This window comes from Nicotiana sylvestris, chromosome 2 (assembly GCF_000393655.2).
Source record: "Nicotiana sylvestris chromosome 2, ASM39365v2, whole genome shotgun sequence".
Taxonomy (NCBI): domain Eukaryota; kingdom Viridiplantae; phylum Streptophyta; class Magnoliopsida; order Solanales; family Solanaceae; genus Nicotiana; species Nicotiana sylvestris.
In genome coordinates, this window is record NC_091058.1 from 66,670,454 (window position 1) to 66,814,632 (window position 144,179).

Below are 144,179 nucleotides of genomic sequence, written 5' to 3' on the forward strand. Positions count from 1 at the left end.
TTTGGGTGAAACTTTGGAAAACTCATTTTCATGCATTGGAGTTGATTCATTTAGCGTTTACTGATGTAATTATGTAACTTGTGGCTAAATACGAGCAAGTTGGTGGTGGAATCAAGGGGTAAAGCGATAGTTTAGACGTGAATCGTGTTCATGGCATCGAGGTAAGTGTTTGGTCTAACCTTAGCTTGAGGGATTAGGAGTCGAGTCCTATTTGCTATGTGGTATTTGTCGAGTACGACGTATAGGCATGGTGACGAGTATATATACGTTGGTGTCAAGCATGCCCGTGAATCTTATATTGTGATTATTATGGCTTCGTTGTATTATTCATGCTTTGATGATGATTTCTATTGTTGGGAAAAGTTTGTGGAAGTAATTGTGTTACATTTGGACATTAATGAGTGTTGGCTCAAGTTGTACAATGAAATGTGAAAGCATAAGTGGAAATTGAACCTTTCAGAGCATTGGCTCAAAGTTGTGAAGTGAGTTGTGAAGTAAAAGTGAAAAAGAGAAGAGAATCATTATATTATCTCCCTTGCCGGGAATTTATAGTTTTGATGTTATCTTCCTAGTCGGGATATTGATGCTTCTTTTGATGTTATTCCCTTGCCGGGACTTGATTGTTGAACTATTGTTCCCTTGCCGGGGTTTTTATTGTAATTTCATTTATTCCTTTGCCCTATTATTTGTGATTATTGTTTGGGGGAGGAAGAGTGTTAAAGCACGAAGGGTGATGCCGTGTATTGTTTTGGTGAGAGACTGTTAAAGCACGAAGGGTGATGCCGTGTATGATTTGTGAGGAAAGAGTATAAAGCACGAAGGGTGATGTCGTGTCGCACGATGTACCATTCCGTGCCGATATGGTGAGGACAAGAGTAAAAGCACGAAGGGTGATGTCGTGCACATGTTCATTATTTGATTGCTTTGGTGAGGACGAGAGTAAAAGCACGAAGGATGATGTCGTGCACTTATTGATTTCTAATTATTTGTTGATATCTGAGATATGTTATTTCTTTCAAATTCCTGCTGTCTTTCTATTTAAATTGATAGTTTCCCCCGCAGCATGTTGCCCCTCCCATACTTGATCGTATATTTATGTTCTTTTTTTTCGTTGTATATAGTTAAATTGTACAGGTTGATTTGGTAGTCTGGTCATAGACTCGTCACTACTTCGCCGAGGTTAGGCTAGGCACTTACCAGCACATGGGGTCGGTTGTGCTGATACTACACTCTGCACTATGTGCAGATCCCAGAGCAACAGTATTTGGACCGTAGATTGGGTAGTTGCCTTCAGTCTACGTGAAGATCCAAGGTAGACCTGCAGGCGTCCGCATGCCCTGGCGTCTCCCTTTATCCCTTTATTCCTGTTTCATTTCCTTAATTCATAAACAGTGTATTGTTTGTTTTCAAACTTTGTATGTAGCCTTCTTAGATCGTCTGTGGTACTGTGACACCAGTTCTGAGTGGTCGAGGTTCAAACAATTGTATTAGACATATATATTCAGATAATTTATTGCTTTACTTCCGCTTATTGAAATTTTCCACTACCCACACGTTTTGTCCTTATAATTGTTAAAGAGTATAAAATGGATAAAGAAGCAATTTGTTCAAATAATTGGCTTGCCTAGCTCACATTAGTAGGTTCCATCACGACTCTCGAGGATGGAAAATCTGGGTCGTGACAAGTTGGTATTAGAGCTCTAGGTTACATGGGTCTCACAATTCACAGACAAGCTTAGTAGAGTCTGAGGAATCGGTACAGAGACGTTTGTATTTATCCCCTAGAGGCTACAGAGTTAGGAAAAACTTCACATTTATTCTTTCCTGTTGTGCGATTTGGTTTCTCAATGCTAATTGAATTTCTACTATGTTCTTTCACAGATGGCAGGAACACGCGCTTCCTCATCCACTGACCAGCAGCCTAAGCCCCCAGCAGCAGCTCCTACGAGGGGCAGAGGGCGAGGTCGTGCTAGAGGCCGAGGTAAGGGCAGAGCTCAGCCCAGAGCAGCAGCACCAGCAGCGGTAGACTTTGATGATGAGGTTCCGGCCCAAATAGTTTTGGTGGGCCCAGCCCAGGTCCCAGAAGGGTTTATTGCTACCCCCGTACTCTAGGATGCTCTAGTCCTCCTAGTTGGCCTTATGGAGAGTATCACCCGGGCAGGCTTACTTCCCGTAGCACCAACCGTCTCTGGCTGGAGGAGAAGCCCAGACTCTTGCTACTCGTACTCTAGAGCAGGTAGCTCCCCAGTTCCAGACTCCAGCAGTTCAGCCAGTCGGAGCAATTCAGCCGGGTGTGGTAGCTTAGACCGGTGATAGAGCAGCTATGTCTACCAATGCTTTGTGGAGGTTGGACAGGTTTACCAAGATCTTCACTACTACTTTCAGCGGTGCATCTTCTGAGGATCCCCAAGATTATCTAGATAGTTGTCATGAGGTTCTCAGGAACATGGGGATAGTAGAGACCAATGGGTCGACTTTGCTACTTTTTGCTTGTCCGGATCTGTCAAGACTTAGTGGAGAGATTATTGCTTGGCTAGACCATTCGGATTACCAACTTTGACTTGGGAGTAGTTTACTCAGCTATTTCTGGAGACGTTTCTCCCTATTACTCAAAGAGAGATCTATCGGAGGTAGTTTGAGCGTCTCCAGTAGGGTTCCATGACAGCTACTCAGTATGAGACCAGATTCATCAACTTGGCCCATCATGCTCTTATCATACTTCCCACCGAGAGAGAGAGAGGGTGAGGAGGTTTATTGAGGGACTTATTCAGCCGATTCGACTTCAGATGGCCAGGGAGACTGGGAGTGAGATTTCTTTCCAGGAGGCGGCCAATGTGGCCAGGAGAGTTGAGATGGTTCTATCGCATGGAGGTGGTCAGGGGTCTGACAAGAGGCCTCATCATTCAGGCCGATTCAGTGGTACCTCATCTGGAGGCATAGATTCGTATGGTAGAGGCCATCCTCCTAGGCCTTTTCAGTCAGCACTTCAGATTTCTCACGGTGCTTCAGGTGGTCGTGGTTCCCATATGCAGTATTCTGATTAGCAGTCCTACAGTGCACCACCAGTTCCTATCAGTGCATCGCCGATTTAGAGTTTTCGGGGTGGTCATTCAGGTCATCTAGGTCAGAAGTCTCAGCAGCCGAGGGCTTGTTACACTTGTGGTGATATTGGTCACATTGCTAGGTTTTGCCCTCGAGCATCGAGCAGCTCTCAGCATTAGGGTTCCCATGCCATGGTTCAGACACCGAGTGTTCCACAGCCCGCCCAGCCAGCTAGGGGTAGGGGTAGAGGTGCTAGAGGTGGAGGTAGAGGTATTAGATATGGAGCTCAGGCCGCTAGAGGTGGAGGCCAGCTAGCAGCAGGTCGTCCTAGAGATGTAGTTCAGGGTGGTGGGGCTCAGCCCCGATACTATGCACTTCCAGCCAGGCTCGAGGCTGAGGCTTCTGATGCAGTTATCATAGGTGTTGTTCTGGTTTGTAGCAGAGATGCTTCAGTTTTATTTGATCCGGGATCTATGTACTCCTATGTGTCATCTTATTTTGCATCGTATCTGGTCATGCCTAGTGATTCTTTGAGTGCTCATGTTTATGTGTCTACACCGGTGGGTGATTCTATTATGGTAGATCGAGTCCATCGTTCTTGTATAGTTGTGATTGGGGATCTTGAGACTCGTGTAGATTTGCTTCTTCTGGATATGGTTGATTTCGATGTCATATTAGGGATGGACTGGTTATCACCTTATCACGCTATCTTGGACTGCCATGCCAAGACTATGACCTTAGCCTTACTAGGTTTACCTCATTTAGAGTGGAGAGGGACTCCTGGTCATTCTACCCACAGTGTTATCTCTTATATGAAGGCTCGTCGTATGGTCGAGAAGGGGTGTTTGGCCTATTTGGCCTATGTTTGTGATTCTAGGGCTGAGGTTCCTTCTATTGATTCTGTGCCCATTGTTTGCGAGTTTCCTAGGGTATTTCCTTTGGACCTTCCGGGTATGACGCCCGACAAGGATATTGACTTTTGCATTGATTTGGCTTCGGGCACTCAGTCCATTTCTATCCCGCCGTATTGTATGGCCCCGCCTGAGTTGAAAGAGTTGAAGGAGCAGTTGCAAGACTTGCTTGATAAAGGTTTCATTAGACCTAGTGTTTTACCTTGGGGTGCATCGGTGTTGTTTGTTAAGAAGAAAGACGGATCGATGAGAATATGTATTGATTACTGGCAGTTGAACAAGGTTACAGTCAAGAATAAGTATCCATTGCTGAGGATTGATGATTTTTTTTTATCAGCTTCAGGGTGCCAAGGTATTCTCGAAGATTGACTTGAGATCTAGCTACCATCAGTTGAGGATTAGGGCATCCAATGTCCCTAAGATAGTTTTTCGTACTCGGTATGGGCATTATGAGTTCTTGGTGATGTCATTCGGGTTGACAAATTCCCCAGAAACTTTTATGGAGTTGATGAACCGAGTGTTCAGGCCTTACTTTGATTTGTTCATGATAGTCTTCATTGACGATATTTTGATCTATTCGCGTAGCCGGGAGGAGTACGAGCAGCATCTTAGAGTGGTTCTTCAGACTTTGAGGGATAGTTAGTTGTATGCTAAATTTTCGAAGTGTGAGTTCTCGCTAAGTTCAGTTGCATTCCTGGGTCATGTTGTATCAGCAGAGGGTATTCAGGTTGATCCGAAGAAGATTGAGGCAGTCAAGAACTGGCCTACACCAGTATCAACTATAGAGATCTAGAGTTCTTGGGATTGGCAGGCTACTATCGTCGGTTCATCGAGGGGTTCTCGTCTATTGCAGCCCCGATGGCCAGGTTGACCCAGAAGGGTGCCCAGTTTACATGGTCTGACAAGTGTGAGGCGAGCTTTCAGAAGCTCAATACAGCTCTGACTACGGCACCGGTATTGGTTTTGCCCACAAGTTTAGGGCCTTATACAGTTTATTGTGATGCATCTCGTATTGGACTTGGTGCGGTGCTGATGCAGGATGGCAAGGTCATAGCCTATGCTTCACGGTAGTTGAAGATTCATGAGAAGAACTATCCGGTTCATGATTTGGAGTTATCAGACATCGTTCATGCGTTGAAGATTTGGAGGCATTATCTGTATGGCGTGGCATGTGAGGTGTTCACGGATCACAAGAGTCTGCAGTATTTGTTCAAGCAGAAAGAGCTAAATTTGAGGTAGAGATGGTGGTTGGAGCTATTAAAGGACTATGATATCACCATCTTATATCATTTGGGAAAGGCCAATGTAGTGACCGACGCTTTGAGTAGAAAGTCAGTCAGTATGGGCAGTCTTGCTTATATTCCGGTCGGTGAGAGACTGCTTGCTTTGGATGTTCAGGCTTTGGACAAACAGTTCATGAGGTTGGATTTTTCTGAGCCCAACTGTGTGTTAGCTTGCATAGTCGCTCGTTATTCTTTATTGGAGCATATCCGAGATAGGCAATATGATGATCCCCATTTGTGTGTCCTTAGAGACACGGTGCAACACGGAGGTGCCAAGCAGGTTACTTTAGGTGATGATGGAGTTTTGAGATTGTAGGGTCGAATTTGTGTGCCTAACGTGGATGGGCTTCGAAAGTTGATTTTAGAGGAGGCCTATAGTTCCCGGTACTCTATTCATCCAGGCACCGCAAAGATGTATCAGGATTTGCGACCGTATTATTGGTGGAGAAGAATGAAGAAGGATATCATTGCATATGTGGCTCGGTGTTTGAACTGTCAGCAGGTTAAGTACGAGCATCAGAGGCCTAGGGGTTTATTTCAGAGGATTGAGCTTCCCGAGTGGAAGTGGGAGCGGATCACTATGGACTTCGTTATTAGACTCCCACGGACTCAGAGGAAGTTTGACGCAATGTGGGTTATTGTTGATAGGCTGACCAAGTCAGCACATTTCATTCTTTTGGTAGTCTCCTACTCTTCTAAGAGGTTAGCTTAGATCTATATTCGGGAGAAAGTTCGCCTTCATAGTGTGCCCGAGTCTATCATTTCGGACCGAGGTACGCAGTTTACCTTCCATTTCTAGAGAGCAATTCAGCGAGAGTTGGGCACACGGGTTGAGTTGAGCACAACGTTTCATCCTCAGATGGACGGGCAGTCCGAGAGGACTATTCAGATTTTGAAGGATATGCTCCGAGCTTGTGTCACTGACTTTGGAGGCTCGTGGGATCAGTTTTTGACTTTAGCAAAGTTTGCCTACAACAACAGCTACCAGTCGAGTATCTAGATGACCTTATGAAGCTTTGTATGGTAGGCGATTTCGATCGCCAGTTGGATAGTTTGAGCTGGGAGAGGCTCGGTTGTTGGGTACGGATCTGGTTCAGGATGCCTTAGACAAGGTCAGGATTATTCAGGATAGGCTTCGTACAGCTCAGTCTAGGCAAAAGAGTTATGCCGACTGCAAGGTTCGAGATTTTTCTTTCATGGTCGGTGAGCGGGTATTGCTTCGAGTGTCGCCTATGAAGGGCGTGATGAGATTTGGAAGAAGGGCAAGCTTAGCCCTAGGTTCATTGGCCCGTTTAAGATTCTTGATCGAGTGGGAGAGGTGGCTTACAGACTTGCATTGTTGCCGAGCTTATCAGTTGTGCATCCAGTGTTTCAAGTGTCCATGTTTCGAAAATATCACGGTGATCCATCCCAAGTATTAGATTTCAGCGCTGTCCAGTTGGATAAGGACTTGTCTTATGAGGAGGAGCCGGTAGCTATTCTAGACCGGCAGGTTCGTCAGTTGAGATCAAAGAATTTTCCTTCTGTTCATGTTTAGTGGAGGGGTCAGCCTGCTGAGGCATCGACCTGGGAGTCAAAGTCCGATATGCGGAGCTGTTATCTCCATCTTTTCCCCGACTCAAGTACTTCCTTCTTCTATCCATTCGAGGACGAACGGTTGTTTTAGAGGTGGAGGATGTGATGACCCAAATGTTTTAAAAGTGAATTTTGCATTCTGAGGCCTTAAAAACCTCTTTTGGCATCACCTCGATTTGCATGCGCAGTTCGCGCACATAGCCGGAAAGCTATTTTGTGAAAATCTGCTAAAAATGATGAATTTTGCATTTAAAATGAGTTTAAGTTGACTTTGGTCAACATTTTTGGTAAACGGACCCGTACCCGTGATTGGACGGTCCTAGAGGGTCCATAGGAAAACATGGGACTTGGCTGTATACCAAGAATCGAATTCCGAGGTCCCAAGCCCGAGAAATAAATTTTTAAAGAAAATTATTTTTTGAAATTGTTTATAAGTTTTCGAAATAAATTGTAATTAAAACTTGATGCTATCGGGCTCGTATTTTGGTTCCAGCGCCGCGTACATGTGTTATATGTGATTTAAGGTAAGTCTGTGAAATTTGGTAAGAAACGGACTTGAAACGACGTGAATCGGATCATTTTTGAGAAAATTTAAAAGTTGAAGTTCTTAAGAAATTTTCATGATTTTGATGCTAAATTCATAGTTGTTGATGTTATTTTAGTGATTTGAATACACGAGCGAGTCTGTATGATGTTTTTAGATTGGTGTGCATGTTTGGTTTGGAGCCCCGAGGACTCGGCTGAGTTTTGGATAGGCCATGGGGTGGATTTTGGACTTGGTGAATTGCAGATTTTTAGCTGGTGTGATCAAGCCTGCAGGCTTCGCATTTGAAAAGGTTGAGTCGCAAATGCGAAACAGCCCAGGCCAACTCTTGCGAGATTTCCTTCGCAAATGCAATACGCCCCTTTGGGCCTGTTATCGCAAATGTGATCCTTTGTTCGCATTTTCCAACTCGCAAATGCGAGAACCCCTTCGTAAACGCGAACATAGCAGAGGTCGAGGTTCGCAATTGCGAACCGTGGTCGCAATTCTCATATCTGCAACCTACAATTTTATAACTTAGCCGAAAATCTTTTATTTTTCACACTTTTTCAAAACCAAAACACTCTTGGGCGATTTTTTAAAGACAACTCTTCTTCCAAATTGATTGTAAGTCAATTTTAACTCGTTCCCTTCAATTTTTAACATCTTTTCACATGATTTCAACTCAAAATCAATGATTTTCATGGGGAAAATTGGGTGTTTTGGGTAGAACCTAGGTTTTTCAAAAATTGGGGATTTAGACCCCGATTTAAGGTCTGATTTCAAAACAAATTATGTATTTGGGTTCGTGGGGGAATGGGTAATCGGGTTTTGGTTCGAACCTCGGGTTTTGACTGTGTGGCCCCGGGGCAATTTTTGACTTCTTGGTTAAAACTTTGGAAAACTCATTTTCATGCATTGGAGTTGATTCATTTAGTGTTTATTGATGTAATTAAGTAACTTGTGGCTAGATACGAGCGAGTTGGTGGTGGAATCAAGGGGTAAAGCAATAGTTGAGGTGTGAATTGTGTTTGTGGCATCGAGGTAAGTGTTTGGTCTAACCTTAGCTTGAGGGATTAGGAGTCGAGTCCTATTTGCTATGTGGTATTTGTCAAGTACGACGTATAGGCATAGTGACGAGTATCTATACATTGGTGTCAAGCATGCCTGTGAGTCTTATATTGTGATTATTATGGCTTAGTTGTATTATTCATGCTATGATGATGATTTCTATTGTTAGGCAAAGTTTGTGGAAGTAATTGTGACATTTGAACATTGAGGAACGTTGGCTCAAGTTGTACAATGAAATATGAAAGCATAAGTGGAAATTGAACCTTTCAGAGCATTGGCTCAAAGTTGTGAAGTGAGTTGTGAAGTAAAAGTGAAAGAGAGAAGAGAATCATTATATTATCTCTCTTGCCGGGAATTTGTTGTTTTGATGTTATCTCCCTAGCCAGGATGTTGATGCTTCTTTTGATGTTATTCCCTTGCCGGGACTTGATTGTTGAACTATTGTTCCCTTGTCGGGGTTCTTATTGTAATTTCATTTATTCCCTTGCCTTATTATTTGTGATTGTTGTTTGGGTGAGGAAGAGTGTTAAAGCACGAAGGGTGATGTCGTGTATTGTTTTGGTGAGAGAGTGTTAAAGCATGAAGGGTGATGTCGTGTATGATTTGTGAGGAAAGAGTGTAAAGCACGAAGGGTGATGTCGTGCCGCACGATGTACCATTCCGTATCGATTATATTGATTATATGGTGAGGACGAGAGTAAAAGCATGAAGGGTGATGCCGTGCACATGTTCATTACTTGATTGCTTTGGTGAGGACGAGAGTAAAAGCACGAAGGGTGATGTCGTGCACTTATTGATTTCTGATTCTTTGTTGATATCTGAGATATGTTGTTTCTTTCAAATTCCTGTTGTCTTTCTATTCTAAATTGATATTTTCCCCCGTAGCATGTTACCTCTTCCATACTTGATCATATATTTTTGTTCTTCTTTTCCGGTGTATATAGTTAAATTGCACAGGTTGATTTGGTAGTCTGGTCCTAGCCTTGTCACTACTTCGACGAGGTTAGGCTAGACACTTACCAGCACATGGGGTCGGTTGTGCTGATACTACACTCTGCACTATGTGCAGATCCCGGAGCAGCAGCATTGGACCGTAGATTGGGTGGCTGCCTTCAGTCTACGCGGAGATCCAAGGTAGACCTGTAGGCGTCTGCAGGCCCTGGCATCTTCCTCTATCCCTTTATTCCTATTTCATTTCCTTAATTCATAAACAGTGTATTGTTTGTTTTTAGACTTTGTATGTAGCCCTCTTAGATCATCTATGGTACTGTGACAACAGCTTTGGGTGGTCGAGGTTCAAACAGTTGTATTAGACATATATATTCAGATAATTTACTGCTTTACTTCCGCTTATTGAAATTTTTCGTTGTCCATACGCTTTGGCTTTATAATTGTTTAAGAGTATAAAATGGATAAAGAAGTAATTTGTTCAAATAATTGTTTTGCCTAGCTCACATTAGTAGGTGCCATCATGACATTATTTCTTTCTACCCCTGTCCAAAAGTCACATTACAGTACAAGAAAAGACCTCCCAGATAATCTTTGAGAGTGCTGAGTTTAGACATGCCAAGAGTATATGATGTTTTTGCCATGATTAATGCCTTGTCATCTGCAGAATCAGAGGAAATAAGAAGAAAAGAACAAAATGAGAGAGTTTTATTGGTAAAAACCTTCACAGGCACCATAAGGCAGTGCTGAGTTGAGAGAAAGAACAAAATGAGAGAGGCTTGATGGTGAAAACCCTTCGGGCACTACAAGTCGAATAAAGATCGTGAATCATATTGGATAATCGGAGCATTGAAGCCCAGTTTCACAGTTTAGGGGTATAACAAGAGTTGAACATTAGACTTTCTTGACAGATTAGGCCACTTAATCCAGAGGTGCATGTCATGGCTATTAGAGTTGGTATCCACATCTGATAAGTTTCTACATTGTAGTTTTCTTGTTAGGAATCATATCTTTCCATTGTCCTTTACTCTGTTCCTTTTGTCTTGTTTACTTTCGCTTCCTGAGTCTATTTGGTCAGAACAAGTGAGAAATGACTACAAAATTTGCCATCATCTTTCCAATTGTACAAAACGGGATCTGGCTAGCATATCAAAATGGCATTAGTCAGGAAAGAGCAGTATATGCACTAAATGGATAACAATCGGCGTGCTTTGGGATTCATGTGAAATACAAAGGTTCGGGGTATGTCAATTCATGAACAATGCAACAGATAGAGGATGTTGGGTGAACGGATCAAAGGTATTTTCTGTGATAAGGTTGACAGAGAAAGTGGTTAACCAATGACAAGCAAAGTCTACCAAGCGGAAATCAAAGTTATCATGGCAAGTGAAGGAGCAATAGACCTCAAGGCCAAGGCCAGGAAAAAATAGCAAGCGCATTGAGTTGGTAAAAGTCAACATGTTTTGGGATCCATGTGAAATACAAAGGTTCGGTAAATGTCCAATCATGAGCAAAATGCAACAGATAGAGGATGCTGGGTTTGAACGGATCAGAGGTATTTTTCGTGATAAGGGTGACAAAGAAAGTAGTTAGTCAATAAATAGGCAAGGTATTTCGAGTTGAAATCGCAATTATCATGGGAAGTGAAGGAGCAATCACCCTCAAAGTCAAGGCCGCAAACCAACCACCATGTTTAAACTCACAAGTTTTCTTTGATTAAAATAGGGGCAGGAAATTTTATTTGTTCCGGAGAAACCCTCCGTGAGGAAAGCAGGTGTCAGACAAGCTTGGCAGTAAGTTTCTAGTACCCTCCTGGATAACGGGATTTAGTAGGTTTTGAGACTCTCGCAAGTGACAAGGTCTGACGAGAGTTTTACTTTTGGGAAGTATAATTTAGCATTCAAGTTTTTCACTTTTGAAATGAGATTTGGTTTGAAATTTTTCAGGATATGGGAATTTAGCTTAGAACTTATTTTGATAACAAGAATTAGTTAACACTCACAACTGTTCCCAATATCAAACTGGGGCAAAAAAATTTCTTTTGTTTTGTCTGTTTTTTTGCAATCAGGCGCCCACCTAGAGAACAAGGGAAGACGGCACAAGTTCAAAGGAAAGTGGTTCAAATTCAGCAATCAGGAGCCCGCCTGGAGAACAAGGGAGAACAACTCAAGTTTCAAAGGAGAACGGTGCGAGTTCAGCAATCAGACGCCCACCTGGAGAGCAAGAGAAAATGGTGCAAGTTTCTAAGGAAAACAGTTCCAAGTAGCAAGATAAGATGGGTCAAGTTCAGCAATCAGGAGCCCGCCTGGAGAACAAGGTAACACAAGTCAAGTTTCGAGGCACCCACCTAGAAAGCAAGGGAAAATGGTGCAAGTTTCAAGGGAAAACAGTTTAAGGTAACAAAGGGAATACAATTTAGGTTTTGGCAATTAGGCGCCAACCTGGAGAGCAAGGGAATATGGTTTAAGTTTTGGCAATCAGGCGCCCACCTGGAGAGCAAGGGAATACAGTTCAAGTTTTGGCAATCAGGCACCCACCTGGAGAGAAAGGGAATATAGTTCAAGTTTTGGCAATCAGGCGCCCACCTGGAGAGCAAGGGAATATAGTTAAAGTTTGGCAATCAGGCACCCACCTGGAGAATAAGGAAAGCAGTTCAAGTTTCAAAGTAAGACAGCACATGTTTCAAGGGAAAACAGTTTAAGGTAACAAAGGGAATACAATTTAAGTTTTGGTAATCAGGCGCACACCTGGAGAGCAAGGGAATACTGTTCAAATGTTGGCAATCAGGCGCCACCTGGAGAATAAGGGAATTCACCTCAGAATGCAATTCAAGTTAGCAATAAAAGAAGTTCGTGGCAAGAATACGAGTCAATAGTCCGAGATGATCAACGGAAGTTAGTCACAATCCAGAATAAAAAAAAGGCAAGAAGTAAATCCAAATGCAGAAGCTGATGAAAGATATGAGAAACTCAAGACATGACTGAAGTCACAAGCATGGTGTGTCCAGTTCTGATCTGAAAAGCTAAAGAAGAACGAGCTAGCACCTACAGCTAACAAGCGCCAAGGTTCAAATGTAAAGTCTGCATGAAGAACCATTCAAGACTCAAGATCAAGCTTCAAAAGACTTATAGATAGGAATCATGTAACTCGTAGTTGACAGGCTTAGCTAGTCTTTTTTATTTTTTGATTTTTGATGTAATAACAGGACCGCGGACCGGAACCTCAGCGGAACGGCACCTCGACCGGCTCTCAGCCTCAGTATACTCCATTACTATTTCTACTTCTGAACTACACGTGGCTTGATTCCTTTATAGCCAAGGATATGTAGGCAGATCAGATACCAGGGCTCGACCACATTCTCTTTTCTTTTAGCTTTTGGTCTCCTTAAATAAGGGTCGGTTCAAAAAACCTGTCTAGTTGTTCTTTGTCTGAAAAATCTTCGTACTTCCAGTCAAAGAGGGGCAGCTGTAGACATGTGATTTTTTACCCTCCCCAAGATTTTTATATTTTAGCATGTAAATATTTAATTTATGCCTAATATCACTATTTCAACTAATTTTGACTCTTTTACTTTATTTTATTACAAAAAAATAGTTTCATTAATATTTTATAGTCATTTTTAATCTTGAAAAATACCAAAAATAATTTTGTCTTAGTAGTTAGTCTTATTTTAATAGTTATTTTACTTATGTAGGATTAATTAATAAATGAGATCGTATTTTTAGTCTCGTTCGAGGGGAAAGAATAAATTTTGGGCTCAAACGACCCATTTTTAAGCCTAATTTTTAATCTAGCTCATAATTCCTAGGCTCATACCCCTTAACCTAAATATAACCCTAAACCTATAAAAGGAAGCTAACCAAAACGCCTAAAATCTGAAAAAAGGAGTTAAAAATACAGAAAAAACAAAGCCTAGACTTAGGGGCAAATCTGATCCGCCGCAATAGATACGAGCCCCCCCCCCCCCAACGTGGGATCTTCTTCTTCAATGTTTGAATAGAGAGACCAAAAAGAATGGCCTGCACTTCATCTTCATCTTCATGTCGTTCAACACAAGACCCCTACCCCTGAACTTCATCGTTTTCACTTCACTCCAACCCTGTCTCCACCTGGAACAACTTTCACCAGACCAAAAATCTTAGAAAAAACCAGCTCCAGCAGCGACCATCCCTGAACCCTCGCCAGAAACGTCCAACAACTCTCTCAAACACCAAACAGTCGCAATACACCACGAAACTTACAGAGAACTTCATCCAAATGCACAGACGCCTACCCTACTGATTCCGAACAACCAGCAGCAGCCAGTTCTCACCATCCTTGTTGCCCTCATCATCCCATCTTTGAAATGCTCACCTGAGCACTGTCTGACCTCACCTGAAGGAGACGAAAAGGGGAAAACATTAGGGGAAAAGGGATCGATTTTGGGGGTGAAATACGGATAAAATGACGGGGTAAAATGGCACCTTAGTTTGGTTTCTGATTCTTTTCTTTGACTTTTCATTTAGATATTTGATATAGAAATAAGAAAATCAGTCCAATTTGATTTCAATTTGACTTCAAACTAGAAAATACACAAAAACATTTCAGTTTTCATTTGTGGTCCTCAATTAGAGTTTAGTTGAAATTCGAGATTGGTTGTTGGTGGTGGTCTCAATGTTGGAGTTCGATTGTTGCCCAGTCGAGGTTTCCGTTCGTTAGTTTCGATTTGAATGTTGTGCAAGAATCCGGTTTAAGATCATCCATCCTATTGGTTTTTGTGTTTAACAATATCAATTAAGGTCCAATTCTTTCTTCATCTACTCATTTTATTCTACCTTAATGTTAATTGTTTGTTTGGTGGTATGATCCCGTTGTTTGTGTAGTTATTTTCATAATTTTGAATTTGTTCGCTTAGTTATATGCTCGTGTTTACTCGAATTGGTTATAGCTGAACATGATTTTGTCACAGTATAGAAATTGGGTTGCTATTCATTAACTGAACTACGTTAAATTAGATAAAAGGGGCTCGGGTGTGCATTTCATGTGACCCTACCATAATTTTGAATAATAATAATAATAATAAACATATTGCAAACCCGGGTGTGCATTTCATGTGACCCGACTTTTAATTTCCAACAAGGTTAAATAGAACATGTCGTGAATCACGGGTGCATTACATGTAGCGTGGTTTGCGATGTGTTTTAAATAACCTTGAAATAATTCCTTAAATAAATAAAAGAGGTTTTAAAGTTAAAAAGGCACATAGGTTTTAAAGTGTTTTTAAATCAGATAATTAGGCCAATAATAATAGTTGAGCGACCGTGCTCGAACCACAGAACCCGGGAATGCCTAACACCTTCTCCCAGGTTAACAGAATTCCTTACCCGGATTTCTGTGTTCGCGAACTGTAAAACAGAGTCAAATTTTCTCGATTCGGGATTTTAAACCGGTGACTTGGGACACCATAAATTATCCCAAGTGGCGACTCTAAATTTTAAATAAAATAATCCCGTTTTGATTGTCACTTAAATTGGAAAAAACTCCCTTATACCCCTTTCGGGGTGGTAAAAAGGAGGTGTGATAGTCGGGTCTGCGATGAAGTATTGGAGAAATGGAAAAAACAATTTTAGATTCGCGGATGGTCTTGCAGAATAGGTACACCAGTTGAGATGATCTTGTGCGCTTGAGGAGGGTGTGAGATGGTTCATGGATATTGAGACGATGTGGTCTCCTGATTCAGGTCACTTGGGATGAGTGTGGATTCAGTTTGTTATGTTTTTAATGGAGCTATTATCATACCTAAGGCAAGTTAAGAGTAAATTGGAAGATGTTGGTTCGGTTAGTATCAGTTCCTTCGGCGTGTAAAGTTATGCATGTGGTATGTGGTTGTACGTGCGGTCTTGACAGCCACTACAACTTAATGAATTTGGGAGGTGTTGATTCAAATGGCTTTGTTGTGTAAATGGATTTCGGAAGAGTTATGGTTGCAGTTGGAATTTCAATTGCGTGTTTCATGATTCTTCTGAAATGAGTTAAGTGAAAGGTTTCTAGTCGATGAAGTATTTATTCTACAAGTAGTTCAGGGGTTATGATGAGTTCTTGTACTATTATGTAGCAGCACGATAGGTGCAGTGAGCGGCATGGGAATCGGGAGTTGAAGATCAAGGTTGTGGTTTGGTGTTGGCAAGAATGTCACGAGCACGGACGAGCATGGGAGAATTCACATGCTCAGAGTAAGCTTGCATTTCTTTAGTGTCACTTGAGAATGGGGTTTTGTAGAAGGGGCATTGTGTATCGATTTGTGGATTTTTCATTTTCATTACAGAACTTGTGTGGTTGGAGGTGTGGAAGTGCAGATTTTGCTACCTGGTGCGGAAGGTCGTGGGAGTATAACCCACAGGAAGATGGTATAAGTGGGATATGTTAGTCACTTGATTGTTAAGGATTGGAACCAAGTATGGAGATCCTGGTACTATCGCTAATGTGAGAGTTTATGACTGAGAGGTGTTCTATTCCTTGGGTTATGAACTATGTGAGTGTTCCAAATTTGGTGGTTGTTCTTATGTATCATGGAAGAGGTTATTGTAGATCCTTGGAAGGTTGATGGCTTGGTATGGTATGATCAAAATCGGCTTGAGGTCCATTGTTAGGTTTAATGTGAATGTGTGCTCTATATCAGGCCGGATGTGCTTATTCAGCATAGCATTGCTTATGGAGTAGTCTTCGAGCGTTGAATGTTATTCCCATTGTCAGCTATTCCGTGTATTACTTCATTATGCCATACGGGTTGCACGATGGCTTGATTATTCGCACTTGTGTTGTAGCTTGTGGTGTTGTATGAGTAGGATGGCTCTCGAGATGCAGGTCATTTATTATACCTTAGTTGTGCTTGAGTTTTGCAGAGTATGGCTCTGTTTGTCTCCCTAGGATTTGTATTATGCACTTGGCGTGCTTGTGGTCATTATTCGGGCATTTCGTAAGTATAAGCATTACGACTTGACGTGTGTTTTCTTCTTGATTGTTATGTGCGGATCGGGTGGCAAGCCACCATGGGTATATTGCTTGGATCGGGTGGCACGCCACCACAGGCATATTGTGTGGATCAGGTTGCACATCGCAACAGTTTTATATTGGATTGGGTTGCAAGCAGCAACAGTGAGATGTGTAGCATAGTTCCTTACACTTCTTTTGTGTGCCTCTATTTTCATCCCTAAGTAGGTTCATAACATCTATTCGGCCATTTTATTCATTACGTAGGCTGGTTAATTCCCTGTCAGAGTTCGTTCTCCCTTGTGAGTTATATTCGAGTGGTGACTTATTGGCGCTTTGATGGTGCCGCATAAGATCTTGGTTAGTGTTTGAGGTGACTCATTGTCTGAGCGGTTTGTACTGGGTGAGACGAGATTTTTGGACCTGAAATTAGTGTAGTCAGATTTATATAAGGTACATTAAAGAGAAAAAATCATTATTCAGTTCAAAATGAGGTAATGGTCCTTGACAAGAGGAGAGACTCCATGATTTGTTGATTTGACATGTGGTTATGAGTTTCTACACTTCTCTTCCTTCTTGGCAGTATTGCAAGAGTTGGAATATGGCTTATATGTGTTATGAGGTATATTGCAAGCACCGGGTTCGTGAAATTTCAGCCAATGTAGTCGGAGGATGTTATTGTGGTCAAGAGACTTATGTGGTGCATGGTGTGATTTCAGCGGAGGAGCATGGTCATGTTGGGTATAGTGTCTAGTGGTTTATGCAGTGTTCGTATGCTGGAATCGGGTCTCGTGGAGAATTTCGGATGTTGGAATTTGGTTCTAAGGCTTGTTAGCCAAGTTTATAAGGAGGATCTTCAGTCTGGCTCGAGCCAATGTGCTCAACTAGGTTGTGCTAGCACAGATAGGTGCACGAGGTGTTAAACAGTAATTTTAGACAACTCTAGAACAGTTCTTGGCACGTTCGAGCACGAACGTATGTTTAAGTAGGGGAAAATGTAACAACCGGATCGCTCATTTTGAGCTCTAGCACGTCGTTCGGCGGTTTGAGGCCTTGGGTAACTTCATTTAAGGTATTATAACTTGTACGTATGGTCGGAATTGAATTTCGGAAGTTCAGAGTTGATTTAGATGAAAATTCTAATTTCAGAAGCTTTAAGTTGGAAGAATTGACTAAGGTTTGACTTTTGAGTAAACAACCTCGGAATCGGGATTTGAAGGTTCCAATAGGTTCGTATGATAATTTCGGACTTGGGCGTATATTTGGATTGAGTATCAGGTGGTACGGGAGCATTTCGGCGCTTGTTGTAAAAAGTTGGCATTTTGGAAGTTCTAGAATTTCATAAGTTTGGTTTGAAGTGGATTTTGATGTTATCGATGTCCGTTTGGAGTTCTGAGCCTTGGAATAGGTTCGTATCGTGACTTGTGCGCAAAGTTTGGCGTCATTCCGGAATGTTTTAATAGGCTTCAAATGCATTCGTCGGAGTTTGAAAGTTTGAAAGTTTAAAGAAGGATTTTGATCATTGATTCATAGTTTTGATGTTGTTCATACGATTTAAGGCCTCGAGCAGGATCGTGTTATGTTATAGAACTTGTCGGTGTGATTGGACGGGGTCCCGGGGGCCTCGGGTGTGTTTCAAGATGATTTCGGACCAAGTTTGGATGAAATGTTGTTGTTGGTTTTGCTAGTGTTGGTTTTGTCCTTCGCGAACGCGGAGGGAGAGACGCGTTTGTGAAGAAGGTGTTGGAATGGAGGCCTTTTGTTCAATGCGTTCGCGATAAGGAAATCGCGTTTGCGAAGGTCTGGGCAGTTGTGCTATGCATTTGCGAAGGCCTTGTCGAGTTCGCGTAAGAGGAGCTGGCCTGGCAAGGGAGGTTAGATTTCACGTTCGTGAAGGGGCTTCCGCGTCCGCGAAGGGAAGGTTGGTGAAGCTTCAGGTTCGCAAGCCCTATATCATGTTCGCATAGAGGAACTGGAGGGCATAAGCTGGTTGTGCTTCGCGGATGCGAGGGATTTGCTGTGTTCGCGAAGAAGGTCAGACTAGGCAATGTGGTTTTATAAACAGGGGTTTTGGCCATTTTCATTTCATTTCATTTCCACCATGGGAGTCGACCTTGGAGCGATTTTGGAGCACCATTTTCATCGCCAATCGCAAGGTAAGTGATTCCCACCTATTGCAAGTTAAATACGTTGTTTATATATGGATTTAAACATGGAATTAGTAGAAATTTGGGATTTTGGTAGAAAACCTAGAATTTGGTATTTTTGGATTTTGACCAAAAAATTTGGGCATGGAATTTGGAATAAGTTATATATTTAAGTTCATGGTATTATGGGTAAAGTTTATCTTCGAAAATTTTCGAAATCCGGGCACGTGGGCCCGAGGGTTGTCTTTGTTGGCTTTCTGAGCGGAGTTGGGAATCATTATAAATTGTTAAATTATACGTATTGGGGTCTATTTTGATTGGTTTGCACGTTATTTGACTAGTCTTGGAATGATGACTATCGACTCGAGGTATTAGAGAGACGTCGGAGCTGGTTTTGGAACTTTGGAGCGATCTAAGTCTCCTATCTAACCTTGTGAGGGGGAAACTACCCATAGGTGATATTTATTGTTGTGTGCAACTAGTTGTGGGTGGTACGTATGCACGAGACGACGAGAGTCCATACTTAGTTAAAACATGATTTGTCCTGGTAGACTTAGGACTTTATCATAAACTATTTAAATTGTTTGAATTTATCTTGCTAGTTTAATTAATTAAAATTTTAACTGAAAATGAATTTGGAAACAAACAAATATATTAGGCCAAGCTTTATCATCTTGAGTTGTTGCCAAGATATTTGATAAATGTAAAAGGGTGTACTTATTATTGTGCTTATGTACTATACTGTAAACACGTGTCTTGTAATTTGGTAACTTCCTTCCTTTCTTGTGGAGCGGGCCGAATGTCTCAGTAGTGTATACATTATTCTGGATCGGGTGAAATGACCTCGGCAGAATCGTGCGTGATATCGCTAGTAGTCTGAATATTCACGAGATAAACCTTCCACGGATGCCCGATATTTTATGGTACTTCTTATTTATTTGGTAATGGCACTTGGCATTTTCTGAGAAATTATGGTAAAATACAAGATCAAGAAATTTACGCTTTAAAAAAATAATTAAAAAATTATAAAATTACAGATTTACTCCACTATTGTCATGCACTTCATATCTGTAATATTTTATTGTATTATTTTATTGGACCTCTAGTAAGTGTCGATGTCGATCCCTCGTCACTACTTCTCCGGGGTTAGGCTAGATACTTACTGGGTACGCGTTGATTTACATACTCATGCTGCACTTCTGCACTAAATATGCAAGATCTGATAGGTTCATTTGGTGTTCACCTTGGCGCGTAGGCGCATCTATACAGGAGACTTTATGTGAGCTGCAAATCGCAGTCCGCCGAGTCTCCACTGTACTATTTATTTTATCCTATCTTATTTACATTCTGGACAGATGTTTTATTATTAATGTACTCCTTAGAAAATGCTCGTACACTTGTGACATCGGGTTTTGGGATTTCCTGCTATCAAGACCCAAAACCAACTATTGTGATGGCGCCTATCATGGAACTAGGCAAGCCACTACTCAACCATCTCAACACAGTAAAAGCTTTGAGAATATAGACATAAGCAATTAACATTTAAGAAAAAACTTTTTGAAACAGAAATAAATCCGCAACACAATACAATCTATCCCAAAATCGAGTGTCACCGAGTACATGGGCATCTATACCAGAATATAAGAACTGAAATATAGATAAAGATAATGAAGAAGAGTCAAGTCCTGCAAACGTCATGCAACTACCTCAATAATCTCCGAGATCTTTACTCCTCAATCACCAGTTGTTGTGTAGCGTGAGTACAACCAACTCAATAAGTAACAAATCCAATCTTTGGACTGAAAGATAGTGACGAACTCAACTGGTACAATTCAATACAAAAATAACAGTGCATGAACGTAGTCATGCTTTCAAGTTCAATAGACAACTCGAAACAGTAAAATAGATCAAATTTGAATGATATGAAGAATACAACTCCTCTACTTCTACATGCCAATGCACATGATGTATGCGATGCACCATACTGAGAGCCTCATGTGCTCACACTCTCAAATGCTCAATCACTCGGTATTGTAAATGGCCACACGGCCAAGGAAAGATCCATCCCGGAATATATACATCACTAGCCATAAGTCACTCAGTACCGAGTAGGGCCAATACAGCCTGTGAAGAAGATCCATCTCCATGTATATAGTGCTTCGAACAAGATCCATGTCCAGGAAAGATTCATCCCTCAATAATATCAACCGCGCTCACTAGGGGTGTGTGTAGACTCCGAAGAGGCTCCTTCAGCCCAAGCGCTATCATAAATCAGTATAATTGTTGCGACGTGCAGCCCGATCCCATAAATATCACTCATAATCATGTTTTTTGGCATCACTTAGTCATCAATTTCTCTAGTCTCACTCACGGGATCACAAATGTCATAAAACTAGCTCGAACATGATGATATGATATATCAATAATAACAATAGAGAGTGAGATATGATGTGAAATGAATATGACTCAGTACAAAACATCAATGAGATGAGTAAGTCAATAGTAAGAAACGATCACTATGGGCTCCAACGGTACCAGCACATAGCCTAAACATGATCTCTAGCATGATTGACAGCTCATTTATTTTATCACATGGTGAAAACACGGATATCAACAAGATATGACCACTTTATAGTGCCATGGAATCGACCAGGTCTCAATTCTCACGGTACACGCCCGCCCGTTCGTCACTTGGCATGTGCGTCACCTCAATACCAACCACATAACACATAAGTCAGGGTTTCGAACCTTCAAAACCAAGTTTGAAAATGTTACTTACCTCAATCCGAGCAAAACTCTACTCCAACATGCCTTTGCCTCTCAAATCGGTCTCCGAACGTCCCAAATCTAGCCACAAGCAGTACAATACAATCAATATAGGCTAAAGAAATCAATTCCACAAGAAAAATATGAATTTATAAGCCAAAATTCGAAATTGGCCAAAAGTCAAAAGTACAAAACCCGGAAGCCCATTCACTCACAATCACAAGTATAACCATACCAAATTTAACAAAATCTGACACCAAATGGTCATTCAAGTCCCCAAAATTAACTCTCCAAATCCCTAGACTCAAACCCTCAAATTTCACCTAAAAAATACACCAATTAGGTGGAAAAATCAGTGGGGAAACATAAAATTATTGGGGGGAAATGAACACAAGGAGCTTACCTCAAGAATCTCTTCAAAAATCCTCTCAAAAACCGCCAAAATCCGAGCTCAAAATGTTAGAAATGGCAAAAATTCTCGGAACCTCGCTTATATAGGTTCTGCCCAGATATTTTTGCACCTGCAGAGCCTAGGCTCGCACCTGCACGTCCGCTTGTGCGGAAAATGAACGCTTCTGCGAAAACCAATAACCCCAGCTGCCTCCGCTCCTATGACTCCTAGCCCGTATCTGCACAATTAGAGGTGTGGGAAAATCATCGCACCTGCGGCCTCTGCTGACCTCCATCACTTCCGCACATGCGCTCCACCTGCCGCACCTGCAGCCAAAACCCTCGCGGGTGAGATCACACCAGCTGAGTCCAAACTTCAACAGTTCCTCAAATCAAACTCCAAGTTCGTTAGCCACCCGATCAATTCGAGGTCTCTGGGACCTCAACCAAACATACTAACAAGTCCTAAAACATGATACGAACTTAGTCGGACCCTCAAATCACCTGAAACGACATCAAAAACATGAATAGCACACAGATTCAAATCTAATGAACTTTGAAATTTCCAAATTCTACAAATGACGTCAAAACCTATCAAATCACGTCCGATTAACCTCAAATTTTGCACATAAGTCACAAATGACCACACGAACCTAATCCAACTTTCGAAAATTCAATACGAATCCGATATCAAAAAGTCCACTCCCGGTCAAACTTTTCAAAATTCCAACTTTCGTCATTTCAAGCCTAATTCTACTAAGGACCTCCAAATCACAATCCGGATACACTCCTAAGTCCAAAATCACTTAACGGAGCTAACAGAACCATCAAATTTTAAATTCGAGGTCATTTACATACAAGTCAATATCCGGTCAACTTTTCCAACTTAAGCTTTTAATTATGAGACTAAGTGTCTCAATTCACTCTGAAATTTCTCCGGACCCGAACCAACTAACCCGGTAAGTCATATAACAGTTGTAGAGTACAAAAGGATTAGTAAATAGGGGAACGGGGTTACAAATCTCAAAATAATTGGCAGGGTCGTTACACCTACTGGTTGTTCGTCATTGTAACTGCGTGTTTATTTTCATCTTACCCTGAAAAATCTATTTTTTTAAACCATTAAATTAATGGAGATTATGATTTCGAAAGTAATAAAATGAGTAAATAAATTGATAAATCAACGTTGGCTTGCCTGACGGCGGTGTTAGGCGTCATCACGGCCTATAGTGAATTTTGGATCGTGACAAATATTATTGATTAGAGTCAAATCTTGAATTTAAAAGTAACGAATGCACCATTTAATATATAGTACATTTTTTATTTTTTAAATTGTTCTAAATATATGCGCACATACATTCTTTCCAATTGTGAAGGTAATTTAAAATATTATTTTAAACCAGATCTTCTTACCAATTTAGAAGTACGAAATTTGGATGCAGAGCTGTTAAATTAATATCATTCCATCTGTATTCATATGATAAAATCTAGAAAAATCTAGTGAGAAAATAGAATTAATTTTGAGCATTATATATAAGATGCATGTATCCGCTCAATAATATACTCAATTGTAAGCTTTTCTAAATCATCGTCTATGAAGTTATGGTGTTCTACTTTTCTCTCTTGATTCATTGATTTAGCAATGTAAGAGAATTTCTCTCTTTCCTTTTATTTTCTTTGATTATAGGGCTTCGACCCTGTTTAATTTCATATAAAAGAGGTTTCAATCTGATTCATTCAACTATTAACCCATTAAATGTATTTATTTTTCTTTTTTATAACCGTTCAATTGATCAGTTCAAATCTTGTATAAACTCTTTAAAACATCACAGGAGAGATGATGTTAAATATTCATATAAAGGTGTCCTTTTATAAAAACTCTATTTACTATTCCAAACTAAATTATTATCGGCAACCACCATCACCAACATCAACAAACATCTACGCCACTAGCATTCCTCGCAACTACTTCCATAGCTAGTCACCACCGACCACTATTGCACAATCACCATAGCTAGTTGTCCATGACCACTACCAATCAACTTCTCACAACTTTACCATTGACTATCACCACTCTAACTATCATCGCTGCTAGCTTTTAAATTGTACTTCACTAATAGCAAAATAATAGTTTTATAACAAACCATCTTAACTAAATTTAAATTTTTTATACATATAATATATAAGCGTTATTTTATTTTAGTTTTGTATTTATTGATGTATTAATAAATTGTTTATATATATTGACAAATAAACAATCTGAATTATTTTGAGGTAATACTTTAGTAATCATATACATATGTATTAAACTTCAAATATTTTAATTTCAAAAAATGGACTTTGCACTAAAGCTTATCTAAATTTTTCTAATATGTTTTTACATGCCTGAGTTAGGTTTCGAAGTTGTGATAATTTTGGAAGTCACTATGAAAAGACTTCACAAGTTCCTAGATATTCTGCCCATCAGATCTATAACGTTATATTTCAGGAAACCTCCATTATGTGCAGGTAATAGTTATATTTTTTTAAAATACAGATTTTTTTAATACAATCAAACATGTCTTTTGATAAAAAAATTATTTATAGAAAATTGTGTATTTAATAGACGAAGGTTTCAAATCTTTGGTTTAGCAAATAAATAAACCATTATATCATATGGGTTTTCACCGAATTCAAAAGTTTAAGTTATTAAATAAATGCGAGGTTTATTTGTAATTTTTTTCCCAACAAATATCTCTATTAGAAATAAGAGTCGCCTTTTATTTGCACATACATGAAAAAATTGTGAAAATAGACCTTTGTGACACCAGAAGTTTGGATCCTTGAGTTGTTAACGTAAATATGTACTTTCTTTTATATGGAATAACCAATTTCTTATTTAAATAATGCAGGCTAACTATGCATACCGGAAAATGGCAAGACAGTTGCTTCAATCATTTTCTTGTTCAAGTATATCTCATCCTTAATTTATTTTCAGTGATTTAACCTTTTTTTTGTTTTGAACTTTTAGTTTTTAGTATATTTGTATGTGTAATGATTCATAACGTGTAAGCAATATGTTTCTAATTTAACTCTAAAAAAACATGTTTCTAATTTTTCATTTTTATGGAATGATTGCAGATAGAAGTTGTTGAGCAAGAATATTATAGACAACGGAGGAGAGATTATCCAAAAATTTCATATATCAGGTGGCATTCCTCATTTTGAATTAGAAAAGCTTTTGAAAAAAAATATTTCCAAAGATTAAAAGTAACTTTTTTTATTTTATATTTCTTGACTTTGATTTTATTTTATTTTTATTTATTAGATGATCTTGATTGATACCTTTGTTCTAATATATATTTTTTTTATAAGTCCATATTGGAATTATTGCTATGTGAACTTGCTCTACTTAAGGTTGCTAAGTATTTCTCTATTGCATATAGAAGCACTTCCGACATATTTTCTCACTTATTCTTTTGTTAGATATATCTATTATATGAAAAATATTCTTTTTTAAATCACTTAATTTTATAATTCTAAATTTGTATAAAATATTTGGGAAGGGAAAAAAGGAATAGTCTCCAAAACGTTCCACATGATATGCTACAGATTTTCTATAAATTTTAATAATACTTTTCTTTATGGAACATCTCTATCGTTTAAATTGAAATGACTTAATTTAGTGATTACTTTATATTCCTAATTAATTACGGCAATCCAAACATAGATTCTATAAAATTTATATATGGTATCTTTATTTTCATATTTCTACATTAGCATATTACAAAAAAAAAATTATGTTGATTCGATTAGATATGCTTTATAGGCTTTTTCAGGTGACATAGTAAATTGCATGACGTTCTTAATTCTTTTTTATTTTGTGACCCTACGCACATTATACAGGAACTTTTTGGAACTAAAATACCAAATGAAGAAGCATTTTCACCAGAAAGCACCAACAACAATAATCAATACATACTTGATTCAACTTTTGCTGATTTTGGTTCCTTTCTGGTGCCCATACATCAAAGTGCTTTGGTAATTTCAGCATCTTTTTACCATTAATGACGATTAATTACTTTTTAAAAATAGTAAAAGTGAGTTATGTCCTCATTAATAATATATATATATATAAACAAGCTAATGTACATTCTTTTAACTAGGTTGAAACGGACCAAAACGTTACAATAGAGGATCCTCAAATTGGAGAACAAAACAACATGCACGTCCTAAACCTCAAAAAGAACTTGCTCCCAAAATACTACAAGAGGAGCATGTTGACCGCAGGGGAAGGATCGTCAGTAGCGGGACGATTCGTGGGTACGGCCAACCAACCCCATAACGTGAGGCCGAATGCGCCTCCACTGGTGGTTGCGCCCCTATCTGCTAATCCTCCTCCTCCGCCCGAGAACATACGATGTGTCACGGTATCTAGAAGAGAATTTAATTTGATTAAAGCGTTGTTCGGGCACATGAATTTTCATCCTGATCGCAGGTGGAAAGGCGCATATGATCCTCCTCCAGTACAGGAAGAAGTTGCTGGAAATGCTGGTAAACCGGTGGAAGAAAAAGTATCTCCTAGAAGGCGCAATGTACTCCCCAATCTCGGTTTGCACTGAGTCAACATGATATGAATTGGGCCACAAGGTATTGTAATATTTTTTTTCCATTTGATATTTGAAATACACAGCTGAAAATAATAATCAGTATTCTGTAATTTAAAATTTATGTTTATATGCACCCTTTTCAATTGCAGGTAAATCGAAGGGCCTTAATTAATGAAAAAACCAAGGATCTGCATCGCAAGAAGGGGTCCTTTCTTCGTCTTCTATTGCGTTTTTTTTTTTCTCTTTTTTTTTACCCCTTTCAATTATGTAAGCAGAAAACTATCGAACATCTTCGGTAATAAGTTTAGCTAATGTGGCCTTGTTGCCTATTTTGCATTGAACTTAACTTTTATACAACGATAGTCGAAGAAACTTTTACACTATCAGGTTAACTTTATTTATAATTCTTTACAGTTAATAAAGATGATATGATTGTGTAAAAATTCTTTAAATTATCGGTATATATAAGTTAAATTCTTTCAAATTATGTATAGATCACATTTCTTCCTTTTAACTCTCCAAGTTCAATGCAAAATCGTGTTTCTTGGTAAAAAATACTGTGGTTATGCAAACATTGGCATAAGAAGGCTGTCACGACCCCAAAACCGACCCGGTCGTGATGACGCCTATCGTAAAATTAGGCCAGCCAACTCAATTCCAAAACAACCATATTTTCCTTTAAAACTTAATTAAAACCTTTTTTCAACAGAAATCCAATAAAGATATAAAGATCAAATTTAACAAAGCGAAAAAATACAAGCCCAACCTGGGGTGTCACAAAGTCATGAGCAAAATACTACAACTGTTTGAAATATATATGAAGACCAACACAGTCTGAGAATATCCAACAAATATACTGAAGGAAGATAAGGAAGGAGAAGGCGGAACTGCGGTCGCCAAGCAGCTACCTTGCTATCTCTAAGCAAAATTCCACAATGATATGATCAGTAGCCGTTACCGTGACCCGAAATACCTGGATCTGCACACAAGGTGCAGGGGGTAACGTGAGCACACCAACTCAGTAAGTAACAAGTCCAAACTTTGGACTGACAAGTAGTGACGAACCAAACCTCAACAGGTAATATCATTAAATTGTATAGAAAGGTAGACATGCTTGCAGTTCAGGCAAAAAATCAGCAATAAATAAATACAGTCTGAACAGCATGGAGTATAAAGCTCAGGAAATATCTATGTACCAATGCACAGATAGCATGATCAATGTTCCGTGTACCTCCACTCACAAGTGCTCAACCACTCGGTACTGTATATGGCCATTTGGTCCAGGGAAGATCCATCCAGGAATATATATATACTGATCGCAGTCATCCAGTACCGAAGAAGGTCATTCCAACCCTATGGAGAAGATCCATCTCCAGGTATAAATACTTCAGATAAGATCCATGTCCAGGGAAGACACATCCCTCAATATAATCAACTGCGCTCACTGGGGGTGTGTTACAGACTCCGGAGGGGCTCCTACAGCCCAAGCTCTATCACAAGCCAACGAAGGCATATATCAATAATCCGCTGCGGCGTACAACCCGATCCACCACCTCCATTCATACGAAGGACAATAACACTAAATTAGCTACCCCCTCACTATCGTTCATCCATACTATCAAGAATGGACAACCAAGTACCAAATCCAAATCTCCCAATCTATGTCACCAATACACTACCCCAGGATCACCAACCAACGACATGGTTGGAACAAGGTCTTCGGGGACAAGCTATCTTCTTCACAGTGAACATTCAGAACCAGGAGGTTCTCTTTGTTCTACAAAACCCTCAGATACTAGCCCAGCTAATTTCGGAGGGCATGAGGCTAGCCATGTCCAACTACATCAATCACCTTTGGGTGATGAATGTCCTCGACCCAATTTCCCCAGCATTGGCACCTGCCTTACTCCACAACATGCAAGCTCATTTGAATCTTCCACACCACTACAACCCATTGCAGAATATGCAACTTCTTTACTAGCTTCCTTTCTTTCTCTACAAGATCAAAACAACCCTTCTTTGATCCATGCACGACAACCTCTGCCTCAACATTTCCCACCACCGGTGGATATTCATCAACCCCAGCCTCCCCGTCACAATGTACCCATATAAGAAGAGGAAGGAGTAGTAGAACAAGAGTAGATCATCCCACCGCTGAACATCACATCGTTCACAGAAATTTCAAACCTTCACGCAGTCAAGATCATGCTATTTTAGGCACTGGAGGGACAAGAAGTTTGTGTGCAAGTGCCCGCAGGAACTATACAAATGTTCACTCGACATCAAACCTCCACTAAACGAAGCAGTAGGAAATTTCGCAGTAATATTAAGCCCATCAGTGAAGGGCAGTGTTCTACAACATCACCACTTTGACCCCTCAATGAATAGACTCCCAAACTTTGTAATTTGGAATATCAGAGGTGGAAATAATGATGAGTTTAAGCACCACTTTAGGGACCTACTAAATACACACAACCCTTCCCTAGTTGTTCTTCTAGAAACTTGTATGACCAACCACATTGGCATTCGAGATGATTTCCATTTTTCTAACATGGTATAGATCCCTGCTCAAGGCCAATCAGGTGGTATTGCTATTCTTTAGCATGATTCCCATGTTTAGCTTAGCCGTATTCGTCTTGATGGCCAGGAAGTCTATGCAATGATCCAGGTACTTCCTAATCATCATCCTTGGTTGTTTAGTACAGTTTATGCTAGCACCCATGTTCATATTAGGTCACAACTTTGGTTAAATCTGGAAACTATTGCTAATAATTATAAGGGCATGTGGTTCCTAGGTGGGGACTTTAATGAGATTATGAGTCAGCAAGATAAATGGGGAGGGAGACCTATAAATCGTAATAAAGCCTCTAGATTTCAATCGTTTATTAATCACTGTCAGTTTATGGATCTTGGTTTTAAGGGGGCTAAGTATACCTGATCCAATCATAGATATAATTGTCCGGATTTAATTTTGGAACGACTGGATAGATATTTTATTAATGAACAATGGCTTGAATATTACCCGAATGCTTTTGTTATACATTTGCCAAAGACTTATCTGACCATACCCCCCTCCTCATTTCCCTGTCACAATATACTAGGCTACACACTAATCGTATTTTTAGACTTGAAACTTATTGGTGTCATCACCCTGAATTTACTAAAATAGTTAGAGAGAATTGGAATGGTCAGAGTCTAACCAATGCAACCAACCTTTTCACTAACAAAGTTAAGGATTGGGCAGCCCATAATTTTGGTGATGTTATTAGAAAAAAAACTATTCTTGCACGACTTAGTGGGATCCAAAAATCCACGAATTATCCTACAAGTATGTTCCTAAAGAATCTTGAACAAACTCTCACTAATGAGTATAGCACTCTTTTAAAAGTAGAAGAGGATCATTGGAAGCTTCGCTCCCGTATAAATTGGCTTAGTGAAGGGGATGCTAGTACCAAATTTTTCCATATAAGTGTCCTTAATAGGAGAAGGAAAAATCGTATCTCTTTTTTCAAGGATGCTCTTAATAATTGGATAAATGATCCTGACCAAATCCTCCGACACACTTTAAATTATTTTCAAACAATCTACCAAACAGGCCATGAATCCTCAAGTTGGATAACCACTCAAAATTCACTGGTTTCATCTAGTAATGTTGATTTATTAGCACTAGACAAGCCATTACATAATCATGAGATTACTAGAGCTATTTTCGCGTTCAAACCTTTTAAAGCTTCAGGACCGGATGGATTACATCCTTTTTTTACCATAAATATTGGCACATTGTCAAAAAAAACTATCTATGACCACTGCCACTCTATTTTTGATAACCATAGTATCCCCGAACATATTAACACTACCTTTCTTTGTTTAACACCAAAATTCCCTAATGCCAATGAACTGAGAAATTTCAGGCCTATTGGTCTTTGTAATACTTCTTACAAAATCATTACTAAAATTATTGTCAATCGTCTAAAACCCTTTTTAGATAACCTCATAGGCCCCTTTCAATCAAGCTTTCTCAAAGGAAGACGTGCGGCTGATAATGCTATTATCATTTAGGAAATTATCCATCACTACACTAAAATAAAAGGTAAGAAGGGCAAAATGCTTCTGAAAATTGATTTGGAGAAAGCCTTTGACCGCCTGGAAAGGTCCTTTATTCATAGAGCCCTCCACTATTTTCATTTCCCTCCAAAAATTACCAAACTCATCATGTCTTGTATTACTACCTCTAGTGTGGCTGTTCTAGTTAATGGATCTCAAACGGAGTCCTTCAAGACATCTAAAGGCATTAGATAGGGTGACCCTATGTCACCCTATATATTTATCCTTTGTATTGAACTGTTATCCACTCTTATCAATCACCAAGTTGATCTAACCTTATGGGATCTATTAAAATAAATCCTCAGGGACCTACCCTTTCCCATTTATTCTTTGCGGATGATTTAATCCTAATGGCTGCAGCCAATGAGAAGTCTGCCTCCACTATTAAACGATGTCTTGTCTATTTTAGTAAGTTATCAGGGCAACAAATAAACCTTTCAAAATCAAAGATTCTCTTCTCTAACAACTGCCCTATTTCCCAACAAAATTCAATATCCACCATCCTGAACCTTAAGGTTAGTAACACCTTTGGAAAATACCTTGGCTTTCCAATACTAAGTACCAATCCTAAACCAAGGGACTATAACTTTATCCTAGATAACTTTAATAAAAGACTCAATAGTTGGAAAACCCAATTCCTTTCCTTAGCTGGGAGAGCCACCCTCATTCAAAACACACTCAACTCTCTCCCAAATCACATCATGCAGTATGCTATGCTAGCAAAAAAAACATCGGCAAATTGATAAAATCCAATGAGATTTTCTTTGGGGTAGTAATCTTACTTCAAAAAAAATTCATTATATAAAATGGGATACTGTTTCATTGCCTAAAAAGGACGGGGTCTGGGGATACATAAATCCTTAGACAAAAACAAAGTAGCTCTTACAAGCCTTACCTGGCATTTTCTTAATCACCCCAACACTATCTGGGCAACCTTACTTCAATCCAAATACAATGGTCGATATGCAAATGCGTCTCATTCTTTCATATGGAAAAACATCCTTATAGGATGGAACGTTTGTAAAAATTCCACTGCATGGTATATCGGGGATGGTTCCTACGTTGATTTTTGGCATGCAAATTGGTTACCATGCAATAAAAATCTAAGGAGCATGCTTCATGGTCCGTTGGCTCATCAAGAGTCAACCACCAAGGTTTCCCACATCCTCCATAATGGGACATGGGACCTATCACAAATTTCCTTCGAGTTTCCTCCCCAAATCCTAGCTCAAATTCATTCTATCCACCCTAATAGTAATATGAATCACACAGATACACCAATCTGGGCACCCACAATGGATGGTATTTTCACCACAAGGTCAGTGTACCCATTTGTTACTGCTAATGCAGTACACACCCATGACAAAAAAATTCAATGGCTCTGGAAACTAAAAACTTGGAATAAGCTCAAATATTTCCTTTGGCAATGCTATCATGATAGACTTCCAACAAAAGCTTTCCTGAATCACATTGGAATAGCCACTTCCTTATACTGCCCAGTATGCCCTACTGTAGAGGAGACTTCTCTTCACATTTTCCTGATGTGACCCATAGCAAAATAGTTATGGGAAGCCCTAGGGGTGAACATTTACTCAATTAACACTCTATCTACTCATTGGCTTGATAGTTTATATAAACAGAAACCCCTTACAATTTACCCTTCCTTAACGTGGGACTGTCTATTCTCCTTTACTCTTTGGCTTCTATGGCTTAATCGAAATAAAAACACCTTTCACAACCTTCGTAATTTAATGGATAGTAATAAGGTTATAACAAGAGCCAAGGAATATCTGCATTGCAGTAATATCATGCAAAAAACTAGATAGACTACTACCAGTTGCTACCAAATGGGAACCCCCCGCTTTACATCAACTAAAGCTCAACATTGATGGGGCCTTTAAAGGTAGATTTGAACTAGGTGAATAAGTGGGGTAATCAGAGACTCAAATGGGGACTGGATTATAGGCTTCAGCAAAACTACTACTGGCCCCTGTCCTCTTTACATTGAGCTTGAAGCATTATGCCAAAGACTTGAGCTTGCAGCAAGTCACAAGTTTAGAAATTTACAAATAGAAACTGACTCTGCTGTTATACCTTCACTAATTGAATCAAACTCATCACCATTTTATAATACCCTTTGTCACACCTCCTTTTTCCTACACCCGCAAAAGGGGTACAAGGGAGTTTTTTTCAATTTAAGTGACAATCAAAACGGGATTATTTTATTTAAAAATTAGAGTCGCCACTTGGGATAATTTATGGTGTCCCAAGTCACCAGTTCAAATCCCGAATCGAGGAAATATTGACTCTGTTTTACAGTCCGCGAACACAGAAATTCGGGTAAGAAATTCTGTTAACTCGGGAGAAGGTGTTAGGCATTCTCGAGTTCCGTGGTTCTAGCACGGTCGCTCAACTGTTATAATTGGCCTATTATCTGATTTTAATACATGTTTTAGCCTATGGTTCAATTTTCACTTTATAACCGCTTTTATTTAAATATTTTTTAGGAAGATTCAACGTCACATAAAGCGCGTCTTGAACCACGTCACATAAATGCACCCGCAGTCTACGACATATTTTATTTAACGTTGTTGAGATTTGGATTTGGGTCACATAAATGCACACCCGAATTTAGAAAAGTAACTTAAATTACGCGCCTAAAACAACTACACATTTTTAAATTTGCGAGGGCCATAAAAATTTAACTAAATGGCACGCCTCGAATTCTAAGGATTTAAGATCAATTAAATGAGGGCCATGCATTTTGAGATTTTATTTGGCACGACGCACCTCAATTCCAATTTTTAAAGGGAATTCAAAACTAAGCTTTTGAAGGCCATAAACTATATCTTGCCTAATATGGCATGCCCCAAATCTATTTGCCTAAATTTATTCGAAATATTGAGGGCCATAAACTAGCCGCGCTATCTACTATGGCTCACCTCAACTATTAACAAAGAGCCTAATTAATTAATTAAGGAAAAACACTTTAAAGAGATTATAACTACTTTAATCTAAAGTCTAAGCTTAATCCGCTTAATCAAAAAAAACGAACACACGGAATCTGTTCCATTTTTATTCCAAAGCTTGGCCTGGCCTGAAGCCCAATTGCCAATGGCCCATAACTTGACAAACATGAGCGCCATTGGGCTCATAATGGCGTCCATATCGAGAACCAAAGTGCAGGAAAGGGGAGAGGGAGCTTGGCGCAAAGGGACTGATGTTGACAGCCCAAATTGACACTTTAACCTTAACAAATGATGGGGACACTGCAGTTTTTCATAAAATCTTTGAACCTGAACCAATTCTATGTTGAAATATAGTCGCAAGCCTTATGCAAATTAGGCATCATGTAACAACAAGGTTCAGAGGCCTAAATTCATGCAAAATTCCAGCTTCAAACCATCATTCTTAACAAAACTAACATGGCCCTAAACTTTATAAAGAAAAGCCAAATGCAAATAGTTAAACCAAATTCAAAGGTTCTCTAATCTGATTTCAAACTTAAATTCCATTTAAAATCCTTTTAAAATTCAAAGAGTCTATGCATGAACAGAGGCAACACTAAGTTATAAGCTTTCTGAAATCAATAGACCAAGTTTCAAGCTATGCATAAGTGAATCTGAACACATGATGGATGGAAAAATAGACCTAGCTCAGATTCAATAGACCCAAACACAAATGGTTCGAACTAACAAGCATATAACTCATAGCCACACTCAAAACCAAACAACCTCACAATCAAGCTAAAGAACCAGGGTCTTCAGTTAATATACATACATAATATCTTCAGTTAATACACACACCTAGCATCTAATATATTTCTGAATTGAATATATTCGAGACAGAACTCATATTTAATCTTAAGATGTACGTGTAGTATTGGTTACATGATTAGCTACACATAAGAAAACTTGGCTAGGAAAAAAGCATAAAACACAATGCAACAAACTTAAAGAAAAGAAACTGGTAGAGCCACAAAGAGGTAACAAAAGTCCCTTTCTTCAATTGGAATTACATATCTTCACACAATAGCCCAAAAAAGACACTATTTCCATTCATGGCTCGAGAGAAATACCTAGGAACAAGAGGAAACAAGGAGGAGTGAGGATTCAATAAACAACAACAACATATCAGTACCCAGATTCAATGAAGCAGTAACCCAGAAAACCAAACAGCTTCAAACCAAGCCTTTAAATTCCCAGAATCAAACCATTTTTCAGCCAGGTGCAGGGATTTGAAATGCTTCAAAACTTTAGCTAATAGGGAGGATCAGGAAACCTAGACTAAGCAGGATATGAGCTATTTTCCACAGAGTGTGATGAATCTAAGTGTCAATTCAGAGTTTTCTCAAAACAATTCCAGCAATTTCAGTTTTGCAGGATTTTTCCTTTTCATTTTTTTTACTAGTGAAGTAAGGATGCCTTTATAGGCAAGGTATTAGTGCAACAATGCTGAAAATAATTTTGCACTTTAAACCTTTTGAAATTTTGGTTTTAGCTTAGATACCCCTAGTGTAAAGATCAGAAATTCAGTTAAGTCCTAATGACAGCTTCTGGGAAGCTTTCTATTTCAGTTATAGAGAGATTCTCTACTTACAATTCCTAGATCACCCTTAAAACCCCTGGTTATTTACCCTTAAATTATTAACTTGGGTTAACCTAGACCACAGTCCAAATAAACCAGTCTCTTAACTAGGTCAGTGGTGACCATAGTTACCACAGTCCAAATAAACCAGTCTCTTAACTAGGTCAGTGGTGACCATAGTTACTATGAGAGATTTGAGTACTCAGAAATGATTAAACGAAAAACCATAGAAAAAGAACAAATCCAAAACTGGAGGGAAAACTCACACAATTCTGATTTTAGTCTTAAACTAACTTTAGCTAATCAAACTAAAATCGAACTTGACTAACTAAAGATAATCAGTCACAAACAATGAAAAACAAAAGAAACAAATAAAACTGAACCAAATGAAAACAGAAAGGAACTACGGTGTATAAAATTAGTAGGAGAAAGGAGGGAAAAATACCAAACATGGTGGAATGCCTTGACGACATGAGGCGTATCAATGAGAGTGAACAATTGGCTCGGAACTTGATGAACTCGTCAAACTCTGACATCCCCGGAATAAATTAAAATTAATGACGATTGATTGTTCTCGTTAAGAATAATCAACCCGCATAGACTATAATTCAAAATGAAGCCAGGCCTTGAACGGAATCAGAAGAAGAGAGAGATTAGGGTTGAATTTTCTTAGATTTGGAAGTGGGGAGGTCCTGTTGGGGTTTTCAGGAAATAGGCGTGTAGATAAGCTTTGGGACGGTCTGGGCTTTAACTGGTATGGGTTTGGGTTGGGTTAAGGTTTGAAGGTCCAAACTTCGATCGAAGATTCGACGAGTTCCACGATGATTCGAAGGCAATAAATGACGGATTCGTTATGAGGGGAGGAAGAGGGTACTACGATGTAAATCTGGTATGGATTGGAGGTCAACCGCCGCCGCTGGTGATTTCCGATGAGCGGCGGACAGTGGTGAGAGGAGGGTGTGATAAAGAAGACAATACTATGTTAATGTTCTAAGGTTTTCGGACAGCCTTATGTGATTAGGGTGAGGCTTTGCTAGCCGTTCGATGAAGAGGAATGAAAAGCTTAGATTGATTTGTCTTTAAGAAACTCAAAAAGACGTAGTATTGGCCTGATACTACGTGTTTGAATTGTTTAGGAGACTGAAAAGTTAGACCAGGTTGGGGCATGGTTTGGGCTGGTTTGGATGGGTTGAAGGGTGCAATTGTTTAGGCTTGAGAGAATTAAAATAAAATGGCCCAAAAATCTAATTCTTTTCTTTCCCCTTTCAAAATTCTTTTTAATCCCTTTTTCTTTTTTAAAATAAATAAATAAATAAAGTAAAACCTAATTTACTTCCTAACCCAAATTATCCTACCAAATTAAATTAATTACTCAAAATAATACTCACACAACTAACTAATTACCAAATTAAAGGAAAACTACAAAATTCAAAGCTAAATGCAAAATGAGTTATTTTTTGTGATTTTTCTATTTTTGTCAAACAAATTAATTCACTAATTAATCTAAAATGTAAAATTAAGTCCTAAATGCAACTGCAATATATTTTTTGTATTTTCATGAATTAATCAAAATTAAACATGTGCGGACAAGTGCAAGCAATTAGCAAAAAGCTACAAAAATCTACGAATTTGCAAATAATGGGAAAAATTTATTTTTCTTGAATTTATGGGAGTAATTCACATAGGGCAAACATCACGTGCTCACATCCTTCTTTGTAAATGCAGGTACTGGTTGAAGATGTTGGGGAATCCACCCACCCTACACAATTTCAGGGAAGGCAACAACATAGCACATGCTCTGGCGCAACATGGAGTTCACCAAGCCAACATTAACCGGATATATCTAGAAGTACCGGACTATCTTAAAGAAGCTGTGCGTACTGATAAAGAAGGACTCACAGTTATTAGAACTACTACTACTAATACTGCTATACTAAATAATTTGGCCATGCTGGGCAATCCTGTAATGACTTCTTTTGGTTGTACTTCTACTTCTACTAGTATGCCTTCGTCTGCTCCCAATGGGAGAACCAGGCTATGTAATCTCGTTACTTAATATTAAATAAAATGTTTCTTTGCCAAAAAAAAGAAGAAGAGACTAAGTGTCTCATAATACTCCAAAACTACTCCAAACCCGAACAAACCAACATGATACAATGAAATGTAGCTGAACAACACATAAGAAAGCATAAATGGGGAAAACGGAGCGGTAATTCATGAAACGATCGGCCGGGTCGTTACAAAGGTGAAATCACTTATCTAATATAATGAGTACTATGTTGTTTTTAAGTATATATCTAAAGTTTTCTTTGGAGTAAGAGTTTAGGAATGTTTGTTATATTTTCAATGAATAAATTAAAGTTAATAAAGTTAATTTCATTGTTAATTAATGCTAAAAGGTAAATTCCTTAATATCCGTGAAAACAGTCAAAAAATCAATTAAAGTTATCCTCAACTTTAATACGTCAACAATAGTAAATACATACTTGAAATATATTTCTTTAATCACCTACTAAATATAATGTACCTTTATTCGAAAACAAAAAAAGCTTTTTGTCAATGTTGGGGAATCCACCCACCCTACACAATTTCAGGGAAGGCAACAACATAGCACATGCTGTGGCGCAACATGGAGTTCACCAAGCCAACATTAACCAGATATATCTAGAAGCATCGGGCTATCTTAAAGAAGCTGTGCGTACTGATAAAGAAGGACTCACAGTTATTAGAACTACTACTACTAATACTGCTATACTAAATAATTTGGTCATGCTGGACAATCCTGTAATGACTTCTTTTGGTTGTACTTCTACTTCTACTAGTATGCCTTCGTCTGCTCCCAATGGAAGAACCAGGCTATGTAATCTCGTTACTTAATATTAAATAAAATGTTTCTTTGCCAAAAAAAAGAAGAAGAGACTAAGTGTCTCATAATACTCCAAAACTACTCCAAACCCGAACAAACCAACATGATACAATGAAATGTAGCTGAACAACACATAAGAAAGCATAAATGGGGAAAACGGAGCGGTAACTCATGAAACGATCGGTCGGGTCGTTACAAAGGTGCAATCACTTATCTAATATAATGAGTACTATGTTGTGTTTAAGTATATATCTAAAGTTTTCTTTGGAGTAAGAGTTTAGGAATGTTTGTTATATTTTCAATGAATAAATTAAAATTAATAAAGTTAATTTCATTGTTAATTAATGCTAAAAGGTAAATTCCTTAATATCCGTGAAAACAGTCAAAAAATCAATTAAAGTTATCCTCAACTTTAATACGTCAACAATAGTAAATACATACTTGAAATATATTTCTTTAATCACCTACTAAATATAATTTACCTTTATTCGAAAACAAAAAAAGCTTTTTGTCACAACCCCCCCCCCCCAAGGGTGTGTTTGGTATGGAGGAAAATATTTTTTAATTTTTCCATATTTGTTTGGCTTAAATATTTTGGAAAAATATTTTCCTCCAATTGAAGGAAAATGTTTTCCCAATTAAGAGAAGGGAAAATATTTTTCAAAACTTTTTTACAACATTCTCACCTCATTCCTTACCCCCACCAATCCACCAACCCACTTACCCACCCTCACCCCGCCCCACCTTTTTTTTATGTTCAAACTATATTGTGTAGGCCTCCAGTTGATACTTGAAAACACAAAACTAAAAAAGACAAATAAAAACATTAATAACTATCACGACTTTCATTTCTACAAAATGAATATTTTCTTTTCACGATGTAGAAAAAGGTATTTTTATTTCATTTCAACAAAATAAGTACTTTATTTTTATGTCGAGAAAAAGTACTTTCTTTTTCAACCAAAAAAAGTATTTTCTATTTAGTTATGAAGCACAAATTTCAACGTTATTTTTACATAAAAAGTAAATTAAAGCAACACATTAGTTCCTTTGGGTTTATGTGAATTGTTAAAAGAATAATTAAATTCTTTGAAGAAAATAGAGTCTTGAAAATATTGGGTATTTTTTTGGGGGAGGGGGGAAGGGGGGAAGGAACATATGAAACAAGGGAAAAAGGGTCCTGGGCGAGGAGAGTAGCATAAAAAAATATTTTCTACTCTCTAACCAAATACTAGAAAATATTTTTCGAAAAAAAATTCACTCACTAATCGAACAAAGAAAAATAAGTGATAAAACTACTTATTTTTCATAGAAATATTTTTTGTGATAAACATTTTCCTTCCTACCAAACACACCCCAAGTCTGATGTATTTGTTTGATAGTTTTTGCATAAAAAATTACAGGTTTTCCCCCAAAACTTTGAATCTACAGTATTTCTCCAGTTTTTAAAAATTCCTAAAAGCTGATTTTTAAGTTTAATAAAAGTTAGGTCTATACCTCAAAATTGTATATGCTCCTCCTCGCACTTTCTTGTCCATTTGAAAAGTTGGGTTCTCAAACTTCGATTTCCAGGTTTTCTCCTCTTCCTCCACAACTATGCTCTCTTATGCATTCTTCAATTTGTTCGTTTCGCTTTATTTGGCTGCCTCGTTGATGTGTTACTTTTGCCTGTAGTGAATTGTGTTTGAATCTGTGCGATAATTTTACAGCTTCTCCTACTCGATTTCAGTCTAATTATGAAATTGTGTTTTGCTTTATTCAAGCATTTAGGGTAGAGAAGTAAGAGAGCTTTTCGATTTTTTCTTCTTGGATATCTTAGGTCTTTTTTTTGGGTTATTTTTCCATAGATTGTTTTTGGTCTATAATATTGCTTGCATACACACTACCCTCCCCAGACCCACTTGTGGGATTACACTAGGTTTGTTGTTGTTGTTGTTACAAAGATTTTTGGGCATCTACTCTTGCCACTAAATCTTAGAACTGAAACCTGTATTACCAATTCAATCTACTTGCCTGATTAAATTAACTAGATTTCCATATTATTGTCTGTTATAACTTGGTGTAGATAATTGATTGTGGTATTGTTATAATTTAATTTGGCAGTAAATTGGTGTCCTGGTTGTAGGGTTCCTAATAAATGTTATGCTGCTTTATGTATTAACCTTCAGTTTCTTTTGGAGTGATAGCACTTACTAAGTTAAGTAAGTAAATTGTCGAAGAAGATGTAACAAGGAGCAAAAGGCAAAAGGATAACAATAAGAGAGTAGAATATAGCTGGAACATGTTAAAATCTATGTGGGAATTTTCTATTTTGGTGGATGCTGGTGCTTTTCGTAGATACTAGTAGATATGTACACATTGCACAGGATGCATTTCTTCGAAGGAGATGGATGTGCAATAGGTATAGTCTATAGAACTCAAGAAGGTCTAAATGAACTATCACCTTAATCCAAATTCAGCCACTAAATGTTGCTCCGAAACTTTGATTAATCAGTCAGGGTGTTCTTAAATGTCTTTGATCTGTCTCAATTTTCTACAGGTGACAGAAAAGGAAAAAGGCAAAGTTAGACTGAGTTATTGTTTGAATTCCTTGTTTCATACTAAGAAACAAAAATGCATTTCATTTTATATTAAACAGAAAAGATCATTCTTATTTCTTTTCTACGTTTTTCAAAAAGCATGGCTGTAATAAAATGCTTGTTAGATATACCAACCTTGTCTGCTCCGTGCTTAGCATGTCAAAGATTTGTTCCTTGGAATTTTGATCTTCCAAAATCAGCCTCTACTTATTACATATGTTCTCTTTTCATGATGTTATATATTTCCACTGTATTCACCTTATTCATTGAGTATCCTATACCCCTAAAAGTTTTGTGGTCCGCTAACCTATACTACAATTGCAAACTGAGAGATGCAAGTATATGCGCTAGGCTTGGTTTCTGCGTGGTACCAATAAGGGAAACTGATATTGTACTCTGTACTATCAGAGTGTTCTAACTTAATCTTTTTTATTCTTGTAATGTCACCGAGAAGGAAATATGGATTATATATTAGTTGCAAGTATGGTATGTAGTATCAGCAATCACTTAGTCAGAGTTTAGAGGGCTAGGGGATGGGACGTGACCTGTTTAGTGCTTATTTTGGTGTATACTGGATTGTGAGAATTGTAAGATTATCTGGTCTAAATGGTTGTGGCTTGATGTAGATGCAACATGCAGGCCGTGACTGTTGTTCTTGTGGAGGATACTGGGAAAAGGAGATGAGAGTAAAAGAGTTCCTTGATAGAGTTTCTGTATTTGGTGGTGAAAGAAAATAGATGAGCGTATTTCTTCATCCTTTAAGAATCTGGAGTCAATTTTGTTTGAGAGGAACATCACAAGTGTGAAGAACTAGATTCCTTTTGGTGAAAAGATCTTGGCACGCTGATCTTCGTTTTCCTTCTTTAGTCATTCCTTTTACCTTCTGTTTTACGTTGACTAATTGAAGAAAAATAAGATAAAAACACTCAAATGGGTGTCAGCTTTGTCGTATGCTTCATTTGTGGTTTACTCTAGGTTAGCAAATTTGCAGAATGGCTGCTCTTAATTTTTGAAGATGAATAAATGAACATTTAAGAGACAATGGCTTATATTTCATTTTCCTTTGGTAAATAATCCTTCAACTAATTATAGTATATGCAAATTAAATTTTTATATTCTGGTTCAAAACAGTTTCGAGATTACTTTGAATCATAACTGATGTGTGGTAACTGATCTGAAATTTTATCGTCTCCAGTGAAGTTTAGTAGTTTGAGGTGACAAGAGAATGACAAAGAAGCGAGAAGTAGAAGATAGCATGGTGGCTGAAGAGGCAAGCCCAAAACGGCAGAAGGTAATAGAGCATTCTTCTCCCTCTCTTGCACCAACTGCTTTCGAGAATCCACTTCTTCCACTTGCATCTTATGATGATGATGATGAAGACGATGAGGATGATGGAAGGAGAGGACACATTGCCGAGCAAGTCATAAATAATGGTGGAAACAAGGAGCTAAATGGCTACTCATCCGACGAGGAAGAAGATGAGGATGATGAGTATCATGGTAGAAGCCAAGGGAAGCGAAATCGTGCAATTGAAATTCGGAGGGACTGCCCTTATCTTGATACTGTAAATAGACAGGTAGCCTCCTGATTCAGTTTTTCTGGAACAGGTTTATCTATCCTAATTTAGACTGCACAAATTTCTAGACTGAAATTTTATATCTAGTGGTGAAATTATGAAATTTTACATTGCACAGCGAAATTGCGACACTTTTCATCCTTTTGGTGCTGAAGTTCTGATATGCTTCTCCATTCGTTACTTTGGTTTTAAAATCTCTTCGTTCTGTTTCTTTAGGGACAATAGCTTGATGCTTTTGGGACTCTTAAAGTGTCTGATACTAATTCCTTTTTAAAAAGGGTGTCTTGTAGTAATTGAGGGCCAAACTTTTTCTTTTTGTTGGATTTGATGCATTTATATTGACTGCATCAGTAAAACACATTTGGTTTAGCTCATGTGTCAAGACTGATGGCTCACTCTATCTCTCTCTTCTTTTTTTCCTTCTCTGTATATCCCCTTTTATATATTTGTCTAATTTTGCAGGTATTGGATTTTGACTTTGAGAAATTTTGCTCGGTCTCTCTCACAAATTTAAATGTGTATGCATGTTTAGTTTGTGGGAAGTATTTCCAAGGAAGGGGCCCTAAATCCCATGCATATACACACAGTCTTGAAGCAGGGCACCATGTGTATATCAATTTACGAACAGAGAAAGTTTATTGTCTTCCTGATGGATATGAAGTCATAGATCCATCGCTTGATGACATTATACACGTGCTGAATCCAAGGTTTGGCGCAACTTACTCTGGACTGCCGCCATTTCTTGCATTGTGTAGTTATATTTCCCCTGCATCTATAAGCTGGTAATCCTTTCTTTGAAAAGATTACTGTGATTCACCATGTTGTTTGTTTGGTATTTATTTGACAGATTTAATGGGGAGCAGGTTGAACAACTTGATAAGAGCCGACAATGGTCCAGAGCACTTGATGGGTCTGATTATCTTCCTGGAACGGTAATAAACTTCTTTATGCTGCATTTATTTGTTTAGTATATAAGTGTTCAAGTTACTATGTCTCTTTTAGTCTAGATGCTAATCTTTTGGTTCTGGGGCATACGTTAGATTGGGCTGAATAACATCAAGGAGACTGATTTTGTCAATGTCACGATTCAGTCTTTGATGCGAGTAACTCCCTTGAGAAACTTCTTTCTTATCCCTGAAAATTATCAACACAGTAGATCTCCTCTTGTTCATCGATTTGGAGAGCTCACCCGAAAGATTTGGCATGCACGGAACTTTAAGGGACAGGTGCATACCAGCATTGGTGAATTCCACTTTGTCTGTTCGTCATGGTTTTCTTATTTCAACTAATGTTTGTGCAGGTGAGTCCGCATGAGTTCTTGCAAGCAGTTATGAAAGCTAGTAAAAAACGTTTTCGGATAGGTGCACAGTCTGACCCTGTTGAATTTATGTCATGGCTTCTGAATACCCTTCACGCCGAGCTTAGAACTTCCAAAAAAGGCAGTAGCATAATCCACCGGTGCTTTCAGGTTTGCTGCAACAGATAACTGTCTTCAACATTTTCAAATATACTTGTGGGTTGTTATGGTAATATGCGATACTTTTTGTATAGGGGGAATTGGAGGTTGTGAAAGAGATGCATAGTAGACCTATTACGGAGAAGAGGGAGAATGGGGATGCCCCGAATAATGGCAATGGGGAAGATGGTCAACATGGATCTCACAATATTGCCATGGAAAGTAGCAGAATGCCTTTCTTAATGCTTGGACTCGATCTGCCACCCCCTCCTCTTTTTAAAGATGTCATGGAAAAGAATATTATTCCCCAGGTTTGTTTTTTCAAGTTTAAAATTGTTATTGTTAATTCATTGGAAATGTTTTGCCTTCTTTTCTTGTTCTTTTTTTTTCCCTCCTCGAGGATTCGTGGAGAATGGTGGTCATCATATGTGACTTTTTTCATCCCCTTTACCTGGCCATTCTGAATGTATTATTGTTCTAATACGTTATGCGCATGCAGAAATGCAAGTGTCTAGATGTCAGCTAGAAAATGTGAAAGTGCGAGTTGTTCTTTGAGAAATATTTTGCACTTGAAAAAAAGTTCTCCAAGTTCGTTTATCGAGTGTTGTAGAGTTTAAATGGATTTTTGAGTGATCTGAGGTGAAATGAAATTTTATGTAGATGTGCCAAAATTTTGGGTTAACTACGGAGAGTTTCCTTTCTACTTGGTTAAAGCTCAAGAATTTCTCTGTAGTTTAAATAAGGAGAAGCTCCTCTCTTCTAGTTTAGATAGTTCATTCACTTGATATTAGTTACTACTACAATTTAGAATGATATCTGCAAGAACAACTATTTTACTGACGTTATTCTCACGATGCAGTTATCTTCATGCAATAAATCATTGGCCATTACACAAATGTAGGGTTCTTGAAAGTATAGCTGTGTTATCCTGGCCCTATTGTGATCTTTGGTCTACTGACTAATTTTTCGTGAGTTAAATATCTTGATAGTTCTGGATGTTGGTCTTGTGTTTTGGGGAGGGAGGACACACTAAGAAAGAGAGGTAGAGTATGAGAGCACACTAAGAAAGAGAGGTAGAGTATGAGAGCAAAGAAATGAAATGAGAGGAGGAGGTAAGGACTGGGAAAACAGAAAATGAAGTGTATGGAAAAAAAAAGGAGTAAATAGAAGAAGAATAAGGAAATGATTTCTCCCTCTCAACTCCCACTAAGGGAATAGCAGTTGATAAAAAATATTCAGGGCATCATACAATTTTCGTTTAATGCCCTTCACTTGGTCTTTGTCAACAAGGGAGGTATTTTGTCATTCTTTGAGTTGGAGGTGGGATCTCTTGAATTTTATTAACTAGAGGGGAATATGCTTGTTGGTGATACAGTTTGATAATTACGGTGTAGATGCCTATTTGCACATATTCATGATCTATTTCTGCTCTCTTTTGGTGGTTGTTTTTTCATCTTTTTAGCTTCGCAAAGTAGATTAGAGGCTATTCATCCATCGATTCTATTCAATGTGTCTAACAAGTTCTTCAAACTTAATGAAACACCTGCTTTTGAACTTTGTCTAATATGGTTCACGAATTTTGGAAACTTTAATCTCTTGAATGTTGACCTCATTATCTACATCCTTTTACCGTATGATGCATCTCAAGTTTGTACTTAAATTGATTTTTGTAAATTGCAGGTACCATTATTCAACATACTTAAGAAGTTTGACGGTGAAACTGTGACTGAAGTTGTAAGGCCTCGTATAGCGAGGATGAGATACCGTGTAACAAAATTGCCGCAGTATCTAATTCTCCACATGCGAAGGTTTACAAAGAACAATTTCTTTATGGAGAAAAATCCGACACTTGGTGAGTACTCATATTGATATTATCCTCGAATTGAATGAAATTACCAAAACATCTAACTCATAGTGAATGTAGAAGCCTTGTCAAAACTACAGCTTTGTCATTAATATCCCCTCCTCCAATGGACTTAAAAGCCTCGTCAGTACTCCTGCTAGCTCGCCAGTACCCCTTCACCCACATAGCTTCCCCCACCCAAAAGAAGGAAATTTGGTAATAGGGAAACAATAATCCCAGAATTAAAGGAAGAAGAAGACTGCCTGAGTTGCCTATCAGATTAAAAGTCCGTTTCTCCAAAGATGTCATAGGAATACTAGTCCATTTTTGTGAAATATCTGTGGTTTTTCACTCATACTGTCAAATTCTCATCCCTCAAATTGATTTTTTTGGTTGGACATGGTACCAAGCTGTTCTATTCAAGCCCTGGTTCTGCTACCCATCTAGCATATACTAGACCTTACTGTAGATTAGGATGTCGCTTAGCCTCTTTTACAATTTGAATATCAGTAAATAGTAAATACTTCTTCTGAGGGGTGGGTGGCAGGGCGGAGCAAGGAGTTTGAAGTTCTAGCTTTTGTTAGTTTGAAGCTTTGGTTTATATTGCTTGTTAGAATTGTTCTTTCTGATTCCAAATTCTCCACTTACGGGCGTTTAAGGAGGGGGATGGGGAGACGAGGGATGTGGGGTTTAGTGTTCTAGGTTCACTTTCTGCTGGATCAGTGGTGTGTAATTTCTTTTTCCTGATCAAAATATCTTTTTATTTTGCTTGTTAGAGAGTCCACTTGCGCTGTGTCCTCCACACAGGAGAAGGCAGCTAGAGAGCAGGGAGAGGGCGGTGGGGAGGATGAAAGAAACAAAAAACTAGATAATGCAAGAAAGTTCTAAACCTCAAGTATTTATAGTTAGACTTTGGAACTGCACTGTTAGGCTTCTATCTCGTAACTTACGACGCTTGATGCATCTTTTTTCAGTTAACTTCCCGGTGAAGAATTTAGAGCTCAAGGATTATATTCCTCTGCCAGCACCAAAGGAGAATGAGAAGCTTCGCTCAAAGTATGATTTGATTGCTAATATTGTTCATGATGGTAAGCCAGGTGAAGGATCCTACAGGGTGTTTGTCCAACGGAAATCAGAAGAACTTTGGTTAGTTACACAGCTCATATCAATAAGTTTGATATCTTTCTAGTTTGATGTTCTAAACTTCCCCCTCCACAAATGGAAAAGAAAGAGGGAATGGTTAATTTTATTACTTGATAACCTAATGCTTTTAATTGATGCAGGTATGAGATGCAAGACCTACATGTTTCTGAAACTCTTCCCCAAATGGTTGCACTTTCTGAGGCTTATATGCAAATATATGAGCAGCATCAGCTGTGATGAAACTGACAAGTAACATTGGAAAGACAAACCATTTCCTTTTCTTCTCTTCTTTTTGAAATACCAAATTCGACTATTAGATCACTGATGAAGAGAAGTACGGCACTTGTTGAGGGATAGTGAATGCGGTTTACTTGTTTGTTGCTATCGATAAATCTCTGCTGGTTTTATATTGTCAAGGCTTCTTATCATTACTATTTCATGCAGTTCTGTGAAGTCCAGCTGTGGAAGTGTCCACTTATTTCTCTTCGGATGGGTTTGTTATGTGGTAGGTTCTTGAATTCAGAAGATGTTGCCTTTATCTTCATCTTCCAGACTATAGTAGCTAAGAAATGAGTGGGAATCAATTGGACAATTAAACTTATGTTATCATGTATTCAACTGGATTAAATTATTACCAAATGAAGTAAAATCTCCTGTGAAAAGGATTTACTAACTCTCCCAAGTGCAACCTTAGTTTACCCTTTAATTGGATTTTCTCTTATTCCTTCGACATTTGCTCATCTTACTTTCCAGCAAAATATTAGACCGTGTGTGGTAACTGGTAAGCGTACTTGCTTTAGGAATAGTAAGTTGGACTTGGGCCTCACTCCGATGTTCTTTACAATGCGAGTCCGGCATCAGGAGTTTCCCACACTAATACAGAAGAAAACTTATACGTATGATGGTAACAAAACATGATGCTAATGTATTCTTTTTAGCAAGGAAAGAATATTCCCTCCGTATGAAAGTGGAGGAAAAAAATAGGAAAATTGTTGTGGTGGTTAGTCAAAACTCAAACTCAAGGTGGTCAGGTGATTTCTATCTGTCTTGGTTCAGCCCCCATTTGAATTATCTGCTGCACATCTTTTCAACGTTGAAAGTTGAAAGGCCCACATGTTCCTCTTTCATCTTTTTGATTAAGAATCAAGTGACCCTTTTGGGTTTAATTGCAAAGCATGGAACGATTAAAATTCTCTTTATTATTGAGTGAATATAAACAAACTGCTGATTTAGACAAGTCTGCAATATCATATTCTTTTCAAGATGTTGTAAATTGTTACTTTTTCGTCATAGTTGTTCAGAGTGATGATGATAGCATATGTGAACGAGTGTGAACACTTACCTCATTGACTATGTCCTATTTATCTTTTGTTTTTCTGGTTTTTACTATGTAATTATAAATCTTCCTGACAAGTCATAAATATCTATATAGAATAGAGAATCAAAAGAACAACATTAAGAAAAGAACAACATTAAGACAACTGTCTTAACCACAAAAAGACAAGTGGCATTGTTAAGACAAAATAAACTACATTTCTAACTAAATTTTTTTTTTGAATTAATTGGTTACACTACTTGAATTAATAAATATAGATATCTTAATACAATATTCTACTCATTCAAATTGGAGTTTGAAAATTATTTTACATTAAAAAAATAACAACAAATAAAAAACTACCAATTCAAATTGGAGAGTAATTTCTTCCTAGTAGTAGTAGTAGTTGTTGTTGTGTGTGTGGGAGGGGGGGGGAGTAGTTATTATACTAAATTGGTAATTTATTAATAATTCATATGTCAATTTAATAGTATTAAGTAATGGATAATACAATTAGATAACCAAGGATATCTTAGGAGAAGCAAAAGCACTACATTAAGACAAGTGTCTTAACCACAAAAAGTCAAGTGACATTGTAAAGATAAAATAAACTACTTTTCTAACTAATTTTTTTTGAATTTTAAATTTTGAATTAATTGGTTACACTACTTGAATTAATAAATATAGATATCTTATAATTATCAATAAAAAACGAAAATATAAAAAAATATTCTACTCATTCAAATTGGAATTTTAAAATTATTTTACAATAAAAAACAAAAATAACAAAAAATAAAAAACTACCAATTCAAATTAGAGAGTTATTTCTTTCTAATATAGTAGTAGTAGTAGTGTGTTTGTTATTGTATATATATGGGAGTAGTTATTATACTAAATTGGTAATTTATTAATTTAATATTAAGTAATGGATAATACAATTAGATAACCAATATATATATATATATATATATATATATATATATATATATATATATAAGACTTATAAAAATAATTAGAATTATTATGTAAAAAGTCGTACTTATGCACATAACTAAATCATAATAAGCAAATAGTCTTAAATGAAGAATACTAAACAAAAAATCAAATGATATCATAAAAATACATATACTAATTAAATTTCTCATGTAGGAAAATTTAGTTAATAAATAGAACTCATAATTTCGTAATAAAAAATTCAAAAATATAAAGAAACTATTAGGATATTATACATAAGCTAATATATTATATATAAAACACATTTTATTAATTATTAAAAATATTAGTACGTGTTTTTATAAAAATAATAAAAGTATCTCTTTATACTTTTGATGAATTCAAAATTATAATTTAGCAAAAAAAAAATGATATGATCTAAATTTTCAGTAAATATAAAATGAGAAAACTAATCAAATATTATAGTAGAAATGAATGTACTAAAAGAGGTGGATAAAGAAAATTTTATAATCAATCCCAAAAACTCTATAATTAAGACACACTTTCTCTCTCTAGAATGACTTTTCCTCTCAGGTAACACTGAAAAATGATGAGGAAAACGAAGAATGGATGGGGAGGGCAGCAACGTAAGGTAGGAAATTCAAGCAACCAAATGAGTTCAAATGGAATTCCACAGTCAGCTAATGCGAAGAAGACGCGAAACATCAATGCAATTCAAGGAATTGTGCCATTAGGGTTAAGCCAAGTATCGGCGATGACTCCACTGGCTCCGGCGATGATTCCACTGGCTCCGGTGAAGACTCTATTGGCTCAATTTGGTGAGAAATCAGGAGGATCCTAGGCGGATAGGGTAAAGGCGGAAATGACGGAGACGAGTGGGATGAGTAAGGCACAATTGAGCCCTAAAACAAATTCATGGAGTAAAATTGTGGGAACAGTACCGGAGGAGGATGGTTTAAAAATTATGAGGAAACGACTGGAGAAAACATCAAAATTACTATGGAAGACATCAAAGATGAAATTGTATACTAGAAATCAGCGGTGATATGCTATGTTTTGGGATCCAATCCCCCACTGGCTGTAGTTGATGGATATTTTCGTAGGATTTGGGGAGGATTGGGTATGGATAAGATCGGGCAAGTCAACATAGGAGTTTTTCTGGTGCGATTCCACACAATTGAAAGTAGAACCAAAGTAATTGAGGAGGGAGTCCAGATGTTTGATAAAAAGCCTGTAGTGGTAAAGCCATGGGAACCAAACATAGATATGAGCAAAGAAAAAGTAGACAGAATCCCGATGTGGATTAGACTCAAGGGATTGGATATCAAATACTGGGGGAAGAATGCTCTTACCAAAATTTCAGGGATGGTAGGAAAACCTCTAAAGGCTGACAGAGCAACAACCAATAAGGAACGACTAGCATTTGCTAGGGTGCTAGTTGAAGTGTCAACAAATCAGCAATACCCTACACAAATCATGTTTGAAAATGAGTTGGGAAAATAGTGAAGCAAGCGGTGTACTATGAATGGAAGCCTACATTATGTCCAAAATGTATAAATTTTGGACATGAACTGCAAGATTGTAGGAAGCTACACAAGGAAGAATTACAAATGAGACGGAAACAAATTGAGAAGGAGAAACAAGCAGGAGAGGAACCTAATCAAGCAGAGGGGAACAAAAAGGGAGAAAACAGAACTAGTGACAAGGTGACAAGGAAGCAATCAAATGAAGACAATGCAATCCCTACAAAAATTGCAATTGTTGTACCTGAAAAGGCAATCCCTATAAAGAATGCATTTGTTGTACTTGATAAGGATATGACTATAGAAGATCCAAGATAAGGCAAAACCAGTTCTTCTTACCCTAAGGGAGAACATGGTGTGGCTGGACCAAAACATGGGAGGGGTGGAGGTAATCCCCTACCTAATGGATATGATCGGATTCTGGAATGTCCGGGGACTTAACAAACCAGATAAATAGAGAGATATTCATCTGTTTATGCATAAAAATGGTGCTGGCTTGTTTGATCTCCTGGAAACTAAGATTAAGAGAGCTAAAGCTTATAGAGCTTCTCTTAATCTGTGTGATGGATGGTCGTTTACCACTAATTTTGCACAACACCTTGAGGGGGAGAATATTGTTATTGTGGAATCCAATTATATTTGAAGTATGCATATTGAGAACTACTGATCAACTAATTCATAGTGAAGTCAGACACAAAGGAACTGGGAAGAAACTCCATATAATAATGGTATATGCTTACAATGATATGGCACTTTTAAGGAACATATGGAAGGAGATAGTGGATATCTACAACTACACTCGAGGACCATGGGCTATGATGGGTGATTTCAATAATTTTTTGTACAAGGAAGATAAGGTAGGCAGCCCAGTGACAATGGCTGAAATAAGAGATTTCAGGTAGTGCTATGATACATGCTGCTTCCAAGAGCTGAAATCAATAGGTTCCTATTACACCTGGAACAACAAGCAAAGTGGAGAAGATAGCGTACTTAGCAAAATTGACAAAGTATTGGTAAACATGGACTGGTTATCATAGTTGCCAGCTTTTATGGTTCACTATATGACTGATGGCTTATTTGATCATAGCCCATCTATGATAAACTGGGAGAATGGAAACCAGAGGATCAACAAACCATTCAAGTACTCTAACATGTGGAGTATAGATCCCGAATTCAATGAAAAAGTGGGAGATAGCTGGAATAATGAATCAGAGGAACCAATATGTATAAGTTAGTTGGGAAACTTAATAGGCTGAAGAAAGTACTCCAATAGCTGAATATAAACAAATTTAGTGACATATAACTGAAAGCAAAACAAGCTAAGGAAGAGCTAGAGGAGTGTCAAAAGCAGATTCAACGAAGTCCCATCAATAAGAGTCTCCTTGAAAATGAGCAGAAATTGGCAAACAAATATAGGAGATTAAACCAAGCAAGTGATCAGTTCATAAGACAAAAAAGCAAAGTGCAGTGGTTGAAACAAGGCGATCAGAACAACAGATACTTTCATAGCTTTATGTAGGCTAGAAGGAATGCCAACAAAATCTTTTCAATAAAGGACTCTGTAGACATGTGATTTTTGACCCTCCCCAAGATTTTTCATATTTTAGCACGTAAATATTTAATTTAGGCTTGATATCTTTATTTCAACTAATTTTGACTCTTTTACTTTATTTCGTCACAAAAAATAAAAATTACAAAAAATATTTTAGTTTACGTATCTTTCATAAATTTAAATAAATAAATACAAAAAATAGTACCTTATTTTTATCATTATATAATCTTGCAAAATACTATATAATAGTTTCATGTTTTAATATAGTTTAGTTTAATTAATTAAAATTAGTTTTTGCATTGTGTAGTATTTTTATCTTTTATTAAATGAGGTTAACTAAGGTGTTAGGCCACAATTTTAGGAGTCTTAGAGCCCATTTTTTTAACCCAATTCGGATAAGCCCATTAAGCCCAATACCCAATACCCATTAAGCTAATCCTAGGGACCTTTCTAGACTTTTCTTTGAAATAAGAAAATAAATAAAAAGACCCTAAGGACCTAAGAGCAAATACACAAAACGTAAACCTAGACTCTAGACCTATAAGACCCTAAAGCTAAAAAGACACTGAAAAAAAGAGAAAAAGAGGGAATCAGCTGACAAAAAGTAGTAGCCGCCTACCACCGAAAAAGGATCAGCGACAACCTTACATGAAAAGAATGGAGAGGCAGACTTGAGAAAAAGGGATTAGGATTCTTCTCATTTCTTAAATTTCAGTTCTATCTTTTAGAAAATACAAGTCAAAGAATTTTTTTTCTTTATGGCTTAATCTCTTCTTCAAATTCAAAAAAAAAATACAGATCTTTCACATTTTGGGTGTTTAAAAATGGAGTTTGGTTGAGCCGATGTTTTAAGTCGATTCGAGTTCTATTCAAAGTCTGTTTGAGGTTCTGGACCACGGTTTCCGTTGCTGAACTCAGTAGCTGTATATTGAGCATTTAGTTCTTGTATTCACGAAAGGAGTCAATGTACAAACTGGAGAAGAAGTTGTTGTGAAGCTGGTGATTATGTTTATTAGAATTAAAATTAAGGATGTTGATTTAGCTGAAGCTAGAAACTCAGTACATAGTTGTGGTGTCAATTGTTTTAAGATTGAGCTTTCACTAGAGCTAAATAAAACTAAAATTGGAGTATAATACTTTTGTGGTAAGCAATATTTCAACTTTCTAGGCAAAACCATTACATATAGCCCCTCGTTAATTGGAGTATAATATTTCTAGTACAGAAGTTGTTGAATTCAGATGCAGGCTAAAAGACGTACTAAATATTTCTTTTAATTATGTTCTATTATTAGTTCAACTAAGTGGAGGCATCCATTTTTTGCGTAGTAAATATTCTGTGTGTTTGTTTGATTAGATAATTATTAGTGTAGTGTTAAACTTTGCTAAAATACAGTAATATTACTGTTGAATTCCCTTGAAGGTTTCAAATGCTGGTTTATTGCTTAATCAGTTGTTAATTAGCCGTTTAGTTGTTCATGGTTCCAATATTTATGTATTTCAATAAAAGCATGTAAGCGATTAATAAATGATTACAACTACAGGTACGGTTCCCGTGACGTGGTTGTGATACTTAGTTATTTTAGATATAATTAGGAGTATTAAAGTTTGCCTTAGCTAAATACAATTCTTTTCATAAAATAATTTGAGGTGCGCCGTGCCAAATAAAATCTCAAAACGCATGGCCCTCGCTTAATTAATTTTAATCCTTAGAAATCGAGGCGTGTCATTTAGTTGAATTTCCATGGCCCTCGCAAACTTGAAAGGGTGTAGTTGCTTTAGGCGCTCTATTTAAATTAATTTCCTTAAACTCGGGTGTGCATTTATGTGACCCAAATCCAAATCTCAACAACGTTAGATAAAATGTGTCGTGGACCGCGAGTGCATTTATGTGACGTGGTTCAAGACGCATTTTAGATGACGTTGAATCTTTCCTAAAAATAACTAAATAAAAGCGGTTATAAAGTTAAAATTGAACCATAGGTTAAAACATGTTTTAAAATCAAGTAAATAGGCCAATTATATTAGTTTAGCGACCGTGCTAGAATCATAGAACTCGAGAATGCCTAATACCTTCTCCCGGGTTAACAAAATTCCTTACCCGGATTTCTGGTTTGCGGACTGTAATACAGAGTCAATCCTTTCCTCGATTCGGGATTTGAACCGGTGTCTTGGGACACCATAAATCTCCCAAGTGGCGACTCTGAATATTTTAATAATAAATCCCGTTTCGATTGTCACTTTAAGTTGAAAAAAAACTCCGTTATACCTTCGAGTGTAAGAAAAAGGAGGTGTGACAGCTCTGGCGATTCTGCTGGAGATAAAAACCCAGAATCTTTGGTTCAGGGTTCAGAATTCGAGCTTAGATGAATTGTTGTATTTGACTTTATCTGTTATCTGATTTTATTGCATGCTTGGGCCTAATGTATTAAATGAGGCTTTTACCTCTTTGTTATTATCTGAACTGTATATAAACTGCTACGAAACCTTTTTCTTCTCATCTTCGGGGATGTGCTTGCTGGTCAAGACTCTCTGTTCTGCTACTCTCTGTTCTGTTAATGTCATACCTTGAAATAAGAAAGAGGCTCGGACAAGTTACTAAGCCGGATGACCTTTTGGTTCCTGGTACATAGCCCCCTCCTCGGCTCGAGTTGTCCGCTCGAGTACACAATCTAGAACACATACCCAGGTTTTGAACCTAGAATAACTTAGCCTCATGCCGGATCCCTAGTAGGAACATTTGTTTGCATCATGTGCATTTGACTTTGGAGATTCAACACATAGGTTGGGTTTGTCTAGGATAGGTGTACCCGAAATGAAAAACCATCCTGATGCATCTTACGTGCTACTTGCATATCTATCTATTTCGGCTTGCATGCTGACTGACTTCTAGAATAGGGAAAGAAAATAAAAAAAATCGAAAAAAAAGAAAAGAAAAGAGAGTGAGAGGTAGGTATTTGAATTACCCTGAAATTCTGTTGAAATTTTGAAAAAAAGAAAAAGAAAAGTCGTTTCAAAATAAGTCATATTTTCTTTTGTTCCATCAAAATTGGGCGAACTACGCGGGTCTGATTCTCACCGGATGTGAGATACGTAGGCAAACCTCATCGGTTCCGGCTCATAATTTTCAAAAAATCCAAAAATATTTTCCTTTACTTCCTCTCTAGAAAAGTCTTTTTTTTGAGACCCCAATTTGCAAAAAATCCAAAAATATTTTCCATTACTTGCTTCTTTAGAAAGTCTTTCTTTAAGACTCTAATTTTTTTTTAAAAAAATATACAAAATATTGAAAAGAAAATTCAAAATTCAAAAATATTTTCTTTTTTTTAAAAGCATTTCTTTCATAAATTCAAAATAAAATTCCAAAAATATTTTCTTTCTTCTTTAGAAGTTTTTCTTTCGAAATTCCGGGAAAAAAAAAATTCAAAAAAAAAAAAAACTTTCTTCTTTAGAAGTCTTTTCTTTGCAAAAAATCAAAATCCAAAAATATTCCCTTTCTTCTTTATAAGTCTTTCTTTCGAAAAAATTAAATAAAAATTCAAAAAAAAGAGTTAGTTTATTTACTTTATTCATGATCTTCCCGAACTACGCAAGATCTGATTCATGTTCCCACATGATACGTAGGCAACCCACATCAGATTCGATCAATCATTGAAAAGAAAAATGAAAAAAATAACAAAAAAGAAATGAAAAACAAAATGAAAAATATTGATAATAATAAGGACCGACTGAGTCCATTCTAACATGTTTTGTTTTGAATTGTGAAGAAAGTTGAGGTGGTCGGTTTGTGGTAAGCTGGAAACACAAGATCCAAGGAAAAATGATAACTGACATCGAAGATGTTACAAGTGCTCAATAGACTCAGGGTCAGAGGGTTCAATAAGAGTCTACTGTGTTTGAGAAAAATAGAATGCTGAAACAGCAAATAACCGAAATGTGTCAAGCATGGGCTAGTAGTCAAGGACAGCCTCGCCATGAGTCACAATTTGCTACACAACAAGAGCAGTACCACTCTCCTGAGTACCACTCGTACTCGTTTGATCTTCCTGCAAACATTGAGAAGCCTGCCCGAAAGATGGTACAGGAAGAAATGACCCAAAGAGTGAAGAGTTTAGAACAACGGTTGAAAAACATGCAAGGGTTGGCAGGTCAAAAGAGTGTTGCCTTCATAGATCTATGTATGTTCCCCGATGTCCACTTGCCGCCTGATTTCAAGACTCCCAAATTTGAAAAGTATGGTGGACATGGAGATCCCATAGCCCACCTGAAAAGGTATTGCAATCAACTAAGAGGTGTGGGAAGAAATGAAGAATTGTTGATGGCTTATACGGGAGTAGCCTCCGAATGGTTTATGGATCAAGACACGTCTCACTGGTATGTCTGGGATGACATGGCACATGCCTTTGTCAAACAGTTCCAATATAACATCGACATCGCCCCAGACCGTATTTCCCTTTCAAACCTGAAGAAGAAACCAACTGAAAGTTTCAGGGAATATGCCATCAAATGGAGAGAACAAGCAGCCAGAGTTAAGCCACCCATGGACGACCACGAGCTAATCACTGTCTTTCTTCAAGCTCAAGAGCCAGATTATTTTCAAAATATGATGTCCTCAGTGGGTAAATCCTTCTCGGAAGCAATCAAAATGGGGGAAATGGTTGAGAATGGTTTTAAGACAGGCAAAATTATAAGTCAAGCAGTTCTCAAAGCCGCAACTCAGGTTGTCCAGATCAAATATGATAATTTTAGTGACATGAATGAGAAGGTTGAAGAAATCATGATGATATCAGGGTCGAGAAGAGGTCCTAGGATAGCGTCTCGAAGGTATGACCAACCTTGTCTGTTTTCCGATAACTCCCCTGAGCATTACTATGCCCCTCAGAACCCACAACACTCTGTTGTTACACCTCGGTATGTTGCCCAGCCACCAAAGCACCCCAGAAGGCAAGCACGAGCATCACAAAATCTTTACCAGCCTCCATAAAATTTTCAAGTGCCCTATAACCCACATCCCTGCCAAACTTTGAAAGATAATTTTACACCAATAGGAGAGTCCTATGCAAACTTTTTTGAGAAGTTAAAGAATCATGACATGATTGCACCCATTCCTCCAAATCGTATGGACCCACGTGCAAGAAGCTTTGACCCTTCTAAAAGGTGTGAATACCATTCCAATGCCCAGGGGCACAATGTTGGAAGCTGTCGGGATTTGAAAAGAGAAATAGAAAGGATGATCCAGGAAAACCTGATTGTGATCCAAGGCAGTGATATCCAGAATATCGCGCAGACTCCTTTACCTGTCCATCATGATGCACACTTTGTGGGGATGATGCCTGGTGACATGGAGTATGAGAATCCTCTCGGGAGCTTGCTAACTGAAGTTAATGATGTTGAAATTGGAGAAGGCTCTGCTGATTCTGATGAGCAAATTTGTGGCTAAATACCAAGCCTAGCAATTGAAAAGTCATTCCCTCCACACTAGGAAGGAATCTCGGTAGCTTGTTTTGATGTTTTTCTATTATCTGGGTTATTTCAGGGTTGCAATCCAGATTTTATTTGCTTTATTGAGTCAAACCCTTCTATCCCTCCATTCTGTTTATGTGAGTCTTGTCTATCTATTCTGTTGCTATTTTCATTATTCGGGTTATTTTAGGGTTGTAACTCGTATTTTAGGTTGCTTGTTTAGTTGTAAAACCCTTTCATCCTTTACTCAATAAAATAGAGTTTGTCCTTTTGTGTCATTCTGTTCTTAGTTCTTTTCCCGCTAGTTTTAATGACATGACATGCATGCGGAATTTTTGGCCAAATCTTAGAAAATTGATTTAAGCTTGAATTGGACAACTGAGAAAAAGATAATTTTGAGGATGAGTAAAGAGTTGGAATACTTTGGAACTAAGCTCGAGTAAAATTCACTTTCAAATCATTGTGAAGATCGGGCTTGGGGATGTTTAATCAATTGAAGTTTGTTGGAAATTTTGTCACTAAGGGATGAAAAATGTCTTGTGACCATGACACACCAAGAAGACAAACATGTTCGTCAATGCTGTGATCGCGAAAAGATACCATGTTTGACGTTCTCGAGGCCGGGAGGACCTTTTTTTGCTACCCAAACACTTTATACCCTTTATTAACCCTTTTGAACATGTGTTATTTTCTTTGATCACCCCCTTTTGGAATCAAGTTTAGAGTCAAGAGTAAAAATAAAATGAAAAAAAGAAGAAAAGTCCATGCCCCAAGAGTACAAACTGGGGCAGCTCTTTGAAAGTTCAAGTGAAAAAAGAAGAAGAAACGAACTGTCGAAGGTCCATGCCCTCAAAAATAGAAACTGGGGCAACTAAAAAAAAGAAAAAAAAAAAGAAAAAAAGAAAAGAAAAAAAAGAGAAAAAGAAAAAGAAAAAAGAGAAACAGAAAGAAAGATGAAAAATAGTTTAGGTCAGATGTTTGAACTACGTTCGACCTGATTCCTTAAAAAAAAGGATAAGTAGGCAGCCTCAAGGTTTGGTCCAACCAAATAAGAATTCAAAAAAAAGAGAAAAAAGAGAAAAATCCCAAAAAAGCCCCAATAGCTGAAACTGGGGCAAAGATTTTATTTCACTTTTGAAAGAGTCGATTCCAAGAGTTGTAAGTCCACAACCCCCTTTACTTTGAATTTATTTTGAGCCTTCATGACGTCCTTTCTTTCCAACTCTATCCAAAATCTTTCCAAATAAAGACCTACCAATATGACTTCAAGAATGCCAAGAGAAGCATGCAATGAGCAACGGTTGTTACATGACGTAGAACACCGTCGAGTTTCTCACAAAAAAAGAAAGAAAAAGAAAAGGAAAATGAGAGAGTCTTATTAGTGAAAACTCTTACGGGCACTGTAAGACGACGGTAAGCAGAGATGAATAAATGAGAGAGACTTGTTGGTAAAAACCCCTCGGGGCACCACTAGTCGAAAGTGAGTTGCGAAGCTGATGCAAAGAAGTGGCACGAACAAGCCCGACTTCAAAGCTCATAAGAATGGCAAAAGGGAAGATTGGATTAGTTTGATAGATCAGGTCGTTGAGTCCAAAATGCATGTCATGACCATTAAGGCTAGTTATTGAAAAAAAGAAGAAGAAAACTCTTCCTTCTGTCCTTCCGACATGGGGACATTTCTTGTTAATATTGTTTCTTTATAGCATTGTCTCCTTCCCTCTAAGTCAGTCCTTGTCAAAACAAGCAAGAAAAGATTTCAAAATCTGCTATCAGCTTTTCAGTTGCACAAAGTAAATTTGGCCAGTACACTTAGTTGGACTGTCAACGTGCCTTGAGGATTCGCAAAGGCTCCCCTAAAAGACTCTCGTCAGCCTACTTGGCACAAGCAAAGACACCTTGTGATTCTCTCTGACAGACAAATTGCTCAAAAGCAGGAAGTCATTCAAGATATCAGAAAAGGTCATATAAGAAAGGATCTCCAGTTGGGATAATGTTGTTTGAGCCAGAAATACAATGGTACCGGGTGTGAAACAATTAGGGTTGATGCAGAGCAAAAGACTCTTGAAACCGACTCAAGCTGATTGAGCAGAAGCCAAGCTGCCCAAGACTCAAGGCCACAAATCCACCACCATTTTCAAAACTGATAAATTTTTCTTTGTATGAAACAGGAACAAAGCGGTGCAAGAAAAGTGATTCAAAAAGAGAAAAAATGAAAAAGAGAAAAAAAAACAAAAAAAGAGAAGAAAAAGGAAAGACGAGAGGAGCCGACAAAGGGAAGTTTCTCAAATCTTTGCCTTTATTTATCTTGCTATTATGCATAAAATCTTGCCATTTATCTTCACATTTTTCCTCCTAGGATCGAAATCCTAGTCTGATGAATTTTTCTCCTAAGATAGAAAACCTAGTCTGATGAATCTTTTCCTAGGATCAAGATCTTAGTCTGATGAATTTTTCTCCTAAGATAGAAAACCTAGTCTAATGAATTTTCTCCTAGGGTAAACGTCTTAGTCTGATGAATCTTTCTCCTAAGATACCAAAAAAACAAAAAAAAAAGAGAAAATGACCTAGTCTGATGAATTTTCTCCTAGGATTAACGTCTTAGTCTGATGAATCTTTCTCCTAAGATAGAAAACCTAGTCTGGCGAATTTTCTCCTAGGATATTTTGAAAAAAAAAAGAAAAAAAGAAGAGGAAGTTTGGATTTGAAAAAAGGGGGGTCACTTTTTTAGTTTTCTTAAGATTATCAATGTTTAGTTTTCCTGAAATTAGGGGCCCCGCCTGGAGAATAGGGTGAGTTTTTACTTTAGTCAAGCTTAGTTTATAGTTTTCCTAATCTATTCTTTAGTTTACTCTCATCATTGCATCAATAGTACAAGTGGTTTACAATTTTTCTAACAACTCACAAATCTTCCTAGTGCAAACTGGGGCAGAATTTTTTTTTTTCGTTTTGTCTATTTTGTTGTAATCAGGCGCCAACCTGGAGAACAAGGGAAGACAATTTAAGTTTCAAGGAAAAGAAATTTCAAAGGAAGACAACTCAAGTTTCTAGGGCAAACAGTTTCGAAGGAAGACAGTTCAAGTTTCGAGGGAAAATGGTTCAAGGTGCAAAGGAAAACAGTGTCAAGTAACAAGAGAAGACGGTTCAAGTTCAGCAATTAGGCGCCCGCCTGGAAAATAAGAGAATTCAATTCAGAATGCAATTCAGGTCAGCAACAAAAGAGGCTCGCATCAAGAATGCGAGTCAGTAATCCGAGATGATCAACAAAAGTTAGTCACAATCCAAAATAATAATAATAAAAAAACAAAAAAAAAAACAAAAAAAAAAGACAAGAAGTGAATCCAAATGCAGAAGTTAATAAAAGATATGAGCTGCTCAAGACATAGCTGAGGTCACAAGATTTGTATGTCCCGTCTTGGTTTGAAAAGATGAAGAAGATTGAACCAACACCTGCGGCTAACAAGCATCAAGATTCAGATGAGGGTACGCATGAAGAATCAGTCAAGACTCAAGATCAAGCTTCAGAAGACTCATATATAGGAATCTTGTAACTCGTAGCTGATAGGCTTAGTTAGTCTTTTTCATTTTTGATTTTGATGTAACATCAGGACCGCAGACCGGAACCTCGGCGGAACGGCACCTCGACCGGTTCTTCGCCTCGGCATACTCCATCATCTCACTCACCTTTGAACTACAAGTGGCCTGATTCCTTTATAGCCAAGGATATGTAGGCAGCTCAGATACCAGGGCTCGGTCACATTCCCTTTTCCTCTTAGTTTTAGTCTCTCCAAGTAAGGGTCGGGTCAAAAAAATCTGTCTAGTCATTCGTTGTCCGAAAACTCTTCGTGTTTTCAGTCAAAGAGGGGCAGTTGTAGACATGTGATTTTTGACCCTCCCCAAGATTTTTCATATTTTAGCACGTAAATATTTAATTTAGGCTTGATATCTTTATTTCAACTAATTTTGACTCTTTTACTTTATTTTGTCACAACAAATAAAAATTACAAAAAATATTTTAGTTTACGTATCTTTCATAAATTTAAATAAATAAATACAAAAATAGTACCTTATTTTTATCTTTATATAATCTTGCAAAATACAAAAAAATATATAATAGTTTCATGTTTTAATATAGTTTAGTTTAATTAATTAAAATTAGTTTTTGCATTGTGTAGTATTTTTATCTTTTATTAAATAGGGTTAACTAAGGTGTTAGGCCACAATATTAGGAGTCTTAGGCCCATTTTTTTAACCCAATTCGGATCAGCCCATTAAGCCCAATACCCAATACCCATTAAGCTAATCCTAAGGACCTTTCTAGACTTTTCTTTGAACAAAAAAATAAATAAAAAGACCCTAAGGACCCAAGAGCAAATACACAAAATGTAAACCTAGACTCTAGACCTATAAGACCCTAAAGCTAAAACGACACTAAAAAAAAAGAGAAAAAGAGGGAATCAGCTGACAAAAAGCAGTAGCCGCCTACCACCAAAAAAGGATCATCGGCAACCTTGCATGAAAAGAACGGAGTGGCAGACTTGAGAAAAGGGGATTAGGATTCTTCTCATTTCTTAAATTTCGGTTCTATCTTTTAGAAAATACAAGCCAGAGAATTTTTTTTCTTTATGCCTTAATCTCTGCTTCAAATTAAAAAAAAATACAGATCTTTCACATTTTGGGTATTTAAAAATGGAGTTCGGTTGAGCCGATGTTTCAAGTCGATTCGAGTTCTATTCAAAGTCTGTTTGAGGTTCTGGACCCCGGTTCCCGTTGCTGAACTCGGTAGCTATATATTGAGCATTTAGTTCTTGTATTCACGAAAGGAGTCAATGTACAAACTGGAGAAGAAGTTGCTGTGAAGCTGGTGAGTATGTTTATTAGAATTAAAATTAAAAATGTTGATTTAGCTGAAGCTAGAAACTCAGTACATAGTTGTGGTGTTTATTGTTTTAAGATTGAGCTTTCACTAGAGCTAAATAAAACTAAAATTGGAGTATAATACTTTTGTGGTAAGTAGTATTTCAGCTTTCTAGGAAAAACCATTACATATAGCCCCTCGTTAATTGGAGTATAATATTTCTAGTACAGAAGTTGTTGAATTCAGATGCAGGCTAAAAGACGTACTAAATATTTCTTTTAATTATGTTCTGTTATTAGTTCAACCAAGTGGAGGCATTCATTTTTTGCGTAGTAAATGTTCTGTGTGTTTGTTTGATTAGATAATTATTAGTGTAGTGTTAAACTTTGCTAAAATACAGTAATCTTACTATTGAATTCCCTTGAAGGTTTCAAATGCTGGTTTATTACTTTATCGGTTGTTAATTAGCCGTTTAGTTGTTCATGGTTCCAATATTTATGCATTTCAATAAAAGCTTGTAAACGATTAATAAATAATTACAACTACGGGTACGGTTCCCGTGACGTGGTTGTGATACTTAGTTTTTTTAGATATAAGTAGGAGTATTAAAGTCTGCCTTAGCTAAATACAATTCTTTTCATAAAATAATTTGAGGTACGCCGTGGCAAATAAAATCTCAAAACGCATGGCCCTCACTTAATTAATTTTAATCTTTAGAAATCGAGGCATGCCATTTAGTTGAATTTTCCATGGCCCTCGCAAACTTGAAAGGGCGTAGTTGCTTTAGGCGCGCTATTTAAATTAATTTCCTTAAACTCGGGTTTGCATTTATGTGACCCAAATTCAAATCTCAACAACGTTAGATAAAATGTGTCGTGGACCGCGAGTGTATTTATGTGACGTGGTTCAAGACGCATTTTAGATGACGTTGAATCTTTCCTAAAAATAACTAAATAAAAGCGGTTATAAAATTAAAATTGAACCATAGGTTAAAACATGTTTTAAAATCAAGTAAATAGGTCAATTATAACGGTTGCGCGACCGTGCTAGAACCACAGAGCTCGGGAATGCCTAATACCTTCTCCCGGGTTAACAGAATTCCTTACCCGGATTTCTGGTTCGCGGACTGTAATACAGATTCAATCCTTTCCTCGATTCGGGATTTGAACCGGTGTCTTGGGACACCATAAATCTCCCAAGTGGCGACTCTGAATCTTTTAATAATAAATCCCGTTTTGATTGTCACTTTAAGTTGGAAAAAACTCCCTTATACCTTCGGGTGTAAGAAAAAGGAGGTGTGACAGACTCTAAAGGCAGTATGGTCACTGACTTGGAGGGGATAGTAGATGTTTTTGTGGACTTCTATACAGAACTACTAGGATCTACAAAAGAAGATAGAATACATGTATGAAGTAATCTGGTGAGAAAAGGACCAATAGTGACAGAGGAACATGCTGATTGAAGACTTCACTGAGAAGGAGGTCAAACAGGCTTTATGGCAAATTGATAGGGAAAAAGCCCAAGGTCCTGATGGATATTGTAGCAAATTCTTTAAAGATAGCTGGAACATAATCAGAAAAGACCTTGGGGGGGGGGGGGCAGTACTAGAATTCTTCAAATAAGGGAAGATGCTAAAGGTAATCAACAACACAGTCATTACAGTAATTCCTAAGAGCAGCCCTGCAGAAGCAGTTGGGGACTATAGACTTATTGCCTGCTGTAACACAGTGTATAAGGTCATATCCAAAATGCTCTGTAATAGACTTAAAATCATCCTGCCAAGCATTATTTCTGAAAATCAGAGTGCCTTCGTAGCAGGAAGAACAATCATGCAGAACATATTAATTTGCGAAGACCTAGTCAGATTATACAATAGGAAAGCAGCAACCCAGAGCTACTTGATTAAAATAGACCTTAAGAAGGCCTATGACTCCATCGAATGGGAGTTTATAAAGGAAATGTTACATGCACTCAATTTCCCAATTAAGTTCACAAGGTGGACGATGGAATGCATATCAACTACTCAGTATATTGTGGCTATAAATGGAGGGCTATATGGGAGCATAAAAGGGAAGAGGGGCCCAAGACAAGGGGATCCCATATCCCCTTTATTGATTGTCATATGTATGGAATGTTTCACTAGAATAATAAAGCTAGTGGCACAGCAGGAACGTTTTGGCTACCATACTAAATACAAGTGCTTGCAACTCAACCATCTATGCTTTGCAGACGATGTACTACTTTTTTTATAAAGGATAGTTCCACTCTGTCATGTTGATGCTAAGAGGGATTCAAGCATTTTCCAATTCTTCAGGGCTAACATCCAATGCAGGCAAGTCTAACATATTTGCTGTCAATATGGAGACTCAGGAGATAGAGAGCTTATGTGAAATAACATGCTACAACAGAGGCAGTCTCCCTTTCAAGTACTTAGGTGTTCCAATATCATCTAAGAAACTATCAAAAATGGATTGCCAAGTATTAGTGGACAAACTAATAACTAGAATAAGGAGATGGGGTTCAAAGAACTTATTCTATGTTGGGAAAGTGCAAATGATCAATGTAGTACTGATGCATATATCCATATATATTGGGCATCAATTTTTATACTCCCCAAAGCAGTTCCCAAAAGAATAACAACAATTTGTCACAATTATCTATGGGATAGAAAGGTGAAAACCAATAGGATACCACTAGTAGCATGTGACCTTGTTTGTCAATCAAAGCAAGATGGAGGGATTGGGATAAATGATTGTATAGCATGGAATGAAGCAGCCATAAGGAAGTATGTATGGGACATAATTCAACAGACTGAATCTCTATGGGTCAAATGGATCAACCACATCTACTTAAAAATATAGATTGGTGGCTATACAATGTACCACAAGATAGTAGTTGATATTGGAAGAAAATATGTCACATAAGAGACAAGTTTGCAGGGGGTTATACTCATGGAGATGGCAATCACAAACAAGGAGATATACAATCAAAAAGGGTACTCATGGCTGAAGCGAAACCTGGACACATGCCAATGGGGAAGATGGGTCTGGAACAAGCAAAATATTCCAAAACATAGCTTCATTTGCTGGCTGACTCTGCAAAAGAAACTGCTCACAAAGGATAGGCTAGCTCTCAAAGGAATCAATTCAGATGGCCTATGTGTACTATGTGGAAATGCTCCAGAATATATTGAACACATGTTCTATGAGTGTCAATTCTCCAAACTATGTATCACTGACGTACTTCAGTGGTTAAAAATAAGAATCACAAACTATGAATGACAACATCTATGGAAGAGAGTAGCCAAGAAAATGGGAGGAACACTAAGTAGGGAGTTCTCTTTTGCTGTATTGGAACCATTGAACTATCACATATGTAAGGGGATGAACGAAGCTCTGTGGCAGAGCTCAGTGCCTATACCACACAGAGTATGTGATCAAATCAAAAAGGAATGCAAAGTTCGAGTGATGGAGATAATCAACAAGCGGAAAAGGGACAAGGATAGGATATGGATAGAACAAATATATAGATAGATAGGAGATAGACATAAATAATACTTGTAAAGAATAGGATAACAAATAGACTTACTTGGGCATAGCTGCGTAAGTACGGGAGTTTTATATATAGTTGGATGGTAGAGTATTTTTTTGTATTTCCTCATTGTACATTGTTCTGGTGATGAATAATATTTTTTCATTCCACCAAAAAAAGAAGAAGATAATTTTATACTATTTATATTTTGAATTAATTAATAAATAAAACTCAAGAAAATTATTTATAAATTTAGACAATTGAAGAATTTTAAACAGTATAACATAAGTACAAAAATATATATTTTAAGAGTAAGAAAATATATACGTATGTTCTGTTAGTATACTGTATTTATAAAATAATTCTAGAGAGAATAAAATAACATATAAACAGAAATATAAACAAAACAGAAGTTAATCCAAGCCCACTGAATTCATAGTGTTTCCTTAAGGAATTTAACCCCCTCCTAGTATCCAAGATTGTGGATTATTTCCTCCCAGGATGGAATGAATTATACATTGGTGTAGTGGTACTTTAAACCCTAGTGTTTCTGCGAACACAAAGTTCGGTAACAAATCACACTTACTGTTGCTTTCTTTGAAGTTAAAACAATGCATAAGAAAGGAGGAGAAATCAGAAAATCGTATGGAAAATCTGAGAGAATGGACTGGTATTTGTAGCCAATGTTGAGCTCAAAACTGAAGAGGTGCAACTCTTCAGAATGGCTATTTATGTAAAACGGCCATAACATAAATGTCATAACATAAATGGCTATTTATGCAATAATAAACCGGGAATTGAAGAGGGAGGTTAATTTTCAGTACAAAACTGAAAAACTAAAAACGGATAACGGGAAAAAAACGTTTAATATTTTCGTTGGATTTATGTTAATATTTGCTATTAACAAATAAATTTGGTCCAAAAAATTAATCAATCAATCATTTGACCGAAGCCGAAGACGAGCAAGCGACGATGACGACGGCGCACGGCTTGCCTTCTTCTTAACTCTTTAAGAGTTAGAAGAAGTGCAATTGTATATATACCCATCAAAAACATTTTCCTCTTCCAATATGCGACAATGTCCCTTTGCCAAAGAGAGAATCTTAAATGAAACTCAAATATTTCATTTTCCTTCCATTTCCTATTCACCCTCTTTTAAGCCTAATTTAGCTTAAAATCGCAACAAGTTCTACTAGAAGAGAAGTAGTATCAAAATATTAAGCCAATTGACAAATTAATAAAAAATCACATTAGTAAATGTATAGTACTAAGTACTTGCTAATTTAATAAAGAATAAACAAGGAATAAACAATTTATTTGATTACTATAATATTTGGCACATGCCCATGTTGTCTAGCCAAATGCCCAATAGCCTAATCCTATTCTCTTTTGGTTTCCATTCCTATATTCGGAATTGGATTCAGTGTTTATTCCTATTTTGAATAGATTTTGGCTTTAAGAGAAAACACCACTCATGATCTATAAATAGGACAACCTTGGAGAATTATTCCATGCTCATTGGTAGAAGTCTTTGAAAGACTTAAGCACATAAGAGTGGTTTTTGAGAGAGCTTTCATCAAGAGAGAAGAGAGAAGAAAAGTATTTGTGTTGCTGTAGATTTTTATTCCGACCAGCCAACTTCAAATCGCAGTTTCTGATTCGTTAACCGTTGGATCGAACCGAAATTTTGACTGAGTGTTCGCAACATCGTGCTCTTTGATTTAGATGGTGAAGATCGGATTTGGAATCTCGTAGAATCTGATTTCGAGCCTCGAACAACAGCTTCATTTTTGTGGATTCTCCTCTTTCTTCAATTGATTAGTTGTTGCTATTGTTGCTCTGTGTTTGGCACTTGTTGTATATCCAATTTGGAGAACTTTTGTAACTCTATTATTGTTATAGTGAAACTTTTTGGATCTTTGTGATCCCGTGGTTTTTACCTTCGATTTGAAGGGTTTTCCACGTTAAAATTTGGTGTTCTTTATCTTCTTTATTTTTGGGTTTGCCTCTTTCTCGATATAACAGTGGTATCAGAGCCTTGGTTATTTATCTGGGTTGTTACAGAATGAAGGTGAATATGATCAAGATGGTATGTTTAAATGGGAGAAATTATAATATTTGGAGAAGCAAGACAAAAGATTTGTTGTTCGTGAAGAAGATGCATCTACCCGTTTTTGCAGCTCATAAATCCGAGAGTGTATCTGATGAAGATGGGGATTTCGAGCACCAACATGTATGTGGATATATATGCCAATAGGTTGAAGATAATGTTCGCAACCATATTGTGAACGAGACACATGCGAGATCATTGTGGGAAAAGCTAGAGGCTCTTTATGCTTCAAAAACTGGGAACAACAAGTTGTTCCTGCTAAAGCAATTGATGAACTTTAAATACAAGGAAGGCAGACCTATCTTTGATCACATAAATTATTTTCAGGGCGTTCTTGATCAGCTGTCTGGAATGAGAGTTAATTTTGATGATGAGATACAAGGACTTTGGCTTCTTAATTCTCTCCCAGACTCTTGGGAAACTCTTCATGTTTCTTTGACAAATTCAACTCCTGGAGGTAAGGTGACCATGAAATATGCCAAGAGCGGTGTGTTGAACGAGAAAGTAAGGAGAAAATCTCAGGGTTCATCCTCACAAGCAGATATCTTGGTTAGAGAAGACCGGGGGAGAGATAGAATAAGAGGCTCAAGAAATAGAGATAAAAGTAGAAGTAAGTCAAGGTCCAAATACTATAATATTACATGCAACCACTATGGCAAGAAAGGACACATCAAAAGGTTTTTTCACAAGTTGAATCAAGACACTAGAGAAGGAAAGAAAGCTGAAAATAACGAGAACAATGTTGCTGCTATTGTTCGAGATGACCTTCTTTTTGCTTATGATGAAAACGTCATCAATTTGGTATCCAATGAGACTAGATGGATAGTATATTCTGGAGCTACCTCACATATCACACCAAGAAAAGATTTTTCTCATCTTATACTCCTGTTGATTCTGGAATGTTAAAGATGAACTATACCAGTGAAGTTAAGGTGTTTGGTGTTGGCACAATTTGTTTGAAAACTAATAGTGGTTCAACGTTAGTTCTTCAAGATGTCAAGCATACTCCAGACTTTCCTTTCAATTTGATCTCTGCAGGAAGATTAGACGATGAAGGTTACCATAATGCCCTCATTAATGGCCAATGGAAGCTCACTAAGGGCTCGTTAGTAGTGGCTCGCGGAGTCAAGTCTGGTTATTTATATGTGACACAGGGCTCTATTCTTAATGACTCAATAAATCTGGTAGAAAGTGATACTTTATTAGAACTGTGGCACAGAAGATTGAGTCATATGAGCAATAGGGGGGATTACATGTTTGGCTAAGAAAAATTTGCTTTCTGGATTGAAATAAGCAAAGCTGAAAAGGTGTATCCATTGTTTAGCTGGCAAACATAAAATTGTTTCCTTTCATAGCCGTACTCCATCAAGAAAGCCCGATTTATTGGAGCTAGTACACTCTGATTTGTGTGATCCTTTTAAAGTAAAGTCAAAAGGTGGTGCACTTTACTTTGTGACCTTCATTGATGATCATTCTCGTAAACTCTGGGTGTATCCTTTAAAATTTAAAGATCAAGCACTTGGCGCGTTTAAGGAATTTCAGGCCTTAGCTGAGAGACAGACGGGGAAGAAATTAAAATGTATTCGCACTGATAATGATGGTGAATATTTTTATCCCTTTGATAACTATTGCAAGGAACAAGGAATTCGTCATCAGAAAACTCCGTCCAAGACACCTCAATTGAATGGTTTGGCAGAGAGGATGAATAGAACTCTAGTTTGAGAGAGTTAGGTGCTTGCTTTCAGAGGCTAAACTTCCAAATATATTTTGGGCGGAAGCACTTAACACTGCTGCCTATGTTATCAATTTGTCTCCTGATGTTGCTTTGGATGGTGATGTCCCAGACAGAGTTTGGTTTTCAAATATGTTTTTTATGATCACCTGAGAGTTTTTGGGTGTAAAGCTTGTGTACATATTCCTAAAGATAAGAGATCGAAACTGGATGTCAAAACTAAGTAGTGTATCTTTATCGGTTATGGTCAAGATGAGTTTGGGTATCGTTTTTATGATCCAGTTGACAATAAACTTATTAGAAATCGTGATGCAATATTCTTTGAAGACTAGAATATTGAAGATATTGACAAAGCTGAGAAGATAGATTCTCAGAGTAATGAGAGCTTAGTTGATATTGATTCAGTTTCTATTGCTAAGACACCTATTGCATATGGAGGAACCCAAGACAATGATGGAGATAATGATCAAGGTCAAAATGATTGTCATGATATAGATGTTATGGATTCTCCAATTGATGAAGTTATGGTTGATCAGCAACCAATTCCTACTCAGGTAACTACTTCGAATGCTCCTGAAACCTCTCTTAGAAGATCTACAAGGGAGAAGCAAAAATCCATGCGCTATCCTCCTGATGAGTATGTACTTTTGACTGACATGGGAGAGCCTGAGAGATATGATGAAGCCATGCAAGATACTCACAAAGATCAGTTGATAGAAGCCATGGAAGATGAGATGAAGTCACTCCATGAGAATGGCACATATGAGTTAATGAAATTGCCGAAAGGTAAGAGAGCTTTATCTAACAAATGTATATTTAGAATAAATCAAGATAACCATACCTTTGGTACAAGACGAGGTTAGTTGTTAAAGGTTTTGGCTAGAAGAAGGGATTTGACTTTGATGAAATTTTCTCCCCTGTTGTGAAGACATCTTCTATTCGTATGGTTCTAGGCTTAGCCGCAAATCTAGATTTAGAGGTTGAGCAAATGGATGTCAAGACTGCTTTTCTTCATGGTGATTTAGATGAGGTGATTTATATGGAGCAGCCTGAGGACTTCGTAGTTAAGCTTGCAGATAAGCATGCGTTTTGCAGAAAATTGGCAGGCATGAAGCCTGTCGATAGTTCCTCTACTTGAAGACACATTTGGCCCCTTGGCTGGAGGGGGAGTTTATTGGGCACATGCCCATGTTGTCCAGTCAAAAGCCCAATGGCCTAGTCCTATTCTCTTTTGGTTTCCATTCATATTCGGAATTGGATTCAGTGTTTATTCCTATTTTAAGTGGGTTTTGGCTTTAAGAGAAAGCACCACTCATGATCTATAAATAGGACAACCTTGGAGAATTATTCCATGCTCATTGATAGAAGTCTTTGAAAGACTTAAGTACATAAGAGTGGTTTTTGAGAGAGCTTTATTAAGAAAGAAGAGAGAAGAAAAGTATTTGTATTGATGTAGATTTTTATTCTGACCATCAAACTTTAAATCAAATTTTTGTATTCGTTAACCGTCAGATCGGGATGAATTTTGACTAAATGTTCGTAATATCTTGATCTTTGATTTGAACGGTGAAGATCAGATTTAGTGTCTCGTAGCATTTGATTTCGAGCCTCTAACATCAGCTTCATTTTTGTGGATTCTCCTCTTTCAATTGATTAGTTGTTGCTCCATGTTTGGCACTTATTGTGTAGTCAATTTGGAGAACTTTTGTAACCCTCTTAATGTTATAGTGGAACATTTTGGATCTTTGTGACCCCGTGATTTTTACCTTCGATTTGAAGGGTTTTCCACGTTGAAATTCGGTGTTCTTTATCTTTCTTATTTTCGGGTTTGCCTCTTTCTCTACATAACGTATAATGCTTTGTATCCTTTAATTTTGTATAGATTTTATTATATTTATGTACACTACATTAAATAATAAAATAGTAACTAATATTTATTAAAATAATATGATATATTTGATCATAATTTTATAAGATTAATATTCCGTCAAATTATTCGCGCATCGCGCGAGTTCTAACACTAGTTTAAAAAAAAGAGAGGTAATTGTTCGGTTAATTTGAAGAAAACACTATGAAGTGTTGTACTTGTACATCGATTGTTAACATGCTATTGTCATCACAAGTTTTGCATCAATGGAATTCACACAGATTCTAGTAAAATACTCTGATATTGGGAAAAGAATATCGGGTAGTTTATTGAGACCAAAATTTTCAGTCGTCTGTTTACAATATTTTCCACCATGCAGTTTTATGCCATGAACACTTGATCACTATGCAAAATATATTTTATTCATAAATTTTGTCCTTTTTAGGGTAATAGAAATATTGATTATACTCCATAGCGTGAAAATTTTAGTATTGTTTTCCCATATTGTATATGTAGTCCATCTCAAGGTTTAATATTTTCTGCTAACAGAAGTAGACCTAGAAAAAAAGGGGCTTGAAATCAATGGTCGAATGTTGTCATCTTTGGTCACTGTATTCTTTACTTCTGCCCTTCCTTCTTCTGTTCTTTTTAATAACTGATCCAAAAATACTACAAAAAAAAAAAGTTGTATTATTCTTTAAAAAAATTATACTGTTCGTCTCTATATTCTTTTGGTTCCATGGGGATTTGTCAAAATAACTGACATAGGCTCTCAACTACCAAAATTGACTGATTAAGCAAGATCTAACCTGTGGTGACTTTTGATAGTTTATGAGATAATTCCACATTATGCACCTTATTTTAAAGGTTGCACTATAACAGTATTCACTATACATTCCATACACAAATCTAGAAAGTAGAAGTTATACATGACTGGTTTTGCATTGCTCAATAATTTTTCTCATTCCATACTAATGACTTTATAACTACTCAGCTTCACTCTTTCTTAAAACCAAAATAAAATAAAATAATTGCATTGGTCCTTTTTATTTGTCACTATAGCAACAAAAAAAGAGAGGCGTTAATTAAACTTTTCAGTTCCGCCCTTACTACTCCAAGAAACAAATTAAATTTTCTTAATAGGTGTCTAAAACCTTAAACGACAAATAACAAGTTTAGAAGAGAGTCATTTACGTACTAGTTCATCTTTACCCCCATATATATATATATTCTAGCGAAAATATATAGTTTCGAAACTTTTTTCTTTTTCACTTGTGAAATCATTGTTAAATTCATGTCTATCAAGTTGAACGAGAAAGCACGTCTTTTGCTTTTTTGTTCATGCTATGGGATCATTAGCAGTGGCAGAGTTAAAGGCTAAGATGCGGGTTTTTCAGAACCTAGTAGCTTTTGTCTAAACCTTGTATATGTATTAAAAAAATATTAAATATTCAAATGTAAACTGAGTTATTAATTTGAGATTACTATAATAACCTATAAACTTCAAACTCTGAATTCTCCTCTGATCATTAGTATCTCATATAAGTGGGGAAGGGGATATAAGGAGAAACTTTTTTAATGTCTGGAATGAAAATGAAGTGAAGGAGTATCCCAGGATGCTTCTACTTTAAATTAAAGATGGTGTAGCCTTGAATATTTTAACAAAACAAATCGCATAAGTTTACTTGTTGTTCACAAAGTTGAACAATGAGTAGCCTTTAGAATAAAAGGCAGCATTCTGAAGAAGGTATGAATAGACTCTGACAGGACTAATTTCCTTGACTAGATATGACCAAGGATTGGACTTGAAAGTAAACAACAAAGGTGAATTGTGACCTTTGACCGCTCCAATCTTGCATTTATTTTTATATTTTTGCTTTTTTCTTGGTTCCAGTTATTTTAATAATAATTTTATTTTTGTCATTATATAGAATTAAATTAGTACTTGTGCAGATAATAAAATTATGCTTCTTTTGTTTAATGCAATATTCTTCAATAATCTGCGTAATTGAGGAAGAAGCAAGAGCTGTGCATCACAAAGTAAATGATAATCAGTTAAATTTTCCAAAAAGTAGTACTTAATTACATCTTTGTTTTCAAGCATGATTCCTCTTCTGTGCTATTTCCTAGAAGCAACATGACCCTTGAATGCTATCCAAGAAATGAAGACAGAAAAATAAACTACTTTAAGATAAGAGAAAAGGAGTGGGGAGGAGGGAGCACCCGCAATTGACTTGAATTCCAAATAAAATAAAATAAATAAAAGAGGCAGTTCGGTGCATAAAGCATCCAACGTTTACGTATGATTGTGGGAAGGGCGGCATCCAAAGAGTGTGATGTCGACTGACTACTCTAATGCCAACATTAGTGGCAGTATTCATGGCTTTCGAACCGTGACCTATAAATTACACAGAGACAATTTTATTGTTGCTCCAAGAGATCCCTTCACTTGAATTGAAAATGCACGTTCCCCCTTCCCCTCTTTTTTTTAATCAACGTACATTTGAATGGTCAAATTGAATATGTCTATTCTTGGTTGAGAAGTAAGGAATCGTCCAACCAAAATGTTTATTTTGACCACATGCACATCCTTTATATATAATCAAGCAAATTAAAAGATAAACAAATAAGTCCTGATCTTATCATGAGAAAACAGCAGTAAGAAAAGACTTGACAGTTGAATGCTGAAAGGAACAGTGAGAACGCGATCAAGAATATGTAATTAGGATGTATACAATGGTTTTATGTACAACTTGAGACCAAATAAACTACATTGTTTTCAGTGTCACCCTTATGAAATCAAGAATATTAACATAAGGTTTGGGAAAATGTTTTAAAAGGCAAAAGTGGAGGATGAACTTAAAATTCGACTGTAATATTTACATGAAAATTATATAAACTTTCTTAATTGATCTATAAAAAATATAATTTAGTTAGTGGGTTCGTTTTTTTCTCTCTCTTAATATCGAACTAAACCAAACTTAACCATATGCCAGGGTTTCAAGTAGGGTGTAGAAACCGAACCGGAAAACCGCACCAAATCGAAAAGTCAAACCAAATCAATTAAAAAACTCGACTAAGTTTGATTTGATTTGTTTGGTGTTGAGTAAAAAAACCTTAACCAAACCGACATATAAATATATAATTTTTATATACTTTTAAGACTTTATATAGAATTTTTTTTGAAAGATGTCTTGAAATATTTGGGATTATCTTGCGGGATATAATATTTAATAGCATATGAAGTGCTCCATATTTATTAACCTTAAATAATGAGTTGTATGATCACTTTCTCGTCATGCTTACTGATGCGTCAATCTCTTTGTTCTTCGATATTCATATCATATGTTAAGATCTACTAAATTGTTATATCTTTTTCGAATGTGAAGTGATTATTATATTATTTAGGTATCATATTGATTTTATATATAATTATTAAATTCGGTGAACCTTGAAAGTGTACATTAACGAAACATTATTGTCAGACGCAAAAAATAACTATTTCTATGTTACTAAGAAAATTCTTTCATAAGAATATTTTAATAGATAATATGTTTGTCAACTATTTTTATATTTTTGCTAAACATATATTTACTTATTAAAAATTGAAGAAAGTAAGATTGAAATAATATTTAAGTAACAAAAATAGAAAAATTCGATAAAATCGAATCAATCCAAATTAATATAATTGGTTTGGTATAATTTTGAAAAAAATCGAATCAATCATATCGATGTACACCCTAGTTTCAAGTGTTACAGGAAGTATTCATTGGACCTTTGAATTTGCCTTGTTTGATTTGACATCTTCATTTATTTCTGGATTTTTTCGTTTATCTTTTTCCTAGATGATCGAAGGAGGAATTTCTAGTCACTTTTTTTTTACTAGAGAATGGGTCGTACTACTGCATACGTGTTAACGATTTTTGCTTAAAGCTCACTTTGTCAACCAATTACTTTCACATTCCTCCCCTCAAGTTTTTTGTCCTCTTCTATTGTAAATTTGACTCATTCTGATTGAAACAAAATTCTACGTGGTTTACTTCATTATATGAACCCGATAATTAAATATAGAGAGATTACATGGGAAAAAAAAATACAGCAAGAGAATTCTTTGTCCTCTCAATATATAATCATTCGCTTTTTTGAATGCATTTGTGCTTCTTTTTGTATTTATTTTTTAGATTTTGAATGCATTTGTACTATTCACATTTTTAATGAATTTCAACTTTTGTCACACAGATGATGGGGCAGGTTTCTTGTTAGGGAAGATTACGCGTCACATCAAAAATGTATACTGTATTTATTATTTATAGCTATACTTTCACTAAATTTACTATTTGTAGCTATATTTGAATTTATAGCAAATCCATGAAATAAAAGATTAATTGTTTTGAACTGAAACAAGAGAGCAATAACTGGTTAGAGTGCCCGCTTAGTCAGCAGAGGTCTTGAGTTCGACTCTCAACAGAAATATTTTATTTTTCTATATTTTTGTATTTCGCTTAGTTGTATTTATTGCGCGAACAAATACAGTCAATACATGTTGTATCGCCCGCGGGTGCCTCGCCCCGCTTATTTTTTTTTTCTTTTTTCTTTAAGTTTTTCTCTAAAACAAACTAGTTAGATATTTTATTATTTTATAAAATAGAGTGTTTAATAGAATCACATAAACATAAAACTGAGAGAGTATTACGTTGATCTTCCAAAATAAATGGGTTACTATCATTTCTTATTACTAATACGATATATCTTGACTTATATAATATCATTTTGGTGAGATTTATGCAAATTGGTTAATTATAAATCAAAATAGTATTCATGCTAGTGAAGAAGAATGTGAAATTGTAGTTGAAATAATTGCTTTGTTTCAAAAAAGATAAAATTCAAAGTTGTCCCGCATTGAACCCGCATTAAATTATAAACCCGCAACCTGCCCCGCCCCGCTTTAAAATTTTTAAAAATTATTTTAACTCGCCCCGCATCAAACAAAACCCGCACCCGCCCCATACCCGCCCCGCCCTATTGCCATCCCTATTTGTATAGTCTCTGTATACAATTGGTACACATTATATTCGTTACACGAATACAACGAAAAGTAGTTGCAAACGGTAATTAGACAAACTATAATTATTAGGTTCTAAACTATAGTCGTTTGTGGAAATTCCTCTTTTTGTTATAAGTTGGACTCATGGGCTTGGGCACAATATAAAGACGAGCCCAAGTTAGCCCAAATAGGATTTGATGATGTAGCTCAGCATGTAATTTACTTGCAGTCTCTTTTCAATATTCATATACTAGGTTAAAGAGGGATATAGCTACAATATCTTCTAAGGCAAACTCTATGTAACAGAACGAGTAGTTATTAACTTGAATCAATTACACTTTTAAGAGGTCGTAATTATATAATTAGATCTCAATACTAAAATAATAAAATATATCAAAAAATCGGCTGAAAAGGACAAGGAACACCTACCTCCTCATGCATGCGCAGTAACATGTGCAGGTTGCAATAATTATATGACAATTAATTTTGTGTACCTTGTTAATGTATTAATTAATTTAGCGATTTTGTCTGAGGAAGAAGCAAAATTAAAATAACATGCTATTGGATTTTCCTAGATATGATTCATCGTTCTTTCCAAGCTTTTTATTTCCTCTCTTTGTCATGTAACATGCGCGCTGTTTCCTCGAAGCTACATGCACTTACTTCCCAACCCCAATCGCATTCCCACCTAAAAAGTTTCTCAACAAAGAGAAGAAAAGTAAAAAAAAAGTGTGATTATACATGTATAGCTAGGAAGAATTTAACTTCAATATATTAACGGTAGATAAAAGAATTTTAAACTATCGGGTTACTTAAGAGATAAATATATGCAATCGTCCATAAAACGTGAAATTAGTAACATTAAAAATAAGGCAGGTTACTGTTAAGTGTTACAACGAATTAAAATATATTGATAGTGTAAAAAATTTGGGCTGTCATTTATATAAACTAAATTCATGTATAAAGGTAGGACCGCATCTTTACTCAACGATCCAATACCATGATTACAAGTAGAAACTACACACTGTACCAATAAAATTTCTTGGTTGGCGAGGAGAGAGGGGATCGGAGAGGAGGGCAGAAGGTCAAAATTTGAATTGTCAAAAGTGAACGTCACTGTCTAAACTTAAGTTGAAAAGAAAAAATCAAAGCCAAAAATGTTGCATTTTGACTAGGAGATCCTATATATAAAATAAATCTCATGACAATTGCCAAACCATTTGGATTCATATTATAATGCACATGCAACTCAAAACCGTTACCTAACCACATGGAAAACACTATCCCATCTTCACCTACTGATCATGAGTGGATGGATATTAGAATGCCATATTACCAACAAACTGATTTTGGAATAGCAAATCCATATGAGAGTTTCTCTGATTCCACTATCATCACTACTCAAATTAACACTAGTCAAGCAGTAAGTATTTCTAGTGATCATCATCGATATTCCAGTACTTTAAGTCCTGAAAATTCTTCACAGATTGCTGGAAATAATGATGATATTCACGAGTTGAGTCCTAAAGTTACCAGCAAAGGGAAACCGGTTCGGAGGCGGAGTACTCGAGCTTCCAAGAAAACACCTACAACTCTTGTCAACACAAGCATCACGAATTTTCGAGCAGTGGTGCAACAATACACTGGATGTCACACTTCTCCAGTACTGATCAAGAATCAAAAGGGTCCAATTAACCTAAGTTTCGGACCACCAACTGATGGCATGAAGAATGACTTTTTTGGAAGTAATTCAATAGGGGAAGGCTCTAGGAATAATTATGGATACTATTATAATCATGAAGATCAGGCTGAGAAATCAAAGGACAAATTAGAGCAAGGGAGTGGTACTTCTACTTCTGCTGGTTATAGTAATTCTGGAAATAGTAAGCTGAGTGTGGACGATTATGGAATATGGTAGTGACTAGTATATGAATGAAAGGGAAAATTTATTATGTTTTTAGCACATCTAGATATGAGAAATTTAGATTTCGCAAGAGCGTTTGAAGACCTTTTTTTTCCTCCTTTATTTTTTCCCTTTGTAAATTTTCTCTCTTTTAGTTCTTCTAATTAATAACTCCGCTTACCGTGGCATTTTCAAGTTTGAATATGAGCCCGTTTCTTATTTGAAGTAGTTGATAAACATTAGGTGCTGAAAAACACTTTTAAGTGTTGAAACTAATTTAATAATTAAGCAGTTACGTGTTTGGGTACAAGTGCTGAAATTGATAATAAGTTGTTGCAGTATTTGACATAAAAAATGCTGATAAGCTCTTTTTCTGTTAAAATGACTTAAATAACCTTAGAACTAGTTACACTTATAAGGACGTAATTTCTTCAATTTTTTTTTTATTCCAGATCGATTCAAATACAAAATATTCTATTTGTCATTTTATTTTAAATACAAATATGCTTAGATAAGATGATTTTTATGATAAATCTAATTTATTTTATGATAATGTCACGACCCCGCTTCGCCCTCTACGAACCCTCGTTATGACACATAGTCTCTCCGACTAGGTAAACCTAATTTGCGGAAGAAAAATCAAAATTTGCGGAAGCAAACAATTTAAAACAGAAATAAAGTAGTAACAGTGTGTAAATGTGCCGCTCGGCATATACCATGTTTAACTCTCAACACCAAACATAAATCCAAGACCCGGAAACCCATGAATCACAAGCTAAGAAAAGAAATATTACAAAGCTCTAACTTCGGAAGTTCTAATAAAGAGCAGAAAAGTACAGAAGGGCTAAATACTAAAAGCATGAATAGAAAAAGGGACTCCTTGGTTTGCGGACGCGGCAGATGTACCTCGGAGTCTCTAAGCAGTCACCTTCCTCAACGATAGAAGGCCTGATCAGCGGTACCTGGATCTGCACATGAAAAACATGCGCAGAAGAGGCATGCGTATACCACAACGATACTCAGTAAGTGCCAAGCCTAACCTCAGTTGGGTAGTGACGAGGAAGGTCAGGGCCCTACTGAGGTTAAATAAAATATAAAGATTAATAGTATAGAACGGAACAATATAAATGAGTACAGCAGTAAAATAACACAGGGTGAACAGAATAACAACAACTATACAGAACAAGGTAAACATGGAAAGGAAATGCAACTCAACACCGATAGTAACAATCGGGGATCTCCCAGGATACCGTCCTGTAGTCCCATCTTTACATATCCAGTGAATCTCCCGGGATACCGTCCCGTAGTCCATCTTACTATATTAAAAGCACGAAGGCCCTTAGTGAAATGTCGTTCTCCCTTTTTTCCCTTTAAAAATTAATTTCACATTGGATAGAATTGTAATTATAATTTAATTATTTTCTTAATATTTAGAACATTAAATTAATTGATTTTTATTTATTAAGTACTTCCTTGTTTGAACTATGTAAAAATTTCTAATATTTAGGAATCTAATATTGAGTTAGATTTTACTTGGATAATTTTTCTATATTTAGTGTAACTATTTTCCTTACATATAACCCTTCCATGTTTCCAAGTTTTTACACAATAGGAATTGTAATGAATTTTTTCACAAATTTTTTGTCTCGGTCTAATTTTGTAGAATTATACACCTAAGAATCATTAAGCATGTTTCAAATTCTAATTCTTTGTCCACTTCTTTTTTGGACCATGTGAGTAGCGTAAAGTCTATTTTTTCACAAGTAGGCAAAGTGTTTAAGGTGAATTATACATTTTTTATACTTATAAGTACTTTAATTAATAATAACGGATAGCACATACATCATCTTTTATATTAAATACCATTGTCATTAATTATTGTATTTAAAATTTAAAAATTAAGTAAAAGTTTTGCTATAATAGGAACTCTTAATATTTAGAATTCAAAATTTAATAATATTTTAATTTATATTAATTATTTTTTTTACTTGAATTGTGTAAAATAACTATAACTCCTTATTTTAATTCATGTCCAAAGAAGAAAACTCAAAAATTTAATTTCAAATTCCTATTTATCATGATCTAATAACAACTGAATAATGTATATGAACGAACAAAGTTCTATCGATTTTGACAATTTTGTTTTGAATTAAGGAATCATCAAAATATCAAGGTATATATTCTTCTACTTCGAATGATAAATTCAATTATAATTACTATATTGTCAATTCAAACGAGAGAAATGAGTTTGCATATCCATACTCTATATACTATATTAAAAGCACGAAGGTCTTAGTAAAATGTCGTTCGCCTTTTTTTGGGTCATCACTTGTTTTAAAAGTAAATTCTGCGTTCCGGGGCCCTAAAAACCTTTTTCTGTCTCACCTCGATTTGCATGCGCAGTTCAGGCGCGTAGCCGGAAAGCCAATATGTGAAAATCTGTGAAAAATGATAAATTTTGACTTTAAAATGAATTAATTTGACTTCGGTTAATATTTTGGATAAACGGACGTATGATGTTTTTAGGTTGGTGTGCATATTTTGTTTGGAGCCCCGAGGGCTCGGTGAGTTTTGGATAGGCCACAGGGTTGATTTTGGGCTTGGAGAATTGCAAGTTTTCAACTGTTTCAGTGCAGGCCTACATGCTACGCAATTTGCGAAGCCTGGCTCGCAAAACTCGCAAATGCGAGGGCCATGAAGCAAATGTGAAATGTAGCCCAGGCCAGCCTGCCGCGCAATTGTGAGGATTCTATCGCAAATGCGATCCCCCCAGTTTCAGCCAGTCGTCGCAAATGCGACAAGTTGTTCGCAATTCCTAGCTCGCAAATGCGAGAACTTCTTCGCAAATGCGAACTTAGCAGAAGTCTGAGTTCGCAATTGCGAACCCTAGTCGCAAATGCGACATTTGCAACCTGCAATTTTATAACTTAGCCGAAAATCTTTCATTTTTCACACTCTTTCAAAACCAAAATACTCTTGGGCGATTTTTCAAAAATAACTCTTCTTCTAAATCGATTGTAAGTAAATTTTAACTCATTTCCTTCAATCATTAACATCTTTTCACATGATTTCAACTAAAAATCAATGATTTTCATGGGGAAAATTTGATGTTTTGGGTAGAACCTTGATTTTTTAAAAATTGGGGATTTGGACCTCGATTTGAGGTCCGATTTCAAAACAAATTATATATTTGAGTTTGTGGGGGAATGTGTGATCGGATTTCGGTTCAAACCTCGGGTTTTGACCATGTGGGCCCGGAGGCAATTTTTTACTTTTTGGGCAAAACTTTAGAAAACTCATTTTCATGCATTAGGATTGATTTATTTAGTATTTATTGATGTAATTAAGTAACTTGTGGCTAGATACGAGCGAATTGGTGGTAGAATCACGAGGTAAATTGATAGTAGAGGCTTGAATTGTGTTCGTGACATCGAGGTAAGTGTTTGGTCTAATCTTAGCTTGAGGGATTAGGAGTCGCGTCTTATTTGCTACATGTTAATTGTGGAGTACGACGTATAGGCATGATGATGAGTATCTATACGTCGGTGTCAAGCATGTCCGTGAGTCTTGTATTGTAATTATTATGACTCCATTGTGGTTTGTTGCGCTTCACATGTTATTATCATTATTGTTCCCTTGTCGGGATGTTATTATCATGATTGTTGCCTTGTCGGGATGTTATTATCATTATTGTTCCCTTGCCTGGATGTTATTATCATTATTGTTCTCTTGCTGAGATGTTTTCTTGATATTATTGTTCCCTTGTCGGGATGTTGTTGAAACATAATTATTCCCTTGTCGGGATTCTTTTGTGATTGTTGTTGATTTGTAAATGGGATCGGGTGGCACGCCGCCACGGAGATATATGAAATAGGAGCGGGTTGCACGCCTGCAACGAGATATGTGAAATGGGATCGGGTTGCATGCTTGCAACGAGATATGTGAAATGAGATTGGGTTGCATGCCTGCAACGAGATATGTGAAATGAGATCGGGTTGCACGCCTGCAACAAGATATATGAAATGTGATCGATTTGCACGCCTGCAGCGAGATACATAAAATGGGATCGGGTTGCAAGCATGCAACGAGATGTGAAATGAAAGTGAACTCTGCATTTGTTTTCCCTATCCTTGTTAGTAATTGGATTTTGGTTTCTTTATATTCCTTTTGATATTTTGTTGTTATCTGTCACTCCCCGCAACATGTTTCCCCCGCCCAATTTTAATTGTGATTATCTATTTCTATTTCAGCTTTATATGATTTAACTACACAGGTTTATTTGGTAGTATGGTCCTAGCCTCGTCACTACTTCGCCGAGGCTAGGCTGCGCACTTACCAGCATATAGGGTCGGTTGTACTGATACTACACTCTGCACTCTTTGTGTAGATCCCAGTGTTGTAGACTTCGGACCAGTGAGATTGTTATTTCTTGTTCATCAGGCGACCCGAGGTAGTCCTGCAGGCATCCGCAGGCCTTGGCATCACCTCCTATCTTTCCTTTATCCTATTTTCTTTTACTTATTTTAGAAACAGTGTATCTTTTATTTCTTTCGGACCTTTATTTGTAGTACTCTTAGACTGTCTGTGAAGCTCTGACTCCAGTTCTGGGTAGTCTTGTTTAAACAGTTGTATTGGTTATACTCAACAATTTTATTATTTTTCTTCCGCTCGATTTAAATTCCGTCGTCTTTAAGTTATTGCTCATAATTTCTTGTAAAGGATTAAAATGGGAAGAAGGTAATTTGTTCAATAGTTGGCTTGCCTAGCTCATACTAGTAGGCACCATCACGATTTCCGATGCTGGAATATTCGGGTCTTGACATTTTTACCCTTTAAAACTAGACTTTATATTAGACAAAATCATAATTTAATTATTTTTTTAATATTTAGGACTTTGAAATTAACCAAAATTTTGGTTATTAAATCTTTCCTTATTTTAATTACATAAAAAGTCCTAATATTTAGGACATTAAAAAAAATATCGTTTTCGGTATATATGATTTTTGCGTTTTTTCCCCATACGTTTGCTTACTATAATTTCAATGAAATGTTTGACATTTATTCTTCTTATAGGGCATTTAGAATTCTAAGGGGAAGCTTTTGTATATCATTATTGCTATAAAGTAGAGGTTTATATTGAATTAAGATTTTTTTAAAAAAAAATAGTGAATATAGATTTCGAATATTATACAAAAAAATAATCAATAGAAAAATATTATCTGACTAGGAAAGGAGTTTAAGAATTATCCATATTTTTTATATTATTATAAAAGTACGAAGCCGCAATGCAATTTTTTTTAATATTTAGAACAAATAATTAAGTCTTTGATCAACGACTCCCTCGGTTTCAATTTATGTAAAACATTTTAGTTTTCCAAGCTTCGAGCTATATAAACTTTGACAAAATTCTAAAATAAAATTTTCAGCATACTCACACGAGAAAAATTACAATTTATAGTATTTTTCATATTATTTTTGAATATCCAAATACTAACTTTAAAATATCGAGTTAATCTAATTCAATTTAGCTTCAAAAATTAGTCAAATTAATTCTTGAAAAGCGAAAAGATCCACATAAACTAGAAAGACAATAGTAATTAGCAAAATAATTCAATCTGATTCTTTATTAAAAATTATCATATAAGCAAAATTATTTTTTAAATTAATAAAACTCTTATGGTACATCAATTTATTTTCACGAGAAAAGCATTGACAATGAAAGAAATAAAAAAATAGAGCAAAGTTGATTAGGTAACAAAAATAGCAATAATTTTCATAAAATATCCACATATGTCTCAAGAAATTACAATAATGCATATGTGAGACAAAATTTCTTTATTTGTTGAACTATCCAAATTGGATCAATATTTATATATTTAGGAGCTCAGATCTTTTTCAATAATTTTGTTCAATAACTCAAACAAATTATTTAATATAGTTACCTAATTTTTTTAAACTTGTATACTCATGATATAGGGTACACGCGCAAAGCGCGTACCCTAAGACTATCCGAAGGATCTCCTGGGATACCGTCCCGTAGTCCAACTCATAGTGCACTAGGATCTACCGGAATCCCGTTCCGTAATCCCAAATGTAAATACCCAGTACTTGGGGAACCTACCGGGTGCATTCCCGTAGTTTCATATAACTGTGCAGGGGGATCTACCGGGAATCTAACTCGTAGTCCCAAAGTAAATATGCAGGGGGATCTACCGGGAATCTAACCCATAGTCCCAAAGTAAACAGACAAGGGTGGAGCTAAAGGATGAGCTACCGGAATCCCACATTCGTAGTCCCAAAATAAATGCACAGCAACAGCAGGAAGATATACAGAAATGACAAGATTTCATATTAAGGCAACAAGTGATTCTAGCATAGCATGCCACACAGAATTCAAGTAAGGCTAGTTAAATCAAATAAAGCAAATTAAGTCACTTAGACATGCTTTCCTAAGTTAACAACACGCTTAATAGTGCAAGAAATAGAAACTGGAAAGGAAACATACTAGTAATTACTTAAGAAAATCGGATTTCCAACAATTAGCACAAGTACGCACTCGTCATCTCACGTACAAGGCATTTCAAATTACCAAATATACCAATCCTAAGGGGAAGGTCTCCCACACAAGGTTAGACAAGCCACTTACCTCGAACCGGCTCAAAATCAACCCAACACCACGTCTTTGCCACGAGTACTCAACTCCAAATGGCCAAAATCTATACAATTCAATTGCATAATATAAATAACACTTCAAGTAACTGATTCTACAATTAAATTCTAAGCTAATACGCAAAATTATGTAAAATGACCAAAATGCCCCTTGGGACCACGTCTCGAAATCGGGTGAAATTTATATTTTTAGAAACCTCGTACTCTCACGAGTCCATACATAACAAGAACACTGAAATCGGAGTCCAAATGACCCCTCAACTCCTCATTTAAAGGCCTCATAAACTCAAGCCCTAATTAACCATTTTTTTCAATTTCTCACCACTAATTAGGTCTTTAATCACATAAAAACGAGTTATTAAGTCAAGGATGTTACCTCCAAGCGATTTTCCTTTATTTTCCTCAAGAATCTCTCTCAAAAGCTTCAAACCCGGATGAAAATGGTGAAAGAATCCCTTAAATTTACGAAGACAACTATTTATATGTTCTGCCCAACGATTTTCGCATCTGCGGTCGTGATGCGGTCCCGCTTCAGCGGAACTAATATTGCATCTACGACTTTTCACTTAAATGGCAATTTTTCGCATCTGCGACTCCCAATCCGCAGATGCGGTACCGCTTCTGCAGAAAAATAACCATATCTGTGGTTCTTGCTGAAGAGACCAAAATTCGCTTTTGCGGCCTATTAGCCGCTTCTGCAGTGCCGCATCTGCGGTCCCCAAACCGCAGATGCAAAAATACCAGAAGCAGCAAAGAAAGGCAGCTGCAACATTTCCTCAAACTTTGCGCTAACCATCTGAAATCACCCCAAGGCCCCCGGGACCTCAACCAAAGGCATCAACATATCGTAAAACCTTATTCAAACTTGTACCAATCTTCAAAACATTTCAAACAACACCAAAACAATCAAAACTTATCGAATTCAAGCTTAAGAACTCCAAAATTCTCGAAAATACGCTTTCGATCAAAAACCCAACCAAACTACCTCCGAATGACCTGAAATTTTGCACACATATCCAAATTGACATAACGGAACTATTGCAACTCTCGGAATTCCATTCTGACCCTCAAATCAAAATCTCACTATCGAACCGGAAACTTCCAAAATTCAACTTTCGGCATTTCAAGCCTAATTTAGCTACGGACCTCCAAAACACAATCCGAACATGCTCCTAACCCCAAAATCACCCAGTGGAGCTAACGGAACCATCAGATTTCCATTCCGAGACCGTCTTCATACTGTTTCGACTACGGTCAACTTTCCAACACTTAAGCTCTCATTTAGGGACTAAGTGTCCCAAAACTCTCTGAAACTCAAAACCGAACATCCCGGCAAATCACATTAGCAGAAATAAACTTGGGAAAAGCAGTTAATAGGGGATCGGGGTGTTAATTTTTAAGACGACCGGCCGAGTCGTCACAGATAAACATATAATCATAAGTTATAATAATTAATAAATTGACAAAATTTCTCAGCAAAAAATAAACCTAAATAGGATAAGTTAATTATTTGAAGAGAAACAGACATTGTCTTCATCACCACAACACTTAGAAAGCAATATACCAAAAATTTGATATGTCCTCATTTATTACATACAGCTCAAAGATTAATACACAATCACATAGATTAATAGATATAAGTATGCAAAGTAATAGAAAATTTGCTTATCTTAAATAGTCAATGAGAATTGCAGACTTGAATAGGTGGGGGAAGACGGGGGGGGGGGGAAGGGAAGTGTTAGGTTGAATACTTAAAGTAGTGAGTATCGATGTAGGAGTGTTGTTCTAAAAAGGAATATTTTAGAATAAAATAGTGAAAATCTTGGTCAAACTTAAAGTGCTTATAAGATAAAAATTCATATATGACTTAGGGCGTATAATTTGGCTAGAGAGCTTTGGTTTACTTCAAATTTTAAGGTTCAGTCAACAATTAATGATGTAGAGAATCCATAGTAGAAAATACATGCACTTAATTGACCTCAAACTTGTGCTGATATCTACGGTAGTATAAATCCCTTAAACAAAATAAAAATATAATACCAAAAAAGAAAGGGAGATCGAGTAAGAAAGAAAGAAAGATGAATGCAAAAATAGGAATATCCTAATTGATCTCATTTCTGTGAAATATGAAGGCGAAATTTTGATTTCTAAGAGATGGATAAGGATTAAAAAAAATGAACAAGAAGGTAACACTCTAATTTCAAATATTTGAAATAATATTTGAAGATTATGTCAAATAAGTATTTGTTTACAATTAGTCCATTAATATTTCAATGTCAAACTTAAAATAGGTAATTTGAAGTTTGAAAAATTTATTAGTATGAAATAATGGTCTTTGCTCACAAAACCGCAACCGTTTTTCAAGTAAAATCTATATTCAAACACAATTTTAACTTCTAATTACCTTTTTTAAACTCTTTTTTTTTTCAAACTTCAACACAATCATGTTCAAACACCTATTTGTTGCAATAATAGTGACTTAGCTTGTCTAATTGCTGTTAGAGTCGGTTAATTAAGTTGTTAGAGTTAGTTACTACTATTAGAGATAGTTAATTGCACGTGAGAATACAGATGTATTTGTCTGTAAAAGGCGGTCATTCGTACACTTTGAGCAATAAGAAAATATCCTTTCTCTTTTTCATTCTCTATCTCAGATTCTAGAATATTCATCTCAGCATGTGCCCTAATTCATTGCTCTATTGATCTAGCAGTGAAGCTTCATCTCTGTGTCAATTTATTCATGATATCATAGCAGTGATCGTGAGGATCTGATTCAGCGTGAAGCTCCGACGAAATTGAGCTAATTACAGAAGGCAATTTCTGTAGACATGGCTGGAAACGAGGTAAGCTCGCTTGATCATAATCCCCCACTATTTCTTCAAGCAGGAGATACTCCAGGGCTAGTTTTGATCACAATTAAGCTCATAGGGCTAGAGAATTATGCCCAGTGGAGTAGGGCAATGAAACTAGCTTTGAGAGAAAAAGGTAAGCTTGGATTTGTAGATAGTTCTGCTACTTAGAGTAGATACATAGGTGAATTGGTTTAGCAATGGGAAAAATATAATGCGATAGTACCGTCTTCGATTGGAAGTACAGTTCCGAACGAATTAATGCCAGGGATTGTTTATGCCTCAGATGCGAGGAAGGTATGGAATGACTTTCAGGAGAGATTTGATCGGTCAAACCTACCAAGGATCTATCCCCTTTGGATGGAGATTGCAACAATGAGGCAGGGAACATATTCAGTTACCAGCTATTACACTAAAATGAAATACCTGATGAATATAAAATATTCATATATTATATACTTAAAAATATATTATTTTAAATAAAGTATTTATATAATATTTTGATTTTCTGTATTTTCTAATAATATTTTGCAGGAGATAAGAATGCTATTAATTAAGCAAGAAAATGAAAGAAATAAGAAGGTCGTAACAGATTCACTCCACAATGCAAGAAGATCACGACACATCTTCTTCAAGATACATCTTCCTCAAGATGTATCTTCCTCAAGACACATTCTCGTCAAGATGCATCTTCCTCACTTGAGATCACAACAGTTCAAGAAGAAATGCACGTCTATAAATAGAAGGCAATTCTCTGTGTAGTAGGAATCGAGGAAAAAGGAACAAAAGAGCCACTTTATTTTCTAAAGCTTTGGTCACTTATTATTTCTTGTTCTTCTTTCATTACTTATAATTTTCAGATTTCCTAGTAGTATTGGCAATATAGGCCATATTATAGAAGTCCTTTCTTTTTCAAATACTCGATAATGGAGTAGTGTCTTTCTGTTAGGATAGTTGATGAAGCTTGATATATATATGAGGTTCTCTAGCTCCACTTTTATATTGTGCTTAGCCACATCATCTATTTATTTCTCAAGTTACTTGTATTGATTTTGTAATTCTCACGAAGCAAAATCGATACATACTGACTAGTGTGAATCAATAGATAGAGGGTAATTTTCAGCAATCTAGCATTCCAAATCTTGATTTTTGCTTACTTCAATTTTAATTCTCACGGAGGAATTGTTATAAGCAATATCATTGATTTTGTAATAAAAATATTCTCACGAAGTTTTTACTACCTCTTAGCACAATTCAGGCAAGACACATATTTCAGTCTTATCGTCACTAGTCGTAAGTCAGTTAATAATATAACCTCAAGGAGTATTATTAATTCTTTACTTTCTAGTGAGCAAAACATAATTGTATTAGCAATAAACAATTATTCATTAGTGAAATATATGTAGAAATTGAGATTTCATTATAAAAATATCGTCAAGTGAATTCAATGATTCCCAACACTTTTTAAATATAAATTTTTCACAAGTTATTTTTGTTTAAGTAATTTACAAATTCAAAATCCTACTCTTTTCATCAATTTGGTTCTCTCAAATAGTGGCTAAAATATTACAAGTTTGTAGCATAGATTTTCCAATCTCTGTGGGACGATGTATTAAACTATATTAGAAGTTGACTAAGCACGGGCAGGAAAATCCTATATACATTGGCCTCGTTAAATTTTTGGCGCCGTTACCGAGGATTGACATAAATCTACTTCAAATTAAATATTTTATTACTAATTTAAGAATTTATTATAATATGTATTGGTATCCTTATTTGTATTATCATCACCTACTAAATATTTCTATAACTATTATTATTATATCCATTCTAACGTTTTTTACGTAGTAATATAAAAGTTCTTTTTTCTCTTTCTTTATCATTGTTGTAACTATTACCTACTGTTTTTATCAATAAAATGTGTAGCTATGATTAGCGTGTATATCTATAACACTTATACTATTGTCAGCAACTTCACATCATAACTCATAGTACCTTCATCACTGTACCATACTATTTGTACCAACTATCCTTTTCTTTACTATTGATATTTCTTATCACCAAGTGTACTAATCACTACTATTATTTTTCTTTTACTATTTTCTTTTAGTGCTACTATTATTTTAGAAATTAAGTTTTTCGTCTTTTAAAAAGAATAAAAAAAAGGAGCTTTAATTTTCTTTACTTTAAAAATTTTCACTTAGTTTATGACCCGCTCTTCTACAAAAGAGTTGGCACGTTACGATCTTGAAATTGAAAGATCTATTCGATTGCACAGGAAAGAATAAATATCATCTTCTCAGACCGTAGCTTGTGAAGGAATGGAAAACCAAGGAGTAGAAGATATCAATCCACCCGAAGTACCACCAGTCCATTTAGAAGATCAGTTTGACGAAGTGGCGTCAAGACCAGCAAACAGAATCCTAAGGGATTATGCTAGACCCGACCGCTTCAATTGTGAATCTAGTGTTAGAAAACCCCCAGTAGCAGCCAACAACTTTGAAATTAGGATTGACATAATTCAAACAATTCAACAATCTTGTATCTTTACAGAAGATTCAAGGAAGATCAACACATGCATTTAATCGATTTTCTGGAACTTGTTGAAACTGCTAAGTATAATGGAGTTCCTCCTGAAGCAATCAAGGTAAGGCTATTTTATTTTTCTTTAAAAGGAAATGCCAAGACGTGGTTGTGGAGTTTACCTCAAGGGGCATTACCACGTGGGACTAGATGACTCAGAAGTTTTTCAATAAATATTTTTCTCCTGCTAAAACAACAAAGTTAAGGCAAGAAATATCTAATTTCTTACAGACTGATACAGAGTCAGTTTATCAAGCTTGGGAAAGATTAAAAGCAATGTTAAGAAAATGCCCGCACCATGATATTCCTGAACACATGCAGTTGTATATTTTTTTATCACGGGTTAAAACGCTCTTCTAGAAATGTGATTGATGCAGTTGCAGGAGGTTCTGTGATGGGAAAAACAAAAGAAGAAGCATTGCAGTTATTGAATGAAATTTCTGAAAATGCCATTCAATGGTCATCTGAGCGTGTAATCATCAAAAAGGCCGCTACGGTAAATCAAGTTGATGCTTTAAACACACTAACACAACATATTGTTTCTTTGGCACAAAAATTTGAATCTTTTCAGGTGAATACAAAACAATTAAGTCAGTCTGAGGCTTGTGATATGTGTGGAAGAAACCATCTGAATCATGAATGACAAGCAATCAATCAAAATGATGAACATGTCAATGCAATCGATTACAAGAAGTACCCCTTTGGAAGTCCAATGGCACATAAACATCCAGGATTTCAATGGAGCAATCCAAATGGTGCTGAGAACTCTCAGAGCTTCCAGAAGCCACAGGTACAAGGTCCACCTGGTTACCAAAATCAAAACCCTAGGCAATCAAATTTCAGACCTTATCAGCAAGCAACTCCATATCAGCAAAGGCCTCAGCAAACACATCCAAGTCTTGATGACCTTTTGTACAAATACATTAAGGTCACTGATGAAAAAATGAAAAGACAAAATTTAGCCCTTAAAAATTTGGAAATCCAGTTGAGCCAATTGGCAATTCTTGTGTCAGAAAAACTTCAAGGCCCCTTACCAAGCAATAAGAAGAAAAACCCAAAGGAATACCTTAAGGCCATCACCTTACGATCAGGTAAGGAGCTTGATGAACCCAATAAAGTTAGACAAGAAAAGAACCTGTCAGAATAACAGGTAAACAAGGGTAAGAATGTTGAAACACCCTCTGAACCATTAGAAGATAAAGAAGTCAAGAAAAAAGAAGAGAAAAATATTGAAAAAATGATTCCTCTCCCTGTGACAATTCCTTTTCCACAAAAAATGAAAAGAGAAAAGCTTGATGGTGAATTTGCAAAGTTTTTGGAAATCTTGAAACAGATTCATATTAATATTCCTTTCACTGATGCTTTGTTGCAAATACCTTCATATGCTAAATTTTTAAAAGAAATTTTGTCAAGTAAAAGGAAATTGGAAGAAGTTTATGTAGTAATGCTTACTGAAAAATGTAGTGCTATACTTCAAAATAAGCTACCAAAAAAACTTGGTGATCCTGGCAGTTTTACCATTCCATGCACTTTGGGAGGAATATATTTTGAAAAAGCACTTTGTGATTCTAGAGCTTCAATAAATTTGATGTCATTTTCCATCTTTAGAAAATTGGATCTTAGAGAAATGAAGGACATAGGTGTTTCTCTTCAGTTTGTAGATCCTTAGTACTAAGAAACCTAAGGAAATAATTGAAAATGTGTTTGTAAGAGTAGATAAGTTTGTTTTCCTCGTAGATTTTATAATACTTGAAATGAAAGAATGTCCTGATGAACCAATTATTTTGGGTAGACCATTTCTTGCTACAGGTAGAGCAATTATATATGTCCACCAAGGACAGCTAATTCTAAGAGTTGATGAAGAAAGGATCATTTTTGACATGCAAAAAATACTAAGATTTTCAATTGACATGATTAGTTATCTTACAGATGAATATAAAGATGATCAATTAACTCCAGACTCAATGGAAAGATGCTTGGCCAAATCATGCACCATACAAGATGATGATCCCACCATAAGAAGAGAAGCTGAAATATTGGAAAAAGATTATGAGGATTAGGAGATGCAACCAGAAGAAGTTCAACCAAAAGTCAAACTCAAAATTCTCCTATCTCATTTAAAATATGCCTATCTTGAAAAAGAAACAATTTCCAGTGATTATTTCATCTTCTTTGACTGCAGAATAAGAAGAAAGATTAATTGAAGTCTTGAAAACACACAAAGGAGCCTTAGGATGGACTATAATAGATATCAAAGGGATTAATCCAGCTGTTTGTATTCAAATAATCCTCATGGAGGATATCTACAAACCAATAGTCCAACCCCAAAGGAGATTAAATCCAGCAATGGAGGAAGTGGTAAGAAAGGAGATTGTAAAACTTTTTGCAGCATGTATCATTTATCCTATTTCAGACAGTCCTTGGGTAAGTCCTGTTCAGGTAGTGCCAACGAAAGGAGGTATGACAGTTATTAAAAATAAAAATAATGAACTCATACCTACCAGGACTGTCACAGAATGGAGAGTCTGTATTGATTATAGACGTCTCAATGATGTTACTAGAAAAGATCATTTTTCTTTGCCATTTATTGATCAAATGTTGGAAAAAATTGCAGGATATGGGTTTTATTGTTTTCTTGATGTCTATTCAGGGTATAACCAGATACCAATTGCACAGAAGATCAAGATAAGGCAACCTTCACATGTCCTCATAGAACATATGCTTATAGGAGAATGCCATTTGGTTTGTGCAACACCCCTGCTATATTTTAGCGTTGCATGTCAGCAATTTTCTCTGACATGATCGAGAAATTTCTCGAGATTTTTATGGATGATTTTACACTCTTTGGAAAAACATTTAAGGATTGTCTTTATCACTTGACTTTAGTTCTTAAGAGATGTGAAGAGACAAACTTGATTCTTAATTGGGAAATGTCACGACCCAGATTTCCCATCCTCGGGAGTAGTGATGGTGCCTACTAGTGAAAGCTAGGCAAGCCAACCAACTGAACTATTTACCTTGTTTCCATTTTTAATCCGATAACAGTTAAGAGCCAACAATTAGATAACAATAGAATTGAATAAGCGGAAGGCTGCATTATAAAGTTTTAATAATACTGATAATACCAATCCATAACAAGTCTACCCAAGACTAGTGTCACAACTTCACAAACTATCTAGGATTACTACAAATAAAGGTCTAAAAGAAATAAATACGACACTATCTCTGGAAATACATGAAAGAAATAGGAATAGTAGATAGAAGGAGACACCAAGGCCTACGGACGCCTGCAGGACTACCTCGGGTCGCCTGATGAACAAGAAACAACAATCTCACTGCGGTCTAAAGTCTACAGAACTGGGATCTGCACAAAAGAGTGTAGAGTGTAGTATCAGCACAACCAACCCCATGTGTTGGTAAGTAACTAGCCTAACCTCGGCTAAGTAGTGACGAGGCTAGGACCAAACTACCAAATAAACATGTACAGTTAAATCATATACAGCGGAAATAGAAGCAGATAATTACAACTAAAGTTGGGCGGGGGAAACATGCTGCGAGGAGTATCGGATAACAACAGAATATTAAAGAGGAATGCAAAGAAACTAAAATTCAATTACTAACAGAGTAAGAAAAACAAACACAGTATTCACTTTCATCTCTTTCTTGTTGCAGGCGTGCAACCCGATCCCATTTCAAATATTACCGTGGCGGCGTGCCACCTGATCCCATTTCATATATCTTGTTGCAGGCGTGGAACCCGATCCCATTTCATATATCTCGTTGTAGGCGTGCAACTCGCTCCCAGTTTATATATCTCGTTGCAGGCGTGCAACTCGCTCCCATTTCATATATCTCGTTGCAAGCGTGCAACCCGCTCCCATTTCATATGTCTCGTTGCAGGCGTGCAACCTACTCCCATTTCATATGTTTCCGTGGCGGCGTGCCACCCGCTCCCATTTACAAATCAACATCAATCATAAAGGATAACATCAAGGGCTCAAAAGTACACAACAATATCCCGGCAAGAGAGACAATATCGTAAACAATAACATCGTGGCAAGGGAGACAATGTCATAACAATAACATCCCGGCAAGGGAGACAATATTATAAACTATAACATCCCGGCAAAGGAACCAACAATGATAATCAACATTTTAGGCATGAACAAATTACAACGGAGTCACAACAATTACAATACGAGACTCACGGTCATGCTTGACACCGACGTATAGATACTCGTCACCATGCCTATACGTCGTAATCTACAATTAACACATAGCAAATAAGACACAACTCCTAATCCCTCAGGCTAAGGTTAGACCAAACACTTACCTCGATGCCACGAACACAATTCAAGCCTCAACTATCGCTTTACCTCTTGATTCCACCACCAACTCGCTCGTATCTAGCCACAAGTTACTTAATTATATTATAAAATGCTAAATGAATGAATTCTAATGCATGGAAATAAGTTTTCTAAAGTTTTTCCCGAAAAGTCAAAAATCGACCTCGGACCCGCTTGGTCCAAACCCGAAATTCAAACCAAAACCCGATTACCCATTCACCCCCGAGCCCGGATGTATAATTGGTTTTGGAATCCGACCTCAATTTGAGGTCTAAATCCCCAAATTTTAATATTCTTAGGTTTTACCCAAAATTTCCAATTCCACCATGAAAACCCTAGATTCTAGGATGAAATCTTGTAAAAAGAAGTTAAGGAGTGGAGAAAATAAGTTAGAAATCACTTACAAATGTTTTGGAGAAGAAAGGTTGTTTGAAAAATCACCTCTTATATTTTTAGGGTTTTGAAAAGTGAAAAATAAATGAAAATCCCATTTAAATATACCCCTCTCAGACCCTCTGTGCGGACCGCACAAAAATGATTGCGGCCGCGGAGCTCACAATGTTGACTGCAGTGACATGCTTTAGTATTTTGGCCATAACTTTCTCTACAAATATCCAAATTATGATTTCTTTACCTTTTTGGAAACTAGACACGAAGAGCTACAACTTTCGTTTTTGAGTCATCTAAAATTCCTTGTAGATAAAAAGATTTAGGCTTCCGAAGTCAGACCAGTGAACCTGCAAATTCTTCCTCACCGCGGACCGCACAAAATCGAGTGCGGCCGCAAAGCCCCCCACCGCGGACAACACAAATCTTTGCGGACCGCACTGGCGGGTTCAGAGATATGCAACTTCTTTGAACCCGCAACAACTATGTTTTAAGCCTAAACATCCCGGAACCCACCCGAAACTCACCTAAGCCCTCGGGACCTTAAACCAAATGTGCATACTAATTCAAAAACATCATGGACCTACTCGTGCGATCACATCATCAAAATAACATGTAAAACCATGAATTAAACCTCAAAACTCATCATTTTCATCAAGAACACTTAAAGTTCATAATTCTTCAACCGGAAGTCCAACTCACGTCAAATAGACTCCATTTTCACCAAATTTCACAGTTATCATTCAAATACTATACAAATTTGTACCGGGTTCCGAAACCAAAATACGAGCATGATACCAATGGTTTCAAACATTAATTCTTTTCTTCGTTTCATAGATAATTCAGCAAAATAATTTCTTTCAAAAATTGATTTCTAAGGCTTGAGACCTCGAAATTCATTTCTGGGCATACGCCCAAGTCCCATATTGTACTACGGACCTCCCAAGAACGTCGGAACACGGATCAAGGTCCGTTTGCCCAAAATGCTGACCAAAGTCAACCAAAATCAAATTTTTAACTCTAGAGATTTCTATTTCTCATCTTTTCACATAGAAGGCTTTTCGGATATAGGTCCGGACCACACACGCAAATCAAGGTAAGGTAAAAAAGAGGGTTTTAGACCTCGAAACACTGAATTTATTTCTATTACAAGTATCCACCTCTAAAACAACCGTTCGTCCTCGAACAAACATAAGAAATATGTACCTGAGTCGGAAAAAAGATGGGGATAACGGCTCCGCATATCGGACTCGGACTCCCAGGTTGATGCCTCAGCAGGCTGACCTCTCCACTGAATACGAACATAAGGGAAACTCTTCGACCTCAACTGATAACCTGCCTGTCTATAATAGCTACCGGCTCCTCCTCGTATAAAAAGTCCTTGTCCAACTGGACAGTGCTGAAGTCTAACACATGGGATGGGTCGCCATGATACTTCCGAAGCATGGACACATGAAACACTGGATGTACGACTGATAAGCTCGGCAACAACGCAAGTCTATAAGCCATCTCCCCCACTCGATCAAGAATATCAAACGAGCCAATGAACCTAGGGCTAAGCTTTCCCCTCTTCCAAAATCTCATCACACCCTTCATAGGCGACACCCGAAGCAATACCCGCTCACCGACCATGAATGCCAAATCATGGACCTTACGGCCGACATAACTCTTTTGCCTGGACTGAGCTGTACGAAGCCTATCCTGAATGATCCTGACCTTGTCCAAGGCATCCTGTACTAGATCCATACCCAACAATCGAGCCTCTCCCGGCTCAAACCATCCAACCGGAGACCGATACCGCCTACCATATAAAGCCTCCTAAGGAGCCATCTGGATACTCGACTGGTAGCTGTTGTTGTAGGCAAACTCCGCTAAAGGCAAAAACTGATCCCATGAGCCTCCAAAATCAATGAAACAAGCTCAGAGCATATCCTCCAAAATCTGAATAGTCCGTCTGAGGATGAAATGTTATGCTCAACTCAACTCGTGTGCCCAACTCCCACTAAACTGCTCTCCAAAAATGTGAGGTAAATTGTGTATCTCGATTTAAAATGATAGACACGGGCACATCATGAAGGCGAACAATCTCCCGGATATAGATCTCAGCTAACCTCTCAGAAAATAGGAGATTGCCATAAGAATGAAATGCACTGACTTGGTCAGCCTATCAACAATAACCCATACTGCATCAAACTTCCTCTGAGTCCGTGGGAGTCTAACAACGAAGTCCATAGTGATATGCTCCCACTTCCACTCAGGAATCTCAATCTTCTGAAATAGACCACCAGGTCTCTAATGCTCGTACTTAACCTACTGACAATTCAAATACCGAGCCACATATGCAACAATGTCCTTCTTCATCCTCCTCCACTAATAATGATGCTGCAAATCCTGATACATTTTTGCGGTGCTCGGATGAATAGAGTACCGGGAACTATGGGCCTTATCTAAAATCAACTCCCGGAGCCCATCCATATTAGGCACACAAACTCGACCTTGCAGCCTCAAAACTCCATCATCTCCTAATGTAACCTGCTTGGCACCTCCGTGATGCACCGTGTCTCTAAGGACACACAAATGAGGATCATCACACTGCTGATCTTGGATACGCTCCAATAAAGAAGAGCGAGCAACTGTGCAAGCTAATACACGGCTGGACTCAGAAACATCCAACCTCACAAACTGATTGTCCAAAGCCTGAACATCCAGAGCAAGCGGTCTCTCACCGACCGGAATATACGCCCCATACTAGCTGACTTCCTACTCAAAGCATCGACCACCATATTGGCTTTTTCCGGATGATATAAGTTGGTGATGTCATAGTCTTTTAAAAGCTTCAACCACCTTCTCTGTCTCAAATTTAGCTCCTTCTTCTTGAACAAGTATTGCAAACTCTTGTGATCCGTGAACACCTCACATGTCACGCCATACAGATAATGCCTCCAAATATTCAGTGCATGAATAATGGCAGCTAACTCCAAATCATGGACTAGGTAGTTCTTCTCATGAATCTTTAACTGACGCGAAGCATAAGCAATGACCTTGTCATCCTGCATCAATACCGCACCAAGTCCAATACGAGATGCATCACAATAAACTGTATATGGCCCTGAACCTATGGGCAAAACCAACACTGGCGCCGTAGTCAAAGCTGTCTTGAGCTTCTGAAAGCTCGCCTCACTCTTACGACCACCTAAACTGAGCACCCTTCTGGGTCAACATCGGGGCTAAAATAGATGAAAATCCCTCCACAAACCGACAATTATAGACTGCCAATCCCAAGAAACTCTGGATCTCTATAGCTGATGCGGGTGTAGGCCAGTCCTTGATTGCCTCTATCTTCTTTGGATCTACCTGAATACCCTCTGTTGAAACAATATGACCCAAGAAAGCAACTAAACTCAATCAGAACTCACAAATCGAAAACTTATCATACAACTGACTATCTCTCAAAGTTTGAAGAACCACTCTCAGATGCTGCTCGTGCTCCTCCCAGCTGTGAGAATAGATCAAAATATAGTCAATGAAGACTATCACGAACGAATCCAAGTAAGGCCTGAACTCTCAGTTCATCAAATCCATAAAAGTTGCTGGGGAATTTGTCAACCTGAATGACATCACCAAGAACCTCATAATGCCCATAAGTAAGACTGCCCATACTGGCTAACTTCCTACTCAAAGCATCGGCCACCACATTGGCCTTTCCCGAATGATATAAGATGGTGATATCATAGTCTTTCAATAGCTCCAACCACCTTCTCTGCCTCAAATTTAGCTCCTTCTGCTTGAACAAGTACTGCAGACTCTTGTGATCCATAAACACCTCACATGCCACGCCATACAGATAATGCCTTCAAATCTTCAACGCGTGAACAATGACTACTAACTCCAAATCATGAACCGGATAGTTCTTCTCATGAATCTTCAACTGCCGCAAAGCATAGGCAATGACCTTGCCATCCTACATCAATACCGCACGAAGTCCAATACGAGATGCATCGCAATAAACTGTATATGGCCCTGAACCTGTGGGCAAAACCAACACCGGTGCCATAGTCAAAGCTGTCTTGAGCTTCTGGAAGATCACCTCACACTCGTCCAACCACCTGAACTGGGCACCCTTTTGTGTCAACCTAGTCATCGGGGTTGCAATAGGCAAAAACCCCTCCATGAACCGACGATAATAGCCTGCCAACCCCAAGAAACTCCTGATCTCTGTAGTTAATGATGGTCTAGGCCAGTTCTTGACTACCTAAATCTTCTTCAGATCAACCTGAATACCCTCTACTGATACCACACGACCCAAGAATGCAACTGAACTCAACCAGAACTCACACTTCGAAAACTTGGCATATAACTAACTATCCCTCAGAGTCTGAAGAACCATTCTAAGATGTTGCTCGTGCTCTTACCGACTGCAGGAATAAATTAAAATATCATCAAAGAAGACTATCTCAAACGAATCCAAGTAAGGCCTGAACACTCGGTTCATCAAATCCATAAAAGCTCCTGGGGCATTTGTCAATTCGAATGACATCACCAAGAACTCATAATGCCCATACCGAGTGTGGAAAGCTGTCTTAGGGACATCAGATGCCCTAATCCTCGACTGATGGTAGCCAGATCTCAAGTCAATCTTCGAAATACCTTGGCACCCTGAAGCTGATCAAACAAATCATCAATCCTCGGCAATAGATACTTATTCTTGATTGTAACCTTGTTCAATTGCTGGTAATCTATATACATTCTCATTGATCCATCCTTCTTCTTAACAAACAACACCGGCGCACCCCAAGGCGAGACACTAGGTCTAATGAAGCCTTTTTCAAGCAAGTCCTGCAACTGCTCCTTCAACTCTTTCAATTCAGGCGGGGCCATACGATATGGCGGGATAGAAATGGGCCGGGTGCCAAGAGCCAAATCAATGCAGAAGTCAATATCCCTGTCGGGTGGCATACCCGGCAGGTCTGAAGGAAATACCTCAGAAAACTCACGAACAATAGGCAGAAAATCAATCGAAGGAACCTCGGCACTAGAATCACAAACATATGCCAAATAGGCCAAACACCCCTTCTCGACCATACGCCGAGCCTTCACATATGAGATAACACTACGGGTAAAATGACCAGGAGTCCCTCTCCACTCAAGATGAGGTAAATCCAATAAGACTAAGGTCACAGTCTTGGCGTGACAATCTAAGATAGCGTGGTAAGGTGATAACCAGTCCATCCCCAATATGACATCAAAATCAACCATGTCTAGCAGTAATAAGTTTACTCGGGTCTCAAGACCCCCAATCACAACTACACAAGAATAATGAACATGATCTACTGCAATAGAATCACACACTAGTATAGACACATAAATAGGAGCACTCAAAGAATCGCTAGGCATGACCAGATACGACGCAAAATAAGATGATACATAAGAGTATGTAGACCCTGGATCAAATAGCACTGAAGCATCCCTACTACAAACCAGAACCGTACCTGTGATAACTGCATCGGAAGCCTCAGCCTCAGGCCTAGCTAGAAGAGCATAACATCGGGACTAGGCCTCACCACCCTAGACTGCATCTCTGGGATGACCTGCAGCTTACTGGCCTTCACCTCTAGTGGTCTGAGCTCTACCTCTAACACCTCTACCTCCACCTCTAGCTCCTCTACCTCTACCTCTGGCTGGCTGGGCGAGCTGTGGAACACTCGGTGCCTGAACCATGGCATGAGAACCCGGATGCTGAGAGCTGCTCGATACTTGAGGATAATATCTAGCAATGTGCCTCGTGTCGCCACAAGTAAAACAAGCCCTCGGCTACTGGGCTGACGACCCTGAAAACTCTGAAGTGGAGGTGCACTGATAGGAGTTGGTGGTACACTGTAGGACTACTGATCGGAATGCTGCATGTGAGAACCACGGCCACCTGGGGCACTGTGAGAAGCCTGAAGTGCTGACTGAAAAGGCCTAGGAGGATGGCCTCTACCAAAAGAATCTCTGCCTCCAGACGAGGTGCCACTAAATCTGCCTGAATGACGAGGCCTCTTGTCAGACCCCTAACCACCTCCCTGCGACAGAACCATCTGAACTCTCCTGGCCACATTGGCCGCCTCCTGAAAATAAATCTCACTCCCCGCCTCTTTAGCCATCTAAAGTCGAATAGGCTAAATGAGCCCCTCAATGAACCTTCTCACACACTCTCTCTCAGTGGTAAGTATAAGTAGAGCGTGATGGGCCAAACCAATAAACCTGGTCTCATACTGAGTAACAATCATAGAACCCTGCTGGAGACGCTCAAATTGCCTCCGATAGATCTCTCTCTGAGTGACAAGAAGAAACTTCTCCAAAAATAGCTAAGAAAACTGATCCCAAGTCAAAGCTGGTGACCCAATTGGTCTAGCCAAACAATAATCCCTCCACCAAGTCTTGGCGGATCCAAATAAGCGAAAAGTAGCAAAGTCGACCCCATTGGTATCTACTATCCCCATGTTCATGAGAACCTCATGACAACTATCTAAGTAATCCTGGGGATCCTCAGAAGATACACTGTTGAAAGTGGTAGTAAAGAGCTTGGTAAACCTATCCAATCTCCACAAGGCATCAGCAGACATAGCCGCTCAATCATCGGCCTGGGCTACTACACCCGGCTAAACTGCTCCAACTGGCTGAACTACTGGAGTCTAAAATTAGGGAGTCATCTACTCCGGAGTGCGGGTAGCAGGAGTCTGGGCCCCTCCTCCATCCTGAGAGATGGTTGGTGCTACAGGAAGTAAACCTGCCCGAGTGACACTCTCCATAAGGCCCACTAGGCGAACCAGAGCATCCTGGAGTACCGGGGTAGCAATCAACCCCTCTAGGACCTGAGCTGGTCCTGCTGAAACTGCCTGGGTCGGAACCTCCTCGTCAAACTCAACCTAAGGCTCCGCCACTGGTTCTGCTGCTCTGGAATGAGCTCTGCCCCTACCTTATCCTCTAGCACGGCCTCGGCCTCGCCCTCTGCCCTTGGTGGGAGCTACTGCTGGGGGCTCAGGCTATTGATCAGTGGATGAGGAAGTGCGTGTTCTCAGCATCTTTTAAAGAACAAAGTAGAAATCTAATCAGCATTGAGAAATCAAACTGCACGATAGGAAAGAATACATATGAAGTTTTTCCTAACTCTGTAGCCTCTGGGGGATAAATATAGACGTCTCTGTACCGATCCCTCAAACTCTACTAAGCTTTTTTGTGTATTCTGAGACCTATGTAACCTAAAGCTCTTATACCAACTTGTCACGACCCGGATTTCCCACCCTCGGGAGTCGTGATGGCACCTACTAGTGAAAGCTAGGCAAGCCAACCAACTGAACTATTTACCTTGTTTCTATTTTTAATCCAATAACAGCTAAGAGCCAACAATTAGATAACAACATAATTGAATAAGCGGAAGGCTGCATTGTAAAGTTTTAATAATATTGCTAATACCAATCCATAACAAATCTACCCAAGACTGGTGTCACAACTTCATAGACTATCTAGGAGTACTACAAATAAAGGTCTGAAAAAAATAAATACAACACTGTCTTTGGAAATCCATGAAAGAAATAAGAATAAAAGATAGAAGGAGATGCCAAGGCCTGCGGACGCCTGCAGGACTACCTCGGGTTGCCTAATGAACAAGAAACAACAATCTCACTGAGGTCCGAAGTCTACAGCACTGGGAACTACACAAAAGAGTACAGAATGTAGTATCAGCACAACCGACCCCATGTGCTGGTAGTGCCTAGCCTAATCTCGGCGAAGTAGTGACGAGGCTAGGACCAGACTACCAAATAAACCTGTGCAGTTAAATTATATATAACGGAAATAGAAGCAGATAATTACAACTAAAGTTGGGCGGGGGAAACATGCTGCGGGGAGTATCGGATAACAACAGAATACCAAAGAGGAATACAAAGAAACTAAACTTCAATTACTAACAGAGTAAGAAAAACAAACACAGTATGCACTTTCATCTGTTCTTGTTGCAGGCGTGCAACCCGATCCCATTTCAAATATTACCGTGGCGGCGTGCCACCCGACCCCATTTCATATATCTTGTTGTAGGCGTGCAATCCGCTCCTATTTCATATATCTCGTTGCAGGCATGCAACCCGCTTGCATTTCATATGTCTTGTTACAGGCGTGTAACCCGCTCCCATTTCATATGTCTCCGTGGCAGTGTGCCACCCGCTCCCATTTACAAATCAATATTAATCACAAAGGATCCTGACAAGGGTACAAAAGTACACAACAATATCCCGGCAAGGGAGACAATGTCATAACAATAACATCCCGGCAAGGGAGACAATATTATAAACCATAACATCCCAACAAGGGAACCAACAATGATAATCAACATTTTAGGCATGAACAAATCACAACGGAGTCACAACAATTACAATACGAGACTCACGGGCATGCTTGACACTGACATATAGATACTCGTCACCATGCCTATAAATCATACTTTACAATTAACACATAGCAAATAAGACACAACTCCTAATCCCTCAAGTTAAGGTTACACCAAACACTTACCTCGATGCCGCGAACACAATTCAAGCCTCAACTATCGCTTTACCTCTTGATTCCACCACCAACTCGCTCGTATCTAGCCACAAGTTACTTAATTATATTAATAAATGCTAAATGAATGAATTCTAAAGCATGGAAATAAGTTTTCTAAAGTTTTTCCCAAAAAGTCAAAAATCGACCCCGAGCCCGCTTGGTCCAAACCCGAAATTCGAACCAAAACCTGATTACCCATTCACCCCTGAGCCCGGGTGTATAATTGGTTTTGGTATCCGACCTCAATTTGAGGTCTAAATCCCCAAATTTTAATATTCTTAGGTTTTACCCAAAATTCCCAATTCCATCATGAAAACCCTAGATTCTAGGATGAAATGTTGTAAAAAGAAGTTAAGGAGTAGAGAAAATGAGTTAGAAATCACTTACTAATGTTTTGAAGAAGAAAGGTTGTTTGAAAAATCGCCTCTTATGTTTTTAGTATTTTGAAAAGTAAAAAATAACTGAAAATCCCATTTAAATATACCACTCTCAGACCCTCTATGCAGACCGTACAAAAAGAATTGCGGCCGCGGAGCTCACAATGTTGACTGCAGTGATATGCTTTAGTATTGTAGCCATGACTTTCTCTACAGATGTCCAAATTGTGATATCTTTTCCTCTCTGGAAACTTGACACGAAGGGCTACAACTTTCGTTTTTGAATCATCTCTAAATTCCTTGTAGATCAAAATATATAGGCTTCCGAAGTCTGACCAGAAACTCACCCGAGCCCTCGGGACCTCAAACCAAATGTGCATACTAACTCAAAAACATCATATGGACCTACTCATGCGATCACATTATCAAAATAACATGTAAAACCATGAAGTAAACCTCAAAACTCATCATTTTCATCAAAAACACTTAAAGCTCATAACTCTTCAACCGGAAGTCCAACTCCCGTCAAATAGACTCCATTTTCACCAAATTTCACAGTTATCATTCAAATACTATACAAGTTTGTACAGGGGTCCGAAACCAAAATATGGGTCCGATACCAATGGTTTCAAACATTAATTCTTTTCTTCATTTCTTAGATAATTCAACAAAATAATTTCTTTCAAAAATTGATTTCTAAGGCTTTGGACCTCGAAATTTATTTCCGGGCATACGCCCAAGTCCCATATTTTACTGCGGACCTCCCGGGATCGTCGGAACACGGATCCGGGTCTGTTTGCCTAAAATATTGACCAAAGTCAACCAAAATCAAAATTTTAACTCTAGAGATTTCTATTTCTCATCTTTTCATATAGAAGGCTTTCCGGATATAGGTCCGGACTATGCACGCAAATCAAGGTGTTGTAATAAGGAGGTTTTTAGGCCTTGAAACACTAAATTTATTTCTAAAACAAGTGATGACCTTTTGGGTCATCACAGGAAAAATGCCATTTTATGGTTACTGAGGGAATTATTTTAGGACATAAAATCACTGCTAAAGGGATAGAAGTTGATAAGACTAAAATTGATCTTATAGCAGGATTACCCCCTCCCACAACTATAAAAGGCATTAGAAGTTTTCTAGGTCATGTAGGTTTTTACAGACGATTCATAAAAGATTTTTCAAAGATTTCAAAACCGCTGACTAACCTCTTGATGAAAGATACTAAGTTTAATTTTTTAGGTGATTGCCTACATGCATTTGAGACCCTTGAGAAAAAGTTATCAATTGCCCCTGTAGTTGTGTCCCCTGACTGGAATCAATCTTTTGAAGTTATGTGTGATGCTAGTGACATATAAGTATGAGCTGTTTTAGGCCAGAGAAAGGATAAGATTTTTCGTCCAATTTACTATGCTAGTAGAACAATGAATGAGGCTCAACTTAATTATGCTACAATAGAGAAAGAGTTATTAGCAGTAGTATTTGCATTTGATAAATTTCGTCCATTTTTTATTGGAACTAAGGTCACAGTTTTCACTGATCATGCAGCTTTGAAATACCTCTTAGCAAAAAAAGATGCTAGACCTAGATTGTTAAGATGGATTTTACTTCTGCAAGAATTAATCTTGAGGTAAAAGATAAAAAGGGAACGAAAAATCAGGCACCTGATCATTTGTCTAGATTAAAAATCCTCCCCTTGAGTTTAGTGAGATAAAGGAAGAATTTCCTGATGAACATATTTTTTTGATCGACTCATTAGTGACTCAACCACCCTGGTTTGAAGATATTGCAAATTACTTGGTTGGAAAGTGGACATCCCAAGATCTCTCATACCAACAAACGAAAAAACTTATATCTGATGCTAAGTATTATCTGTGGAACGAACCTTACTTGTTTAAATTTTGTGCAGATAATATCATTAGAAGATGTGTACCTGAAGAAAAGATGACTAAAATTTTATATCACTGCCATGATGGAGAAATTGGAGGTCATTATGCAGCAAATCGAACAACTTTTAAGGTTTTGGAAGCTGGATTCTTCTGGACGACAGTTTTTAAAGATGCCCGAACATATGTTGCACAATGTGATAGGTGTCAGAGAACAGGTAACGTCACTAAAAGAGATGAAATGTCATTGCAATTGATACATGTATGTGAAATTTTTGATGTTTGGGGAATAGATTTCATGGGACCTTTTCCTTCTTCTCACTCTTTTGAATATATTCTTGTGGTTGTGGATTATGTATCAAGATGGGTTGAAGCGATCCCCACAAGAAAGAATGATGCTTGTACAGTGTGTAATTTTCTTAAGAAAAATATTTTTACTAGATTTGGCACACCGCGAGTCATCATTAGTGACCAAGGAACTCATTTTATGAATATGCAATTCTCTACTTTGCTATTAAAATATGGTGTGACTCACAAAATAGGAACAACATATCATGCTCAATCTCAAGGACAAGTTGAAGTTTCAAACCGCGAGTTAAAAAGAATTTTTGAGAAGATGGTTGGAAATTCTAGGAAAGACTGGTCTTTAAAATTAGATGATGCATTATAAGCTTACCGAACGGCGTTCAAAACTCCAATTGGAACATCCCCATAAAGACTAGTCTTTGGAAAAGCTTGTTATTTGCCAGTTGAATTAAAACACAAAGCTTTTTGGGCTTTGAAAGCACTAAACTTTGATTTAACCTCTGCTGGTAAAAATAGATTTTTTCAGGTTAATGAATTAGAAGAGCTGAGGCTGAAAGCCTATGAAAATGTAAGAATTTTCAAAGAAAAAACAATAATATGGCATGACAATTTGATCCATCAAAAGAGTTTTAAAATTGGTGATAAGGTACCTCTTTACAATAGCCAACTTAGGCTATTCCCTGGAAAATTAAAATCCAGATGGACATGTCCTTACAATGTTACAAAGGTTACTTCATATGGTGCTATTGAGATTCAACAGATTAGTGGTAGAGACAAATTTAAAGTAAATGGTCACAAACTAAAATTATATTTTGGAGGGCCATTTGAGAAACAACCATCAGTTACTCTAATTGAATGAAGAATCATGTAGAAAATAAGTCGAGCTGACGATATTAAACTCAGAACTAAATTTTCCTACCATAGCCATTGAGAGTGAAGCAATGGAGCCTTATAAGTCCCGTATAAATTTGCATAATAAAATTGCTTAGCCAATTGATCTGGTTAATATCCAGGTTATTGTACAACCAGAATATTTTATGAAGGCCTCTACAAAAATAGAGTCACCTATACAGGAGTAATTCCATGGTGATCGGTATGCCTAAGTGACTGGTTGGTTAACCGTTTAATTGTGCAAATTAATTACTGGCTCAGGTAAGTTTTTGTTTATATTTAAACCAAGACCAAATGACTGATAAGGTCTTAAATTCATCAGTCTAGTACACATAGAATATGTGTGATACAGTTTCTTTCAAGCTTTCTTCTGTGATTGTAAATTTGAAAGCCAAAAAGTTTTTTTTTTACATGTAAAATATATATTTACCGATATATGTTTTAAAATTATACATATAAAAATTATTAGTGGTAACAAAATAATAGAATTATTAGTGTAAGCACGTGATTTTTGCCCAATATGAGAATTACTCCCAAAAAATCCAAAAATAAAATGATTTTTCTTTGGTGTGCAATTTTGTGATATTTTGTGATATTTTGAATAATTATTTGTATTTGTCTGTGCGTGTTTATTTGCTAAATTAATAAAAAATACAAAAATATGTCGCATTTTGCATGTAGGATTTAATTCTACAATTGTTAGTAATTAAATTTGTTTTACAAAAATTAAAAATTACAAAAATAGGCATCGTTTGCATTTTTAGCATTTAATGTCCAAATATACAATTTTATGCTTAATTATTACTTAATTGTGCGTTAATTGTTATTGGGAGTTAATTTGCGCCTTTATAACTTAATTTAGTTCTTAATAATAGTTTAAGTATTTTTATAATTTAGTTTTAGAAAAATAAAAGAAGAAAAGAGAGCGAAAATATAAAGAAAGTCGGAATTGGGCCTCTTCTTCAATTTCAAGCTATAGGCCCAAAAAATGGCCCAATCTTCCCTACGACCCAGTCCATTTCGAACTGGGTCGACCCAGTCCATAACCCAACTCCCCCTCTTCATTTTCATTTTTTCATTTTTACAAAACAAAAACAAAACAAAACAAAAGACAAAAACCAAAAACCCTAAAAAACCTAAAAACACATCCGCCCCCCCTCTCTTTGCTTCTTCTTCTCCAAGCTTTCCTCACACCCCATCCATGGCTACCTCCCATGGCTGCGCTTACCTTCTTCTTCGTCCACTCAGAACAACCAACGTCACCACCATCCACGTCGACCTCCCCGTTGCATCGCCGGAAAACCCTCAATCAAAGAAGAAAAAATATCAAACCCACCGCTGCCCGCTTCATCCCCGTCGTCACTGAGCTTCGCCATCAACATCCATGGCTGACCAGCACCAGCATCACGTCCAAACCACCACCAAACGCCATTGTGTCTCGCTGCTGCCCTTGTTTCTGAAACACCATGGATTCCATGGATGCGGCTCGTCGCTGCTTACTCCGTCGCTAGCCAAACACACGAACAACTGCTCCAGCTGCCTCGCGACTGCTGCTGCCATGGCCTCCGCTGCTGCTGCTGTTCGGCATCGATCAACTGCTACTGCTTCACCAAAATACGTTGACAAAGCTCCTCCATTGCCGCAACGCTGCCAGCCCGTCCGTTACTGCCTTGTCTGCTGTTTCAACGACTTCCATGGCCATGTTTCGGTTCTTTCATTGCCATGGACACAGCTAGATTGCTGCGCACGTTGCCATTTCTGTTGTTCCTTCATCTTCTTCGTGCTTCATATTTGTTTTAAACCGGTTAGTTTGGTTTTGAGTCTATTTCGTTTTTATATTTTTCGAAGTAAAAGCTGATAAGTATTTGATTCTTGTTTGTTTTGTTTATCGTTTGAATTAATTTTTAGTTCATGTTCATGTTGATTGTTAAATTAATTTTCAGATTTTAAAATGGAAGTTTAATTAGTTGTTTTCATGTTTATTTCATGTTTGTATTATTGTTTAAGTAAGTATTTGTTAGTTTGATGTTTGTTAGATTCAAATTGAAATTTAATCAACTATTTCTTCAATTTGTTTCATGTGTTTATGTATTGTTAGAAATTGTTAATATTGTTAAGTTCAAGTTTAAATTCATAATTGTTTCTTCGTCGATCTTGTTATTTGTTTAAAGAATTTAGTTGTATTAAAGGAATATATTGTTTTAATCGTTTAATCCGTCATGTTTGTTGTCTTAAAATAGATTCATTCATGTTCATACTTTGTTTGGATGATCTTGAATCCGAATTTTGTATAGTTTGATTTCTTGTTTACCATTTATGATTATTGCTTGAATTGTTCTCATAATCTTGTTTAAAGTTTAATATAAGAATTGTTTGTTGTAATGTTGTTAGAATTGATTTTAAGTTCAATATGATTGAATTTAGAAATCTTCATACTTTGTTTGTTGTTGTTGTTGAATCCGAAAATAGGATTGTTTGTTGCTAAAATATTGTTCAAACAAATTTTAGTTGTTCTTTGTTGTTCAATTCGTGTTCATGTGATTTATTGTTGAAATGTTGTTAAAATCGTGTTCATGTGATATTGTTGTTATGATGTTCATCCATGTTCATATTGTTGTTTGAACATTGTTAGAAAATTGATCATATTGTCTATATTTTGGTTAAGTTTGATTAATTGATGTGTTATAGCTGATGGGTAGTTTGGTAAATTTGTAGTACATTCAGGGGTAGTTTGGTAATTTCAATAAGGTCGGAGGGGGTAGTTTAGGAATTGTACATTTTGAAATTGTTTATTTGAAGCATGGGGGACAAAATGAAATGGGGTGGGTTGTGATATGATTATTTAATATAAAGGGGGGACAAGATTTAAATTAAAGGGGAATCTTGCATTATTTTAAATAAAGCATGGGGGACAAAATATAATGGGGTGGTGTGATATGTTTATTTAATGTAATGGGGATGAGTGGAAAGATAATGGGTTGGGTAGAGAAAAAGTATTGATTTTAATTAATTAAAAGGTTTATGGGATGTGTTATATATGTGAAGTCTTGAAGACAAATAGAGAACAAGAAATACATAGAGAGAGAAATAGGGAGAGAGATACGAAAAAAAATACACACACAGATAGAGAGAAAAATTCCGAAAAATATTTAAGCTTTCAAAATAAAAATAAAACTAAAAAAAATCTACTGCTTTCTTTCTTTGTTTGAAATTAGTATTAATGGTTGTTGTTTCATTTAAAGCTTAAAGCTTTTGTTTTTGGGATTACTACTCCACCGGTCTGTTACTGGGTTGTTACTGTTGCTGGGCAGTTGTTGCTATTGTACTGTTATTATTGCTGCTGATTCTCATCATCATTTTCTTTTGCTTCCAATATCAGGTACATATCTGAAAATTCATGTCATGAAAAGCTTCAACATGGCAAGTAAATGAAGTTTGATTATAAGGATGTTTTCTACTCATTTAAATTTTATTAGTTTAAGTTTCAGTTTTGTTTTAGTTGGTTAATATAGTATTAAATCAATTGGTAGATTAGTTCTCTTTCTTAATAACAAATGGCTTAGTTATTTTAGGAACGCGATCAACTCATTTCTTTTAATATATGAAATAATGTCAATGATTTTTTACAAAATATAGAGTTAGTGTTTGCAAATATTCGCATAGGCAGAATATAAGAATTGGTTTATTTATCTCAAACCCAATCTTCGTAAGCAAAATTAACCAAACAATTATAACCTCGGACTAAAAACAAGTGGTGTAAAAGAAGGATGAGATTTATAGATTGTAACTTTTTAAGTCAAAAAATGTGTAAATAGCGTTTGCTCCAAATATAACAATGAAAATTCTTCAAAAAATATTACTTCATTTATTAAATCAATTGTTTTCCTAAGTTTTATACGCAATTCGCTTTTTGGGTAGATAAATATTGTATTTACCATAAAAACGGTAGTATTAATCACACGTTGTTTATTTTTATTTTATTTTTATTTTACTCTTTAAACTCATGGTTTTTGAGGAATATAATTCACACGTAAAAAAATATAATTTGCGGTCACTTAATGAATTGTGAATTCTTTTCAAGGAATTTAGAGGCATCTCAAATAGTGATTTCTCATGACTCTTACATTTAAAATAGATGGATGCAATAAACATTTGTAGAGAATTTATATTACTGTCAAGAATATTTGCATAATTAAGGATGCGTTCGCGTGACTTGATTATACTTCTAAAGGCGATTCGGATTATGCGTTCGCGCAACTTCGAGCAAATTTTTAATAAAAAGGGGTTCTTCGGAGATCATCAATATTAATTTCATATAACCCGAGATGTGCAGTTCACTATTTAATCATACAAGAGCGACAGACGTTCTTAATTTTATTTAAGCACAATTTCGAACTTAAGTCTATTTTTATAATAATAAAAAAAATTCGAAAATAATAATAATTATATTATCAATATCATTGTGTACACGTGCGCGTGACACAACTCCGCATGTTTTAAAAAATATAATTTATAACACGAATATACGTACGCGTGATTCGATTCAAAGAAGGGTCTTTAAATCTAAATAGAAGCGGTAACAATAAAATCATGCAATAAAAATGTATTTAACAAATCAAAATAATCAAGCCGAATATAATAGTTGAGCGACCGTGCTAGAACCACGGAACTCGGGAATGCCTAACACCTTCTCCCGGGTTAACAGAATTCCTTATCCGGATTTCTGGTGCACAGACTGTTAAATAGACAGAGTCATATTCTTTTCCTCGATTCGGGATTAAAATAGGTGACTTGGGACACCCTAAATCTCCCAAGTGGCGACTCTGAAATAAAGAAATAAATCCCGTTTCGACTGTCCTTTATTTGGAAAAAACTCCCTTGCACCCTCGCGGGGGCGGAAAAAGGAGGTGTGAAAATTAGTATTTGGTATTAGCATGCTGGTTATAAAACTTACCCTTGGTAATACAAATAAACTCATCTTTTATTTTATTCTTAATTGTTGTTCTTGTATAGTATTAAAGTTTTCAAATAATTATTCGCATGATTTCAAACATATTTTTTTCATTTATGCCATATAACTTCAAAGTTTGAATTTGTGCTTTTGTGATGGCAATAATGAATCTCCTAATCCGAGAAATAGTTGAAATTGAGAAACATTATGATCTCAACAGGTAGAATCAATAAAGCTTTGCTAGAACTTTCCCAAATGTTTATCAAGGCGAAATTATAGACAATATTGAGTTTTAAATGAAATTAGGCTTTTCTTGATTCATTTTTTAGCCTCTCTGTTTTACCACTACACTCACACACACACACACACACACACACACACACACACACACATATATATATATATATTCCTTTAGCACCCAACTTTGAGACTTATTAAAAAAACAAGAAAGGATAAACCAACTCTTCTTGATACACCATATTGGTTTAACCAAAGAGAAAAAAAATTCTTCCAGCTATAATTGAGCAGAAATGGCTATTTAATCAAGGGATGAAGGAATACTTTTGGAGTAAAGTTTGTATTCAGAGAAAGGTGGATTGGTTTGTATATAAAGTTAAAAAAAATGATATGAATATCCTTCTCAAAAAATGATGTGAATATACTTATGGAATAAATTCTTGGTGTAAGAAGTTAGAACTTATGGAGAATATTTCTGTTGAAAGGAATGTTGACTTAATTGGTGTTAATCATGGAACTGAAGACATCTCTAGAGTTTATGTTCTTTGTATTAAGTTGTACTAGTTCCTTTGGTAAAATAATTGGCTCACATTATAAAGCTGGAAGGAATACAGTCACTATAAATATTTCATTTACCCTTACCGCACTAAGCCTAACAATAAAAGCCTGAAAAAGTCATAAAAAGATCTTAAAAATCAATGTTGATTCTATATTAGTGGAGACTGACATGAAGGGAAAGCTTATGAACAAAGTTTGAGAAACTCAAAGATTGTGATCATAATGTTATCAATCTCAAAAAAATTCATCAAAAGGAGGAGAAAAAGTTTTTGTCAAACAAAAGCAGAGTAGAAACACGGTAAAGATTTGGTGACTTAAAAAACTTATAGGTTTTGAATGTTACGTGAATTTTTATTTTATTACTTTTCTAGTCTACAAGAAACAATAATTACTAATAAAATAATTCTCCTCGAGGACGAGCAATGATTCAAGTATGGGGGAGTTTGATGAATATAAAATATTCATATATTATATACTTAAAAATATACTATTTTAAATAAAGTATTTATATAATATTTCGATTCTCTGTATTTTCTAACAATATTTTGCAGGAGATAAGAATGCTATTAATTAAGCAAGAAAATGAAAGAATCAAGAAGCTCGTAACGGATTCACTCCATAATGCAAGAAGATCACGACGCATCTTCTTCATGACGTATCTTCCTCGAGATACATCTTCCTCAAGACATATTCTCCTCAAGATGCATCTTCCTCACTTGAGATCACAACACTTCAAGAAGAAATGCACGTCTATAAATAGAAGGCAATTCTCTGTGTAGTAGACATCGAGGAAAAAGAAACAAAAGAGCCACTTTATTTTCTAAAGCTTTGGTCACTTATTATTTCTTGTTCTTCTTTCATTACTTATAATTTTCAGATTTCCTAGAAGTATTGGCAATATAGGCCATATTATAGAAGTCCTTTCTTTTTCAAATACTCGATAATGGAGTAGTGTCTTTCTGTTAGGATAGTTGATGAAGCTTGATATATATATATATATAATAATTTTCTCAATCTTATTACATACTTGGCCTGAGGTTCTCTAGCTCCACTTTTATATTGTGCTTAGCCACATCTATCTATTTATTTCTCAAGTTACTTGTATTGATTTTGTAATCCTCACGAAGCAAAATCGATACATACTTACTAGTGTGAATCAATGGATAGAGGGTAATTTTCAGCAACCTAGCATTCCAAATCTTGATTTTTTCTTACTTCAATTTTAATTCTCACGGAGGAATTGTTATAAGCAATATCATTGATTTTGTAGTAAAAATATTCTCACGAAGTTTTTACTACCTCTTAGCACAATTCAGGCAAGACACATATTTCGGTCTTATCGTCACTAGTCATAAGTCAGTTAATAATATAACCTCAAGGAGTATTATTAATTGTTTACTTTATAGTGAGCAAAACATAATTGTATTAGCAATAAGCAATTATTCATTAGCGAAATATATGAAAAAATTGAGATTTCATTATAAAAATATCGTCAAGTGAATTCAATGATTCCCAACTCTCTTTAAATATAAATTTTCCACAAGTTGTTTTTGTTTAAGTAATTTACAAATTCAAAATCCTACTCTTTTCATCAATTTGGTTCTCTCAAATAGTGACTAAAATATTACAATTTGTAGCATAGATTTTCCAATCTCTATGGGACAATATCTTAAACTATATTAGAATTTGACTAAGCACGAGCAAGAAAATCCAATACACATTTGCCTCGGCAAGACCTATGGGATGAGTTGGATGTTTTGGCTCCATTTTCTTACTGTGATTGTGAGGAATCAAGGGATCAATTGAACATTCGAAATCTCAGCGTGTGTTGCTATTCTTTATGGGCTCAAATAAAAGCTATGAGAATGTGAGGAGTAACATACTTGCAAGGAGACCAGTAGTTACTATTAATGAAGATTATGCAATTATGACTCAGGAAGAAAGCTAAAGAATACTTGGTGTGGTAGATACCTACAGGGATCCACTAACTATGTTAGCAGGAAAGACACAAGGATTCAAACCTAAAGTCATAGGGTTAATCTGTGAACACTATGGTTATAAGGGTCACTTGAAGGAAAACTACTACAAAATTGTAGGATACCCTCCAGATTTTAAAAATAAGAAGAAAACTGGACAATTTGGTGGAAACACAGGCCAGCCGGGTGGCAGAGCACAGTCTAGTGGAGGATTCAGACCATATGCCAATAATGCAACAACTGAAAATCAGCTGCAAGAACATTTCTTCACTGAGGAAGAATACTCACAATTAATGGGCCTATTGAATAAGTCACCATCAAATAACAGTACCTCAAATGTGATGGCAGGTACTGTTACATTGTTATATAGTACCTATGCATGTGAGTGGATAATTGATTTTGGAGCATCTCATCATATTACACCATGCAAGGAACTATTAGATTAACTAAGAAGCTTAGAAAAACAACAAGACAGTAGAGTGCAAGTGCCAATAGGAAGCAGATCTTCCATAGCATGTGCAAGAAATACAGTGATTTTAGGGAGTCATAAAATCACAAATATATTACATGTCCCAGACTTAAAATTTAATCTGCTTTCAGTGTCAAAATTATCCAAGGATCTACTGTGTAAAGTCACCTTTTCCCCTAACTTCTGTGTGTTTTAGAGACTTTACAATGGCAAGGTAATGAGGATTAGTAGAGAAAGTAATGGTCTTTACATTCTATAGAGAGAGTTCAAACCCACAGTAGGAGCAGCGATAGTTGGAGGAGTGAATGAAGCAGAGTAATGGCATCTAAGAATGGGGCATCCATCAACAGTTGCAATGCAACATATCCCTAGCTTAAAGAATAAAGTCTATTACAATACAGGAGAACTGCCCAGTTTGCCCAATGGCAAAGCAAATCAGGTTAAGTTTTCCTATTAGTAAGAGTAAATCTAGTAGTATTTTTCAGTTGATTCATGTTGATGTCTGGGGACCTTATAAAAAGGCTACATTTGACAGAAAATAATATTTTGTAATTATAGTAGATGATTACAGTAGATATACTTGGGTCTGTTTAATTCAATCCACATGTGAGGTTTCAATTGTGCTTAAAGACTTCTTAACAATGGTAAGAAATCAGTTTGATGTTTCTGTAAAGGTACTGAGATCGGACAACGTCACAAATTTTTTCAATTCACAATGTAATTGTCACGACCCTAAATCCGGACCCGATCGTGATGGCGCCTCTCGTGAAGACAAGACCAGCTAGTTAAACTCAATTCCATTTTTAAACAGTTAAACAATAAGAAACAGTCTAAGCATAAATAAATAAACCCAAGTAGCCGATAATATCATAAATACGCAGAAGAACAACCCAACATAGCTCGATACCGGGGTGTCACTAGTCATGAGCATCTAACAACACTGAATACTCCAAAGTAACTACAGAGTTTAGTACTGAACTAAGGACATAAAGGAAAAGAGATAGGGAGGAGCTCCGGGCTGCGAACGACAACAGCTACCTAAAGACCCCTCAGATCCGCCTGAAGCTGGAATGATCAGCACTCGGGAGCAAGACCAACTACGCCTGAATCTGCACACAGGGTGCAGGGAGTAAAGTGAGTACTCCAACTCAGTGAGTAACAAAAGTAAATAAAAACTGAAAGCAAGAAAACACGTAAGGCACAAGGCATTCTATAATGAAGCAGTAAAACCATTTGAAAACAGTGAACCAGTGAAAAGATGAGAAAAATCCTTATTCAATAAATAAGCAGGTAATTGACGACAATTGAGGAAAAATAAACGCATAGAAGTTCGCCCCTCGGGCACTGTATCAACAAAACTGCCTCTCGAGCAACATCTCAAAACAATACCAGCCCCTCGGGCTCAATCTCACATCACAATGGGTACCCGTGCTCACTGGGGATGTACAGACTCCTGGAGGGGCCCCTTACGGCCCAAGCTCGATATCAAGCCACCTCGTGGCATCATCACTAGGCCCTCGGACTTATATCAATCAAGCCACCTCATGGCGTACATATCTCAGGTCCTCGGCCTCATAATCAGTATCAAATGTTGCCTTACAACATAGGGCCTCGACCTTACTCAGTCAAAATCCTCACAAGCCACTCGGGCAATGGTAAAACATGATTCTCAGCCCAAAAATATCATTTAAAAAATCATGCAAGTTTTTAAAAACAGAGTAAACATGGCTGAGTACGAAAATAGTGAAATATAACATGACTGAGTTCAAGTATAAAGTCAAATCAGTGAGGAAATACCAGTAAAAATCCCCGAAGGGTTCAAGTAGTTGGCACAAGGCCCAAATATGGCATTCAGCCCAAATCATGATAATAGCAAATGGATTTCAGTCAAATACACGGTAAAATGTCATTCGGAACGGACTAAGTCACAATCCCCAATAGTGCACGACCATACGTTCGTCATCAAGCATGTGTGTCACTTCAATATAGCACTACGATGTGTAATCCGGGGTTTCGAACCCTCAGAACATCATTTAAAATCATTACTCATCTTGAACGGGTCAAATCTCTAGCTCATGATACCTTTGCCCCTCGAATCGGCCTCCACTCGCGTCGAATCTATCCAAAATCAGAACGATGACGTCAAAATATGCTAAGGGAACGAAGTCCAAGCAAAAATAATCAATTTACAACATAAATCCCAAAATTATCAAAACCCGACCCCGGGCCCACATCTCGAAATTCAAAATTATTTGCATCAATAGATTCTTTATTTCCCCACGAGTTCATACATATCAAGAGTTCTGAAATCCGACCTCAAATGGTCCTTAAATCCTCAATCAAAGGCCTAAATTCTCAAGCCCTAGTTCTTCAATTTTTCGCTTAATTTCCATGATTATTTAGGTGGAATTCAGATTAGAATCGAGTTTTAAGTCCAAGAATCTCACCTCCAAGTGATTCCCCTTGAATCCCTCTTCAATCTCCTTCAAAAAGCTCCAAAAATGACCAACAATGGAAGAAATAAACCTCACCTTCGCGGACAAGACGACCTTTTAAAATTTCTGCCCAGGCCTAATTTCCCTCTTCGCGAACGCGGTCAACGACTCGCGTTCACGAAGCACAAAAATTCCGTTGACTAAAACTCTTCTTCGCGAATGCGATCCCACCATCGCGAACGCGATGCCTCAGCCTCACCAACCTACGCGAACGCGACCAACCCTCTCGCGAACGCGATGCTTACTAATCCGGCCCTTCGCGAATGCGGAACTCCCCTTCGCAAATGTGAAGGACAAACCTGACGCCTCCCTTCCTGACCCTTCACGAATACGAGGGTCCACTCACGAACGCGAAGACCAAAATACCTGCAATGGCTGAAACTATTTTCTGCAATTTTTCTTAACTTAAAATGATCCGTTCAACCCTCCGAAACTCACTCGAGGCCCCCGGGACCTCAACCAAAGGCACAAACATATCCTAATACCTTATCCAAACTTGTTCCAATCTTCAAAACACCTCAAACAACATCAAATCAACCAAAACACATCGGATTGAAGCCAAACTTTCTAAAATCTTCCGAATTCCGCTTTTGATAAAAAAACCAACCAAACCACGTCTGAATGACCTGAAATTTTGCACACACATCCCAAATAACACAATAGAACTACTGCAACTCTCGAAATTCCATTCCGACCCCAATATCAAAATCTCGCCTACCAACCGGAAATCGCCAAAATATCAATTTCGCCAATTCAATCCTAAATCTACTCCGAACCTCCAAAATCATTCTGATCGCGCTCCTAAGTCATAAATCACCTCCCGAAGCTAACCGAACCATCGGAACTCACATCTAATCCCTCTAACACATAAGTCAATATTCGGTTGACTTTTTCAACTTAAACTTCCTTAAAAGAGACTAAGTGTCTCAAACCTTACCAAAATTATTCCGGATTCGATCTGACCAACCCGATACCATAAAACACGAATAAAAATGCAATAAGAAGCAGAAATGAGGGAAACGGAGCGGTAACTCATGAGACGACTGGCCGGGTCGTCACATCTTCCCCAATTTAAACAAGCGTTCGTCCTTGAAAGAGTCAAGAAACATACCTGAAGCCTCAAACATGTAAGGATATCTGCTCCGCATCTCCTGATCGGTCTCCCAGGTAGCCTCCTCCACGGGCCGACCTCTCCATTGCACTTTCAATGAAGCTATATCCTTTGACCTCAACTTTTGAACCTAACAACTCAAAATAGTTACTGGCTCCACATCATAGGTCAAATCATCGTCCAACTGAACCGTGCTAAAATCCAGAACATGAGACAGATGTCACGACCCGGATTTCCCACCCTCGAGAGTCGTGATGGCGCCTACTAATGAGATCTAGGCAAGCCAATCCTTAACTACTTACATCGTTAACAATTACTTCATTTAACAATTATCGGCGATAGCATGAATGCAACGGAATTAAATAAATATGTGGAAGACTTAAATTTAAAGAAAACTGAACAATAATGCGAGAATCAACATATGCCTCCACCCAAGAACTGGTGTCACATTACTTACGAACTTCTAAGAGTGCTAAATACAACCGTTTGAAAGAAAATATAAACTGTTTGTCTCGAATATGTGAGATAACAGACAGAAATAAAAGATAGAAGAGACGCTGGGCCTGCGAACGCCTGCAAGGCTACCTCAGTGTCTCACTAGACTGAAGGCTGGCTCCCGCGCTACTGCTGCTGTCCAAAACCTGGATCTGGGCAAAATAGCACAAAGTGTAGTATCAGCACAACCGGCCCCATGTGCTGGTAAGTGTCTGGCCTAACCCTGGCGAGAGAGTGACGAGGCTAGGACCAGACTCCAGATAAACCTGTACAGTTATATAATATATGGCGGAAAAGTAAACAAGTAATAAGCAGTTAAAGCTGGGGAAGGGGAACATGCTTCGGGGATAGCAGTTAAAAGGATAACAGGGAATAATAAGGAAGCTAGCACTATAACTTCTATCACAAATGAAGAAAATAAAGGCAACTTTCACTTTCAGTTTCCTCTTGTTGCAGGCGTGCAACCCGATCCCATTTCTCATATCTCGTGGTAGGCATACCACCCGCTCCCATTTCATTCTATCTTGTGGTAGGCGTACCACCCGCTCCCATTTCATTATATCTCGTGGTAGGCGTACCACCCGCTCCCATTTCATAATATCTTGTGGTAGGCGTACCACCCGGTCCCATTTTCATAATATCTTGTGGTAGGCGTACCACCCGCTACCATTTCCTAATATCTTGTGGTAGGCGTACCACCCGCTCCCATTTCATAATATCTTGTGGTAGGCGTACCACCCGCTCCCATTTCATAATATCTTGTGGCAGGCGTACCACCCGCTCCTATTTCAATTCACCACACAATCACAAGAAATCCCGGCAAGGGAACATAAGTAGTATAATAACTTCCCGACAGGGGAACATAAGTAATATAATAACTTCCCGACAAGGGAACAAGGATATCGAAATAGTCATCCCGGCAAGGGAGAATCAGCTATAACCAATCTCAATTTGCTAGTACTCAGTTCAATTAATGGAAATACTTAATCATAGAGGATCATTAATTAAAGTAACTTGTCACGACCCGAATTTTCCACCCTCGGGAGTCGTTATAGAGCCTACTAATGAGAGCTAGGCAAGCCAATCCTTAACTGCTTACATCGTTAACAATTACTTCTTTTAAAAATTATCGGCGATAGCATGAACACAACGGAATTAAATAAATATGCGGAAGACTTAAATTTAAAGAAAATTGAACAATAATACGAGAATCAACATATGCCTCCACCCAAGAACTGGTGTCACATTACTCACGAACTTCTAAGAGTGCTAAATACAACCGTTTGAAAGAAAATATAAACTGTTTGTCTCGAATATGTGAGATAACAGACGGAAATAAAAGATAGAGGAGACGCCGGGCCTACGAATGCCTGCAAGGCTACCTCAGTGTCTCACTGGACTGAAGGCTGGCTCCCGCGCTACTGCTGTTGTCCAAAACCTGGATCTGTGCAAAAAAGCACAAAGCGTAGTATCAGCACAACCGACCCCATGTGCTGGTAAGTGTATGTCCTAACCCCGACGAGGTAGTGACGAGGCTAGGACTAGACTCCAGATAAACCTGTACAGTTATATAATATATGGTGGAAAAGTAAAAAAGTAATAAGTAGTTAAAGCTGGGGAAGGGGAACATGCTTCGGTGATAGCAGTTAAAAGGATTAACAGGGAATAATAAGGAAGCTAGCACTATAACTTCTATCACAAATGAAGAAAATAAAGGCAAGTTTCACTTTCAGTTTCCACTTGTTGCAGGCGTGCAACTCGATCTCATTTCTCATATCTCGTGGTAGGCGTACCACCCGCTCCCATTTCATTCTATCTTGTGGTAGGCGTAGCACCCGCTCCCATTTCATTATATCTCGTGGTAGGCGTACCACCCGCTCCCATTTCATAATATCTTGTGGTAGGCATACCACCCACTCCCATTTCATAATATCCTGTGGTAGGCGTACCACCCGCTCCCATTTCCTAATATCTTGTGGTAGGCGTACCACCCGCTCCCATTTCATAATATCTTGTGGTAGGCGTACCACCCGCTCCTATTTCATAATATCTTGTGATAGGCGTACCACCCGTTCCCTTTTCAATTCACCACACAATCACAAGAAATCTCGGCAAGGGAACATAAGTAGTATAATAACTTCCCGGCAAGGGAACATAAGTAATATAATAACTTCCCGGTAAGGGAACAAGGATATCGAAATAGTCATCCCGACAAGGGAGAATCAGCTATAACCAATCTCAATTTGCTAGTACTCAGTTCAATTAATGGAAATACTTAATCATAGAGGATCATTAATTAAAGTATACAAGGTGTCATTCAAAAACACAACAATTTTCTAGATAAGACCCACGCTTATGCTTGACACCAACATATAGATACTCGTCACCATGCCTATACGTCGTACTCAACAAGAAGCAAGTAGCAATTATGACCCAACTCCTAATCCCTCAAGCTAGGGTTAAACCAAACCCGATTACCCATTCCCCCACAAATTCAAATATATGGTTTGTTTTGAAATCAGACCTCAAATTGAGGTCCAAATCCCCAATTTTTGAAAAAACCTAGGTTCTACTCAAATCACCCAATTTCCCCATGAAAATCTTTGATTTAAAGTTGAAATCATGTTAAAAGATGTTAAGAATTGAAGAAAATAAGTTAGAAATCACTTACTAATTGTTTTGGAGAAGAAAAGTTGTTTGGAAAATCGCCTCTTATGTTTTGGGGTTTTGAAAAGTGTAAAATAACTGAAATTCACGTGTATTTATACCCCTCCGAAGTCCCCACCGCGGACCGCGCAAGAAGGACCGCGACCGCACAGGCTTCCTGAAGGCATGCGGATCTATGCCCCGCGTGGACCGTGCAAGTCCGACCGTGGCCGCGCAGCACCCACCGCGGACCGCGGCCGCACATGTTTCCTCGCGAGCCGCGCCAAAGGGTTCAGAGGCCTGCAATATTTCTCTGAACCTGCAACATCTGATATTTTTAAGCCTAAGGCATCCCGAAACCTACTAGAAACTCACCGAGCCCTTGAATCTCTAAACCAAGCATGCACACTACCTCAAAACACCCTACGAACATATTCGTGTCATCACATCACCAATATAACGTCATGAACATCGAATTGGATCTTAAGATCCATGAAATTCCTCATATTTCCTTTTAAACATCAATTTTCCAATTAGGGTCCAGATCACGTCAAACGACGTTCGTTTTCTTTTACCAAACTTTACAGGAGTGATTCAAAACATATATAAGACTTGTACCGGGTGCCGGAACCAAAATACCGGCCCAATACCATTACTTTCACATCAGTTTTCATTTCACTTTTCTTTAAACATTTTTAGAAAATAATTTCAATTAAAAATTCATAACTCGGGCATGCGACCTCAGAATTCGATTTCGGGCATATGCTCACGTCCCATATTTTCCTACGAACCCTCCGGGACCATCAAATCACGGGTCCGGGTCCGTTTACCCAAAATATTGACTGGAGTTAAACCTATTCATTTCGAGGTAAAAACTTAGAAATTTTCACAAGATTTCACGTTTAAGCTTCTCGACTACGCGCCCGGACTGTGCACACAAATCGAGGCAACTCTATATGAGGTTTTCAAGGCCTCGGAGATAGATTTCAATTAGAAACAGGTGATGACCTCTTTGGGTCGTCACATTCTCCACCTTTAAAACAACTGTTCGTCCTCGAACGGATAGAAGAAGGAAGTACCTGAGTCGGGGGAAAAGATGAGGATAACGGTCCCGCCTATCGGACTCGTACTCCCAGGTCGATGCCTCAGGAGGCTGACCTCTCCACCAAACACGAACCGAAGGAAAACTCTTCGACCTCAGCTGGTGAACCTGTCGGTATAGAATAGCCACCGGCTCCTCCTCATATGACAAATCCTTGTCCAACTGGATAGTGCTGAAATCTAACACGTGGGATGGATCGCCGTGATATTTCCGAAGCATGGACACATGAAACACTGGATGTACGGTTGATAAGCTAGGCGACAATGCAGGTCTATAAGCTACCTCTCCCACTAGATCAAGGATCTCAAATGGACCATTGAACCTTGGGCTAAGCTTGCCTTCCTTCCCGAATCTCATCACGCCCTTCATAGGTGACACTCGGAGCAATACCCGCTCACCAACCATAAAAGCCACATCTCGAACCTTACGATCTGCATAGCTCTTTGCCTGGACTGAGCTATACGAAGCCTATCCTGAATGATCCTGACCTTGTCCAAGGCCTCCTGAACCAAATCTGTACCCAACAACCGAGCCTCTCCTGGCTCAAACCATCCAATCGGAGATCGACACCGCCTACCATATAGAGCCTCATAAGAAGCCATCTGGATACTCGACTGGTAGCTGTTGTTGTAGGCAAACTCTGCTAAAGGCAACAACTGATCCCACGAACCTCCAAAGTCAATAACACAAGCTCGGAGCATATCCTCCAATATCTGAATAGTCCGCTCGGACTGTCCATCCGTCTGAGGATGAAATGCTGTACTCAACCCAACCTGGGTGCCTAACCCTCGCTGAACTGCTCTCCAGAAATGCGAGGTGAACTGCGTACCTCGGTCCGAAATGATAGATACCGGTACACCATGAAGATGAACAACCTCCCGGATAAAGATCTCAGCTAAACTCTCGGATGAATAGGAGACTGCCGCAGGAATGAAATGCGCTGACTTGGTCAGCCTATCAACAATGACCCAAACTGTATCAAACTTCTTCCGGGTCAACGGAAGTCCAGTAACGAAGTCCATAGTGATTCTCTCCCACTTCCACTCGTGAAGCTCAATCCTCTGAAATAAACCACCAGGCCTCTGATGCTTATACTTAACCTGCTGACAATTCATACACCGAGCCACATAGGCAACGATATACTTCTTCATTCTATACCACCAATAATGTTGCCTCAAATCCCGATACATCTTCGTGGCACCCGGATGGATAGAGTACCGGGAACTATGGGCCTCCTCTAAAATCAACTCTCGAAACGCATCCACATTAGGCACACAAACTCAACCCTGCAATCTCAGAACTCCATCATCACCTAAGGTAACCTGCTTGGCACCCCCACACTGCATCGTGTCTCTAAGGACACACAAGTGGGGATCATCAAACTGCCGATCACGGATACGCTCTAATAACGAAGAACGAGTGACCGTGCAAGCTAATACTCGACTAGGCTTAGAAATATCCAACCTCACAAATCGATTGGCCAAAGCCTGAACATCCAAAGCAAGCGGCCTCTCACCGACTGGAATGTAAGCAAGATTGCCTATACTGGTTGACTTTCTACTCAAAGCATCGGCCACCATGTTGGCCTTTCCCGGGTGATATAGGATAGTGATGTCATAATCTTTCAACAACTTCACACACCTTCTCTGCCTCAAATTCAACTCCTTTTGATTGAACAAATACTGAAGACTCTTATGATTCATGAACACCTCACATGCCACGCCATATAGATAGTGCCTCCAAATCTTCAATGCGTGGACAATGGCTGCCAACTCCAAATCATGCATTGGATAGTTCTTCTCATGAAACTTCAACTGCCTCGAAGCATAGGCAATGACCTTGCCATCCTGCATCAACACTGCACCAAGTCCAATGCGAGATGCATCACAATAAACACTGTAAGGCCCTGAACCTGTGGGCAAAACTAACATCGGCACCGTAGTCAGGGCTGTCTTGAGACTCTGAAAGATCACCTCACACTCGTCCGACCATCTGAACTAGGCACCCTTCTGGGTCAACCTGGTCATCGGGGCTGCAATAGATGAGAACCCCTCTACGAACCGACGATAGTAGCCTGCCAATCCAAAGAAACTCTGAATCTCTATAGTTGATGCTGGTCTAGGCCAGTTCTTGACTGCCTCATTCTTCTTTGGATCAACCTGAATACCCTCTGCTGATACAACGTGACCCAAGAATGCCACCGAACTCAACCAAAACTCACACTTCGAGAACTTAGCATATAACTGACTGCCCTTCAAAGTCTGAAGAACCACTCTGAGGTGTTGCTCGTGCTCCTCCTGGTTGCGGGAATATATCAGGATATCATCAATAAAGACTATCACGAACAAGTCCAAATTTAGGCTTGAACACTCGGTTTATCAACTCCATAAATGCTGCTGGGGCATTGGTCAACCTGAATGACTTAACCAAGAACTAATAATGCCCGTACCAAGTGCGGAATGCTGTCTTAAGGACATCGGATGCCCTAATCCTCAACTGATGGTAGCCAGATCTCAAGTCAATCCTTGAAAATACCTTGGCACCCTGAAGCTGGTCGAACAAATCATCAATCCTCTGCAGTTGATACTTATTCTTGATCGTAACCTTGTTCAATTGCCGGTAATCAATGCACATTCTCATCGACCCATCCTTTTTCTTCACAAACAACACCGGCGCACCCCAAGGCAAAATGTTGGGTCTAATGAAACCCTTCTCAAGTAAATCCTGCAACTGTTCCTTTAACTCTTTCAACTCCGGCGGGGCCATGCGATACGGCAGGATAGAAATGGGCTAGGTGCCCGGAGTCAAATCAATGCAAAAGTCGATATCCCTGTCGGGAGGCATACCCGGCAGGTCTGAAGGAAAAACCTCAGGAAACTCCCGAACAATGTGTACAAAATCAATAGAAGGGACCTCCACACTAGAATCGCGAACATAAGCCAAATAGTCCAAACACCCCTTCTCGACCATACGCCGAGCCTTCACATAAGAGATAACACTACGGGTAGAATGACCAGGGGTCCCTCTCCACTCTAAACGGGGCAAACCCGGTAGGACTAAGGTCACGGTCTTGGCATGAAAATCCAAGATAGCATGGTATGGGGATAACCAATCTATTCCCAATATAACATCAAAATCGACCATGTCTAAAAGCACTAAATCGACACGGGTCTCAAGACCCCAAACACTACAATACAAGAACGATGAACTCGATCAACCATAATAGAATCACCCACCGGTGTAGACACCTAAACAGGAATACTCAATGAATTACTTGGCATGACCAGGTACGGGGCAAAATAAGATGACACGTACGAATACGTAGACCCTGGATTAAATAGCACTGAAGCATCTCTATCACAAACCAGTATAGTACCTGTAATGACTGCATCTGAAGACTCAGCCTCGGGCCTGGCTGGAAGTGCATAACATCGGGGCTAGGCCCCACCACCCTGAACTGCCTCTTTGACCTCCACCTCTGGCAGTTTGAGATCCACCTCTAGGACCTCTACCTCCACCTCCAACACCTCTTCCCCCGCCTCTAGCTGGCTGGGCAGGCTGTGGGACATCTGGTGCATGTACCATAGCACGAGAACCCTGATGCGGAGAACTGCTCGAAGCTCGAGGGCAATACCTAGCAATATGCCTTGTGTCGCCACAAGTAAAACAAGCCCTCGACCTGGGGCAGATGACCCTAGAAACTCTAAAGCGGCGATGCACTGATAGGTGTTGATGGTGCATCATAAGGCTGCTGATCAGAATAGTGCGTATGAGAACCACAACCACCTGAAGTACCATGGGAGACTTGAAGAGCTGACTGAAAGGGCCTAGGAGGATGACCTCCACCATATGAATCTCTACCTCCAAACGAGGTACCACTGAATTTGCCCGAATGGCGAGGCCTCTTATCCGACCCATGACCACCTCCCTATGACAGAACCATCTCAACTCTACGGGCCACATTGGCCGCCTCCTGAAATGTAATCTCACTCCCGGCCTCCTTGTCCATCTGAAGACGAATCGGCTGAATAAGACCATCAATAAACCTCCTCAACCCCTCTCTCTCGGTGGGAAGTATGACAAGAGCATGGCGAGCTAGATCGATGAACCTGGTCTCATAATGAGTGACCATCATGGAACCTTGCTGAAGGCGCTCAAACTGCCTCCGACAGGCTTCTCTCTGTGTCACGGGGAGAAACTTCTCCAGAAACAACACTGAAAACTGCGCCCATGTCAAGGATAGCGATCCGACTGGTCTCGCTAAGCAATAATCCCTCTACCAAGTTTTGGCGGATCCAGATAAGCGAAATGCAGCAAAATCGACCACATTGGTCTCAATAATGCCCATGTTCCTGAGAACCTCATGGCAGCTGTATAGGAAATCCTGGGGATCCTCAGAAGAAGCTCCACTGAAAGTAGTAGTGAAGAGCTTGGTGAATCTGTCCAGTCTCTACAAAGCATCGGCGGACATAGCCTCTCTATTGTCGATCTGAGACCCTACACCCGGCTGAACTTCCACCACTGGCTGAACCGCTGGAACCTGAATCCGGGGAGCTACCTGCTCCGGAGTGCGAGTACCGGGAGTTTGAGCCCCTCCTCTAGCCTGAGAAGTGGCTGGTTCTACTGGAAGCAAACCTGCTCGGGTGACACTCTCTATAAGGCCCACCAATCAAACCAGAGCGACCTGAAGAACTGGGGTAGCGATAAACCCCTCTGGGACCTGAGTTGGGCCCACCAGAACTGTTGGGGCTGGAGACTCTTCCTCAAAATCAACCTGAGGCTCCGCCACTGGTGCTGCTGCTTGGGGTTGAGCTTTGCCCCTACCAAGGCCACTAGTAAGGCCTCAGCCTCACCCTCTGCCCCTAGTGGAAGCTACTACAGGGGGCTCGGGCTGCTGAGCGGTAGATAAGGAGGTGCGTGTTCTTGCCATCTATGAAGAACAAAGTAGAAGTTCATTTAGCATTTGAGGATAAATACAGACGTCTCCGTACCGATCCCTCAGACTCTACTGAGCTTCTCCGTGAGTTGTGAGACCTATGTAACCTAGAGCTCTGATACCAACTTGTCACGACCCAGATTTTCCACCCTCGGGAGTCGTGATGGCACCTACTAATGAGAGCTAGGCAAGCCAATCCTTAACTGCTTACATCGTTAACAATTACTTCTTTTAACAATTATCGGCGATAGCATGAACGCAACGGAATTAAATAAATATGCGAAAGACTTAAATTTAAAGAAAACTGAACAATAATGCGAGAATCAACATATGCCTCCACCCAAGAACTGGTGTCACATTACTTACGAACTTCTAAGAGTGCTAAATACAACCGTTTGAAAGAAAATATAAACTGTTTGTCTCGAATATGTGAGATAACAGACAGAAATAAAAGATAGAAGAGACGCTGGGCCTGCGAACGCCTGCAAGGCTACCTCAGTGTCTCACTAGACTGAAGGCTGGCTCCCGCGCTACTACTGCTGTCCAAAACCTGGATCTGGGCAAAATAGCACAAAGTGTAGTATCAGCACAACCGGCCCCATGTGCTGGTAAGTGTCTGGCCTAACCCCGGCGAGGTAGTGACGAGGCTAGGACCAGACTCCAGATAAACCTGTACAGTTATATAATATATGGTGGAAAAGTAAACAAGTAATAAGCGGTTAAAGCTGGGGAAGGGGAACATGCTTCGGGGATAGCAGTTAAAAGGATTAACAGGGAATAATAAAGAAGTTAGCACTATAACTTCTATCACAAATGAAGAAAATAAAGGCAATTTTCACTTTCAGTTTCCTCTTGTTGCAGGCGTGCAACCTGATCCCATTTCTCATATCTCGTGGTAGGCTTACCACACGCTCCCATTTCATTCTATCTTGTGGTAGGCGTAGCACCCGCTCCCATTTCATTATATCTCGTGGTAGGCGTACCACCCGCTCCCATTTCATAATATCTTGTGGTAGGCATACCACCCGCTCCCATTTCATAATATCCTGTGGTAGGCGTACCACCCGCTCCCATTTCCTAATATCTTGTGGTAGGCGTACCACCCGCTCCCATTTCATAATATCTTGTGGTAGGCGTACCACCCGCTCCCATTTCAATTCACCATACAATCACAAGAAATCTCGGTAAGGGAATATAAGTAGTATAATAACTTCCCGGCAAAGGAACATAAGTAATATAATAACTTCCTGGCAAGGGAACAAGGATATCGAAATAGTCATCCCGGCAAGGGAGAATTAGCTATAACCAATCTCAATTTGCTAGTACTCAGTTCAATTAATGGAAATACTTAATCATAGAGGATCATTAATTAAAAGTAACTTGCCAAGACTCAGATTTTCCACCCTCGGGAGTCGTGATGGCGCCTACTAATGAGAGTTAGGCAAACTAATCCTTAACTGCTTACATCGTTAACAATTACTTCTTTTAACAATTATTGGTGATAGCATGAACGCAATGGAATTAAATAAATATGCGGAAGACTTAAATTTAAAGAAAACTGAACAATAATGCGAGAATCAACATATGCCTCCACCCAAGAACTGGTGTCACATTACTCACGAACTTCTAAGAGTGCTAAATACAACCGTTTGAAAGAAAATATAAACTGTTTGTCTCGAATATGTGAGATAACAGACGGAAATAAAAGATAGAGGAGACGCCGGGCTTGCGAACGCCTGCAAGGTTACCTCAGTGTCTCACTGGACTGAAGGCTGGCTCCCGCGCTACTGCTGCTTTCCAAAACCTGGATCTGTGCAAAAAAGCACAAAGCGTAGTATCAGCACAACCGGCCCCATGTGCTGGTAAGTGTCTGGCCTAACCCCGGCAAGGTAGTGACGAGGCTAGGACCAGAGTCCAGATAAACCTGTACAGTTATATAATATATGGTGGAAAAGTAAACAAGTAATAAGCAGTTAATGCTGGGGAAGAGGAACATGCTTCGGGGATAGCAGTTAAAAGGATTAACAGGGAATAATAAGGAAGCTAGCACTATAACTTCTATCATAAATGAAGAAAATAAAGGCAACTTTCACTTTCAGTTTCCACTTGTTGCAGGCGTGCAACCCGATCCCATTTCTCATATCTCGTGGTAGGCGTACCACCCGCTCCCATTTCATTCTATCTTGTGGTAGGCGTACCACCTGCTCCCATTTCATTATATCTTATGGTAGGCGTACCACCCGCTCCCATTTCCTAATATCTTGTGGTAGGGGTACCACCCGCTCCCATTTCATAATATTTTGTGGTAGGCGTACCACCCGCTCCCATTTCCTAATATCTTGTGGTAGGCGTACCACCCGCTCCCATTTCATTTCACCACACAATCACAAGAAATCCCGGCAAGGGAACATAAGTAGTATAATAACTTCCCGGCAAGGGAACATAAGTAATATAATAACTTCTCGGCAAGGGAACAAGGATATTGAAATAGTCATCCCGGCAAGGGAGAATTAGCTATAATCAATCTCAATTTGCTAGTACTCAGTTCAATTAATGGAAATACTTAATCATAGAGGATCATTAATTAAAGTATACAAGGTGTCATTCAAAAACACAACAATTTTCAAGTTAAGACCCACGGTCATGCTTGACACCAACGTATAGATACTCGTCACCATGCCAATACGTCGTACTCAACAAGAAGCAAGTAGAAATTATGACCCAACTCCTAATCCCTCAAGCTAGGGTTAAACCAAACACTTACCTCGATGCCTTGAACACCACTCAAGTCTCAATTATAGCTTTACCTCTTGATTCCACCACCAATCCGCTCGAATCTAGTCATAAGTTACTTAATCACATTAATAAATGCTAAATGAATCAACCCCAATGCATGAAAATGAGTTTTCCAAAGTCTTACCCAAAAGTCAAAAATGACCCCCGGGCACACGTGGTCGAAACCCGAGGTTCGGGCCAAAACCCGATTACCCATTCCCCCACAAATTCAAATATATGGTTTGTTTTGAAATTGGACCTCAAATTGAGGTCCAAATCCCCAATTTTTGAAAAAAATCTAGGTTCTAATCAAATCACCCAATTTCCCCATGAAAATCTTTGATTTGAAGTTGAAATCATGTTAAAAGATGTTAAGAAGTGAAGAAAATATGTTAGAAATCACTTACTAATCGTTTTGGAGAAGAAAAGTTGTTTGGAAAATCGCCTCTTATGTTTTGGGGTTTTGAAAAGTGTAAAATAACTGAAATTCACGTGTATTTATACCCCTCCGAAGTCCCCACCGCGGACCGTGCAAGAAGGACCGCGGCCGCACAGGCTTCCTGAAGGCCTGCGGATCTATGCCCCGTGCGGACCGCGCAAGGCCGACCGCGGCCGCACAGCACCCACCGCGGACCGCGCAAAGGCGACCGCGGCCGCACGCGTTTCCTCGCGGGCCGCGCCAAAGGGTTCAGAGGCCTGCAATATTTCTCTGAACCTGCAACATCTGATCTTTTTAAGCCTAAGGCATCCCTAAACCTACTAGAAACTCACCGAGCCCTCAAAACTCTAAACCACGCATGCACACTACCTCAAAACACCCTACGAACATATTCGTGTGATCACATCACCAATATAACGTCATGAACATCGAATTGAACCTCAAGATCCATGAAATTCCTCAGATTTCCTTTTAAACATCAATTTTCCAATTAGGGTCCAGATCACGTCAAACGACGTCCGTTTTCTTTTACCAAATTTTACAGGAGTGATTCAAAATATATATATATATATATATAAGACCTGTACCGGGCACCGGAACCAAAATACGGGCCCGATACCATTACTTTCACATCAATTTTCATTTCACTTTTCTTTAAACATTTTCAGAAAACAATTTTACTTAAAAATTCATAACTCGGGCATGGGACCTCGGAATTCGATTTCGGGCATACGCCCACGTCCCATATTTTCCTGCGGACCCTCTGGGACCGTCAAATCACGGGTCCGGGTCCGTTTACCCAAAATGTTGACCGGAGTCAAACTTATTCATTTCGAGGTAAAAACTTAGAAATTTTCACAAGATTTCACGTTTATGCTTTTCGGCTACGCGCCCGGACTGCACACACAAATCGAGGCAACTCTAAATGAGCTTTTCAAGGCCTCAGAGACAGATTTCAATTAGAAACAGGTGATGACCCCTTTGGGTCGTCCCAACAAATCCCCAATATACTTCTGGAGCATAGAAACATGAAATACCGGATCCTCCGAAGCACCTCCCCAATCCTCCGAAGCACCTCAAAAGGTCCAATGAACCGCGAACTCAATTTCCTTTCTTACCAAATCTCATAACACCTTTCATGGGCGAAACCTTCAACAGAACCTTCTCACCAACCATGTAGGACATATCTCGATCCTTCTTGTCAGCATAACTCTTTTGCCTCGACTACGCTGTACGAAGCCTCTCCTGAATCACCTTCACCTTCTCTAAATCATCCTGCACCAAATCAGTTCCCAATAGTCTAGCCTCACCAGGCTCGAACCAACCAACTGGAGACCTACACCGCCTCCCATACAAAGCCTCATACGGAGCCCTCTGAATACTCGACTGGTGGCTATTGTTATAGGCAAACTCTGCAAGCGGTAGAAACTGATCCCATGACCCTCCAAAATCAGTGACATAAGCACACAACATGTCCTCCAATATCTGAATAGTGCGTTCGGACTGCCCATCCGTTTGAGGGTGAAAAGTTATGCTCAACTCAAGCTGAGTACCTAACTTTCGCTGCATAGACCTCCAAAACTGCGAAGTAAACTGAGTGCCCCTATCTAAAATGATGGAAACTGGGACACCATGCAACCGAACAATCTCCCGAATATAGATCTCTGCCAACCGCTCTGAAGAATAGGTAGTACACACAGGAATGAAGTGCACGGACTTGGTCAGCCAATCCATAATCACCCAAATAGCACCAAACTTCCTCAAAGTCTGTGGAAGTTCAAACAACAAAGTCCATAGTGATTCTTTCCCACTTCCACTCGGGAATATCCATCTGCTGAAGCAAGCCACCCGGTCTCTGATGCTCATATTTCACTTGCTGACAATTGAGACACCGAGCTACAAATCCCACAATATCTTTCTTCATTCTTCTCCACCAATAGTGCTACCTCAAATCCTGATACATCTTCGCGGCACTCGGATGAATAGAATACCGAGAGCTATGGACCTCCTCCAAAATCAGCTCCTAAAGCCCATCCATATTGGGCACACAAATCCTGCCCTGCATCCTTAGCACCCTATCATCACCAGTGGTCACATTTCTGGCATCATCATGCTGAACTCTGTCCTTAAGGACAAGCAAATACGGATCATCATATTGGCACTCTCTGATGCAATCATATAAGGAAGACCGAGAAACCACACAAGCGAATACCTGACTGGGCTCCGGAATATCCAACCTCATGAACCGATTGGCCAAGTCCTGAATATCAACTACAAGAGGTCTCTCCCCAACTGGAATATATGCCAAACACCCCATACTCATCGCCTTTTGGCTCAAGGCATCGGCCACCACATTGGCCTTTCCCAGATGGTACAATATAGTGATATCATAATCCTTAAGCAATTCCAACCATCTCCGCTGCCTCAAATTAAGATCCTTCTGTTTGAACAAGTGTTGGAGGCTACGATGATCAGTAAACACCTCACAAGACACACCATATAAGTAATGCCTCCAAATCTTCAATGCGCGAACTATGGTAGCCAACTCCAAATCATGAACAGGGTAGTTCTTCTCATGTGGTTTCAACTGACGAGAAGCATAAGAAATAACCCTACCTACCTGCACCAATACATAACCAATGACAACTCTCGAAGCATCATAATACACAGTATATGAACCTGAAGCTGATTGCAAAACTAACACTGGAGTTGTGGTCAAAGCTGTCTTGAGCTTTCGAAAGCTCTCCTCACACTCGTCCGACCATACATATGAAGCACCCTTCTGAGTCAACTTGGTCAAGGGCGAAGCGATAGATGAGAATCCCTGAATAAAATGGCGATAATAACCCGCCAAACCAAGAAAGCTGCAAATCTCTGTGGCTGAGGACGGTCTGGGCCAACTTTGAACCGCCTCTATCTTCTTCAGATCAACCTGAATAGCCTCACTGGACACCACGTGCCCCAAGAAATCCACTAAATTGAGCCAAAACTCACACTTGGAGAATTTTGCATAAAGATTCTCCTCCCTCAATCTCTGCAACACAACTCTCAAATGCTCTGCGAGCTCCTCCTGACTATGCGAATACACCAGAATATCATCCATGAAGACTATGGCAAACGAGTCAAGATAAGGCCGAAACACACTGTTCATCAAATGCATGAATGCTGCTGGGGCATTAGTCAGCCCAAAAGACATCACCATGAACTCATAATGACCATATCTGGTCCTGAAAGCTATCTTGAGAATATCCGAGTCCCTGATCTTCAACTGGTGATAACCTGAACGGATATCAATCTTGGAGAACACTCTCGCTCCCTGAATCTGGTCGAATAAATCATCAATGCGAGGTAAAGGATACTTGTTCTTAATTGTTACCTTATTCAATTGCCTATAATCAATGCACATTCTCATAGTGCCATCCTTCTTCTTCACGAATAGAACCTGCATACCCCAAGGTGACACACTAGGCCGAATGAACCCTTTATCAAGGAGTTCCTGAAGTTGCTCCTTTATTTCTTTCAAATCCGCTGGTGCCATACGATATGGAGGAATAGAAATAGGCTGAGTGCCCGGCACCAGGTCAATACCAAAATCAATATCCCTGTCCGGTGGTATGTCTGGCAGGTCTACAGAAAACACATCAGGAAAATCCCTCACAACTGGAACATAATCAATACTGGGAGTCTCAGCACCGGCATCCCTCACAAAGGCTAGATACGAAAGACAACCCTTCACAACCATACACTGGGCTTTCAAGAATGAGATCACTCTACTGGGAACATAATCAGTCACACCTCGCCACTCGATCCGTGGCACACCCTGTATAACCAATGTGACTGTCTTAGCATGATAGTCTAGAATAGCACGACACAGAGATAACCAATCCATGCCCAAAATGACATTGAAATCCACCATACACAATAATAAAAGATCCACAAACAGGTCTCCAGACCCCCAATAGTCACCACACACGACCGGTACACATGGTCTACAACAATAGTATCGCCCACCGAGGTAGATACATGCATAGGTGAAGCAAGAAACTCACGGGGCGTACCCAAATAATGAGCAAAGTATGATGACACATAAGAAAAAGGTGGAATCGGGATCAAATAATACAGAGGCATCTCTGTGGAAAACTGAAGCAATACCTCTAATAACAACATCTGAAGCAATAGCATCGCGTCTGCCTGGAAGTGCATAGAAACAGGCCTGACCGCCACCTAATCGACCTCCCCCTTTGGGGCGACCCCTAGCTGACTGACCTCCACCCCTAGCTGGCTGGGCGGGTGGTGGTGAAGTAATTGGCATTGAAGTCGATGATTGACCCCTCTGCTGAGATAAACTCGCAAGATGACGAGGGCACTGCCTCCACATATGATCCATCTCACCACACTCATAACAACTCCCAGGTGCTGGAGAAGGGGACTGAATGGAACCCCTCACACCGGAGTGACTAGCAGATACACTCGGCATAGAAGAGCCCTGGACTGATGGAGCACGGGATGAACTCTGAGCTGGAAGTGCACTAAGTGATGACTGGCCCTAATGAGAACTGTGAGAACCATGACCTGATGACGCCCCACGATAACCTAGGCGAGATGGCTGAGCATGCCTGAATGGACGACCTCTACCGAGCTGAAACTGACCTCTCGAAGGAGTACCACTGTAACTACCAGATCCTCGAGACCTCTTGGCCTCCCTCTCCTCGCGCTCCTGGCGATGAATAGACTCAATCTCTCGAGAAATGTCTACAACCTCCTCAAAGGTAGCACCAATCGCCCTCTCCCTGGTCATGAGGATACGAAGCTGATAAGTGAGGCCATCAACAAACCTCTTAATCCTCTCTCTATCTGTCAGAACCATCTAAATAGCATGACGAGCTAACTCGAAGAACCTCATCTCGTAATGCGTCACAGTCATCTCTCCCTGACGCAACCACTCAAACTTCCTATGCATCTCCTCTCTGCAGGACTGCGGCACATACTTCTCCAGAAAGAGAACGGAGAACTACTACTAGGTAAGGGGTGTTGCACCAATAGGCCTACGCCTCTCAAAAGCCTCCCACCAAGTAAAGGCAGCTCCAGAAAACTGATAAGTAGTGAAAGCGACCCCGCTGGTCTCCAGAATACCCGTTGTATGAAGCATCCTCTAGCACTTATTTAAGAAACCCTAGGCATCCTTGCCCTCTGCACCACTGAAGGTCGGAGGCTGCAGTCTACCAAACCTCTCCACTACGCTACTTATACTTCGGCATAGCAGGAACTACATAGTCTTGAGTAGCTGCATCCGGCTGGGCTAGACGTGCCCCCGGCGTCTGAAGTCCCTGCACGACCTGCTCAGGTGTGCGAGCGGCGTGAGTCTGATTACCTCCCTCGGCCTAAGAAGTAAATACGGCTGTAGCTGCTGAAACCGCCTGAGCTAGGATAGTGCAAACTGATAAGATCTGAGCCAAGGCCTCCTGAAGACCCAGAATCACAATGGGCATAGCTGGTGCCTGAGCTGGTGCTGTTGGAGCGTCCATAACTGGGACCTGATCCTGACCTGGGGCAGCTGGTGGGTTTGCAGGTGCTGCCCTAGATGCTCTGCCCCTACCACGACCACGTCCTTGGCCTCTAGTGGCCATAGCTGGTGGTACTGGTGGTTGTCCATCCTGATCGGTAGCGCGTGTCCTCAGCGTCTGTGAGAGAATAAAATAACAGAAGTATAGTACTCGGATCAACAAATTCGCACGATAAGAATTTCAAGATATGAAGTTTTTCCTAAAGGTTCTGCAGCCTCTCGAGGATAAATACAGACGTCTCTGCTCATGACTCGTGAGACCTATGTAACCTAGGCTCTAATACCAACTTGTCACGACCCTAAATCCGGACCCAGTCATGATGGCGCCTCTCGTGAAGACAAGGCCAGCCAGTTAAATCCAATTCAATTTTTAAATAGTTAAACAATATGAACCAGTCTAAGCATGAATAAATAAACCCAAGTAGCCAATAATATCGTAAATACGCGGAAGAACAACCCAACACAGCCCGATACCGGGATGTCACTAGTCATGAACATCTAACAACACTGGATACTCCAAAGTAACTACAGAGTTTAGTACTGAACTAAGAACATAAAGGAAAAGAGATAGGGATGAGCTCCGGGCTGCGAATGCTAATAGCTACCTAAAGACTCCTTGGATCCGCCTGAAGCTGGAATGATCAGCACTCAGGAGCGGGACCAGCTACGCCTGAATCTACACACAGGGTGCATGGAGTAAAGTGAGTACTCCAACTCAGTGAGTAACAAATGTAAATAGAGACTGAAAGCAAGAAAACACGTAAGGTACAAGGCATTCTATAATGAAGCAGTAAAACCATTTGAAAATACTGAACCAGTGAAAAGATGAGAAAAATCCTTATTTGATAAATAAGCAGGTACTTGATGGTAATTAAGGAAAAATAAACACATAAAAGTTCGCACCTCGGGCACTGTATCAACAAAACCGCCCCTCGGGCAACATCTCAGAACAATACTAGCCCCTCGGGCTCAATCTCACATCACAATGGGTACCCGCGCTCACTGGGGGTGTACAGACTCTCGGAGGGGCCCCTTATGGCCCAAACGCGATATCAAGCCACCTCGTGGCATCATCACTAGGCCCTCGGCCTCATATCAATCAAGCCACCTCGTGGCGTACATATCTCAGGCCCTCGGCCTCATAATCAGTATCAAATGCTCCCTCACAACATAGGGCCTCGGCCTTACTCAGTCAAAATCCTCACAAGCCACTCGGGCAATAGTAAAACATGATTCTCAGCCCAAAAATATCATTTAAAAGATCATGTAAGTGTTTAAAATAGAGTAAACATGGCAGAGTACGAAAACAGTTAAATATAACATGACTGAGTTCAAGTATAAAGCCAAATCAGTGAGGAAATACCCATTAAAATCCCCGAAGGGTTCAAATAGTTAGCACAAGGCCCAAATATGGCATTCAGCCCAAATCATGATAATAGCAAATGGATTTCAGTCAAATACGAGGTAAAATAGTCATTCAGGACGGACTAAGTCACAATCCCCAATAGTGCACGACCCCACGCTCGTCATCAAGTGTGTGTGTCACCTCAATATAGCACTACAATGTGCAATCCGGGGTTTTGAACCCTCAGAATGTCATTTAAAATCATTACTCACCTCGAATCGGTGAAATCTCTAGCTCGCGATGCCTTTGCCCCTTGAATCGGCCTCCACTTGCATCGAATCTACCCAAAATCAGAACAAGGACGTCAAAATATGCTAAGGGAACGAAACCCAAGTGAAAATAATCAATTTACAACATAAATCCCGAAATTACCAAAACCCGACCCCCGAGCCCACGTCACAAAATTCAAAAATTATTACATCAATAGATTCCTTATCTCCCCACAAGTTCATACATATCAAGAGTTCTGAAATCCGACCTCAAATGGTCCTTCGAATCCTCAATCAAAAGTCTAAATTCTCAAGCCCTAGTTCTTCAATTTTTGGCTTAATTTCCATGTTTATTTAGGTGGAATTCACATTAGAATCGAGTTTTAAGTCCAAAAATCTTATCTCCAAGTGATTCCCCTTGAATCCCTCTTCAATCCCCTTCAAAAACCTCCAAAAGCGACCAACAATGGAAGAAATAAACCCCACATTCGTGGACAAGACGACCTTTTAAACCTTCTGCCCAGGCCTAATTTCCTTCTTCGCGAACGCGGTCAACGCCTCGCGTTCACGAAGAACAAAAATCCCATTGACCAAAACTCTTCTTCGCGAACGCAACCCCACCATCGTGAATGTGATACCTTAGCCTTACCAACCTATGCGAACGCGACCAAGCCTCTCGCGAACGCGATGCTTACTAATCCGGCCCTTCGCGAATGCGGAACTCCCCTTCGTGAATGCAAAGGCCAAACCTGACTCCTCCCTTCCTCGCCCTTCACGAACGCGAGGGTCCACTCGCGAACGCGAAGACCAAAATACCTGCAACAGCTGAAACCATTTTCTGCAATTTTTCTTAACTTAAAATGATTCGTTCAACCCTCTGAAACTCACCCAAGGCCCACGGGACCTCAACCAAAGGCACAAACATATCCCAATACCATATCCAAACTTGTTCCAATCCTCAAAACACCTCAAACAACATCAAATCAACCAAAACACATCGGATTCAAGCCTAACTTTCTAAAATCTTCCGAATTTCGCTTTTGATCAAAAACCCAACCAAACCACGTCTGAATGACCTGAAATTTTGCACACACATCCCAAATAACACAACGGAACCACTGCAACTCTCTTAATTCCATTCCTACCCATATATAAAAATCTCACCTACCAACCGGAAATCGCCAAAATATCAACTTCACTAATTCATGCCTAAATCTACTCCGAACCTTCAAAACTCATTTCGATCGCGCTCCTAAGTCACAAATCACCTCCTAAAGCCAACCGAACCATCGGAACTCACATTCAAGCCCTCTAACATATAAGTCAATATCCGATTGACTTTTTCAATTTAAACCTCCTTAAAAGAGACTACGTGTCTCAAATCTTACCAAAATCATTCCGGATTCGATCCGACCAACCCGATACTATAAAACACGGATAACAAAGCAATAAGAAGCAAAAATGGGGAAAATAGAGCGGTAGCTCATGAGACAACTGGCCGGGTCGTCACAGTAATGAATTGTTATCTTCCCATGGCATAGTTCGTCAAAGTAGTTGTGCTTACATATCTCAACAAAATAGAACAGTTGAAGGAAAGCATAAACATATCTTGAAGGTGGCAAGGGCCCTTAAAATACACAGTTCAGTCAGAGTTAAATTATGGGGAGAGTGTGTGAAGACTGCAGTCTATTTGATCAATAAATTACCTATTGATGTGCTAGATGGAAAAATACCCTATGAGTTGCTTAATGGTAAGGAACCTAGACTAGATCATCTAAGTGTATTTGGTTGTTTGTGCTATGCAAGCAGCCTACCCAGAGGTGAAAAACTAGCCCCAAGGGCAAGAAGGAAAGTACTAATGGGTAATCTGAAGTTCAAAAGGGCTATAGGCTATTTGATCTGGATTCCAAGACTTTTTTTATTAGCAGGGATGTAAGCTTCAGAGAAGGGATTCTTTCTTTCAGAGCCATGCAAGTTGAAAATGAGGAGGAAGTGTTGTTCATGCCAATCAATGATATAACATCACCACCAGTTCACCCTCTAACAATGCAACATGACAATAATAGTGCCATAACAGCAGAAGAGACAACAGAACCTCACACCACTAATAATCATGAGACAAGTACAGCAAACAATGCATCTGCTTCTCAACATAATATGCAACCTGCAGATTCTGATAATTCAGTGCAAGGATTTGAACCAACAGCAGAAGAACCTGACACTTCATTACAAGGAGCTGAATCAACAGCAGCAAAGCCTAATGCTACTGAGCCAATTGCAGAAAATGGTAGAGGCAAAAGAGTTACCAAGCCACCAATCTGGCTTAAAGACTATGTGACATCTAAGGACAAGGCTCCTAATTGCTTATACTCCATTACTAACTATGTGGAGTATGACCATTTATCCATTGGTTATCAAGAATATCTAAGTCTGTTCTCAGCACCACAGAGCCCAAGACCTTTAGGAAGAATTTCAAGATTAGAGATGGATTGAAGCTATGCAGCAGGAAGTCAATGCATTAGAGCAGAACCAGACTTGGGAATTAGCAAACCTACCTAAAGGGAAGCAGGCAGTTAGACCAAAATAGGTGTACAAAATTAAATACAAGCCAAATAGAGAAGCAGACAAACACAAAGCCAGACTTGTGGCCAAAGGATACACTCAACAGGAAGGTTTAGATTATCATGAAACTTTCTTACTAGTTGCTAAAATAGTAACTGTTAGAACAGTAATCAGTGTTGCATCTTCAAGGAATTGGCCTCTGTATCAGATGGATATAAATAATGTCTTCCTACAAAGTGACCTATTAGAGGAAGTCTATATGGATTTACCTCAGGGGTTTCAAAAGCAGGGGGAGTATAAAGTATGCAAGCTGCACAAGTCTTTATATGGCTTAAAACAAGCTTCTAGGCAGTGGAATATCAAACTCACAGATGCTCTACAAGCAGCCAAGTACGTTCAAAGTCCATGTGATCATTCTTTGTTTACAAAGAAGGAAGGTGAAGAACTAGTCATTGTCCTAGTGTATGTAGATGATCTACTTATCACTGGGAATAGCAGGAGGTTAATCGACCAAGAAAAGAGTACACTGCAGAATAATTTCAAAGGCAAGGACCTAGGTGAACAAAAATACTTCCTAGGAATTGAGGTATTGAGATCACACGATGGCATACTGCTCAATCAGAGAAAATACACTCTTGAGTTGATCTCTGATGTTGTCTTGAGTGGATATAAGCTAGTGAACACACCTTTGGAAGTTAATCAGGTTCACTACTGTGGATTATGATGCACATGGGGGGCATCACAGATCCTGTACTTCCAGATGCCACTCCTTATCAGAAGGTCATTGTAAAATTGCTCTACCTAACCATCATTAGACCTGACATTAGTTTTGTTGTACAGGTTCTAAGCCAATTTATGCAACATCCTAAAGCTTCATACTGGGAGGCGGCACTCAGGCTAGTTAGATATTTGAAAGGGTCACCTGGTCAAGGTATTTTTCTGAAGAATAATCCTTACACGCAACTGACTGTATTTTATGATAGTGATTGGCATCCTGCCCAAAAGATTTGTGACTGGGTACATAGTAAAACTAGGGGACTCTATCATATCGTAGAAGTCAAAGAAGTAGCACATTGTGAGTCGAAGCTCAACAGAGGCAGAATATAGGAGCATGGCAGCTGCAGTTTCAGAGGTAATTTGGATAACAGGGCTATTGAAAGAACTAAATGTGCCTGTAACCACACCTATGAAGTTGTTCTGCGACAGCAAAGCAGCTACATAGATTTTCTCTAATCCTATCTATCATGAGAAGACGAAACATATCGAAATCGACTGCCACTTTGGAGGAGGCATGATCAAAGAAGGGCCTGATAGTGTATGAGCATGTCAACACCAAACACCAAGTGGCAAATCTACTGAATAAGGCTCTAGGGAATGTTCAACATCAGTTCCTTTTATCCAAGCTTGGAGTGCCCGATGTATTCTACCCTCCAGCTTGAGGGGGGTATTAAAATAATAGTGACTTATATAGCTTGTCTAATTGATGTAAAGTAGGTTAAGTTGTTAGAGTTAGTTACTACTATTAGTGGTGGTTAATTGCACATGTAATGCAAGTGAGAATACAATTGTATTTGTCTATAAAAAGAGGTCATTTGTATACTTTGAGCAATAAGAAATATCCTTTTTCTTCTTCATTCTATATCTCAGATTCTAGAATATTTATCTTTGCATGTGCCCTAATTCACTGCTCCATTGATCTAGCAGTGAAGCTTCATCTCTGTGTCAATTTCTTCACTATTCTTTGTTCTTTGTTCTCTTATAAGTGAAGAAAGTAATGTATTTGGAAGATATTCGACATGCGAATGTATGATAATCTTGACCCAACCTCAATACCAATCAAAAAGTAAACCGAAAACGATATGTATCCCAAAAGATTTAAACTTTTTTTTCTACCCTCTCGAAGTTATATATGTAGTGTTTTTTCTCTTATAAACGTTTATGTGCTTCCCTACCCCTCCAAGAAAAATTCCAAAAAAAAAAAAAAAAAAAAGTTTTGAAGAGACCAAATGTAAATAAAAGTTTCAATACATAGCATACTTTTGAATTTTAAAATTGGGAATATAATCCAACAAGAGATGAAGCTTTCTGTGACAAAATAGACCAAGTCCAAGCATGGAACTAAGGTGGTTGGTTGAAAGTCTACATCCAGCCATCCATAGAAAAATTATTATTGTAATTCCATCAAATCAAACGTCATTTAAATTGGGTACCATTTCTTTTTCTTTATACTAAGATCATCATCATCAATTCTCATGAAATTATGTCACCATCGTACCCATCAAAATAAAGAAAACCATTTAATATTAATTTCATCGCACTATATACTCAAGTCAATAAAATAGTGAGCTCACACATACGAATTATAGCATCAAGAATTTTCTCATTGTTATTTGTTTTTTGTCTTGTCGAATTTTTACTTTTGGAAAAGTCATAAGCTTGTATCTTAAGTAAACTTAGAAGTCAAGAAACATTATGAATTCACATGTTTGAATAACTTGAGGCAGCAAGCTGTAATTATTGTAGTAGCTTATTGAAATCACAAGCCGTAAATTAAACCAGTTTACTGAGTTTAATTTCGGAGGACTATTCCATGTACGTATTCTATTATCTGATACGTATTAAACTTATGCACTTTCCAAATACTTAATGCACCTTCAAAAAAATTACTAGTATTACTACAACAATAAATTAGACCCTAAAAATTATCACTTGCCAAAATTTCTTTAAGCTAATAAAATTCAGCCACCTTTTGATAGTTTTATTTGAAAAAAAAGAAAAGAAAAGACAGTCCGTAAAGTTATATTTATTAGACTGGAAAAAAAATGGAATAAGAAAATAATATCGAAAAGTTATATTTTTTGGTCACTATGATTTTTATGTGAATTAGTGAAAACTTTATGATTTTTATGTAACAAAACCATATGAACATTCGTGAAATTTAACCCTCATTGCTTCAAAGAAAAGTAAACAGCAAAATATGGGGGGGGGGGGGGGGGAGGGGGGCAGTAAGAACATTACGGGAAATTTTTATCTCACTAGGTCGTGCATTGACATCACTATTTGAATTTCCTCTGATCACTTAGATGTCACACTGTTGATTAGTCAAAAGAAGGAAAAATTAAGCTAGGAGACAAAGTCGTCGGTCAAAGTAAATGACTTCC

General features: G+C 38.2%; 3 protein-coding genes, 1 long non-coding RNA gene and 1 other non-coding gene across 5 annotated transcripts; 4 read left to right on the forward strand and 1 right to left on the reverse strand.

Moving 5' to 3' along the window:
* Window positions 1–25,853: 25,853 nt before the first annotated feature.
* LOC104247776 (uncharacterized) lies at window positions 25,854–26,555 on the forward strand. Its single transcript, XR_716309.2, has 2 exons — window positions 25,854–26,254; window positions 26,364–26,555. It is a non-coding gene; the product is annotated as an uncharacterized lncRNA (long non-coding RNA).
* Window positions 26,556–39,232: 12,677 nt separating this feature from the next.
* LOC104247777 (uncharacterized) lies at window positions 39,233–47,041 on the forward strand. Its single transcript, XM_009803867.2, has 10 exons — window positions 39,233–39,343; window positions 41,546–41,926; window positions 42,389–42,633; window positions 42,774–42,858; window positions 42,967–43,152; window positions 43,227–43,394; window positions 43,478–43,693; window positions 45,063–45,234; window positions 46,200–46,371; window positions 46,509–47,041. The coding sequence occupies exons 2-10, from the start codon at window positions 41,576–41,578 to the stop codon at window positions 46,603–46,605; spliced, it is 1,692 nt and encodes a 563-aa protein (XP_009802169.1). The 5' UTR covers window positions 39,233–39,343; window positions 41,546–41,575; the 3' UTR covers window positions 46,606–47,041.
* A 43,472-nt stretch (window positions 47,042–90,513) lies between these two features.
* On the reverse strand, window positions 90,514–90,620 carry LOC138886692 (small nucleolar RNA R71). Its single transcript, XR_011405735.1, has one exon. It is a non-coding gene; the product is annotated as a small nucleolar RNA R71 (small nucleolar RNA).
* A 2,041-nt stretch (window positions 90,621–92,661) lies between these two features.
* Window positions 92,662–105,364, forward strand: LOC138885020 (uncharacterized mitochondrial protein AtMg00860-like). The gene is made up of 3 exons (XM_070165903.1): window positions 92,662–92,773; window positions 92,930–93,057; window positions 105,005–105,364. The coding sequence occupies exons 1-3, from the start codon at window positions 92,662–92,664 to the stop codon at window positions 105,362–105,364; spliced, it is 600 nt and encodes a 199-aa protein (XP_070022004.1).
* Window positions 105,365–105,430: 66 nt separating this feature from the next.
* LOC138885021 (uncharacterized) lies at window positions 105,431–107,057 on the forward strand. Its single transcript, XM_070165904.1, has 3 exons — window positions 105,431–105,636; window positions 105,713–106,154; window positions 106,725–107,057. Exons 1-3 carry the CDS (start codon window positions 105,431–105,433, stop codon window positions 107,055–107,057), a joined length of 981 nt encoding a protein of 326 aa, XP_070022005.1.
* The last annotated feature ends 37,122 nt before the right edge of the window (window positions 107,058–144,179 follow it).

What these genes read in the sequence shown, in the direction of transcription:
- LOC104247777 (XM_009803867.2), top strand. Translation starts at nt 41,576, where the DNA reads ATGACAAAGAAGCGAGAAGTAGAAGATAGCATGGTGGCTGAAGAGGCA. An exon ending in ATACACGTGCTGAATCCAAG is followed by an intron (nt 42,634 to 42,773) that starts GTTTGGCGCAAC and finishes TTTATTTGACAG; the next exon opens with ATTTAATGGGGAGCAGGTTG. An exon ending in CACGGAACTTTAAGGGACAG is followed by an intron (nt 43,153 to 43,226) that starts GTGCATACCAGC and finishes ATGTTTGTGCAG; the next exon opens with GTGAGTCCGCATGAGTTCTT.
- LOC138885020 (XM_070165903.1), top strand. Translation starts at nt 92,662, where the DNA reads ATGGAGGAAGTGGTAAGAAAGGAGATTGTAAAACTTTTTGCAGCATGT. An exon ending in GGTAGTGCCAACGAAAGGAG is followed by an intron (nt 92,774 to 92,929) that starts GTATGACAGTTA and finishes AAAAAATTGCAG; the next exon opens with GATATGGGTTTTATTGTTTT. An exon ending in TTATAGGAGAATGCCATTTG is followed by an intron (nt 93,058 to 105,004) that starts GTTTGTGCAACA and finishes GGGTCATCACAG; the next exon opens with GAAAAATGCCATTTTATGGT.
- LOC138885021 (XM_070165904.1), top strand. Translation starts at nt 105,431, where the DNA reads ATGAATGAGGCTCAACTTAATTATGCTACAATAGAGAAAGAGTTATTA. An exon ending in CTGCAAGAATTAATCTTGAG is followed by an intron (nt 105,637 to 105,712) that starts GTAAAAGATAAA and finishes CCTTGAGTTTAG; the next exon opens with TGAGATAAAGGAAGAATTTC. An exon ending in TGTCATTGCAATTGATACAT is followed by an intron (nt 106,155 to 106,724) that starts GTATGTGAAATT and finishes AGATTTTTTCAG; the next exon opens with GTTAATGAATTAGAAGAGCT.